The sequence below is a fragment of the Rana temporaria genome, chromosome 9 (assembly GCF_905171775.1).
Source record: "Rana temporaria chromosome 9, aRanTem1.1, whole genome shotgun sequence".
Lineage (NCBI taxonomy): Eukaryota > Metazoa > Chordata > Amphibia > Anura > Ranidae > Rana > Rana temporaria.
Genome location: NC_053497.1, coordinates 15,141,846 through 15,286,024, shown reverse-complemented (window position 1 = coordinate 15,286,024; position 144,179 = coordinate 15,141,846). Strand labels below are relative to the sequence as shown.

Here is a 144,179-nt window from a genome sequence, read left to right as displayed (position 1 = left end):
GGCAGGATCAATAGATATCATTTTTGTAGATATCGAACAGATATAACATAACGCCCTCAACTGTGTTATTAACAGACCAAAATGGTGCAAATAAAAGAAGAACATTGTTAGGGATTATATACACTTTAAGAAAAACATTTTCCATGTATTATAATGTTAGCACTTACCCAATGATGACGTTTTTAACTATTTATTTTCTTTTTTACAGTCGTAAGCAAGATATGGATTTAAATAAAATTTTACAAACACTGAAGTCAGCAGCACACTACAACCCTGATAATATGGATCCTGCAGATCTGGAGGAAGTCACCGTCGACGACAGCCGTTGGTCTGCACAAGGTAATGGGACCGAGGGCACCGCTGCTTATCAGGCAGAGGAGGGCGCCGCTGCTTATCAGGCAGAGGAGGGCACCGCTGCTGATCAGACCGGATCAGGTGGATTTTCATCCAACATGCTGTCGTCACTACTGTCAAGAGGAACGAGATCTGAGGACCCCGAGAATCCAGAGGTAGAAGAGCGTGATCAGCCAGGCAAGAGTAAACATCACTCACCTGATGGAAGAGGGCGCTTAGAAACTCAGAAGAAAAAGTCTGGAAAACCAGGAGCCAGTAGTGAAGATGGCACTGTAGGACACCAACATCCACAGACAGACAAGACACCTCAAGTGCCGCCGAAGCCAGCGAGGCCTCCAGCTCCACAAGGAGCTCAAGTTCCACCGGGGCGACCAGCTGCATCGGGAGCTCAGGTGCCAGTGAGGCCTCCAGCTCCACGCAGTGCTCAAGTTTCACCGGGGCGAAAAGCTGCATCAGGAGGTCAAGTGCCAAAGAGGTCTCCATCTCAACACAGACCTCAAGCTCTGCCGAAGCGACCAGCTGCATCGGGAGGTCATGTGCCAATGAGCCCACAGCCTAAGGCTCCGAAGAGGCATGCAAAACCATCAAAGCCTAAAAAATCGAAGGTTGGTATTAAGAAAAAGAAATAAAGGAATGACGCTTTGGAAAGGGACGACGAATGATGAAGACAGAGGGACGCTGTGGGATGAAGACAGAGGGACGCTGTTGGATGAAGACAGAGGGACGCTGTTGGATGAAGACAGAGGGACACCGTGGGATGAAGACAGTGGGATAAAGACAGAGGGACGCCGTGGGATAAAGACAGAGGGACGCCGTGGGATAAAGACAGAGGGACGCTGTGGGATGAAGACAGAGGGACGCTGTGGGATGAAGACAGATGGTCCCCGTGGGATGAAGACAGATGGTCCCCGTGGGATGAAGACAGATGGTCCCCGTGGGATGAAGACAGATGGTCCCCGTGGGATGAAGACAGATGGTCCCCGTGGGATGAAGACAGAGGGATATCATGGGTGGGGGAGAGAGGGATGCCGTGGGACAAAGGGACGCCATGGGTGGGGCACAGAGGAATGCTGTGGGAGGGTGACAGAGGGGCTTTTTTTCCTATTGGGGCTGTGCTTCAGAATGGGGTTTGCCTTCCTCTGGATGACATTGTGGGTTGTAAAAATTCATGGAGTAAAAATATTGCCTTAGGGGGCCTGGAAGGAATTTTTTCTCAAATGGGAAAATGTTTGGAACGATTCTAATTCGGATCTATAGAAAAATGATCGACTGTTCCAAATTCTGTGTGAAGAATAGCTGGTCGTTAAGGAGTGGGGCAGGAAGCCGGCCGCCATGTTCTTAACAACCAATGACTCATCAGCTGAGTTAGGGTTAGGGGGTTAGGGTCAGGGTTCAACGAGGGGGAGGTTTAGCCCAACTATAGTAGTAAAATTTACTGCTATAAGCAAACGGCATGTAAACCAAGTTTGGAGGTCAGCCAAGGAGCACAAATAGGCAGCCTCTAAGCACAAGGCCGCATTAGACCTGGGACTTGTGATATTGTGTGCTTTTATTATATTTTATTATATTTGTGTGCTTTTATTATATTTGTGTGCTTTTATTATATTTGTGTGCTTTTACTATATTCGTGTGCTTTTATTATACGGGCGGCACAGTGGTGTAGTGATTAGCACTTTCACCTAGCAGCAAAAAGGGTCGCTGGTTCAAATTCTGACCACGACACCATCTGCCTGGAGTTTGTATGTTCTCCCTGTGCCTGCGTGGGTTTCCTCCGGGTACTCCGGTTTCCTCCCACACTCTAAAGACATGCTCCCACCCCCCATCCCCCCCACCCCCACCCCCAAAAGCTGAAATAGCTCAGTTGGGAGAGCGTTGGACTAAAGGTCTAAAGGTCCCTGGTTCAATCCCAGGTTTCAGCGACTTTACATGCCCCTTTGTAGTATTATATCGGATCCACCATGGAGGAGGTTTTGGTTGTGTTACTTTGCAACATAAGATTAAATGAAGATGTCAATAAAATGCTATTTGGTCTCTTTGATTTATTGGAGCCATGGAGGGGTAAAGTGAGAAATCCCATGAAGAGAGGGAATGCTGGTAAGGAGAGTATATGGCGTTCGGGGCGAGGTTTGTCAAGGAAAATTGAACAGAATCCACTTTTGTTGGGCCGAAAGGTGCCCAAAGCTCAGGTTTCACCCGACTCAGAAGAAATTGGCCAAAATGTGTTCTGCATGGCCGGCTTTAGACCACCAAAGAAGGCAGAGAGACAAGGGGCACATACAGTATACACTATATTACCAAAAGTATTGGGACGCCTGCCTTTACACGCACATGAACTTTAATGGCATCCCAGTCTTACTCAGTAAAGTACAACATTGAGTTGGCCCACCCTTTGCAGCTATAACAGCTTCAACTCTTCCGGGAAGGCTGTCCACAAGGTTTAGGAGTGTGTCTATGGGAATGTTGGACCATTCTTCCAGAAGCGAATTTGTGAGGTCAGGCACTGATGTTGAACGAGAAAGCCTGGCTCACAGTCTCTGCTCTAATTTAACCCAAAGGTGTTCTATTGGGTTGAGGGCAGGACTCCTCCACCCTAAACTCACTCGCAGTGATCTGCTGTAATTGGTCACAGCGATTACATGGTACTGGCAGCGGGCCGGTACACTGATCAGTCATCTACTGTGTCCGGCGGAAACACAGTGGGTGAGAGATCGCGCCAAAGCGCGGCCCACGTGAGGCGCGTTCTGGGCAGGACATCATATGACATCCACCCAGAACAAGAGGGCTCCTGCTCGGGCATCATTTCACAATGGGCCGGGTAGGAAGCAGTTAAACATTTATTGCGATGTAGGTGAACTAAAAATCCCTGTTTTTATGCAAAGTTGGCTAGAAAGGGTGCATAGCAGTGCATAAGGTCCATTCAGAACTTTTATTGTTAACATGCGGTCACAAGGGTGACCACATACATTTTCAAACTGCCATTCAGGGACACCCCCCACCCAAAAGATGATTGTTGACATATTTTTTTGCAGATTTTCGGGGATGAAATCAGCGGGTCCATATGCAAGTGGAGTGTATGGCGGGGGGTAATATGTACAGGAGAGGAGTGCGGAGTGTATGGCCGGGGTAGTTAGTGGAGAGAGGAGGAAGAGGATGGACAGTGGGATGGACAGGGGGACAGTGGGGGGGACAGTGGGATGGACAGGGGGACCGTGGGACGGACAGGGGGATCGTGGGACGGACAGGGGCACAGTGGGATGGACGGGGGACAGTGGGAAGGACAGGTGGACCGTGGGATGGACAGGGGGACAGTGGGATGGACAGGGGGACCATGGGATATACAGTGGGATGGACAGGGGGACAGTGATATGGATATGGACAGGGGGACAATGGGATGGACAGGGGGACAGTGATATGGATATGGAAAGGGGGACAATGGGATGGACAGGGGGACCATGGGATATACAGTGGGATGGACAGGGGGACAGTGATATGGATATGGACAGGGGGACAATGGGATGGACAGGGGGACAGTGGGATGGACAGGGGGACCGTGGGACCTCACACTTACACATACGGACTTGTCTCTGACTGTCTCCTCGACCTCTCCGTTCTCACTTCTTCCTAGTAGGCTGTTCCCTGAAGCCTGCGCTCTCCCTGCCGGACTCTTCTTCCTTCTCTCTGTCCTGGGATAATTGTCCCCTCCACACCTCATGTCTGCCATGTCAGTGAGAAGAGAATCCGTGGGGCTGCGATGTAAAGTACACTTCCCAGCGTGCAGCGCGGCACATGGAGCCCTCCATAGAGATGACTGGGGGAGGCGGCTTGTGTAGCTTTTCAGTGAAGCGGACATGCTCCCCGCCGGAGCATAGTGGACCTGCCCAAGCCGAGCCGACCTGGTGTCCTTCTTTCATTCTGGGGCACTGTATTGTCTCGGAATGAAGGTGCCCGGGACACAAATATGAATTAAGGGACAATCCCGGGAAATTCGGAACACATGGTCACCCTAGCGGTCACGCCCCTTTAGCACCTGATGGGTTATTTATATATGTCTTAGCCAGGAGTCTCCAAACTTTCTAAACAAACTTTCAGACTTTAGGGAGTCCAGACCATGGCCAGTGGGAGTAGAAAATGTCCTGGCATCAGCAGGAGAAAGCAATGTCCTATCTTTGGTATTAGGGGAAATATTAGTGCCCTATCGGTGTCAGTGAAAGGAATAGTGCCCCACTGTTGGTGTCAGTGCACAAACCATTATTGACCCATAGTTGTTGTCAGTAAAAGGAATAGTGCCTTGTATCAGTGGGAGGAATAGTGCCCCACAAGCCAGATAAAGGCAAGCAAAGGTCCGCATGCGGCCCCCTGGATGCAGTTTGGAGACCACTGGTGTAAGCTACTTAGATTTGAGCACAGGAATATCTCATTTCTATTACACTGTGCAGGTCAGTGACCAGACCTGGAATACCAAGTACCCCTGAACACTCTTCAAACCTAACCTAGGGCCCCCCCAAAATAAAGCACAGTCAAAACTTTCAGTATCAGAAACAGCCAGGGGGTACCCCAGTACCAAGTACAGCTACAACACCCTGAATACATTAACCGCTTGCCGACCTGCCGGCGGCAGGTCGGCTCTGCTGGGTGAGAGCACGTAGATCTACGTCATCTCGCCGAGCAGCCAATCGGGGCGCGCGTGCGCCGCCGGAGGCACTCACGCGCCCCCCGCTCACGCCCCTGACGCCGACGCACGTGCACGGCGGACGCGATCACCGCCGGGCACCGGCGATCGCTCGTTACAGAGCGAGAACCGGGAGCTGTGTGTGTAAACACACAGCTCCCGGTCCTGTCAGGGGGAGAAATGCCTGACCGTCTGTTCACACAATGTATGAACAGCGATCAGTCATTTCCCCTAGTCAGTCCCCCCCTACAGTTAGAACACACCCAGGGAACATACTTAACCCCTTCCTCGCCCCCTAGTGTTAACCCTTTCCCTGCCAGTGGCATTTTTATAGTAATCAATGCATTTTTATAGCACTGATTGCTATAAAAGTGACAATGGTCCCAAAAATTTGTCCGAAGTGTCCGCCATAATGTCGCAGTACTGATAAAAAAAAATCGCTGATCGCCGCCATTACTAGTAAAAAAAAATATTAATAAAAATGCCATAAAACTATCCCCAATTTTGTAAACGCTATAACTTTTGCGCAAACCAATCAATAAACGCTTATATAAGAATACTTATCGGCCTAAACTGAGGGAAAAAATCGTTTTTTTATACATTTTTGGGGGATATTTATTATAGCAAAAAGTAGAAAATATTGCATTTTTTTCAAAATTGTCGCTCTATTTTTGTTTATAGCGCAAAAACTAACAACCGCAGAGGTGATCAAATACCACCAAAAGAAAGCTCTATTTGTGGGAAAAAAAAAGAGATTTTTAATACAGCTTACCTGTAAAATCTTTTTCTTGGAGTACATCACGGGACACAGAGCGGCATTCATTACTATATGGGTTATATGGAGTACCTTCAGGTGTAGACACTGGCAATCTCAAACAGGAAATGCCCCTCCCTATATAACCCCCTCCCATAGGAGGAGTACCTCAGTTTTGTAGCAAGCAGTATGCCTCCCAAAATGGTCCTCAAAAAAGAGGGGTGGGAGCTCTGTGTCCCGTGATGTACTCCAAGAAAAAGATTTTACAGGTAAGCTGTATTAAAAATCTCTTTTTCTTTATCGTACATCACGGGACACAGAGCGGCATTCATTACTATATGGGATGTCCCAAAGCAATGCTTACAATGAGGGGAGGGAGAACATCTCCAAGACAAAAGGATTTAATTTAGAGATATACTCAAATCATAATAAATCCAACTTAGTTGAGAAAAATAAAATTTTTAAATTTAACTCGAACAAGAGGAGCCCCCGGAATCCGAGGGTCTCAAACTGCAGCCTGCAGCACTGCCTGCCCGAAGGCAGTATCAGTATTCCTTCTTACGTCCAACTTGTAGAATTTTGTAAACGTGTGGACAGAAGACCAGGTTGCCGCCTTGCAAACTTGAGCCATAGAGATCTGGTGGTGTGCTGCCCAGGAGGCGCCCATGGCTCTAGTAGAATGAGCCTTTAATGATACTGGAGGAGGCAACCCTTTCAAGCCGTAGGCCTGAGTGATTAATTGCTTAATCCACCTAGAAATGGTGGACTTTGCAGCTGCCTGCCCCCTCTTGGGCCCATCCGGTAGAATGAACAGCACATCTGTCTTCCGGATCTTCTTTGTAGCTTTAAGATAGGCCTTCATGGCCCTGACAATATCCAAGGTATGCAGCAACCCTTCCTTTCTGGAAGTAGGTTTAGGGAAGAAGGATGGTAATACCAAATCCTGGTTCAAATGAAAACTGGATATGACCTTCGGAAGGAAGGAAGGATGAGGGCGGAGAACGACCCTGTCCTTATGAAAAACAAGATATGGTTCCTTACAGGATAAGGCTGCCAGCTCCGAAACTCTTCTTGCGGAAACTATGGCAACCAAAAATACTAACTTCCTTGTCAGTAGAACCAAAGGAATATCAGCCAACGGCTCAAACGGTTGTTTCTGTAAACTTAACAGAACAAGATTTAAATCCCACGGACAAAGCGGGGATTTAACTGGAGGTCTAATACGTAAGACCCCTTGAAGGAAGGTCTTAACCAGCGAGTGGGTGGCCAGCGGCCGCTGAAACCACACTGACAGAGCAGAAATCTGTCCTTTGATTGTGCTTAATGCCAATCCTTTATCCACTCCTAGCTGGAGAAAACTTAATACTCTATCGATGGTAAATTTGCGAGAAAGCCATCGCTTGGACTCACACCAGCCTACATAGGCCTTCCAGACCCTGTAATAAATCACCCTAGAGACCGGTTTCCTGGCTCTGATTAGGGTAGAGATTACTTTCTGAGACAGACCTCTACCCCTGAGAATCAGGGATTCAGCTTCCAGGCCGTCAAATTTAGATGCCGTAAGGCAGGGTGGAGGATCGGACCTTGCGATAGCAGGTCTGGCCGTAGAGGAAGAGTCCAAGGGTCTCCCACTACCATCCTTAAGATTAGTGAGTACCATGCCCTTCTGGGCCATGCTGGAGCTACCAGGATGACTGGTATGTGCTCCACCCGGATCCTGCGCATCAGGCGGGGTAGTAACTGGAGCGGGGGAAACGCATAAAGAAGTTTGAACTGATGCCAAGGGCAAACCAACGCATCGGTTCCGCAGGCCATCGGATCCCTTGAGCGGGACATGAACCTGTCTAGTTTCTTGTTGAGTCTCGATGCCATGATATCCACGTCCGGCACTCCCCATCTTTGGCAGAGTGCTTGAAAGACTAGTGGATGCAGAGACCATTCCCCCGGCCATAGAGTCTGGCGGCTTAAGAAGTCCGCCTGAAAGTTGTCCACTCCTGGAATGAATATTGCCGATATGCAGGGCACATGAGCCTCTGCCCATAGAAGAATCAAGCTCACCTCTCTCTGAGCGGCTTGACTCCTGGTTCCCCCTTGGTGATTTATGTGTGCCACGGCCGTGGCATTGTCTGATTGAATTCTCACCGGGAACCCCTGCAATTTTGACGTCCAAGCCCTGAGGGCTAGTCGAGCAGCTCTGAGCTCCAAGATGTTGATGGGCAACTGCTTCTCTGGCTTTGCCCAAGTACCTTGGCGAGTGCAACCATCCAAAATTGCTCCCCAGCCCGTCAGGCTGGCGTCTGTGGTCACTATCTTCCAAGCCACTGGGCTGAAAGACCTCCCCTTCAGTAGATTCTGAGGGTCTAACCACCAACACAGACTTTGTCGGACTCTTGATGAGAGCGGCAACGGGATATCCAAGGCCTGTGGCCTTCTGCTCCATGCTGACAGGATGGCTGCCTGTAGGATGCGAGTGTGGCTCTGGGCGTATGGTACCGCCTCGAATGTGGCCACCATCTTGCCTAGTAACCTCATACATAGGCGAATAGTCGGTTCTTTCTTGCTTAGAACCAGTAGGATTAATTCCTTGATGGCTTTTACCTTCCTCAGAGGTAGGAACACTCCTTGTTGTTCTGTGTCTAATCTCATGCCGAGATATTCCAACTGCTTTGTGGGCTGGAAAGCTGACTTTTCTCGATTTAGGACCCAGCCGAACCTCTCGAGGTATTGGACCGTGAGGGCCACTGCTCGCTCCAAGCAGGGAGACGAGTGATCTATGACTAGGAGGTCGTCCAGGTATGCTAGGATCGTGACCCCTTGGATCCTTAGTTTGGCTAGGATTGGAGCTAGGACCTTCGTGAACACCCGGGGGGCCGTAGCCAACCCGAAGGGAAGCGCCACGAATTGGAAGTGACGCGAAGCCACCATGAAGCGTAGATATCTTTGATGTGGCTGATAAATTGGAACATGAAGGTAGGCATCCTTTATGTCTATGGACGCCATGAAGTCGTCCTTCTGGAGTGTGGCAGCTGCTGACCGCACGGATTCCATCCGAAATGAGCGGATCTTTAGATATGCATTTACCATCTTTAGGTCCAAAATTGGCCTGACATCTCCATTGGATTTTGGGATGATGAATAGGTTGGAGTAGAAACCCAGCCCCTGTTCCAGGACTGGTACCTCTACTATTACTTCCTGGGAAAGTAGATGATCTAATGCCGATCTTAATGCGGCTCCCTTTTCCGGATCGTTTGGAATCCTCGACTTCTGGAAATGAGGAGGAGGAAACCTTAGGAAATCTAATTTGTAGCCTGTGGCCACGGAAGACCGTACCCACTCGTCGGGAATGCTGGCTTCCCAAATCTCTGAAAAGAGTCGCAGCCTTCCCCCCACCTTTGTGGGTGGGGGCGCCCCTTCATAAGGTTGGCTTGGGGGCTGGTCTTGCTGGTTTGCGAAACCACTGCCTTTTGCCTCTAACAGCCTGTCCTTGTGATCTGCTGTTGAAGCCGAAGTTTGCTTTTGCAGGAGGCCGTCGATACTGCTTGGCATTAGAGGGCCCCTGCCCAGGGGAATACTGTCGTTTAAACGCAGGTCCCTGAACCTTCTTCTTAGTTGGCAAGAGAGTACTCTTGCCGTTTGAAATGGTCTGAATGTATTTATCTAGGTCTTCTCCGAAGAGTCGTCCTCCATGGAAGGGGAACCCTACCAGGAGCTTCTTGCATGGGGGCTCAGCCTCCCAGCTTTTTAACCATAAGAGTCTTCTCATATGGATAAGGGATAACGATAAACGTGACGCTTGCTGGATAGAATCCTTGATTGCGTCTACCGTAAAACATATGGCCTTAGGGACATCCGAAAATTTTTCTGCCTGCTGGGCCGGAATAAGTTTAAGCATCTGCTTAAATTGATCCGATAATGCTTGAGCGACCCCAATCGCAGCCACAGCTGGCTGTACTACTGCCCCTGCAGTAGTGAAGGAGTTCTTAAGTAGTGCTTCCAAGCGCTTATCAACTGGATCCTTGAACACCTGTATGTTTTCTACAGGGCATGTTAACGATCTGTTAACACATGAGATGGCTGCGTCCACTGCAGGAGTAGCCCATCTTTTGGAAAATTTTTCTTCCATAGGATATAGGACAGAGAACCTTTTAGGTGGTAAGAAGATCTTATCTGGCTTGTTCCAATCTTGGAACAAAATTCCCTCTAATAGAGGATGGATCGGAAACACAGCATTGCTTTGAGGCGCCCTCAGTGAGCCCAAAGCTGAAACCGTCGATACCTGGAGATCTGGTACTGGCAAGTTGAATGTCCTATGGACCAAGTCCGACAATCCTTGAATCCACCAGCTCTCCCTCAGGGAGACTGCCCCAGACTCCTCTGTATCCGGGTCTTCGATCCCTGAACCTACTTGGTCCGTGTCCAAGAGGTCGTCCAATTCCCCTGAGGAAAGGACCTCCTCTTCTGAGGGTCCGCGCTCGGGCGACGGAGATCTATTCCGCTTACTGCCCCGCATAGCTGCGGATATCATTTTTCCCATGCTTTTCTGCATCTCTTTTAAAGAGGTGAGTAATACCTCCTCCGTGACCATCTTAGGGTTGGACTGACCCGCGTCAGCTCCAGCCCCAGATCCCGATGGCCCCAAGGCTCCCTGTAGGGAAAACAGCGGCATACCATGGTACAATACCGAGGTACACCTGCTACCTATTGGTATTTGGAACTATAAAAGTTAATTGTCCAAACACCTGTTTGGGGGATAAAAAAATGCTTCCTCTCCCCTAGATGACTTTTTTTTTTTTTTTTTTTTTCGTTTTTGTTTCAAATCCAGGAAAGAAAAAACATTCTGTCCCCCTGAGTAGTATTGCAAAGAAAAACTATGAGATGGAAAAGAAACAGCCTATTTCTAGGCTTGACAAAACAGTCCTCTGAAGACTGCAATATCCTTTCTGGCCACTGTGTGTCCTCGGCGCCCCGTGCTGCCGCTCTGGTCTTTCTCCTCAGTTCCAAAGTATTGATGGAACAAACAAGGAAGGGCCGCCCCTTCCTTTAAGCCACTGACCCGCCCTTCCCCCCCAGCAACCTCAAACAGGAAATGCCCCTCCCGACAGGGGGAGGGGGGGGGGGATTTTGGGAGGAAGGGACCTCTCTGTTCCAGCAAACTGCAGCCTGCAGCCTGGAACCATGAGGAGGCCAGCGTTTTGCCTGCTTGCAGGCTCTGAGGAGGAAGACTGAATGGAGCATCGCCTGGAGGCCTGCAGGTAAGCAAAGCTCTCTGACACACACATATATTTTTATATAACACAGGCCCCACTCAATGCTTTTCCAACACTACAAGGGAGGTCACATCTTATGGGGAATAATACATAGAGAGCCATCCTATCTTTATGATATGTGACTAGTTTGCCAGATGCAGTGCATAACTTTAGGCATGTCCCCTGTGACCCCCCAGAAAAAAACCTGCTAAGAACCAAGTTCCGCAAGTTTTCCCCTCACTTACCTGCTCCATGCCGCAGGACTTTGCCAAGCAAGAGGCCCAATCTTCCCCCATCTCCGTGGGGATGTCTAGACCTTCAGGCCCTGGGTTCCTATGAAGGATCCACTGTCCTGGGCCCATATAGCACCCTGGCAACAGAAAACTTTAGGTACCCAAAGGTTTCTAAGTTCTGGGCCCAGGGTCCAGCTCTCTAAAAAGAAAAGCATTATGGGCTATACCCCAAGGGTTTGGGGTCCGGTTACTGACCACTTTAGCGCTGAGGCTTTTTTGGACAGAACCGGTAGCTCACCTAATCCCAAGGATGCGGAGGCAAGCTAAACCATGACTAACACCTAAGACACTGGCGTAAAAACTGAGGTACTCCTCCTATGGGAGGGGGTTATATAGGGAGGGGCATTTCCTGTTTGAGATTGCCAGTGTCTACACCTGAAGGTACTCCATATAACCCATATAGTAATGAATGCCGCTCTGTGTCCCGTGATGTACGATAAAGAAAGAACGCCAATTTTGTTTGGGAGCCACGTCGCACGACCGCGCAATTGTCAGTTAAAGCGACGCAGTGCCGAATTGCAAAAAGTGGCCTGGTCTTTGACCAGCAATATGGTCCTGGGGTTTAAGTGGTTAACCTGTTAACGCCCACCGCATGTATATGTACGTCCACAGAATGGCACGTACAGGCATATGGACGTACATGTACGTCCCTGCCTTTCCCAGGGTCAGGAAAAAAAAAAAGAGTACCTGTCACTAACTATTGCTATCATAGTGGATACTTACATTCCCTGAGATAACAATAAAAATGGAAAAAAATAAATAAAATGGAAGGAACAGTTTACAAATAAAATAAAAAAAGCTAAATAAATATATATAAAAAAAAAAGCATCCCTGTCCCCCCCTGCTCTTGCGCAAAGGCGAACGCAAGCGTCGGTCTGGAGTCATATGTAAACAGCAATTGCCACATGCATGTGAGGTATCACCGCGAAGGGCAGATCGAGGGCAGTCATTTTAGCAGTAGACCTCCTCTGTAAATCTAATGTGGTAACCTGTAAAGGCTTTTAAAAATGTATATAGTTTGTCGCCACTGCGCGTTAAAGTATGTTGTGTTTGGTATCCATGTACTCGGCCTAAGATCATCATTTTTATTTCATCAATAATTTGGGCAATATAGTGTATTTTTTCCCAAAAAAATGTGTTTGAAAAAACGCTGCGCAAATACTGTGTGGAAAAAAAAATGCAACACCCACCATTTTAATCTGTAGGGCCTTTGCTTTAAAAAAATATATTCAACTTTACTTTCTTGCAAAAAAAAAAATGTTTTTATGTAAACAAACAGTGTCACAAAGAGCTTTGTCTTCAAGTGGTTAGAAGAGTAGGTAATGTGTGACATAAGCTTCTAAATGTTGTGCATAAAATGCCAGGACAATTCAAAACCCCCCCAAATGACCCCATTTTGGAAAGTAGACACCCCAAGCTATTTGCTGAGAGGCATCTCGAGTCCATGGAATATTTTATATTTTGACCCAAGTTGCGGGAAAAATAAATATATTTTTATTTTTATTTTTTTTGCGCAAAGTTGTCACTAAATGATATATTGCTCAAACATGCCATGGGCATATGTGGAATTACACCCCAAAATACATTCTGCTGCTTCTCCTGAGTACGGGGATACCACATGATTGGGACTTTTTGGGAGCCTAGCCGCGTACGGGGCCCCGAAAACCAAGCACCGCCTTCAGCATTTTTCTAAGGGCACAAATTTTTAATTTCACTCCTCACTACCTATCAAGGTTTCGAAGGCCATAAAATGCCAAAATAGCACAAAAACCCCCCAAATGACCCCATTTTGGAAAGTAGACACCCCAAGCTATCTGCTGAGAGGCATGTCGAGTCCATGGAATATTTACTATTTTGACACAAGTTGCGGGAAAATGACAAACTGATTTTTTTTTTGCACAAAGTTGTCACTAAATGATATATTGCTCACACATGCCATGGTTATATGTGGAATTACACCCCAAAATACATTCTGCTGCTTCTCCTGAGTACGGGGATACCACATGTGTGGGACTTTTTGGGAGCCTAGCCGCGTACGGGGCCCTGAAAACCAAGCACCGCCTTCAGGATTTCTAAGGGCATACATTTTTGATTTCACTCCTCACTACCTATCACTACCTATTACTGTTTTGAAGGCCATAAAATGCCATGATGGCACACAACCCCCCCAAATGACCCCATTTTGGAAAGAAGACACCCCAAGCTATTTGCTGAGAGGAATTTTGAGTCCATGGAATATTAAATTTTTTGGCCCCAAGTGATTGAATAATGACCAAAAAATTTTTTACAAAACGTGGTCACTAAATGATATATTTCTCACACATGCCATGGGCATATGTGGAATTACACCCCAAAATACATCATGCTGCTTCTCCTGAGTACGGGAATACCACATGTGTGGGACTTTTTGGGAGCCGAGCCGCATACGGGACCCCGAAAACCAATCACCGCCTTCAGGATTTCTAAGGACATAAATCTTTGATTTCATTCACACAAATCTTGAAGGTTGGTTTTTGGGGTCCCGTACGCGGCTAGGCTCCCAAAAAGTCCCACACATGTGGTATCCCTGTACTCAGGAGAAGCAGCAGAATGTATTTTGGGGTGTAATTCCACATATGCCCATGGCATGTTTGAGAAATGTATCATTTAGTGACAACATTTTGTAAACATTTTTTTTGGTCATTATTCAATCACTTGGGGCAAAAAAATTAAATATTCCATGGACTCCACATGCCTCTCAGCAAATAGCTTGGGGTGTCTACTTTCCAAAATGGGGTCATTTGGGGGGGTTTTGTGCTATTTTTGCATTGTATGGCCTTCGAAACCTTGATAGGTAGTGAGGAGTGAAATCAAAAAATTGCACCCTTCGAAATCCTGAAGGCAGTGATTGGTTTTCAGGGTCCTGTACGCGGCTAGGCTCCCAAAAAGTCCCACACATGTGGTATCCCCGTACTCAGGAGAAGCAGCAGAATGTATTTTGGGGTGCAATTCCACATATAACCATGGCATGTGTGAGCAATATATCATTTAGTGACAACTTTTTGTAAAAAATCTTTTTTTTTTTTGTCATTATTCAATCACTTGGGACAGTTTCCTTGGGGTGTCTACTTTCCAAAATGGGGTCATTTGGGGGGGTTTTGTACTGCCCTGCCGTTTTAGCACCTCAAGAAATGAGATAGGCAGTCATAAAATAAAAGCTGTGTAAATTCCAGAAAATGTACCCTAGTTTGTAGACGCTAGAACTTTTGCGAAAACCAATAAATATACGCTTATTGCGATTTTTTTTTTTACTAAAGACATGTGGTTAAATACATTTTGGCCTAAATGTTTGACTAAAATTTAGTTTATTCGATATGTTTTACTTTTTGTTTTAAGAAAAATCTATTTTTTTTTTAAAATTTACGGTCTTTTTCCGTTTATATCGTGGAAAATAAAAATCGCAGAGGCAATCAAATACCATCAAAAGAAATCTCTATTTGTGGGAATAAAAGGACGCAAATTTAGTTTCGGTACAACATTGCATGACCGCGCAATTACCAGTTAAAGCAGCGCAGTGCCAAATTGTAAAAACACCTCTGGGCATTAAGCTGCATATTGGTCCGGGGCTTAAGTGGTTAATCACTTAATAAGTCTCTAATTATGTGAGATTGAATGTTAAAACCACTTGATCTTACCGGAACTAACAAATAGCTTCCAAAATAGCTGTTTGGTAATTTTTTTGATAAGGGGGGCTGATGACGGGTTAGCCCCCCCCAGCAAATAACTGTTAATATTGCTTCTTCTGTGTGAGATCTAACGCAAACAACGGTTTCAATCAGTTCAGTGTGGGGCCCGTTCAGTTCAGAGTGGGGCCCATTCAGTTCAGAGTGGGGTCCGTTCAGTTCAGAGTGGGGCCCGTTCAGTTCAGAGTGGGGTCCGTTCAGTTCAGAGTGGGGCCCGTTCAGTTCAGAGTGGGGCCCGTTCAGTTCAGAGTGGGGCCCGTTCCGTTCAGAGTGGGGCCCGTTCCGTTCAGAGTGGGGCCCGTTCCGTTCAGAGTGGGGCCCGTTCCGTTCAGAGTGGGGCCCGTTCCGTTCAGAGTGGGGCCCGTTCCGTTCAGATTGGGGCCCGTTCCGTTCAGATTGGGGCCCGTTCAGTTCAGATTGGGGCCCGTTCAGTTCAGATTGGGGCCCGTTCAGTTCAGAGTGGGGCCCGTTCAGTTCAGAGTGGGGCCCTTTCAGTTCAGAGTGGGGCCCTTTCAGTTCAGAGTGGGGCCCTTTCAGTTCAGAGTGGGGCCCGTTCAGTTCAGAGTGGGGCCCGTTCAGTTCAGAGTGGGGCCCGTTCAGTTCAGAGTGGGGCCCGTTCAGTTCAGAGTGGGGCAGAGACATCTGTTGCTCCCAGTACTCCTCGCTCATTAAGCATCCAATCAGAGCAGAGGACGGGAGAAGACATCAAGGAACGTGGAGGACACCGCCGTGACCCGCTGCCCCACCGAGACAAGGTAAAAGCCGGGCGTGCAGGAATGCACACTGGCAGCATTTGATGGGCACACTGGTGGCAATTGATGGGCACAGTGGCAGTAGTTGATGGGCACACTGGCGGCAATTGATGGGCACAGTGGCAGCAGTTGATGGGCACAGTGGCAGCAGTTGATGGGCACAGTGGCGGCAATTTATGGGTACAGTGGCTGCATTTGATGGCACAGTGGTGGTAATTGGCACAGTGGCTGCCTTTGATGGGCACAGTGGCTGTATTTGATAGGCACAGTAGCAACAATTGATGTGCACACTGGCAAGATTTGATGGGCACAGTGGTTGTGCTTGATGGGCACAGTGGCTGTGTTTGATGACCACAGTGGCGGCAATTTATGGGTACAGTGGCGGCGTTTGATGGGAAGTGGCTGCGTTTGATGGGCACAGGGGCGGCAATTGATGGCCACAGTGGCTGCAATTGATGGGGGTTTTTTTTCAGTTTGTTTGCACCCCCCAAAAATTTTGAGCACCAGCTTCCACTGCTGCAGACGCAAAGCAGAAAGGGGTTAAAGTTGTAACCTGTGCTGCACATGGCTGATAAGATTCCTTCCCTGGCAATTAGAATGGAGACCCTAAGGAAAACTAAGGCCCCTTCTACACTGGGCGGATCAGTAAGGATCCGCCGCGTGAACCTTCGCTTGCTCAGCTGGGATCGCTCCGTTGATCCCCGCTGAGCCTGGCGGATGACAGGGAGGTCCCTGCACACTGTGCAGGGACCGCCCTGTCTTTTCTCTGCTCTCCCCTATGGGGGGGATCTGATGAACACGGACCGTCTGTCCGTGTTCACCCGATCCGCCAGACGGATGGAAAAGTAGGCTTTTCCTCCGTCACTCTTTGGCGGATCGGAGCGGGTCGGATGTCAGCAGGCATGTCACCGCTGACATCGGTGGCTCCATAGAGGAGCACAGAGCGCCTGTACAGGTCCGCCTAAAAAACTGGCAGGCGGATCTGAACGGTCCACCCGTGTGAAAGAGCCCTAAGGCTAAAATCCAGAAAGAGATTGCCAACACCAAGAAGGAAGTTTTATATGACAGCAAACTGAACTCCCTGGGCATTGATCTGGCCGGTGTATCAAAGGACATTGGCCCAGATTCAAGAAGCAATTGCGTCTGCGTAACCATAGTTACGCAGCGCAATTGCTTACTTGCGCCGGCGTTTCGAATGCTCCTGATTCAGGAACCTCGTTACGCCGACGGCAGCCTAAGATATGACTAGCATAAGGCTCTTATGCCAGTCATATCGTAGGCTGCATTCTTGCGATGGCCGCTAGGGGGCGTTCCCGTAGTGGTCAGCGTATAGTATGCAAATTGCATACTAACGCCGATTCACAACCCTACGCGAGCCCTGCGTACGCAGTTAACGTCGTTTGCGTACGTCGGTTTTTGCGTAAGGCTGCCCCTGCTAACAGCAGGGGCAGCCAATGCTACGTATACCCGTCGTTCCCGCGTCGCGAAGTTTAAATTTAACGTCGTTTGCGTAAGTGAATCGTGAATGGCGCTGGACGCCATTCACGTTCACTTTGAAGCAAATGACGTCCTTGCGACGTCATTTACCGCAATGCACGTCGGGAAAGTTTCCCGACGGAGCATGCGCACTACGCTCGGCGCGGGAACGCGCCTAATTTAAATGATCCACACCCCCTACGGGATCAGTTAAATTACGCGCCCTTACGCCGGGCAGTTTTCCGGAGCGCACACGCAATTTACGGAGCTACTGCTCCGTGAATCAAGCGTAGCGCAGGAAATTTACGGAGGCGCAGTGTTAAAACGGTACACTGCGCCTCCGTAAAAAAGGGGCAAGTCGTACCTGAATCTGCCCCATTGATGCTGTTCTGGAAGAACTGGGACCAGTGGTGGCCCATCAATAGGGGGCGCACGTTCCCCCCCCCCCAAAAAAAAAAACTAGTGACCAAAAAAAGGCCCTTTAAAAAAAAAATGTAAAATACAAAAATTTAAAAAGGTCCTCTAAGTGTACTATGTTCAGGCGCCGGACACAGTGCCCTATGGGAAGCGTGACGTCAATGCAATCACGTGATTGCAGATGAGATACTTAATTTGCTGGGTTTTGTGCTGCATTTTGGCGCAATGCTATGCGCCGCAACACTTCCATTCGTTCACCTCCATGTCATTCTTCACTGTCTAAGTTTTGATTGGCACCGCCGTAGGACATGGGCGGTGCTTTCCCATGTAGTGACTTCCGGTTGCTCTGTGCCAATGAGAAGCCGGGAGTGGCGTCGCCGCTTAGTGGATGGATCGCTCGGCCCGAGCGGGGCCTATTTGCAGAAGAATATTACATGGTGATGGTAAGCCACCGGACCTCCTGTCAGTCGTGAACTGTGTGAGGGGGGGGGGGGGGGTGAAGGGTTTGCTGTGAGTGTGCCACAGATCATCCCCACAGATAACCTCCTGTTAGCCGCGGGGGGTCCAAAGATTGGAAGGCCTAAGCTGCTCAGAGAGGCTTTATGGCGTTCCCCCAACAGTACACAAAGTGGGCAGAGGGCATGTAAGAACGAAGGTGGCGATGTATAATTAACCACTTGCTTACTGGGCACTTAAACCCCCCTTCCTGCCCAGACCAATTTTCAGCTTTCAGCGCTGACGCACTTTGAATGACAATTGCGCGGTCATACAACACTGTACCCAAATGACATTTTTATAATTTTTTCCCCACAAATAGAGCTTTTTTTTGGTGGTATTTGATCACCTCTGCGGTTTTCATTTTTTGTTAAAAAAAAATACTGAATAAAAATGTATTATTTATTTTTTTATATTTTGTTATAAAATTTGGCAAACGGATAATTTTTCACCTTCATTGATGTACGCTGATGAGGCTGCACTGATAGGCACCGATGGGCGGCACTGGTGGGCACCGTTAAGGCGGCACTGGTGAGCACAGATAAGGCGGCACTGATAGGTGGCACTGGTGGGCACTGAGAGGTGACACTGAGAGGTGGCACTGATGGGTGGCACTGAAGGGCATTGATAGGTGGCACTGGTGGGCACTGAAAAGTGGCACTAAAAGGTGGCATTGAGGGAGCTGCGGTGGCCCAACGCGATTGGCACTGCACTGACAAGCCATTCACCTCTGCTGCTAGGGGTTCGGATCCCGGTCTCAGCTACATGTGAATTCAGTTTGGTGGTCTCAGCCCGGCTCCCGGTGGGTGTGCTATGCGAGGTAAGCCTGCGCTTAGTACGCCCACCGCCCTCCCACAAAAACCACCACACTTACACGCACTCGAAATTGGGTTAACATGCACGCACTTTGACCACGCGGTCTCTAAAAAGAGAGGCGAAGGACTAACGGGGCTGGTTGAGTGGGCAAATCTTCTCACTCCCTTATAGGGAGTCCCTCTGCCCCGTTGGGCTTCAAAGCGGAGCAGGTAGGGTGGGCTGTGTGGGAGGACCCCCTCACACACCCGCCATTGCCACCCGGGGCATGGAAAAAGGTGGCAGATTGCCTCTGGGGGAGGCCTGCCTACTCCCAACTCCTGCAGTCCGGCTCCTCTATCGAGTACACGCACAAAATACACTTAAAAAAAAAAAAAACAACGTAAAAGGTGGCATTGATAGGTGGCACTGATAGGTGGCACTGATAGCTGGCAGTGATGGGCACTGATGGGTGGCAGTGATGGGCACTGATGTGGGCAGTAATGGGCACTGATAGGCAGCACTGCTAAGGAAGCATTGATAGGTGGCACTGGTGGGCATTGATAGGTGGCACTTTTGGGCATTGATAGGTGGCACTGTGGGCACTTTCAGGTGGCACTAGCAGGGGGTACTGGTAGGGGTTACTGGCGACACACGAGGCAGATGTGCCTCCTTCCTCTTCGGGACCGATGTCCCTTTCACAAAAGAAAAAAAAAAGATTACCGGCTTTTGTTTACATCACGTGATCATTGGCTGACAGCTGATCACGTGGTAAGGGGCCAGGACCGGCCCCTTCCTCGGATCCATGATCACCCGAGTCTCAGTGACTTGGGTGATCACAGCCCGTGCCACGCATGCCCTGCAGAGACGCGCAGGGAGCGCATTTGGGGTCCGCGCTGTAGCTGTCATTCGGCTATGGCGCGGGCGCCACGTGGTTAAAAGCTTCTCTCCGGCAATACTGCAGATTTAGTTCTATCCCAGGCGAGATGGATAAAGAGTTTGGACCGTAGGAAATACAAAATCATATTGCTGTGCAGAGCCCATACATACAGAATCAGAACCGATACTGAGAATAACACCCAGAATACAGGTCTAGAGAAGTGCTACTGTGCAGCTGCTTTAGTTTTCTGTTAGGGGAGGAAACCAGTGCAAACACAACGAGACCAAGGAAAATCCATGCAGATCCTGTCATGACATTTCAGGAAAAAAAAAATGATTTAAATGAATTAAAATGAAATGAATCAGCTCCATCTAGTGGCCAGAATGCAGTATTTTTCTGAACTATCTCAACTGTGAAATTACTGCATTATGGCCACTAGATGGAGCTGACGATCAGAGGAATTGAACATATGAGACACAATGCCGGGATGTTCGAATGCTTGAGGCATTCACACAATTCATTTTTTTTTTAAAAGTAATTTGTTCCTTTTATAGACCTTGGGCCAGATTCAAGAAGCAATTGCGCCCGTGTAACCATAGGTTACACAGCGCAATTGCTTACTTGCTCCGGCGTAGCGAATGCTCCTGATTCAGGAACATCGCTACGCCGACTGCAGCCTAAAATCTGCGTGGCATAAGGCTCTTATGCCACGCAGATTTTAGGCTGCATTCTTGCGTTGGCCGCTAGGTGGCGTTCCCGTTGTGCTCAGTGTATAGTATGCAAATTGCATACTAACACCGATTCACAACTTTGCGCGAGCCCTGCGTACGCAAATTACGTAGTTTGCGTAAGTCAGATTTCACGTAAGGTTACACATCCTAATAGCAGGCGCAGCCAATGCTATAGGATACCCACGTTCCCGCGTCGCGAGTTTTGAAATCTACGTCGTTTGCGTAAGTGAATCGTGAATGGCGCTGGACGCCATTCACGTTCACTTAGAAGCAAATGACATCCTTGCGACGTCATTTGCCGCAATGCACGTCGGGAAAGTTTCCCGACGGAGCATGCGCTGTACCCTCGGCGCGGGAGCGCACCAAATTTAAATGATTCCCGCCCCCGGCGGGATCATTTAACTTGCGCGCGCTTACGCCGGGCAAATTTGCCGGCGCGCCCTCGCAATTCAAATGAGCTACTGCTCCGTGAATCGAGGGCAGCGCAAAATAATTGCGGTGGCGCAGGGCAAAATCGTTGCCCTGCTCCCCCGCAAATATCGCGCAATTCTCTTTGAATCTGGGCCCTTGATACCCAACCTGTGGCCCTTTGACACTTCTTGTGTGGCCCTCAGAGCTCCTCTATTTCTTATACATTGTAACTTTTTTTTGTGCTGTTCATCCCTTTTCTCTGCTTATACTTTTATAATGGATCTGGCTGAGAAAAATATACATTGTCACACAAGTCATTTTTAGGGGAACTAAATAGAATACAAATAAAGCAGCATAAGGGAGGGGGTGGGGCTGTAAGGCGAGGGTCGCACTTGAGCGTCGGCTTCTTGATTTAAACGCATTTTGTTTTGTCCAATTAACCACTTAAGGCCCGGACCAAAATGCAGCTAAAGGATCCGGCCAGTTTTTGCGATTCGGCACTGCGTCGCTTTAACTGACAATTGCGCGGTCGTGCGACGTGGCTCCCAAACTAAATTGGCGTCCTTTTTTTCTCACAAATAGAGCTTTCTTTTGGTGGTATTTGATCACCTCTGCGGTTTTTATTTTTTGCGCTATAAACAAAAATAGAGCGACAATTTTGAAAAAAAATGCAATATTTTTTCCTTTTTGCTATAATAAATATCCCCCAAAAATATATAAAAAAACGTTTTTTTTCCTCAGTTTAGGCCGATACGTATTCTTCTACCTTGGTAAAAAAGAAATCGCAATAAGCGTTTATCGGTTGGTTTGCGCAAAATTTATAGCATTTACAAAATAGGGGATAGTTTTATTGCATTTTATAATTTTTTTTTTTTTTTACTACTAATGGCGATTTTTTTCGTGACTGCGACATTATGACGGACACTTTGGACAATTTTGACACATTTTTGGGACCATTGTCTTTTTAACAGCAAAAAATGCATTGTTTACTGTGAAAATGACAATTGCAGTTTGGGAGTTAACCACAAGGGGGCGCTGAAGGGGTTATGTGTGACCTCATGTCTGTTTCTAACTGTAGGGGGGTGTGGCTGTAGGTGTGACGTCATCTATTGTGTTTCCCTGTAAAAGGGATCACACAATTGATGACAGCGCCACAGTGAAGAACGGGGAAGCTGTGTTTACATACGGCTCTCCTCGTTCTTCACCCCCGGGGACCGATCGCAGAATACAAATGTGCTTTACATTGCTTTAGTGTGAATGGGATCTCAGAGCAGAGATTTCTAGCAGTCTCATTTAATGTGTCTCCAGGATATGACTGTCTCCGGAAGCGTGTCCCCAGTCCGCAACAGCTCCTATACAATGTCTGCAGTCTCTGACCATTTCCTGTATTATGTCTGCAGTCTCTGACCATTTCCTGTAGTATGTCTGCAGTCTCTGACCATTTCCTGTATTATGTCTGCAGTCTCTGACCATTTCCTGTATCATGTCTGCAGTCTCTGACCATTTCCTGTATTATGTCTGCAGTCTCTGACCATTTCCTGTATCATGTCTGCAGTCTCTGACCATTTCCTGTATTATGTCTGCAGTCTCTGACCATTTCCTGTATCATGTCTGCAGTCTCTGACCATTTCCTGTATTATGTCTGCAGTCTCTGACCATCTCCTATAACATGTCTGAAGTAACTTACCATGGACTGTAAAATGTCCCTGACCATGTCTACAGTTTCTGATCATGCCCTGTAAGTATGTTTGCAGTCTCTGACCATCTCCTCTAACATATCTGCAGTCTCTAAGCATCTCATATAACTTGTCTGCAGTCTCTGGTGATCTCCTGTAGCATATCTTCAGTCTTTGACCATCTCCTATAGGATGCCTGCAGTGTCTGGCAATCTCCTGCAATGTATCAATGGTCTCTAACCATTCCCTGTAATGTGACCACAGTCTATGACTATGCAGCATGGCTGCAGTCTCTGACCTATTCCTACACAATGTCTGACCATCTCCTGTGAAATGTCTGCAGTCTCTTACCATCTCCTGTAGTATGTTTGCATTCTCTGACCATCTCCTATAACATGTCTGCAGTCTCTGACCATCTCCTCTACCATATCTGCAGTCTCTGGCCATCTCCTGTAACATATCTGCAGTCTCTGACCATCTCCTGCAGTTTGTTTGCAGTCTCTGACCATCTCATGTATCATGTCTGCAGTCTCTGACCATCTCCTCTATCTTATCTGCAGTCTCTGACCATCTCATCTACCATGTCTGCAGTCTCTGACCATCTCCACTACCATGTCTGCAGTCTCTGACCATCTCCACTACCATGTCTGCAGTCTCTGACCATCTCATCTACCATGTCTGCAGTCTCTGACCATCTCCACTACCATGTCTGCAGTCTCTGACCATCTCCACTACCATGTCTGCAGTCTCTGACCATCTCATCTACCATGTCTGCAGTCTCTGACCACCTCCTGTGAAATGTCTGCAGTCTCTAACCATCTCTTGTATTATGTCTGTAGTCTCTGACCATCTCTTCATGTCTGCTCTGCAGTCTCTGACCATCTTCTCTACAATGTCTGCAGCCTCTGACCATCTCCTGTAACATGTCTGCAGTCTCTGACCATCTCCTGTAACATATGTGCAGCCTCTGACCATCTCCTGTAGTATATTTGCAATCTCTGACCATATCATCTACCATATCTTCAGTCTCTGACCATCTCCTCTACCATGTCTGCAGTCTCTGACCATCTCATCTACCATGTCTGCAGTCTCTGACCATCTCTTGTAACATATCTGCAGTTTCTGACCACCTCCTGTGAAATGTCTGCAGTCTCTAACCATCTCTTGTGTCATGTCTGCAGTCTCTGACCATCTCTTGTATGATGTCCTCAGTCTCTGACCATCTCTTGTATCATGTCCTCAGTCTCTGACCATCTCTTGTGCTATGTCTGCAGTCTCTGACCATCTCTTGTGTCATGTCTGCAGTCTCTGACCATCTCTTGTGTCATGTCCTCAGTCTCTGACCATCTCTTGTGTCATGTCCTCAGTCTCTGACCATCTCTTGTATCATGTCCTCAGTCTCTGACCATCTCTTGTGCTATGTCTGCAGTCTCTGACTATCTCTTGTGTCATGTCTGCCGTCTCTGACCATCTCTTGTGCTATGTCTGCAGTCTCTGACCATCTCTTGTGTCATGTCTGCAGTCTCTGACCATCTCTTGTGTCATGTCTGCAGTCTCTGACTATCTCTTGTGTCATGTCTGCCGTCTCTGACCATCTCTTGTGCTATGTCTGCAGTCTCTGACCATCTCTTGTGTCATGTCTGCAGTCTCTGACCATCTCTTGTGTCATGTCTGCAGTCTCTGACCATCTCTTGTGCCATGTCTGCAGTCTCTGACCATCTCTTGTGCTATGTCTGCAGTCTCTGACCATCTCTTGTGCCATGTCTGCAGTCTCTGACCATCTCTTGTGCTATGTCTGCAGTCTCTGACCATCTCTTGTGCTATGTCTGCAGTCTCTGACCATCCCCTGTATCATGTCCTTAGTCTCTGACCATCTCTTGTGCTATGTCTGCAGTCTCTGACCATCTCCTGTACCATGTCCTCAGTCTCTGACCATCTCTTGTGTCATGTCTGCAGTCTCTGACCATCTCTTGTATCATGTCTGCAGTCTCTGACCATCCCCTGTATCATGTCTGCAGTCTCTGACCATCTCTTGTGCTATGTCTGCAGTCTCTGACCATCTCTTGTGTCATGTCTGCAGTCTCTGACCATCTCTTGTATCATGTCCTCAGTCTCTGACCATCTCTTGTATCATGTCTGCAGTCTCTGACCATCTCTTGTGTCACGTCTGCAGTCTCTGACCATCTCCTGTATCATGTCTGCAGTCTCTGACCATCTCCTGTAACATGTCTGCAGTCTCTGACCATCTCCTCTACCATATCTGCAGTCTCTGACCATCTCATCTACCGTGTCTGCAGTCTCTGACCATCTCGTATACCATGTCTGCAGTCTCTGACCATCTCATCTACTATGTCTGCCGTCTCTGACCATCTCCTGTAACATATCTGCAGTTTCTGACCATCTCCTGCAGTTTGTTTGCAATCTCTGACCATCTCTTGTGCTATGTCTGCCGTCTCTGACCATCTCTTGTGCCGCGTCTGCAGTCTCTGACCATCTCTTGTATCATGTCTGCAGTCTCTGACCATCTCTTGTACTATGTCTGCAGTCTCTGATCATCTCTTGTGCTATGTCTGTATTCTCTGTGGCCCTCGAGCGATGTCAGGGGCCCCCCTGTAGGCAGAGCTGGCGGAGGGTGTGGTATTGGTAGCCGGCTGTCTGTTTCCAGCCTTGGAGAGAGGTTGTAGCTGTGAGCAGACAGGAGCAGTCTCTGCCTACTATATGAATGTCCTTATTTAGTCAGCCTGCGAGGTGGAGACTCTTCCCTGCATTCCCTCAGCTTAGAGGCAGACAGAAGTTCACTCTCCTCCATCGCTGCTTCCTGCCATGACCTAGAGAGGTTCTTCTCCAGCACCCCCAGCCTGGGACGTGTCCCCCCGTGTGCCCCCCCGTGTCCCTGTGTCCCCCCGTGCCCCCCCCGTGTCCCCCCGTGTGTCCCCCCGTGCCCCCCCGTGTGCCCCCCCGTGTCCCCCCGTGTCCCCCCGTGTGTCCCCCGTGTCCCCCCCCCCCCGTGTCCCCCCGTGTCATGGTCGGGACGGCGGGAGCGTAGGATGAAGATGACCCCCCAGCAGAAGGCGCCTAGCAAGGACCTGGGATCGTGGATTCAGGAAGGAGGCAAGGTTGGTACCCCGTCTCTCTGCTTCTTGTGTTGGGTCTGGAGAAGGATCTTTTCTTTTGCTGCCGGGACCTGACTGCGGATTATGGAAGGACACCACCTTCCCAGCTGTTTCATTGGAAGTCTCGTAGCATCCAGTGTGGCGTGAGCAGGCTCTTGAAGTAGCCATCGTTGGCTTTTATTGGTTGCATTAGCGGGGTCTCCACACTAAGCCCGGCGCACACGGTGAGATTATCGCATGGATCATCACTCGGGGTTTGTTTGTTTTGCATGTTAGCAGAGCCGTCTCTAATGCTGATTGGACCCTTGGGGGCCCCCCTCCATGCAATTCTGCTCTCCACCTGCTCTGAGACATACAATAAATATCAGCTAGACTTACAATCAGTTTACTGTATCAGATCAGGCAGCGCTTGTGATTGGTTGCCAGAGGTTACAGCGTATCATTACCACTTACTGACTGGTTGCTAGAGGTTACAGCACACATTATGGCTCACCGATTTGTTGCTAGAGGTTACAGAACGTGATTTCTTCTTCTTGTTGATTGGTTGCTAGAGATAATTGTACAGTAATACTGCTCACTGATTAGTTGCTAGAGGTTACAGCACATCATCTCTTCACTGCAGAGGGACATGATATACATATGAATGCCTCTTTTATTTACATATGAAAGGCGGTTATTTACATGATTTCTTCTTGTTGATTGGTTGCTAGAGGTTACTGTACAGTAACACTGCTCACTGACTGGCTGCTAGAGGTTACAGCACACATTACGGCTCACTGATTAGTTGCTAGAGGTTACAGCACACATTACGGCTCAGTGATTAGTTGCTAGAGGTTACAGTACATGATTTCTTCTTGTTGATTGGTTGCTAGAGGTTACTGTACAGTAATACTGCTCACTGACTGTCTGCTAGAGGTTACAGCACACGTTATGGCTCAGTGATTAGTTGCTAGAGGTTACAGCACACATTACGGCTCAGTGATTAGTTGCTAGAGGTTACAGCACATGATTTCTTCTTGTTGATTGGTTGCTAGAGGTTACTGTACAGTAATACTGCTCACTGACTGGCTGCTAGAGGTTACAGCACACATTACGGCTCACTGATTAGTTGCTAGAGGTTACATCACATGATTTCTTCTTGTTGATTGGTAGCTAGAGGTTACTGTACAGTAACACTGCTCACTGACTGGTTGCTAGAGGTTACAGCACACATTACGGCTCACTGATTAGTTGCTAGATGTTACAGCTCACTGATTAGTTGCTAGAGGTTACAGCATGTGATTTCTTCTTGTTGATTGGTTGCTAGAGGTTACTGTACAGTAAAACTGCTCACTGACTGGTTGCTAGAGGTTACAGCACGTGATTTCTTCTTGTTGATTGGTTGCTAGAGGTTACTGTACAGTAAAACTGCTCACTGACTGGTTGCTAGAGTTTACAGCACACATTACGGCTCACTGATTAGTTGCCAGAGGTTACAGCACACATTACGGCTCACGGATTTGTTGCTAGAGGTTACATCACATGATTTCTTCTTGTTGATTGGTAGCTAGAGGTTACTGTACAGTAAAACTGCTCACTGACTGGTTGCTAGAGGTTACAGCACGTGATTTCTTCTTGTTGATTGGTTGCTAGAGGTTACTGTACAGTAAAACTGCTCACTGACTGGCTGCTAGAGGTTACAGCACACATTACGGCTCAGTGATTAGTTGCTAGAGGTTACAGCACACATTATGGCTCACTGATTAGTTGCTAGAGGTTACAGCACGTGATTTCTTCTTGTTGATTGGTAGCTAGAGGTTACTGTACAGTAATACTGCTCACTGACTGGTTGCTAGAGGTTACAGCACACATTGCGGCTCACTGACTGGTTGCTAGAGGTTTCAGCACACATTACAGCTCACTGATTAGTTGCTAGAGGTTACAGCATGTGATTTCTTCTTGTTGATTGGTTGCTAGAGGTTACTGTACAGTAATACTGCTCACTGACTGGTTGCTAGAGGTCACAGCATACATTACGGCTCAGTGATTTGTTGCTAGAGGTTACAGCACACATTATGGCTCACGGATTTCTTGCTAGAGGTTACAGAACATGAATTCTTCTTGTTGATTGGTTGCTAGAGGTTACTGTACAGTATACTGCTCACTGACTGGTTGCTAGAGGTTACAGCACACATTACGGCTCACTGATTAGTTGCTAGAGGTTACAGCATACATTACGGCTCACTGATTAGTTGCTAGAGGTTACAGCACATGATTTCTTCTTGTTTGGTTGCTAAAGGTTACTGTACAGTAATACTGCTCACTGACTGGCTGCTAGAGGTTACAGCACATCATCTCTTCACTGCAGAGGGGCATGATATACATATGAAGCAGGGGTTCCCCCGAGACCTGAAAACGATTTTTAAGGGTTTCTCCGGGGTAAAAAGGTGAATGAAGAGCAGGGCCGTCTTTAATGTGGATTGGACCCTGGGAGAAAAAATTCTTGGGGGCCCCTCTGTGCAATTCTGCTCTCCACCTGCTCTGAGACATACAATAAATATCAGCTAGACTTACAATCAGTTTACTGTATCAGATCAGACGGCGATTGTGATTGGTTGCTAAAGGTTACAGCACACATTGCGGCTCACTGATTAGTTGCTAGAGGTTACAGCACATGATTTCTTCTTGTTGATTGGTTGCTAGAGATTACTGTACAGTAATATTGCTCACTGACTGGTTGCTAGAGGTTTCAGCACACATTACGGCTCACTGATTAGTTGCTAGAGGTTACAGCACACATTACGGCTCAGTGATTAGTTGCTAGAGGTTACAGTACATGATTTCTTCTTGTTGATTGGTTGCTAGAGGTTACTGTACAGTAATACTGCTCACTGACTGGCTGCTAGAGGTTACAGCACACATTGCGGCTCACTGACTGGTTGCTAGAGGTTTCAGCACACATTACAGCTCACTGATTAGTTGCTAGAGGTTACAGCATGTGATTTCTTCTTGTTGATTGGTTGCTAGAGGTTACTGTACAGTAAAACTGCTCACTGACTGGTTGCTAGAGGTTACAGCACACATTACGGTTCACTGGTTAGTTGCTAGAGGTTACAGCACACATTACGGCTCACGGATTTGTTGCTAGAGGTTACATCACATGATTTCTTCCTGTTGATTGGTAGCTAGAGGTTACTGTTCAGTAATACTGCTCACTGACTGGTTGCTAGAGGTTACAGCACACATTACGGCTCACTGATTACTTGCTAGAGGTTACAGCACGTGATTTCTTCTTGTTGATTGGTTGCTAGAGGTTACTGTACAGTAATACTGCTCACTGACTGGTTGCTAGAGGTTACAGCAAATCATCTCTTCACTGCAGAGGGGCCTGATATACATATGAAGCAGGGGTTCCCCTGAGACCTGAAAACGATTTTAAGGGTTTCTCCGGGGTAAAAAGGTGAATGAAGACCAGGGCCGTCTTTAATGTTGATTGGATTCTGGGAAAAAAAATCTTGGGGGCCCTCCCATGCAATTTATCTCTCCACCTGCTCTGAGACATACAATAAATATCAGCTAGACTTAAAATCAGTTTACTGTATCAGATCAGGCGGCGATTGTGATTGGTTGCTAGAGGTTACAACACACATTACGGCTCGCTGATTAGTTGCTAGAGGTTACAGCACATGATTTCTTCTTGTTGATTGGTTGCTAGAGATAACTGTACAGTAATACTGCTCACTGATTGGTTGCTAGAGGTTACAGCACATCATCTCTTCACTGCAGAGGGGCATTATTTACATATGAATGCTGCCGGCTTCAGCTATTTGCATATGAATGATCCCGTTGTTTACATATGAAAGGCAGTTATTTACATGTAAACACAGGGGCCCAGATTCTCATAGAATCGCGCAAAACTGTGCAGGCGTAACGTATCTCATTTACGTTACGCCGCCGCAAGTTTTACAGGCAAGTGCTTTATTCACAAAGCACTTGCGTGTAAAGTTGCGGCGGCGAAGCGTAAATCACCCGGCGCAAGCCCACCTAATTCAAATTAGGCGGGTAGGGGGCGTGTAGTATTTAAATTAAGCATGTTCCCGCGCCGAACGTACTGCGCATGCGCCGTCCGTAAAATATCCCAGGGTGCATTGCTCCAAATGACGTCGCAAGGACGTCATTGGTTTCGACGTGAACGTAAATGGCGTCCAGGCCCATTCACGGACGACTTACGCAAACGACGTAAATTTTAAAATTTTGACGCGGGAACGACGGCCAAACATTCATTGCGCCTCATAGACCCAGGGGCAACTTTACGCCGGGACAAGCCTAACCTAAACGTCGTAACTTTACTGCGTCGGCCGCGCGTACGTTCGGGAATTCGCGTATCTAGCTAATTTGCATACTCGACGGGGAAAACGACGGAGGCGACACGTAGCGGACAAAAAAAAAATTGCATTTAAGATCCGATGGCGTAAGAGCCTTACGCCTGATGGATCTAATGGTTATCTATGCGTAACTGATTCTAAGAATCAGTCGCATAGATACCACAGCCCAGATTAGGACTTACGGCGGCGTAAATGGCGTTGCGCCATCGTAAGCCCTTTGAGAATCTGGGCCAGGGTCTGCAGGTGAGTCACCTGTACAGAACAATAGGGCAGAGCTGGGCAGCATTAGTAGCAGCACTTCACACTTAGATATCAGGACACAGCACAGGACTAAAACTTCAAGGGATAAGGGAATATAAACTGGGAGAGTTGGAAAGTATGAGGCAGCTGCTTTGGGCCCCACAACAATGACAGGGCCCAGGGCAGCTGTCCCTTTTGCCCTGCCTTAAAGACGGCCTTGATGAAGACTATTGTAGACTGTATATTGTCTTTTGTTGCACATAATCTACTTTGAGACCACAGACATTTTTCAGACTGGACAGTTCCCTGGCACGTTCCCGAAGTCCAGGCCAACCTCTCGGGGGTTCCAGCCTGGCAACTTTTTTTTCTGACCTAACTCTGGTCCCCGTCCCCCCGGTCAGCTTGGCACAGATCTGGCTGTTCCCCCCTAAAGCACTGGAGAGCCACTTTTGCCGACCTCACCCCGGTCCCACCCATTCAGCTTGCCACAGAGCCGGATGGTTCTCTGGAACTTTCCCAAAGTCCAGGCTGACCCAGCACTGCCATATGGAGTGAGCCACGGATAACTCACTTCAATTTCTTTCCCCCCAAGAGACATGTAGTACTTTTTTCCCACGCTCCTACTTGCTTTGTGAGCCTGTAAGGGTGACCCCTTGTCCCCAATGCCCAATTTAACTTTCAATTTATCCCCTCCATGTGGCCTTTTAAAGGGGTCGTAAGTCAGGAGAAATGACCCTTGTTCTCTGCATAGAAGCATTGGCCTCTCCGTAAATGTCCAAGGTGCCCCCAGCTCAGTAGCGGCTGGTACTTAAAAGTTTTGGGGGGGCGCAATAAAAATGAAAAAAATCTTCAATTGCCGCCACTGTGCCCATCAATTGCAGCCAGTTTGTCCCCCCAATTGCTGCCAGTTTGTCCCCCCAATTGCCGCCAGTTTGTTCCCCCAATTGCTGCCAGTTTTCCCACCAATTGCCACCAGTTGGTGCCCCCATTTGCCACCAGTTTGTCCCCCCATTTGCCACCAGTTTGTCCGCCCAATTGCCGCCAGTTTGTCCCCCCAATTGCTGTCAGTTTGTCCCCCCAATTGCCGCCAGTTTGTCCCCCCAATTGCCGCCAGTTTGTGCCCCCAATTGCCGCCAGTTTGTTCCCCCAATTGCTGCCAGTTTGTCCCCCCAATTGCTGCCAGTTTTTCCCACCAATTGCCACCAGTTGGTGCCCCCATTTGCCACCAGTTTGTCCCCCCAATTGCCACCAGTTTGTCCGCCCAATTGCTGCCAGTTTGTCCCCCCGATTGCCGTCAGTTTTTCCCCCCCAATTGCCGCCAGTTTGTCCCCCTAATTGCCGCCAGTTTGTGCCCCCAATTGCCGCCAGTTTGTCCCCCCAATTGCTGCCAGTTTGTCCCCCCAATTACTGCCAGTTTTTCCCGCCAATTGCCGCCAGTTTGTCCCCCCAATTGCTGCCAGTTTGTCCCCTCATTTGCCACCAGTTTGTGCCCCCATTTGCCACCAGTTTGTCCCCCCAATTGCCGCCAGTTTGTCCCCCCAATTGCCGCCAGTTTGTCCCCCCAATTGCTGCCAGTTTGTCCCGCCAATTGCCGCCAGTTTGTCCCCCCAATTGCTGCCAGTTTGTCCCCCTATTTGCCACCAGTTTGTCCCCCCAATTGCTGCCAGTTTGTCCCCTCATTTGCCACCAGTTTGTGCCCCCATTTGCCACCAGTTTGTGCCCCTAATTGCCGCCAGTTTGTCCCCCTAATTGCAGCCAGTTTGTGCCCCCAAATGCAGCCAGTTTCCCCCCAGCCCAGCACTTACCTTCCTTGGGTCAGCTGTCCTCTCCACGCTCCCTCGATGTCTTCTCCGCCTCTTGATGGCGCTTCAGCCAATCAGGTGACCGGTAACCAGACCCGGTGCACCTAATTGGCTGAGAGGCGGAGCAGTGTTAGGGAAGCGATTCCCTAACACAGCACTGTTTAACCAGGGAACGCACAGCATGTGCGCCCTCTGGTTAACAATTTGGAAGCCTATTAGAGCCTCATCAGGCGCTTCCAAAACACGCCCACCACTGTTATTCAGATGGCCGGCGCTCCACAAGGGGCCGGACATCTGAATAGTGGGCGGCAGCGGCGGCAATACATAGCTTCATGCAATGCATGAAGCTATGCATTGTTGATTGATGGGTGCAGAGAAGAGAGGGGGCGGCGCTCCTGCGCCCACTATGGACTCACTGCCCCTGCTGAGTCAGACCTTGAGCTCTCCAATCAGCATGGGGCATTAAATCTCACACTGATTGGCAAGCCCCAGTTCTGACTCAGCAGGGGTGTGTCTTGGAGAGCTCTGGGTCTGACTCAGCATGGGACATGTTGGGCCCTCTGCAGAGAGACCACTGCTCTCCCACAGACAGCAACTGTCCTTTTCTGCAGCGTGCTGGCAGGAGACTGGCTTTTTTTTTACCTGGGCTGTGGCTGCTTTCTAAAGAAAACAAACTGTGAGACTTTGCAGGCCTTGTGTTATGATGCACCTGGAATATATCTGACTTACTTTTACTGGGGTAGATTCAAGAAGCAATTGCGTGTGCGTAACCATAGTTACGCAGCGCAATTGCTTACTTGCGCTGGCGTTACGAATGCTCCTGATTCAGGAACCTCGTTACGCCGACGGCAGCCTAAGATATGACTAGCATAAGGCTCTTATGCCAGTCATATCGTAGGCTGCATTCTTACGTTGGCCGCTAGGGGGCGTTCCCGTTGTGGTCAGCGTATAGTATGCAAATTGCATACTAACGCCGATTCACAACCCTACGCGAGCCCTGTGTACGCAGTTTACGTTGTTTGCATACGTCAGGTTTCGCGTAAGGCTGCTCCTGCTAATAGCAGGGGCAGCCAATGTTACGTATACCCGTCGTTCCCGCGTCGCGAAGTTTAAATTTTACGTCGTTTGCGTAAGTGAATCGTGAATGGCGCTGGACGCCATTCACGTTCACTTTGAATCAAATTACGTCCTTGCGACGTCATTTGCCGCAATGCACGTCGGGAAAGTTTCCCAACGGAGCATGCGCACTACGTTTGGCGCGGGAACGCGCCTAATTTAAATGATCCACGCCCCCTACGGGATCATTTAAATTATGCGCCCTTGCGCCGGGCATTTTTGAGGAGCGCCCACGCAAATTACGTGGCTACTGCTTCGTGAATGAAGCGTAGCGCAAATAATTTGCGGGGGCGCAGGGCAAAAACGGGACGCTGCGCCTCCGTAAGGAGTGCGCAGCGGTACCTGAATCTACCCCAGTGTTGATTTGGGCCACTGAGGATTGAATTCCTAAAAAACAATGAATGTTTGCTGCTAATTCAGGGAAGTATGCCTATCAGGCACGGAGCAGTCATAGGGCTGTGTGTTGGCTGACTACAGTAATTAAGCGGCACTAAATATAAACCCATGAACATTTGTACAAATCATCTCTCTAGTGTCTGGGTTCTTTAACCACTTAAGCCCCGGACCATTTGGCTGGTCGAAGACCAGAGCACTTTTTTGCGATTCGGCACTGCGTCGCTTTAACTGACAATTGCGCGGTCGTGCGACGTGGCTCCCAAACAAAATTGGCGTCCTTTTTCCCCCCACAAATAGAGCTTTCTTTTGGTGGTATTTGATCACCTCTGCAGTTTTTAGTTTTTGCGCTATGAACAAAAATAGAGCGCCAATTTTGAAAAAAAATTATATTTTTTACTTTTTACCATAATAAATATCCCCCAAAAATATATAAAAAAAATTATATGATACATATTCTTCTACATATTTTTCGTAAAAAAAAAAAAAAAAAAATCGCAATAAGCGTTTATTGATTGGTTTGCACAAAAGTTTTATAGCTGGATTCAGAAAGATTTACGCCGGCGTATCAGTAGATACGCCGTCGTAACTCTGAATCTACGCCGGCGTTAATTTAAGCGTATTCTGGAAACCAGATACGCTTAAATTAGGCTAAGATACGAGCGGCGTAAGTCTCCTACGCCGTCGTATCTTAGGGTACAATTTTCCCGCTGGCCGCTAGGTGGCGCTTCCGTTGAGTTCGGCGTAGAATATGTAAATGACTAGATCCGCCGATTCACGAACATACGTGCGCCCGGCGCAGTAAAGATACGCCGTTTCCGTAAGAGTTACGCCGCGTAAAGATAAAGCTGCCCCTTAGGTGGCCTAGTCAATGTTAAGTATGGCCGTCGTTCCCGCGTCGAAATTTGAAAAATGTACGTTGTTTGCGTAAGTCGTCCGTGAATGGGGCTGGACGTCATTTACGTTCACGTCGAAACCAATACGTCCTTGCGGCGTACTTTGGAGCAATGCACACTAGGATATGTACACGGACGGCGCATGCGCCGTTCGTAAAAAACATCAATCACGTCGGGTCACCACTCATTTACATAAAACACGCCCCCCCATCCTCATTTGAATTAGGCGGGCTTACGCCGGCCCCATTTACGCTACGCCGCCGTAACTTAGGAGGCAAGTGCTTTGTGAATACAGCACTTGCCTCTCTGATTTACGGCGGCGTAGCGTAAATACGATATGCTACGCCGCCTCAAAGATACACACATCTACCTGAATCTAGCTAATAGCGTTTACAAAATAGGGGATAGTTTTATGGCATTTTTATTAATATTTTTTTTTTATTAGTAATGGCTGCGATCATCGATTTCTTTTTCGGTACTGCGACATAATGGCGCTCAGTTCGGACACTTTTGACACATTTTTGGGACCATTGGCATTTTTATAGCGATCAGTGCTATAAAAATGCATTGATTACTATAAAAATGCCACTGGCAGGGAAGGAGTTAACACTAGGGGGCAGGGAAGGGGTTAAGTATGTTCCCTGGGTGTGTTCTAACTGTAGGGGGGGTGGACTCACTAGGGGAAACAAATGACTGATCGCTGTTCAGACATTGTATGAACAGACAATCAGGCATTTCTCCCCCTGACAGGACCGGGGGCTGTGTGTTTACACACACAGCTCCCGCTTCTCGCTCTGTAACGAGCGATCGCGGGTGCCCGGCAGTGATCGCGACCGCCGGGCACGCGCGCAGGAGTCAGAAGCTGGGCTGCTGGGAGAGATGACGTAATATTACGTGATCTCCCCCAGCAGAGCCGACCTGGGCGGCTATTCGGCAAGCAGTTAACCACTTCTGCCCCGGACCATTTGGCTGGCCAAAGACCAGAGCACCTTTTTGCGATTCGGCACTGCGTCGCGTTAACTGACAATTGCGCGGTCGTGCGACGTGGATCCCAAACAAAATTGGCGTCCTTTTTTCCCTACAAATAGAGCTTTCTTTTGGTGGTATCTGATCACCTCTTTGGTTTTTAGTTTTTGCGCTATAAACAAAAATAGAGCGAAAATTTTGAAAAAAAAAAAGCAATATTTTTTACTTTTTGCTATTATTATTACTATTATTATTCAGGATTTATATAGCGCCAACAGTTTACGCAGCGCTTTACAATATAAAAGGGAGACAATACAGTTATAATACAATCAAATACAAGAGGATTAAGAAGGCCCTGCTGAGAAGAGCTTACAATCTAATGGATAAATATCCCCAAAAATCTATAAAAAAAAAACGCAATAAGGGTTTATTAAAGTGGAGTGTATTTCCGCGCCAATGTAATAAGCAAAATTATTAAATCACTACGTGAAATAAAAAATACTTATAGCACCAAGCTGCTCCTCTGAAAACAAAATATAAATATAAAAATATACTGTGCAATGGAATAAAGATGTGGAAGAGGGCGCTAGTGAGGTAAATCACCTATTGCGAATATTCCTAACAATTGGGACGCACCAGCTGGGAGGATCCCAAATGTCAGGGTGATAATACTAAAATAAACGCTCTAATAAATATGGATCCAACAGTCAATAAATCTTTAACTAGCATTTTTATTATTTATTTTTTTTTACTAGTAATGGCGGCAATTTTTTTATCGTGACTGTGACATTGCGGCGGACGTATCGGACACTTCTGGCGCTATTTTGGGACCATTCACATTTATACAGCGATCCGTGCTATAAAAATGAATTGATTACTGTATAAATGTGACTGGCAGGGAAGGTTAAGGTTAACACTTAGGGGCGATCAAGGGATTAATTGTGTGTCCTAGGGAGTGATTCTAACTGTAGGGGGAGGGGACTGGTGAGAGGAGGTGACCGATTGTTGTTCCTGTATACAAGGAACATACGATCAGTTCTTCTCTCCCCTGACAGGACGTGGATCTGTGTGTTTACACACAACAGATCCACGTCTCTGCTCTGTGAAGAGCAATTGCGGGTGCCCATCGCGGCCGCCGGGCACGCGCATCGGGACCACAGTGATGCGGCGCGCGCTCGCCACAATGCCGGGAAGAAAAGACGTCATGTGACGTCCGCCCCGGGGGGAGGGAGGGTTCCTGCCGCCGTCATTTCACATTAAGTGGTTAAAGCAGGGGTCTCAAACTGGTGGCCCCCCCCCCCCAGCTGTTGTAAAAACTACAATTCCCATGAGGCATTGCAAGGCTGACAGTTCCAAGCCTGACTCCTACAGGCATGATGGGACTTGTAGTTTTGCAACAGCTGGAGGGCCACCAGTTTGAGACCCCTGGGTTAAAGAGATATCCTCAACGTTTTTCCACTGTGCAATGGAGTCCAAGACGAAGGTGGTATAGAGGTGTTTTGTTACAGTTGCAATGGGCCGAGGGTTACGGGGTTTCTTCATCTCGCCTGGATCTGTTCTTGTTAAAAAAAAGGCCCTAATATTCAGAAATTTGAGTCAAATGAAAAAATTCTAAATGATAGTAAGACACAATACAAGAAAAAAAAAAATATATATATATATATAATGGCACGAGCCGTGAAGGGACCACACCCGTCATCGGGGCCGACGCATGGGAGGAGGCCAACGCTTAACTCTTCATGATTTAGTATTCAGTACTAACTATGCTGGGAGAACTTTCCATCTCTCTTCAAGATCTTCCATGTCTGTTCCAGCTCAGAGATCACACCCATCGGGTCCCTGGGACATATAAGAAACAGTAATGTACAGTATATATAAATACACAGTATATCCAAAAGTATTGGGACGCCTGCCTTTACAGATGCATTAACTTTAATATATATATATTATATATATATATATATATATATATATATATATATATATATACACACACACACACACTGGGGTAGATTCAGGTACCGCTGCGCACTCCTTACGGAGGCGCAGCGTCCCGTTTTTGCCCTGCGCCCCCGCCCCATTCACGAAGCAGTAGCCACGTAATTTGCGTGGGCGCTCCTCAAAAATGCCCGGCGTAAGGGCGCGTAATTTAAATGATCCCGTAGGGGGCGTGGATCATTTAAATTAGGCGCGTTCCCGCCCCGAGCGTAGTGCGCATGCTCCTTCGGGAAACTTTCCCGACGTGCATTGCGGCAAATGACGTCGCAAGGACGTCATTTGCTTCAAAGTGAACCTGAATGGCGTCCAGCGCCATTCACGATTCACTTATGCAAACGACGTAAAATTTAAACTTTGCGACGCAGGAACGACGGGTATACGTAACATTGGCTGCCCCTGCTATTAGCAGGAGCAGCCTTAAACGAAACCCGACGTACGCGAACGAAGTAAACTGCGTACGCAGGGCTCGCGTAGGGTTGTGAATCGGCGTTAGTATGCAATTTGCATACTATACGCTGACCACAACGGGAACGCCCCCTAGTGGCCAACGTAAGAATGCAGCCTACGATATGACTGGCATAAGAGCCTTATGCTAGTCATATCTTAAGCTGCCATCTGCGTAACGAGGTTCCTGAATCAGGAGCATTCGTAACGCCGGCTCAAGTAAGCAATTGCGCTGCGTAACTATGGTTACGCAGACGCAATTGCTTCTTGAATCTAGGCCACTATTACCAAAAGTATTGGGATGCCTGCCTTTACACACACACATGAACATTAATGGCATCCTAGTCTTATAGCCAGATTCATAGCAAGTTACGCCGGCGTATCAGTAGATACGCCGTCGTAACTCTAAATCTACGCCAGCGTTAATTTAAGCGTATTCTGGAAACCAGATACGCTTAAATTAGGCTAAGATACGAGCGGCGTAAGTCTCCTACTCCGTCGTATCTTAAAGTGTCATTTTTAGGCTGGCCGCTAGGTGGCGCTTCCGTTGAGTTTGGCGTAGAATATGTAAATGACTAGATACGCCGATTCACGAACGTGCGTGTGCGCCCGTCTCAGTGAAGATACGCCGTTTCCGTAAGAGATACGCCGCGTAAAGATAAAGCTGCCCCTAGGAGGCGTAGTCAATGTTAAGCATGGGCGTCGTTCCCGCGCCGAAATTTGAAAATGTTACGTCGTTTGCGTAAGTCGTCCGTGAATGGGGCTGGACGTAATTTACGTTCACGTCGAAACCGATACGTCCTTGCGGCGTACTTTGGAGCAATGCACACTGGGATATGTACACGGACGTCGGGTCACCACCCATTTACATAAAACACGCCCCCCATCCTCATTTGAATTAGGCGCGCTTACGCCGGCCGCATTTACGCTACGCCGCCGTAAGTTAGGAGGCAAGTACTTTGTGAATACAGTACTTGCCTCTCTGACTTAAGGCGGCGTAGCGTAAATACGATACGCTACGCCGCCTTAAAGTTGCGGCGGCGTCTTTGAATCTAGGTATTAGTCTGTAGGGTTCAATATTGAGTTGGCCCCGCCCTTTGCAGCTATAACAGCTTCAACTTTTCTGGGAAGGCCGTCCACAAGGTTTAGGAGTGTGTCTATGGGAATGTTGGACCATTCTTCCAGAAGAGCATTTGTGAGGTCAGGCACTGATGTTGGCCAAGAAGGCCTGACTCGAGTCACCTTTTTCTCCCGGATTTTGGGGACCCGGTACCGGCCGGCTGTAGGTGCCCTGAACCCCAAACTTGGCACACATGTAGCCCCACTCTTCCCCTACAAGTGTGCAAAGTTTGTTGTCTGGGGGACCTATGGCTGGGAAGCACCGATTTTTCAAACTGGGCACTACTTCCATAGACTCCCATGTTAAACGTCAGTCTAGTCATGGGCACAGTGAGGCATGGGCACAGTGAGGCATGGACACAATGAGGCATGGACACAGTGAGGCATGGACACAGTGAGGCATGGACACAGTGAGGCATGGACACAGTGAGGCATGCACATGGACACAGTGGGCCAGATCGACTCACATAGATTAGCGGATCTTTAGATCCGCGTAATCTATGTGATTTACGATCCGCCGGCGCACTTTTGTGAGGCCAGTGCAGTATTCACAAAGAACTTACCTCCAAACTTGCGCCGGCGGATCGTAACTCCCCCGGCGGAATTCTAATTCCGCGGCTAGGGGGGAGTGTACAATTTAAATCAGGCGCGTTCCCGCGCCGATTTAACTGCGCATGCGCCGCCGGCGATATTTCCCAGTGCGCATGCTCCAAATGACGTCGCTAGGACGTCATTGTTTTCGGCGGCAACGTAAATTCCGGCCATCCGTATTCCCGACCGACTTACGCAAACGACGTAAAAATTTGAAACTCGGCGCGGGAACGACGGCCATACTTAACATTAGCTACCCCTCATATAGCAGGGGTAACTATCCACCGGAAAAAGCCGAACGCAAACGACGTAAAAAAAAAAAGCGACGGGCGGGCGTTCGTTACTGAATCGGCGGTTCTCCACATTTGCATATCCGACGCGTAAAAAAACCGAGGCGACACCTAGCGGCCGGCGGGAGATTGCAGCCTAAGATCCGAAGGTGTAAGTCACTCACACCAGTCGGATCTTAGGGAGATCTATGCGGAACTGATTCTTATGAATCAGTCGCATAGATCCGACCGTCGTATCTCTTTGTGAATCTGGCCCAGTGAGGCATACAGATGGACACCCTAGGCTTATACTCGAATCAATACGTTTTCTCAGTTTTTTGTGGTAAAATTAGGTGCCTTGGCTTATATTCGAGTATATACAGTGGCCCGGATTCAAAAAGCAATTGCGCCTGTGTAACCATAGGTTACACAGCGCAATTGCTTACTTGCCCCGGCGTTACGAATGCTCCTGATTCAGGAACATCGTAACGCCGACTGCAGCCTAAAATCTGCGTGGCATAAGGCTCTTATGCCCGCATATCTTAGGTTGCATTCTAGCGATAACCGCTAGGGGGCGCTCCCATTGTGCTCAGTGTATAGTATGCAAATTGCATACTAACACCGATTCACAATGTTGCGCGAGCCCTGCGTATGCAATTTACGTCGTTTCCGTACGGCGTGTTTAGCGTAAGGCTGCCCCTTCTAATAGCAGGGGCAGCCAATGCTAAAGTATACCCGTCGTTCCCGCGTCGCGACGTTCGATTTTTACGTAATTTGCGTAAGTGATTCGTGAATGGCGCTGGACGCCATTCACGTTCACTTTGAAGCAAATGACGTCCTTGCAACGTCATTTGCCGCAATGCACGTCGGGAAAGTTTCCCGATGGAGCATGCGCTCTACGCTCGGCGCGGGAGCGCGCCTAATTTAAATGATTCCTGCCCCCTACGGGATCATTTACATTAGGCGCCCTTATGCAGGGCAAGTTTACACAGCGCACATGCAATTTACGGAGCTACTGCTCCGTAAATCGCGGGTAGCGCAGTAAATTTGCGGGGGCGCAGGGCAAAAACGCTGCCCTGCGCCTCCGCAAATAAGGGGCAAATCTACCTGAATCCGGGCCATAAATGTGTGTGTATATACTGTATATACGTTTTGGAGAGGGTTCCTTTTTCATTATTTTTTTATGTTTTATTTTATTTCTTGCATATTCGTCTAACTATAAAAAATATATAAAATACAGTATACTGTGTATATAATATATATATATAATTTTTGTATTTATCTTCTTCTAATACAGATATCTACAGTAAGTTCAGTAAAAAAATTAAGTGACAGAATACAAATAATAAACCAGTACATAAAAAAAAGTAAATAACTGAAATGCAATTTTTTTTTTAAAAACATTTATAAAAAAGGAAAATAACCTAAATACCCCAGTAAAAAAAAAAAAAATTAAATACCGGTAACTGCACCCAAGAATAAATTAATTTTTCTTTTTTTTTTTTAAATCAAATTTTGCCGAAGCAGCAAAAAAAAAACTGCAAAACACTAAGAATTTTTGCTTCAGCAAAACTCGCCAGAATGGCTTTGCTTATCCCCGCTGAGTTTGCATTGCGCAGATCAGGCCAGTCTGTCTCCTGCCATTTTGGCGCACTGACAAGACTGAAGGGTGCGCCCGGCCCCTGCGATTTCATAGCGTATTTATTTTATTTCACGCAAAACGAAATCTGTGCTCCTTGGCTTCGATCGAGATTCATTTTTAACATATTTCATTCTGTCTGCCACTGAGATGACGTCAGTGTGTCGCCATTCTCACTCACTGGAACGCTAGTGACATCATTCGCATTCCTGAAGGCGCAGCATCACTTTGTACTTCGCCATCGTTTCTGACAGTTTTTTTTATTTAAAAAAAAAAATCTCCTTAATAAAAACAGAAGCAAAAAAAACAGAAACTGCAGCCATTCAGAATGAAAGTTGATATAAACTGGTGATATTGTAAAAAAATCCACGCGGCTGCTCATCCAGCGAATCTGTAAGTAGATTTATACTTTCCAAATGGGGTAAAATTATCTGTTCTCCGGTTATATACTGTGCAGATTGAACGTTATTCATGGTAAAAATGAATGGGGAAAAAATAAAAAAATGTTCCCATTAGATGGAGCTCAGGAGCATATTTATTTCCAATGACCCTAGAGGCCATAGCTGGTATTTTTCCACACATTTTTTTTCCAATGAATAACATTCGATCTACAGAGAATATAGCCTGAGACCATTTGATTTTGCCCTAATCACACAGAACAAATTTACAGGCAGCTATAGACTTAATTTGTATAAATACACCTCTAACTGAATGACATTTAATTTGCTTTGAGTGCTGTGTATCATAAAAAAAATTCTTTTTTTTTCTTTATAAAATCCCTTTCCTTTCCTTTCTTTTCCTTCCTCTTCCCTTCCTTTTGCTTCCTTCCCCTTTCCATTCTATTACTTTCCCTTTCCCCTTTTCCTTTTACTTCTCCTTTGCCTTCTCCTATCCCTTATCTTCCCTGCTCCTTGTCCCTTTCCTTTTCCTTTTCCCTTCTCCTATGCTTATTCGCTTCTCCTTTCCCCTTTTTCTTTTACCCTTCTTGTCTTCTCTTCTTCTTTCCCCTTTTCCCTTTCCTTTCCCTTCTCCTTTTCCCTTTTTCCTTTCCTCTCCTTTTCTTTCCCTTTTTTTTTCTCCTTTCCCCCTTTTCCTTTCCGTTTCTTTATCTTCTCATTTCCCCCTTTTGCCCTTTTCCTTTCCCTTCTCCTTTCCTCTTTGCTTTCCTTTCCATTTCTTTCCCTTTTGCTTCCCCCCTTTTCCTTTCCCACTTTTCCTTCTTACCTTCTCTTCTCCGTTCCTTTTTGCCTTCTTACTTTCCCTTCTCCTTTCCCCTTTCCCTTCTTCCCTTCTCCTTTCCCCTTTCCCTTCTTCCCTTCCCTTCTCCTTTCCCTTCTTCCCCTCCTTCTCCTTTCCCTTTTCCCTTCTTCCCTTCTCCTTTCCCTTCTTACTTTCTCTTCTCCATTCCCCTTTCCCTTCCCCTTTCCCTTCTTCCCTTCCCTTCTCCTTTCCCCTTTCCCTTCTTACCTTCTCTTCTCCGTTCCCTTTTCCCTTCTTACCTTCCCTTCTCCTTTCCCTTCTTCCCTTCCCTTCTCCTTTCCCTTTTCCCTTCCCTTCTCCTTTCCCCTTTCCCTTCTTACCTTCTCTTCTCCATTCCCTTTTCCCTTCTTCCCTTCCCTTCTCCTTTCCCTTTTTCCCTTCCCTTCTCCTTTCCCTTCTTACCTTCTCTTCTCCGTTCCCTTTTCCCTTCTTACCTTCCCTTCTCCTTTCCCTTTTTGCCTTCCCTTCTCCTTTCCCCTTTCCCTTCTTCCCTTCCATTCTCCTTTCCCTTTTCCCTTCTTCCCTTCCCTTCTCCTTTCCCCTTTCCCTTCTTACCTTCTCTTCTCCGTTCCCTTTTCCCTTCTTACCTTCCCTTCTCCTTTCACTTTTCCCTTCTTCCCTTCCCTTCTTCTTTCCCCCTTCCCTTCTTCCTTCCCCTTTTCCCTTCTTACCTTCCCTTCTCCTTTCCCTTTTCCCTTCCCTTCTCCTTTCCCTTTTCCCTTCTTCCCTTCCCTTCTCCTTTCCCCTTTCCCTTCCCTTCTCCTTTCCTCTTTCCCTTCTCCTTTTCCATTCTTCCCTTCTCCTTTTCCCTTGTTCCTTTCCCTTTCTTACCCCCTTTTCCATTCTCTTTTCCCTTCTTACCTTCCCTTCTCATTTCCCCTTTCCCTTCTTACCTTCTCTTCTCTTTTCCTTTTCTTTCCCTTCTCATTTGCCCTTTCCCTTCTTACCTTCCCTTCTCCTTTCCCTTTTACCTTCTTACCTTCCCTTCTCCTTTCCCTTTCCCCTTCTTCCCTTCCCTTCTCCTTTCCCCTTTCCTTTCCCTTCTTCCCCTCCCTTCTCCTTTCTCTTTTCCCTTCTTCCCTTCCCTTCTCCTTTCCCTTCTTACCTTCTCTTCTCCATTCCCTTTTCCCTTCTTCCCTTCCCTTCTCCTTTCCCTTCTTCCCTTCCCCTTTCCCTTTTCCCTTCCCTTCTCCTTTCCCCTTTCCCTTCTTACCTTCTCTTCTCCGTTCCCCTTTCCCTTCCCTTCTCCGTTCCCTTTTCCCTTCTTACCTTCCCTTCTCCTTTCCCTTTTTCCCTTCTCCTTTCCCTTTTCCCTTCTTCCCTTCCCTTCTCCTTTCCCCTTTCCCTTCTTACCTTCTCTTCTCCGTTCCCTTTTCCCTTCCCTTCTCCTTTCCCTTTTCCCTTCTTCCCTTCCCTTCTCCTTTCCCTTCTTCCCTTCCCTTCTCCTTTCCCCCTTCCCTTCCCCTTTTCCCTTCTTACCTTCCCTTCTCCTTTCCCTTTTCCCTTCTTCCCTTCTCCTTTCCCTTTTCCCTTCCCTTCTCCTTTCCTCTTTCCCTTCTCCTTTTCCATTCTTCCCTTCTCCTTTTCCCTTGTTCCTTTCCCTTTCTTACCCCCTTTTCCATTCTCTTTTCCCTTCTTACCTTCTCTTCTCCTTTCCTTTTCTTTCCCTTCTCATTTGCCCTTTCCCTTCTTACCTTCCCTTCCCCTTTCCCTTTTACTTTCTTACCTTCAATGCTTCTTTGCCTTTTCCTTTCTTACCTTCCCTTCCCCTTTCCCTTTTACTTTCTTACCTTCAATGCTTCTTTGCCTTTTCCTTTCTTACCTTCCCTTCTCCTTTCCACTTTTTCCTTTTCCTTCCCCTTCTCTTTTTCCATACCACCCTTCTCCTTCCTTCCTCTTCCCTTTCCTCCCTTCCTTCCTTTCTTTCTCTTCCTTTCCTTCTTCCCTCCCTTCCTCTTCCCTTTCTTCTCTTTCTCTTCCTTTCCTTCTCCTTCCCTCCCTTCCTCTTCCCTTCCTTCTCTTTCTCTTCCTTTCCTTCACCTTCCCTCCCTTCCTCTTCCCTTCCTTCTCTTTCTCTTTCTCTTCCTTTCCTTCTCCTTCCCTTCCTCTTCCCTTCCTTCTCTTTCTCTTCCTTTCCTTCTCCTTCCCTCCCTTCCTCTTCCCTCCCTTCTCTTTTCCTTTTCTTCCCTTTTCTCCATGCACTCCAGCGATGGCGACATGACATTTCTCAGTGTGGGTTTCCAGATGATGACCATAGTGAACCTCCTTAGTGTGTGTTGAAATCACCACTTGTATTCTCCATTGACAGGGTGACAACACAAGAGCACCATTGGGAGACAGAGACAGTGTTGTCACCCTGTACCAGGAGGTACCTGAACTCTGTTTGTAGGATACATGTATCTTTTTTTAACCCGGTGTCCACTGACACACAATAACCAAATTCACATTTGAGGCCTGCAGATTAGTTAACCCCCCCCCCCCCCCCCCCCCGCAGACATGATATATGTAATGAAAAGCAGAGACCCTGGAGAATAAAATTGTGGCAGTTGCAATTTTTTTTTTATGTCGCACGATATTAGTGCATATTTTTATCAAAATATGTGTTCCGTAAAAAATACACTAAAATTATTTTGGTGCAAAAGTCTCTTGTAATGAGTTTATTTTACCGCCGTAGTTCCTCTATGGATAGGCCCGGCACTTAAGAAGCGTGAAGGATGAAATATTTATTAGCATTCCTGCACTGAAAATAGATTTCATGGTATCAACAGAATGAATGCATGTCTGTATAGAATAGGTCATGGATACTACACTGCGCATATTTGTTTTAGAGGAACACATAAGGACATTCACCCACCGGACACTTTTTAGGTCCCCTCGCTAGTACGGGGTTGGACCCCCTTTTGCCTTCATGATGGCAGGGAGGGAGAGGGAGAGCTGAGTTGTTCAGCTACTGCTGGGAGGGGGAGCAGAGTAGCTGAGCTGCTTGAGTTAATGAAATCAGAGGGAATGAGCAGCTGAGTCTCAGCTTCAGGGTGAGGGGGGGGGGCTGAGCTGCTGAGTTACTGCTGTAAGAAGAGGGGGAGCTGAGCTACTGAGTCGCTGCTGTAAGGGGAGGAGGTGCAGCTGAGCTGCTGAGTCACTGCTGTAAGGGGAGGAGGTGGAGCTGATCTGCTGAGTCACTGCTGTAAGGGGAGGAGGTGGAGCTGAGCTGAGCTACTAAGTCACTGCTATAAAGGGAGGAGGGGGAGCTGAGCTACTGAGTCGCTGCTGCTGTAAGGGGAGGAGGTTGAGCTGAGCTGCAGAGTCACTTCTGTAAGGGGAGGAAGGGGGAGCTGAGCTACTGAGTCACTGCTGCTGTAAGGGGAGGAGGTGGAGCTGAGCTACTAAGTCACTGCTATAAAGGGAGGAGGGAGAGCTGAGCTACTGAGTCGCTGCTGCTTTAAGGGGAGGAGGTTGAGCTGAGCTGCCAGTCACTTCTGTAAGGGGAGGAGGGGGAGCTGAGCTACTGAGTCACTGCTGCTGTAAAAAGAGGAGGTGGAGCTGAGCTGCTAAGTCACTGCTGCTGTAAGGGGAGGAGCTGGAGCTGAGCTACTAAGTCACTGCAATAAAGGGAGGAGGGGTAACTGAGCTACTGAGTTGCTGCTGCTGTAAGGGGAGGAGGTTGAGCTGAGCTGCAGAGTCACTTCTGTAAGGGGAGGAGGTGGAGCTGAGCTACTAAGTCACTGCAATAAAGGGAGGAAGGGGGAGCTGAGCTACTGAGTCACTGCTGCTGTAAGGGGAGGAGGTTTAGCTGAGCTGCAGAGTCACTTCTGTAAGGGGAGAAAGGGGGAGCTGAGCTACTGTCACTGCTGTAAGGGGAGGAGGGGGAGCTGAGCTACTAAGTTACTGCTGTAAGAAGAGGAGGGGGAGCTGATCTACTGAGTCACTGCTGTTAAGGGAGGAGGGGGATCTGAGCTGCTAAGTCACTGCTGTAAGGGGAGGAGGGGGAGCTGAGCTACTGAGTTACTGCTGTAAGAATAGGAGGGGAGCTGATCTGCTGAGTCACTGCTGTAAGGGGAGGAGGGGGAGCTAAGCTACTGAGTCACTGCTGCTGTAAGGGGAGGAGGTGCAGCTGAGCTGCTGAGTCACTGCTGTAAGGGGAGGAGGGGGAGCTGAGATACTAAGTTATTGCTGTAAGAAGAGGAGGGGGAGCTGATCTGCTGAGTCACTGCTGTAAGAGGAGGAGGGGGAGCTGAGCTGCTAAGTCACTGCTGTAAGGGGAGGAGGGGGAGCTGAGCTACTGAGTCACTGCTGTAAGGGGAGGAGGGGGAGCTGAGCTGCTAAGTCACTGCTGTAAGGGGAGGAGGGGGAGCTGAGCTGCTAAGTCACTGCTGTAAGGGGAGAAGGGGGAGCTGAGCTACTGAGTCACTGTTGTAAGGGGAGGAGGGGGAGCTGAGCTGCTAAGTCACTGCTGTAAGGGGAGGAGGGGGAGCTAAGCTACTGAGTCACTGCTGCTGTAAGGGGAAGAGTTGGAGCTGAGCTCCTGAATTAGTGCTGGAAGTTGGGAGCATGGGGACTCAAACTGCAGAATCACTGCTGAGAGGGGGGAAGAAAGTTGAACTAAGCTGCCGAGTCACTGCTGGGAGGGGTGAGGGTGTGGCTGAGCTATTGAGTCACTGCTGGGAGGGGTGAGGGTGTGGCTGAGCTATTGAGTCACTGCTGGGAGGTTGAGCAGGGTTAAGCTGAGTTATTAGTGGGAGGTGGAATCTGGGAACTGAGATGGTAAGTCACTTCTGGGAGGGGGGAAGGAAGTAGAGCTGAGCTGCTGAGTTTCTGATGGAAGTCGATCTATTTCAATGCTGGGACAGGGGAGCAGGGTGAACTCAGTGACCAAGTTAGTGCTGGAATTGGGGAGCATAGGGAGTTGTGCTATGGAATTACTACTGGGATGGGGGAGTAGGGGGAACTGAAAGCGCAGGTTCACCCTAAATGACAACTTTAGCTTAATTAAACCATTACCCATCCACTATACACAATCGTTTTTTGTTTGTTTTTTAATCGGCATCTTTACCTTTGTAATCCAGCTCTTAATCTTCTGTCAATCAGCGTTTCCCCGCGGGAGTGGGCGTGTATTACATTTTCCCCCGACAAGCGCTATGTCTCCTGGGAGTGAGTGATGAGAATCCCAGGAGACGCGCTGTGCTGTAATCCCGCGATATCTCGCGGGTCACGTGTGATGCCAACAGTGCAGTGCAGGCAACAGTGCACTTTGACAGGTGCATGCGCATAAGTCCAGTTGGGATTTCAGTTGGACGGGAGCGAATTGAATGACTTGTTTGGTTTTCCATCCGCGCCCTTTAATACTTTTACTCGCTTTGGTCGAAACCGATTGTTGAATCGTCCCCTTTAACTCAAGCAAATGTTGTGAAAATGTGTAGGGTGACTGGTTTTGTCTTTGCCCCCTCCTGTAGCTATTGAAGAATTATATATAGATTTATGTTTTTGTGCCCGGAGTTCAACTTATTCCATATGGCCGGCATTTTACTTTCAGTATAACCTTTGTGGGACAGAGTCTGGGACTTCTTTTCCATGTTTATGGTGCATAGGGCAGCCCATTGTAATGAATAGGGCTTTGTCCATCCCTAGAACACGGAGCGCCAATGTTGATGTCTGGATAGTCGACTTCTCCCTACTAAAGGCTCCAATAGCTGGATTCAAGTAGGTCGCCGCATCTTTAAGGCGGCGTAGCGTATCGTATTTATGCTACGCCGCCTTAAGTCAGAGAGGCAAGTACTGTGGGCCAGATTCACGTAGAATTCCGGCGGCGTAACGTATTGCATTTACGTTACACCGCCGCAAGTTTTATGGGCAAGTGCTTGATTCACAAAGCACTTGCCTGTAAACTTGCGGCGGCGTAGCGTAAATCCGTCAGGGCGCAAGCCCGCCTATTTCAAATGTGGCGTGTATCATTTAAATTAGGTGCGTTCCCGCACCGAACGTACTGCGCATGCTCCGTTTTGAAATTTCCTGACGTGCATTGTGCTAAATGACGTCGCAAGGACGTCATTGGTTTCGACGTTAACGTAAATGGCGTCCAGCGCCATTCACGGACGACTTACGCAAACGACGTTAAATTTCAAATTTCGACGCGGGAACGTCGGCCATACTTAACATTGGCTAGACCACCTAGGAGGCAGCTTTATCTTTACGCCGCGTATCTCTACGGAAACGGCATACATTTACTGCGACGGGCAAAGTGTACGTTCGTGAATCGGCATAACGACTCATTTGCATATTCTACGCTGACCGCAATGGAATCGCTACCTAGCGGCCAGCCTACAATTGCAGCCTAAGATCCGACGGTGTAAGTCACTTACACCTGTCGGATCTTAGGGAGATCAATGCGTAACCTGATTCTATGAATCAGTCGCATAGATACGACGGCCAGACTCAAAGATACGACGGCGTATCAGGAGATACGCCGTCGTATCTTCTTTATGAATCTGGCCCTGTATTCACAAAGTACTTGCCTCCTAACTTACGGCGGCATAGCGTAAATGGGGCCGGCATAATTAGGCTGAGGGGGCGTGTTTTATGTTATAAGGGGGTGACCTGACGCGATTGACGTTTTTTACGAACGGCGCATGCGCCGTCCGTGTACATATCCCAGTGTGCATTGCGCCTAAGTACGCCGCAAGGACGTATTGGTTTCGACGTGAATGTAAATTACGTCCAGCCCTATTCACGGACGACTTAACGTAAAATTTTCAAATTTCGACGCGGGAACGACGGCCATACTTAACATTGACTAGGCCAGCTATTTGATGGAATAACTATACGCCTGAAAACGCCTTACGTAAACGGCGTATCTTTACTGCGACGGGCGCACGTACGTTCGTGAATAGGCGTATCTAGTGATTTACATATTCTACGCCGAACTCAACGGAAGCGCGACCTAGCGGCCAGCCTAAATATTGCACCCTAAGATACGACGGCGCAAGCCGTCGTATCTTAGATAGGTTTAAGTGTATCTCAGTTTGAGAATACACTTAAACTTAGGACGGCGCAGATTCCGTGTTAGGTCGGCGTATCTACTGATACGCCGGCCTAACTCTCTCTGAATCTAGCTATAAATCTGTTTGCTCCTTCTCCAATTCGTAGCGGCATTTGTTCTTTAGCCCCGGTTCTATTAGAAAAGGCTGCGGGAGCTCTTTTGTAATGAGGACCAGATGGTGAGGATGGTGTTTATTCAATAGATCGCTCTCCGTGCCGAGTTTGCCGGATTACCGTCCATTGCTGTAAACACAACATTTCTGATATGGAAGAACAAACCACAGCCGAGGGGACTAGAACCATTTGGCTTTATGCAAGCAGGACGATTTAAATGCTGCTTTTAGGGTCCGTTCACATCATAAAAACGCAGTCCGGATACGTTTCTGAATGCGCGTTTTGATGCGTTCCGGTGCCTCCTTTCCCCCTCTTTTTTTTTTCCTTACCTTAAGAGCCAGTTCCTTTACTGCATTTGTGTTTTTGATGCGTTCAAGTGCATTTTTTTATGTGTTTTTGGTGAGTTTTTGATGCAGTCCAGTACTTTTTTCCCCCATCTATTTTCTTGTGTGTTTCGGGTGCGTTAAGATGTGTTCCAGTGCGTTTTTTGATGTGTTTTTGGTAAATTTGTTATGCAGTCCAGTACTTTTTTCCCCCATTTATTTTCTTTGGGTGCGTTTAGATGTGTTCCAGTGCGTTTTTTGATGTGTTTTTGGTAAATTTGTTATGCAGTCCAGTACTTTTTTCCCCCATTTATTTTCTTTGGGTGCGTTTAGATGTGTTCCAGTGCGTTTTTGGTGCATTTTACAGCGTTCCAGTCCAGTGCAGGAAAAATGCAGCATGTGTTTTTTTCTGGAACTGGAACGCACTGGAACTGCATGGAATTGGTGTGAACTATGCCATTGAAAACCATATAACCTACTTTCCATTCGTTTTTGATGCAGAAAAAAATGCACTGGACTGCATGTGGTGTGAACTGGCCCTAAATAAGATCACGTGCATTCTGGTGCATTTTAGATGCGTTTTACCGCATTCCAGTACAGTTCAGTGCAGAAAATAATCAAGCACATTGTACTTTTTTTCTGGAACGCACTGGTGTGAAATATGCCATTATTATTATTAATATTATTAATTATTATTATTATTATTATTATTATTATTATAATTATTTTTATTATCATCATTATTAACATTATTGTTATTATTAACATTATTATTATCATTACTATTATTATTATTATTATTATTAATTGTTAATTATTATTATTATCATCATTATTAACATTATTGTTATTATTAACGATAGTATTAATATTATTATTATTATTATTATTATTATTATTATTATTATTAACATTATCATTAGTAGAAGTAATGTTTTATTATTATTAGTATTTATATTATAATGATGATTATTATAAAAAAAAATATTAGTAGAAGTAGTGTTTTATTAGTAGTATTATTATTATACAGCATTTATATAGCGCAGTTTGCGCAGAACTTTACAACATCAGGGAAGACAGTACAATTACAATACAATTCAATACAGGAGGGATCAGAGGGCCCTGCTTGTTATAGCTTACATTAGGAACCATGGGCCAGATTCACGTAGGTGAGCGGCGGCGTAACGTATCGTAGATACGTTACACCGCCGCAAGTTTTCATCGCAAGTGCCTGATTCACAGAGCACTTGCAATGAAAACCTACGCCGGCGGCCTCCGGCGCAAGGCGGGCCAATTCAAATGGGCGTGTGCCATTTAAATTAGGCGCGCTCCCGCATGCTCAGTTTCGTAATTCCCGTCGTGCTTTGCGCGCCGTGACGTCATTTTTTCGAACGGTCGACGCGCGTAGTGTACTTCCGTATTCCCGGACGTGTTACGCAAACGACGTTAAATTTTTTATTTCGTCGCGGGAACGACGGCCATACTTTAAACAGCAATACGTTTGCTGAGCAAAGTTAGGGCAGGTCAAACGACGACTAACTTTGCGACGGGAAACTAGACTAGCGGCGACGTAGCGAACGCGAAAATCCGTCGGGAATCGCCGTAACTCCTAAATTGCATACCCGACGCTGGTTTACGACGCGAACTCCCCCCAGCGGCGGCCGCGGTACTGCATCCTAAGATCCGACAGTGTAAAACAATTACACCTGTCGGATCTTATGGATATCTATGCGTAACTGATTCTATGAATCAGTCGCATAGATAGAAACAGAGATACGACGGCGTATTAGGAGATACGCCGTCGTATCTCTTTGGTGAATCTGGCCCTATATCACCTACTATCCATGCATTTTTGATGCAGATAAAAAAAAAACACACTGGACTGAATGTGGTGTGAGCCGACCCTGAGAGACGTTTTGTGTTTTTTTTTGTTGCCTCTTACCGCCCCTTAGGCTCCATTCCCACTAGTGCAACTCCAAAGTCCTGCGATTTTGAGTGCAACTTTGGAGTGCGACTTTGATGCAACTTTACACTGTCTGGCACTCAAGTCGCAAAGGAAGTCGCATTGAGGTATTACAGGAACTTTTTCAAAGTCGCTGCAACTTTCAGTCGCATAAGATGGGAACGGGTGCCATTGATTCGGGGGGGGGGGGGCAAATGGTTAAATAAAAAGTTATGGCGTCACGCAGTTCTGCTTATATTATTAAATGCCCACTGAATCAGACCAATGTAGGATTCGTTTTGCAGTCTTCAGACACGGTTTCGTAAGAGGACGGCTGTCTATATCATGTAAGACAACTCAAAAGGCAGAAGTGGTTAGCAGAATGTCATTCACATGCCAACGGTAGGAAGCAGATGTTCACGTCGGGAAGCTTAGTGTACACGGCCAGCTTGGCCTGGGGACTCCATGCACCAAAAATGAACAGTAGATGAGGTAGGAGCTCGCTTTTTCTGATTGGGAAAGAAAGAATATACTTTGCATTTGTTTATAGTGTCATAAACAATTTCTATCTATTGAGAGAGAGAGAGGGGGAGAGAGAGAGAGAGGGAGAGAGAGAGGGATATAGAGAGGGAGAGGGAGAGGGATATAGAGAGGGAGAGGGATATAGAGAGGGAGAGGGATATAGAGAGGGAGAGGGGGAGAGAGAGAGAGAGAGGGAGAGAGAGAGGGATATAGAGAGGGAGAGGGAGAGGGATATAGAGAGGGAGAGGGATATAGAGAGGGAGAGGGGGAGAGAGATATGGAGAGAGGGAGAGAGATATGGAGAGAGGGAGAGAGAGAGAGAGGGAGAGGGATATAGAGAGGGAGAGGGATATAGAGAGGGAGAGAGATATGGAGAGAGGGAGAGAGGGAGAGAGATATGGAGAGAGAGGGAGAGAAGGAGAGAGATATGGAGAGAGAAGGAGAGAGATATGGAGAGAGAGGGAGAGAGATATGGAGAGAGAGGGAGAGAGATATAGAGAGGGAGAGAGATATAGAGATGGGGAGAGATATGGAGAGAGGGAGAGGGAGAGGGATATAGAGAGGGAGAGGGAGAGGGATATAGAGTGGGAGAGGGATAGAGAGAGGGAGAGAGATATGGAGAGAGGGAGAGATGATATGGAGAGAGGGAGAGAGATATGGAGAGAGAGGGAGAGATGGAGAGAGATATGGAGAGAGAGGGAGAGAGATATAGAGATGGAGAGAGATATAGAGAGGGAGAGAGATATAGAGATGGAGAGAGATATGGATAGAGAGGGAGAGAGATATAGAGAGGGAGAGAGATATAGAGATGGAGAGAGATATGGATAGAGAGGGAGAGAGATATAGAGAGGGAGAGAGATATAGAGATGGAGAGAGAGAGAGAGAGATGGAGAGAGAGAGAGAGAGATATGGAGATTATGGCCCAGATTATCGTAGAATGGCGTAAAACTCGGCGGGCGTAACGTATCTGATTTACGTTACACCGCGGCAAGTTTTACAGGCAAGTGCTTTATTCACAAAGAACTTGCCTGTAAAGTTGCGGCGGCATAGCGTAATTCACCCAGCGCAAGCCTGCCTAATTCAAATTAGCCGGGTAGGGGGCGTGGAGCATTTAAATTAAGCGCCGAACGTACTGCGCATGCACCGTCCGGAAAATATCCCAGGGTGCATTGCTCCAAATGACGTCATTGGTTTCGACGTGAACGTAAATGCCCATTCAAGGACGACTTATGCAAACGGCGTAAATTTTAAAATTTCGATGCGGAAACGACGGCCATACTTAACATCGGTTGCCCCTCATATAGCAGGGGCAACTTTACGCTGCGCAAACCTAACGTAAACGTCGTAACTTCACTGCGTCGACCGCGCGTACGTTCGGGAATTCGCGTATCTAGCTAATTTGCATACTCAACGGGGAAAACGACGGAGGCAACACCTAGCGGCAAAAAAAAAAAAATTGCATTTAAGATCCGACAGCGTAAGAGCCTTACGCCTGTCGGATCTAATGGATATCTATGCGTAACTGATTCTAAGAATAAGTCGCATAGATACGACGGCCCAGATTAGGACTTACGACGGCGTACATGGCGTTGCGCTGTCGTAAGCCCTTTGAGAATCTGGGCCAATATATATATATATATATATGATAGACAGATAGAGAGAGGGGGAGAGAGAGATAGAGGGAGAGAGAGATAGAGATAGAGATAGAGGGAGAGAGAGATAGAGATAGAGATAGAGGGAGAGAGAGATAGAGGGAGAGAGGGAGAAATAGAGAGAGGGGGAGAGAGAGATAGAGGGAGAGAGAGAGAGAGGGAGAAATAGAGAGAGAGATATATAGAGAGAGGGGGAGGGATAGAGAGAGACACTGCAGTGGGGGTGATGTGAGGGGGGCCAGAGGAGACTTCCATGGAGGGTCAGAGGACACTACAGTAGGGGGGTGATGTGAAGGGGGCAGTGTATGTTGCTGTGGGGGAGGGATGATGAGAAGGGGGGCAGAAGACACAACTGTGAGGGCAAGAGAGGACACTTCGGTGGGGGGAGGGGGGGCAAGGGCACTACTGGAGGGGGGGGGGGGGGTGATGTGAAGGGGGACAGAGGATAGTACTGTGACACATGTTGTGTTCTTCATGCCGTATTTTAATTGGGGGCTTGATAGCTTTGTTTTTTTAAGGGCACCACTCCCCCAGGGATCTTTGATTTCCTCCATGTCTTCAGGTAGATCTCCACCTCTGAAAGGTTGCCTACCCCTGGTTTAGAATTACCCGTGAAGACTGGACCTAGAACTATTGCTCTCACTCCGGCGTGCACAGCAATAAGTTAGCGTCTCAATTTTTTTTTAGGGGATTTTAGGTGCTTGGAGGACCACCATCCCACCTTTTCAACCTCATACATAGCGGCCGACCTGTATTTAGAATGCAGCAGGACGACCTCTCGGCACAAAAAACAGAAGCTAGTGGAGATCAGTGGCGTAGCAACTTCTAATATAGTGATTTCCAGCTTCCAGGGGCATTGGCCAGATATGGTAAATACTGTACATAGTTACATTGGTCCAAGCTGGAACTTAGGGCCAGATTCACGTAGCCCGGGCGCAGCGTAACGTAACCGATTTAGGTTACACCGCCGCAAATTTTCTGTCTAAGTGCCCGATCCACAAAGCACTTACCTGGAAATTTGCGGCGGTGTATCCTAAATCCGTCCGGCGCAAGGCGGGCCAATTCAAATGGGGCGGGTACCATTTAAATTAGACGCGCTCCCGCGCCGGACGTACTGCGCATGCTCCCGACGCAAATTTCCCGACGTGCTTTGCGCGAAATTACAACGCGCCGACGTTTTGTGAATCGCGACGTGAAAAAAAGACTTGCGCCGGGAAAAAAAAATGTTTTGAAAAAAATTCAAAACGACGCGGGAAAGACGGTTATACTTTTACATGGTGTAGTAATTTTACACTTTGTAAAAGGTGCCCTATCTTTGCGACGGCAAACTAACACTTGCGGCGACGTAACGACGGGAAAAAGTTTTGTGGATCGCCGTAACTGCTAATTTGCATACCCGACGCTGGTTTACGACGCGAACTCCCCCCAGTGGCGGCCGCGGTACTGCATCCTAAGATCCGACAGTGTAAAACTATTACACCTGTCGGATCTTAGGGATATCTATGCGTAACTGATTCTATGAATCAGTCACATAGATAGAAACAGAGATACGACGGCGTATCCCTTTTGTGAATCTGGCCCAAAGTAACTATGTAAAAAAATGCCATAACTGAAATTCTTTAAAATCTTTGGCCGAGCAAAATTTAGAAATTAAGGGTTACAATGGAGATCCTAAAACTGTATTAGCAAAAATGACACCCTTATTTTTAGATACACATATTAATAGAGATAATTTGTATGTGTTAAAAAGGGAAATGTAATTGGATATCGGCTTTTCGTTTTATTTCGGTCTTAAACCTGCTTTACGATTCGTTAGCAGTGACCGGAATAAATAACATTGTATCCGATGCTGAAATTGGTAAGCAGCTGTTCCCAGCTCGTGTTATCTTTTTACCGTTGTCAGTCAAGGAAACCCTAACTGACAATCACAGTCATTTGCTCTGTGCACTGTGTATTTTACACCATAGTTACCCACATAACACAGATATGCAGCAGCAAAAGAGCCAATGGACGGCAGAACTTTCTGTGCTGAAATCAATAGTACCCCCCAGCTCTAGAATAGCTGGAATCTCGATTAAATCTCTGCAAGCTTGAGCTGACTTGCCCAGAAGAGCATCAGCCCTTCCAGACTGGGATCTCCTCCTTCAGGAGAAGAACCCCACTGCTCCAGGATTTAGATTATTTATGGGCTCCCTCTCCACCTTCTGGGCACACCTACCCAGCGATTGGCTAGAGTTCCATAAATATTCAAGCTCAGGTCTGCGTCTTCCAGACCGCTATATTCTAGAACCTGTTAGGAGGCAGGGAGTAGTTGAGCCAACCTGCAGACTGTGAGACCCAGAACAGCCAAAAATATCACACTCGGCTCCACTGGCTACAGAGCAGCCAAAAATACTATATTTACTTCACTAGTAATCTAACCTAGGAGGGTGATACATAGGTAGTCTCTGGCCATCTCTGATAGCACACCTGTGGCCTCTGACCATTTTTTGTAGTGTATATTCAGTCTCTGACCATCTCTTGCAGCATTCCCATAAGCCTCTGACCATCTCTTGTTGCTTGTCTGCAGTCTCTAAACATCCCTTGTAGCATGCCTGTAGCCTGACCATCTCTTGTTGCATATCTTCAGTCTCTGACCATCTCTTGTAGCATTTCTTCAGTCTCTGACCATCTTTTTTAGCATATCTTCAGTCTCTGACCATCACTAGTATCCTGCCTGTAGCCTGACCATCTGTTTTGTATCTTCTGTCTCTGACCATCTCTTGCAGCATTGCTATAAGTCTCTGACCATCTCTTATTGCTTGTCTGCAGTCTCTAAACATCCCTTGTAGCATGCCTGTAGCCTGACCATCTCTTGTAGCATATCTTCAGTCTCTGACCATCTCTTGTAGCATGCCTATAAGTCTCTGACCATTTTTTCCTACATATCAGCAGTCTCAGACCATCACTTGTAGCATGCCTTTAGCCTGACCATCTGTTGTAGCATTTCTTCAGTCTTTGGACATCTCTTGTAGCATGCCTAAAGGTCTCTGACAATCTCTTTATGTGTGTCTGCCATCTCTGATTATCTCTTGTAGCGTGCCTGTAGCCTTGCCATCTCCTCTAGCATATCATCAGTCTCTGCCCATCTCTTGTAGCATGCTTAAAGGCCTCTGACCATCTCTTGTAGCATATATTCAGTCATTGACCATCACTAGTATCATGCATGTAGCCTGACCATCTGTTGTAGCATTTATTCAGTCTCTGGCCATTTCTTGTAGCATGCCTAAAGGTTTCTGCCCACCTCTTTCTATGTGTCTGCGGTCTTTGACCATCTCTTGTAGCATTCCTGTAGCCTATCTCCTGTAGCATTTCTTCAATCTCTGACCATCTCTTGTTGGATGCCTGTAGTCTGACTATCTCCTGTAGCATATCTTCAGTCTCTGACCATGCCTATAAGTCTCTGACCATCTCATGCTGCATTTCTGACATCTCTGGCCATCTCTTGAGGCATGCCTGTAGCCTTACCATCTCCTGTAGCATATCTTCAGACTCTGACCACCTCTTGTAGCTTGCCTAAAGGTCTCTGACCATCTCTTCCTGCGTATTTGCCGTCTTTGACCATCTCCTGTACTATGTCTGCAGTCTCTAATAGCTTTCAATAGCATTACATTCAGTGAACATTATGGGAGGGAACCAGGGCAGTAGGGGGAATTTGTGCTGCACAGGGTGATTAGGGTGTGCCTGGTCACACCTGGCACACCCTGTGCACACACCTATGGCCTGAATAAAACTCATGCACCCCCTAATATTAATATGACCCACCCCTTCCTGCCAAGGCCACACCCCTTGCTGTTTAAGACAAACCCTGAAAATTTGGAGTGGGGACACTAGTTATGATGGCCTGGGGGAGGGGGGGCAATGAAGTCCCTTCATTTGCATAGATTTCCTCTCACTTCCTGTTTGGCTATGGGGCAGGAAGTGAAGGGAAATCTCTTCAATGGGACAGGGATGGTAAAAAATAAACTGACCCGGGGCTACAACCTTCCCTTATTCTATCCAAAATGAAAAGGTGTTGCTTATAGTTCTACTTTAAGCACAAAATGCTAATGGTGCAGCAGAAAACATATAGCACAGTGAGGAAGGTTTGTGGTCCAGGATGATAGGACAGTCAAAATTAGAAGCTCACTAACAGTGTAGCGCAAGCCGGCGGGGACTCTTTCTGTGCTGCCCTAGGCCTGGGTCTTGTTGGCCTAGGCCAGGATACAGCGTTGCCCGCAGCTAGACCTGTCCTTGCAGCTTCTGCACCAACACTCTCTACTGGCCTTGGGCCTTGATGTCATCAAGACCAGAGCAGGGTCCATAGCCTGAGGGACAATCCACCGGCAGAACGTGGTGGATTGCCACTTGTTGTGAGTGGAGGATCAGGACACATCCCCACTGCAATTTTTTTTTTATCGGCCCGAAGCTTTAAAGCAGTGCCACTGTGACAGCTCCAAACGACTGAGAACAAATGCCGGGCCTGGAGATTTTCAGCACAAAGTTAAATGATGATATTCAGAGCTTAATGTCAACATACCAAGGGGCAGGGTTGGGTTACATTACTAGAATAACACTAACCAGATGGCCAAGTTTACTGGAAGTGCGGAGTCTGAGCAGATCACACCATAGGAAGATGCTACAGTGTATCTCTTCAAAGCTCTCCTGTATGTCTTCTGTTGGACAAAATTTTGACATTTTGATTTTGAATTGTTTGCCTATTTCTTATACTGTTTCACATGGACAGAGGGGGACGGGTAAATAAAGTTATTCTCAAATTTCGGATGATGATCAATCCAGACTAAATTTCATAGAATTTCCGAATCTGAAATTCAGTGTTCTTTTTCATGGTTTGGACCAGGGCTGTCTTAATGAGAGGGCACACCTGGGCACTGCCCAGGGGCCCCAGCTGCATGGGGGGCCCCTGCACTTTCCCCAAAGCAGCTGGTCCTTGAGCCCACGCTGCCCCAAAATTGGGGGCCCCATGATGGCACTGAGAGTGATGGATACACAGAGGAGGCAGTCTGCCTCCTACCTACTTGATGTCTGTTTACCTGTATGTCATCATTGTAGGGGCCCCAGAGTATTACTTTGCCCAGGGGCCCATGATGCTATTAAGACTGCCCCCCGGTTTGGACGCTCAAAAGGCTGTTTGGAGAAAAGGACAAAAGGTTGCTCCAAAGGCTTGTGCTGTTGCGTGAACACCCTTCACCTAACTACCAGTCCCACCAGGTCCTGTCCTTTAATCTTAGTATCCCTGATAGAATTGTTAAAGGAAAAGTCCCAAGGTCCCACCATTTCATCAGACCAGCCATTTTCCAAAACCAATTTGTATAATTTTTTTTTATCCATTATGGCTCTATATCATGTTTTTGTAGGTTCGTTTATAATTCATTAACTTCAAGGGGAATTCCAGTTCAAAAATTCAAAATTTTGGAAGTTTTTAAATTTTTAAAACGTCTGGCCAAACCACAACCGAACAAGCTTTTTACTGGTCTATATTGACAATTCACAATTTTTGGTGGTTTAATTTCTTTGATTTATAGAGAGACCTCTCAGTAACAAAGATAATATAAAATTAAAGTACCATCATCCTAGACATAAGTTTGAATAGAGATAGGGTTTGTTGGGACCCCAGAGGCCCAAAAAAGCCAAGGAGGTAAGTAGGGGCGGGGGGACTATATTGGTACTAGGTAAGTAAGTTAAACAGAAGAATGTAGTAAAAGTAAAAAAGGTTCAATTTATTGAGAGTAACATCAATAAATAGGGAATACACAATTTAAAAAAATACATCAGTAGTAATGTAAAACAGACAGATTATACTACCAGCCAACACATCATCGAGATGGTATGGAACCCTAATCTGAGGGTGGCGATGAAGCGAAGGGGGTCATATAGATCAGGATCTCTACTAGTTTTGCTACAGTGGGGATCGAAAGTTTGGGCACCCCAGGTAAAAATTTGTATTAATGTGCATAACGAAGCCAAGGAAAGATGGAAAAATCTCCAAAAGGCATCAAATTACAGATTAGACATTCTTATATGTCAAAAAAAGTTAGATTTTATTTCCATCATTTACACTTTCAAAATTACAGAAAACAAAAAAATGGCATCTGCAAAAGTTTGGGCACCCTGCAGAGTTAATATCTTGTACTGCCCCCTTTGGCAAGTATCACAGCTTGTAAACGCTTTTTGTAGCCAGCCAAGAGTGTTTCAATTCTTGTTTGAGGTATCTTTGCCCTTTGTATCTTTTCCTTACAAAAGTCTTCCAGTTCTTTGAGATTTCTGGGCTGTCTGTCACGCACTGCTCTTTTAAGGTCTATCCATAGATTTTCAATTCTGTTGAGGTCAGGAGATTGTGAAGGCCATGGCAAAACCTTCAGTTTACGCCTCTTGATGTAATCCCCCGTGGATTTTGAGGTGTGTTTAGGATCATTATCCATTTGTAGAAGCCATCCTCTCTTTAACTTCAGCTTTTTCACAGATGGCATCAAGTTACCATCCCAAATTTGCTGAAATTTTATTGAATCCATTTTTCCTTCTACTCGTGAAATGTTCCCCGTGCCACTGGCTGCAATACAACCCCAAAGCACGATTGATCCACCCCCATGCTTAACAGTTGGACAGAGGTTCTTTTCATTAAATTCTGTGCCCTTTCTTCTCCAAACATACCTTTGCTCATTCCGGACAAAAAGTTCTATTTCAACCTCATCGGTCCACATAACTTGTTTCCAAAATGCATCAGGCTTGTCTATATGTTCATTTGCAAAGTTCAAACGCTGATTTTTGTGGTGAGGACGTAGAAGAGGTTTTCTTCTGATGACTCTTCCATGAAGACCATATTTGTACAAGTATCTCTTTATAGTGGAATAGTGTACCACAACTCCAGTGTCTGCCAGATCTTTCTGGAGGGATTGTGCCGTCAAACATGGGTTTTGAATTGCTTTTCTCACAATCCTGCGAGCTGTTCTGTCTGATATTTTTCTTGGTCTTCCAGATCTTGCTTTAACTTCCACTGTTCCTGATGACTGCCATTCTTAATTACATTCCGAACAGAGGATATTGACATCTGAAAACGCTTTGCTATCTTCTTATAGCTTCTCCAGCTTTGTGAGCGACAACTATTTTCACTTTCAGTTTTCTAGACAACTGCTTAGAAGAACCCATGGTGCTGATTGTTGGGGCAAGGTCAGATGAGTCTGGGCATTTAAAACCTTTGAGATTGACATCACCTGGTCTTCCCAGACGATGATTGAGAACAATCCGTGACGCTGGCAGGTCTCAGCTTTACAAAGGGGGCAGTGCATGCTAGAAATTCTGCAGGGTGCCCAAACTTTTGCAGACACCATTTTTTTGTTTTCTGTAATTTTGAAAGTGTAAATGATGGAAATAAAATCTAACTTTTTTTGACATATTATATGAATGTCTAATCTGTAATTTGATGCCTTTTGGAGATTTTTCTATCTTTCCTTGGCTTCGTTACCGTATGCACATGAATACAATTTTTTACCTGGGGTGCCCAAACTTTCGATCCCCATTGTACTGTGGTAGCTTCGTCAGGAGATATTAATCTGTGCACAAGAAATCCACTCGTTGGGGGAGCATAGGTCCAGTGTGGAGAGGAAATTCTCACACGAGGTTTAAGATGGTAAAAGTGCCCCAGCACAGAGAGGACCTGTGGTGACTGTGTAAAGGTATTGGAGGTTTAAGGCCCTGGGACCTATCTGGTAGTAGGCAGCAAATATTACAGAGACGCCATGTACAAAGCTGGAAATGACCAGTTAGGAGATACCAGCAGTGGGGGTAATTTGAATGTAGACCGAGTGCTGTAGATGCAACATCAAGCGTGTCCCAGGGCCAGGTGTGTTTCATTTCTTTGTAGCTTATGCCGCGTACACAGGATAATTTTTCGGGTTGTAAAAAACGATGTTTTTCAGGCTCTAGAAAAAACAATTATTTTTTCAACTTGATCATTAAAACGGCCTTGCCTACACACGACCGTGAAAAAAAAATGCTCTAGCAAAGCGTGGTGACGTACAACACGTACGACGGCACTATAAAGGGGAAGTTCTATTCGGATGACACCACCCTTTGGGCTGCTTTAGCTGAATTCCTGTTAGTAAAAGACGATTCGCGCTTTTCTGTCTGTTACAGCGTGATGAATGTGCTTACTCCATTACGAACGCTAGTTTTACCTGAACGAGCGCTCCCGTCTCATAACTTGCTTCTGAGCATGCTTCACGTCGTTAAAGCCCACACACGACCATTTTTTACAACCCGAAAAACGACAACGTTAAAAAGGTAGTGAATAAATAGAGCATGCTCGAAAAAATTGGCCGTTTTTCAGAACCCGAAAAATGCTTTGAAGCCCACACACGATCGTTTTTAATGACATAAAAAAAAAACTTCATTTTTTAGAACCCGAAAAATGGTCGTGTGTACGCGGCATTAGTTTTGATTTCATTAACTTCAAGATGAATTCCAGTCCAGAACAAACTTTTCACTCATCTATTCCGACAACTTTTTGGTAATTAAATTTTTAATGAGGGTTCCAAGCCTCATCGGTAGCCACCACATGTAACCAATGGGGACTTAGCTCTATTTATAGCCTTTCATTTTTTCTTGTAGCTTAGTTTTGATTTCATTAACTTCAAGGGGAATTCCAGTCCAAAAATTCTGAATTTTGTAAGTTCCCAAATTTTTTATAAGTCTGGCCAAACCACAACTGAACAAACTTTTCACTCATCTATTCTGACAATTAAAAAATGTTGGTAATTACATTTTTAATGGGGGTGCCAAGCCTTATTGGTAGCCACCACATGTAACCAATGGTGACTTGGCTCTATTTATAGCCTTTCATTTTTTTTGTAGCTTAGTTTGTATTTCATTAACTTCAAGGGGAATTCCAGTCCAAAAATTCAGAATTTTGGAAGTTCTGAAAATTTTTAATAAATCTGGCCAAACCACAACTAAACAAACTTTTCACTCATCTATTCTGACAATTCTAAAATGTTGGTAATTACATTTTTAATGATGGTGCCAAGCCTCATAGGTAGCCAACAAGTGTAACCAATGGTGACTTAGCTCTATTTATAGCCTTATCTAATGCAAATAAAAGCATTTCTACTGCATTAGACTCATCACTTAGCAAAATGGGTTTTGAAGAAGAAAAATGATATAAGATGTCCCCCTTGTCTGTTTTATATATTGACACACGTATAATTGTCATGCTTTTGAGGCTCTGGAGAAATTCTTCTTGTCTTCGAAGGGCAGCTGTACTTAATATTTAACCACTTGAAGCCCAGGCCAATTCTGACACTTCGCTCCTCCAATTTTTTTGCAAAAAAAATAACATAGAACCCCCAAACACTATGTGCCAGATCCACGAAGAAGTTACGTCGGCGTATCTATTGATACGCCGCGTAACTTCTAGGATGCTCCGGCGTATCCTTGTTTTGTATCCACAAAACAAGATACGCCAGAATGGGGGCTCGATCCGACTGACGTACGTCTTAGTACGCCGTCGGATCTTAGGTGTATATTTACACTGGCCGGCCGCTAGGTGGCGCTTCCGTTGATTTCTGCATAGAATATGCAAATTAGCTAGATACGCCGATTCTCAGAACATGCGTCCACCAGGCGCATTTTTTTACGTCGTTTGCGTAAGGCTTTTTCCGGCGTATAGTTACCCCTGCTCTATGAGGCATACGCAATGGTATGGACGTCGGGCCAGCGTCGAATTTTCCGTCGTTTACATTGTTTGCGTAAAATGTTCGCGAATAGGGCTTTGCATAAATTACGTTCGCGTTGTCTAGGCATTGAGCGGGCGTAATTAAATTTGAAAATTCGACGTGATACTGAGCATGCGCGCGCATGCGCCGTACGAAAAAAGCGTCATTTACGTGGGGTCATGCTTATTTTACATAAAACACGCCCCCCTGTTCCTCATTTGATTTTGGGGGGAAAAAAAAGGTTTCGTGCTTTAAAAAGAAAAACAGTAAAGTTAGCGCAATTTTTTTGCATAATGTGAAAAATGAAGTTACGCCGAGTAAATAGATACCTAACATGTCACGCTTCATAATTGCACACGCTGGAATGGCGCCAAATTTCGGTAGGCGACGCTTTAATTTTTTTTACTGGTTACATGTTTTGAGTTACAGAGGAGGTCTAGGGCTAGAATAATCTCTCTCGCTCTAATTTTCGCGGCGACACCTCACTTGTATGGTTTTAACACAGTTTTCATATGTGGGCGAGACTTACGTATGCGTTCACTTCTGCGAGCGAGCACACGGGGGCAGGGGCACTTATTATTTTTTATTTTGACACTTTAAAAAAAAAATGTATCACTTTTATTCCTATTACAAGGAATGTAAACATCCCTTGTAATAGGAATATGGCATATGGCATGACAGGACCTCTTTACAGTGAGATATGGGGCCAAAAAGACCCCACATCTCACCACTAGGCTGGGAAGACTAAAAAAAAAAAAAAAAAAAAGAAACGATCACCGCTTCACAGCCAAAGTGGTGCCATTTTTTTAAATGTAGAGGCCGGGCATGACGTCATAACATCGCGCCCGACCTCCGACGATCATAGAGACTCCAGCGACCCGGGGCTGGTGGATCCTGTCTCCGACTCACCGATTGCAGCGGTGAGTCGTGAGAAGCACCGGAGGGTGGTGGGAGGGGGGGGACGTCCCCTTTCGCCGCCCATAAGAACGGTCAAGTGGAGGAACAGCCGCTATGATCGTTCTTATGGTTATGGTTCTTCTGGAATCGCTGGCTGAAAACGGCAATATCTGAATGATGCCCGTAGCTGTCCCCATCATCCAGATATACCACCACAAAGCTCAGGACGTCATATGACGTCTTCTGGGCGCCAAGTGATTAAAGTAAACATCTATCCAAAACTTTTTCTTCTTTTTAGTGTTGGATAGAGTGGAGAAGTGTTGTTGTCTGTATCCTCATTGGGTAATTGTTTTTCTTCCTTCCTGTAATAAATGTAGAAGGGGCCCTAACTCATCCCCATTCTGATATTATTTTATTTATTTATTACAGGTACTTGTATAGCGCCGTCAATTTACGCAGATCTTACACATATATTAGCCAGATTCACGTAGGAGGGCGCATCTTTAGTTTGTCGTAGCGCATCTCATTTGCACTACACCGACGTAACATAGCGAGGCAAGGCCAGTATTCACAAAGCACTTTCTCCGTAAGTTACGTTGGAGTAGCGCAAATGGGCCGGCGTAAACCCCGCCTAATTCAAAGTAGGCATGTAGTGGGTGGGCTACATTTAAATTACCCGTGACCCCATGTAAATGAAGGCCGTTCGTACGGCGCATGCGCGCGCATGCTCAGAATCACTTTCGACGTGAACGTAACCTACACCCAGCCCCATTCACGTATGCTTACGCAAACAACGTAAAATACGACGGCTGTTCCGTCGTCCATACCTTGCATGGGCTGCGCCATCTTTTTGGTGGTTTATCTTTATGCCGGAAAAACGCCTTACGTAAATAGCGTAGCTTACTGCGACGGGCGTACGTACGTTCGTGAATCGGCGTATCTTGCTCATTTACAAATTTTCAAATTTCGACGCGGGAACGACGGCCATACCTAACATATGGCCGTATCTTTATTGCGACAGGCACACGTACGTTTGTGAATTGCCGTATCTAGGCATTTACATATTCTCAACGGAAGCGCCACCTAGCGGCCAGCCTAAATATTGCACCCTAAGATACGACGGCGCAGGCTGTCGTATCTTAGCTAGGTTTAAGTGTATCTCAGTTTGAGAATACACTTAAACTTACGACGGCGCAGATTCAGAGTTACGTCGGCGTATCTACTGATACGCCGGCGTAAATCTTTCTGAATCTAGCTATATGGGACCAGACTAAAGGCCAGGAAGCTCAACGTTGTTTGTTGTTTGGATGGAAGATAAATGATGAAAGACTCTGTGAAGAAAACTGATAATTTTATTTTATTTTTTTTACTTTCTTTTAATAAAAAAGGGCAAAAAAAAGGCTCTTAAAAAGAGGAATTCAGTTAGTGGCCTTAATGTGCTCAAAGCTAGTTCTTTACAACAAATTGATTCCAAACCCAACACATTTCGGAGGCTGTGGGCCGGATTCAGATACATTGCAGTATCTGCCGGCGAGGCGTAACGTAGCTCACATACGGTACGCCGCGGTAACTTAGGGCGCAAGTTCCTTATGCAGAAAGAACTTGCGCCCTTAGTTACGACGGCGTAACGTATGTGTGGCGGCGTAAGCCCGCCTAATTCAAATGGGGATGTTGTGGGCGTGTTTTATTTAAATTCCACTCGACCCCGCGTATTTTAATTTTTTTTTGTGAACGGCGCATGCGCCGTTCGTGAAAGAATCCCAGTGCGCATGCTCGAAATTACGCCGCTAAGCCTCATTGGTTTCGACATGAACGTAACTTACGCAAAGCCCTATTTGCGAACGACTTACGCAAACGACGTAAAATTTTCAAAACTCGGCGCGGGAACGACGTCCATACTTAACATTAGCTACGCCTCATATAGCAGGGGTAACTTTACGCCGGAAAAAGCCTAACGTAACTGTAGTCCAAGGGAGGGGGTGAGCACAACACTCCACACCAGGGAGAAAGCCTCGCATTACTGTGTGGAGTTACAGACAGAAGAACAGGAAGTGAGGATTTCTCAGAAGAAATAAGGACATTTACCTAAAAGCAAAATGGAAGGATGAGGTAAGTGAAGGAGGACTGCACTGAGGTAAAGGAAGCTATTTAGGGGGAAAACAATGTTTAGAGGGACGGCAAGGTCTTCGTAGATTTGCAGTGGTCTGATACTCCTTCCATTTCAATATTATCGCTTGCACTGTGCTCCTTGGGATGTTTAAAGCTTGGGAAATCTTTTTGTATCCAAATCCGGCTTTAAACTTCTCCACAACAGTATCTCGGACCTGCCTGGTGTGTTCCTTGTTCTTCATGATGCTCTCTGCGCTTTAAACGGACCTCTGAGACTGTCACAGTGCAGGTGCATTTATACGGAGACTTGATTACACACAGGTGGATTCCATTCATCATCATTAGTCATTTAAGTCAACATTGGATCATTCAGAGATCCTCACTGAACTTCTGGAGAGAGTTTGCTGCACTGAAAGTAAAGGGGCTGAATAATTTTGCACGCCCAATTTTTCAGTTTTTTATTTGTTAAAAAAAGTTTGAAATATCCAATAAATTTCGTTCCACTTCATGATTGTGTCCCACTTGTTGTTGATTCTTAAAAAAAAATTACAGTTTTATATCTTTATGTTTGAAGCCTGAAATGTGGCAAAAGGTCGCAAAGTTCAAGGGGGCCGAATACTTTCGCAAGGCACTGTAAATATTTCAATGATTTCTGTATTCTTATTATATTAGTTAGTTTATTCTTCTGTTTTTGTGTGTTTTCATGTTTTGTACTTTTTTTTTTCTTGGACATGGTGTAATATATCTTTAAAAAGGAGTATTTATCTGGAGCGGATTAAAAACAAGACAAATTTAATGTTGCTTTAAGCCATAAATGGGTTTAAAATGAACAATATTAAGATCTTTCTGTGCCAAGAAATACAGATCTGGAGCTGGCAGTTAGCTGACAGATAATGCACAGTTACAGCGCGGAGCCCAAAGCGAACCGAGCGACGACGGGTTGCCTTGGGAACATAACAAAGACAAAAGATTTGTTGATGAATCCGTCCAAGTGACAGGTTGAAAATCGAAGCCCCGTCAAAGTCCGTTACCCAATATGGCCTCGCCAGAAGGAACAGCTCCCAGTTTGGAATGACTTGGTGGGAAGCGTGAAAGGTTTATAAGAACACATCTCCCGTTGAGATTTGTAGAACATGGGCAATCCCGAACGTCAGCACTGATCCTTGTTGACCACATTAAAAAGAAAATAATAAATAAATGTTTTAGAAGTCAGTAAATGCCATGAAATTCTAACGATCTTGCACAAGATCTTGGCTTTGATTTGGAGCTCCGTATTTAGTTTGGCTCCTGTGTTACAAATTCATTTTTCTTTGGTGGATATCCATCCCCCTGGTTGGTGTGGTGATATGGAGGGTGAGATGGAGGGTGAGATGGAGGGAGGAGACAGGGCCGATCCTAGGCAGGGTGCACAGGGTGCTTTGCACCCAGGCGCCTGAGGGGGGGGGGGGAGCCGAAGTGGCAGAGTTCTCCCTCCCTCCTTCTCTCCTTGTTTGTGTCCGTCCAGAACTAGTGTTCTCAGTATAGGCGTTTGTCTCTGACCATCTCCTGTACTATGTCTGCAGTCTCTGACCATCTCCTTTACTATGTCTGCAGTCTCTGACCATCTCCTGTACTATGTCTGTAGCATCTGACCATCTCCTTTACTATGTCTGCAGTCTCTGACCATCTCCTTTACTATGGACAATTGCAGCCTCACTGTGCCCATCAAAGGCAGCCACTGTGCCCATCAAAGGCAGCCACTGTGCCCGTCAAATGCAGCCAATGTGCCATGCCATCAATTGTCGCCACTGTGCCATGCCATCAATTGTCGCCACTGTGCCATGCCATCAATTGTCACCACTGTGCCATGCCATCAATTGTCACCACTGTGCCCATCAATTGTCACCACTGTGCCATGCCAAATGCAGCCACTGTGCCATCAAATGCAGCCACTGTGCCATGCCATCAATTGTCCCCACTGTGCCCACATCAATTGTCCCTACTGTGCCCACATCAATTGTCCCCACTGTGCCCACATCAATTGTCGCCACTGTGCCCACATCAATTGTCCCCACTGTGCCCACATCAATTGTCCCCCACTGTGCCCACATCAATTGTCCCCACTTTGCCCACATCAATTGTCCCCACATCAATTCTCCCCATTGTGCCCTGTAAAATGCTGCCAGTCAGATTGCCCCCCCCCGCCTGGCACTTACCTTTCTGGGGTTCGCCATCCTCCTTCCACGGTCCCTCGATGTCTTCTGCCGCCCTCGATGACGCTTCAGCCAATCAGGTTACTTATAACCAGAATCAGTGAACCTGATTGGCTGAGACGGCCGTCAGTCTTATCCAAGGGACGTAGCCCACTACGTTCCGAGGATAAGACATCCGGGAGCTTAAAGGGCTGTACTGGGAAAGCCTATCAGAGCCGCTGGCTCTGATAGGCACTTCCGCACAGCCAACCAGCTGTCCTTATTCAGATAATCGGCGCCCAATGTCCGGTTATCTGAATAGGCTGGCCACAATAACATACACTCATGCAATGCATGAGTGTATGAAATTTGCGCGGAGCTACAAAACGAATTTTTAAAAGCTTTAAAGGGCCCATTTTTTTTTTTTTTATGACTACAGGAGGGGGGGGGGGCGGCGCCCGGGCACCCCCTATGGATGGGCCGCCACTGCTCTGACCATCTCCTGTATTATGTCTGCAGTCTCTGATCGTCTCCTGTACTAAGTCTGCAGTCTCTGACTGTATCATGTCTGTAGTATGTCTGGGGGTCTTTCTAACAGACTCTCTAACAGAAGCCCTCTCTGTGTCCATCAGAGAGCCCCCCCTCCAGGTCCCAATAAAGTACTCTGCTTCTCTTCCTGTATTTTGTTTATTGTTAAGAGATGATGTAAGGATCCCAGGGTAATGAAGACTTTGTGGGGGAGCATCTCTGTGGTTGAGTCATTGCCATAGAAACATTTGTAATGGGGAGGAGTTAGAAAAATTACCACGCCCATGTGGGGGCGTCAGAAATATTTCTGCACACAGGCGTCTGTAACTCTAGGATCGGCCCTGGGTGGAGATCAGTTATGCCGCGTACACACGGTCGGAATTTCCGATGGAAAAAGTCAGATGGGAGCTTTTCGTTGGATATTCCGACCCTGTGTGTGTGCCCCATTGGACTTTTTCCGACAAAAATTCCTATCGGGAAAACCAGTTCGTCTGTATGGAATTCCGGAATCAAGTCGACGCATGCTCGGAAGCATTGAAATTCATTTTTCTCGCAGCCGAGGGGCGGGGCCGAGTGATACACTTGGCGGCTATGGCCGCCACTGTATCACACGGGAGCACGCCCGCAAGCTAACCCCCTTGGGAGAGCACTTCCTAGAAAGGGGGTTAGCTCTTGCTTGGAGGAGCCGAGACAGCCGCCGAGGGACCCCAGAAGACGAGGATCGGGGCCACTCTGTGCAAAACGAACTGCATAGTGGATGACATGTTTGTTATTTAAAAAAATAAAAATAAAACCTTTACTAACCCTTTAAGTTATCCAGACAGGGCTGGTCACTATTTGCTTGTGGCTTCTTATGCAAGTTAGTCCTATGGGGGATCCGGACTGTCTAAGGAGGTCATTGTTATGATAATAGGACTATCTTTACTGTGTAAGGTGACCTTTGTCTGAAATAATGGGAGTAGTCCTGATCTGATGGTTTGCTGTATAAATTCAGTGTTTTTCTAAAAATAAAGCAGTTCCTTTTCTGGTGTACTCCAGGATTGGTATTGTCTGGTCCTTGGGGTTTCTCTACACCCCCTCTACAATACAGACCCCCCCTACAATACAGACCCCCCTACATTACAGACCCCCCCTACATTACAGACCCCCTCTACAATACAGACCCCCCTACAATACAGACCCCCTCTACAATACAGTTCCCCTCTACAATACAGACCCCCTCTACAATACAGACCCCCCTACATTACAGACCCCCTCTACAATACAGACCCCCTCTACAATACAGACCCCCCTACAATACAGACCCCCTCTACAATACAGACCCCCCTACATTACAGACCCCCTCTACATTACAGACCCCCCTACATTACAGAGCCCCCTCTACATTACAGACCCCCTCTACAATACAGACCCCCCCTACATTACAGACCCCCCTCTACAATACAGACCCCCTCTACATTACAGACCCCCCTCTACAATACAGACCCCCTCTACATTACAGACCCCCCTCTACAATACAGACCCCCTCTACAATACAGACCCCCTCTACAATACAGACCCCCTCTACATTACAGACCCCCCTCTACAATACAGACCCCCTTTACATTACAGACCCCCTCTACAATACAGACCCCCCTACAATACAGACCCCCCTACAATACAGACCCCCTCTACAATACAGACCCCCCTACATTACAGACCCCCTCTACAATACAGACCCCCCTACATTACAGACCCCCTCTACAATACAGACCCCCCTCTACAATACAGACCCCCCCTACATTACAGACCCCCTCTACAATACAGACCCCCTCTACAATACAGACCCCCTCTACATTACAGACCCCCCTACATTACAGACCCCCTCTACAATACAGACCCCCTCTACAATACAGACCCCCTCTACATTACAGACCCCCCTATACAATACAGACCCCCTCTACAATACAGACCCCCTCTACAATACAGACCCCCTCTACATTTACAGACCCCCCTACAATACAGACCCCTTCTACATTACAGACCCCCCTACATTACAGACCCCCTCTACAATACAGACCCCCCTACATTACAGACCCCCTCTACAATACAGACCCCCCTACATTACAGACCACCTCTACAATATAGCCCATACAGACCCCCTCTACAATACATACCCCCCTACATTACAGATCCCCTCTACAATACAGACCCCCCTACATTACAGACCCCCTCTACAATACAGACCCCCTCTACAATACAGACCCCCCTCTACAATATAGCCCATACAGACCCCCTCTACAATACAGACCCCCTCTACAATACAGACCCCCCTCTACATTACAGACCCCCTCTACATTTACAGACCCCCCTACAATACAGACCCCTTCTACATTACAGACCCCCCTACATTACAGACCCCCTCTACAATACAGACCCCCCTACATTACAGACCCCCTCTACAATACAGACCCCCCTCTACATTACAGACCCCCTCTACAATACAGACCCCCCCCTACATTACAGACCTCCCTACATTACAAAACCCCTCTACAATACAGACCCCCCTACATTACAGACCCCCTCTACAATACAGACCCCCCTACATTACAGACCCCCTCTACAATATAGTCCATACAGCCCCCCCCCCCCCTACATGCTCGGAATCATTGAACTTAATTTTCCTCGGCTCGTTGTAGTGTTGTACGTCACCGCGTTCTTGACGGTCGGAATTTGGTGTGACCGTGTGTATGCAACACAAGTTTGAGCCAAAATTCCGTTGGAAAAAAATCCACGGTTTTCTTGTCGGGATCTCCGATCGTGTGTACACGGCATAAGACGTTGCCCACACCCACTGGCCAATCCGGCCCCCTGAAGATCTGTAAACTGGCCCTTTGTTTAGAAAATCTGGAGACCCCTGCTCTAGATACTAAACTGATTTTAGCCATTATAAGAACAAACATTTCTTGTTTTTAAGTTTCTGCCATTGAGCCCAAACAATATGCTGTCAAATTTTTGAATTTTTTGAATTTTTTGTGTGTTTTATTCAGTAAATTGTCTCGTTGTGCTAACAGTATTTCCATCGTTGCTTTTTATACAGAAAATGAAAGCCTCGGTGCAAAGAAGACGTTCTGCGTCCGCCATCGGCAGGGCCCTGAGCAAGAACAAGGAACATTCCAGGTAAACGAGTTAAAGGAGCTAACCACATCTTTGTGCTACTTACCTCCTCCAATCACACTGCTCCTCTATAGAAACAGTACAGTAAGTTCTCACCATGGGACAGAAAGTGTGTTACTTACTGGCAGGACCACCAGTTCAAAGAATGTAAGCCGAAGGTCTTCTACAGCCTGTGATGGGTCCATCTTTAGTTATTATAGGGACAGGGCAGCTGTTGGGACCAGCGCCCCTAAGGGCGTGGAGTTTTATTCGGATCCTGATGTAAGGGGAGACTGTTGGGCACCCTGATGAACACCACTGGAGTAAGGGGGGGGGGATTCTTATGGGGCCACTGATGTAAGGAGCTTTGTGTTGGGGACCCTTATATAAAGAGGACCCTGATGAAAACACTGGTGTAAGGGGGGACTCTGATAGGGACCTGAATATTAGGGGTGATTCTAATGGAGACCCTGATGAAAACACCGGTGTAAGGGGGGACTCTGGTGTAAGGGGGGGACTCTGATGGGTACCCTGGTGTAAGGGGGGACTCTGATGGGGACCTGAATATTAGGGAGGATTCTAATGGGGACCCTGATGTAAAGGAAAATCTGATGGGAACCCTGATGTAACAGGGACTCTGATGGGGACTCTGATGTAAGGAGTTCCTTCTACGGGACCCTAATATAAGTGGGGTCATAATAGGGACCTCGTTGTAAAGGGTACTCTGATGGGGACCCTAATGTAAGGGTGGCTGTGATGGGGGACCCTGATGTAAGGGGAGACTTTGATGGGGTCCTAAATATTAGGTGGGATCCTAATGGGGACCCTGATGTAAAGAGAACTCTGATAGGGGCCCTGATGTTGAGGGGACTCTGATGGGGGACCCAATAATAATGGGCATCCTAATGGGGACCTGGCTGTAAAGGGGACTTTGATAAGGACCCTGATGTAAAGGGAACTCTGATGGGGGCCCTGATGTAAAGGGAACTCTGATGGGGGCCCTGATGTTGAGGGGACTCTGATGGGGGACTTTATAATAACGGGAATCCTAATGGGGACCTGGCTGTAAAGGAGACTTTGATAAGGACCCTGATGTAAGGGGGACTCTGATGGGGACCCTGATGTTTTTCTCTTTTGTTCTGAAGTATATTATACTGATTATGAAAAACAGACAAAGTATTCATTCATTTCAATTTTATACATTTTTAAACCTGCCTGTGAGTATTTGTAAAACTTATGATGTGGCCCTCACACTGACAACTTTAGGGACCCCGATAATAGAATATATTAGAATATAATGTAGAGTCCCTTTAATCACACATCTTATGTGTCAGTAAATACCGTCTTTATTGGACACGCCTTCTTGTCCCTTCCATGTGACTTTGTTGCACACATAAGTTGACCCAACGGGGTGTTCCTCGAATCCGTCCTGTAATTTTTTATTTTTTTTTGCCTTGTTTTGTTTTATCCTCACACGTTAGTCTGCAATTGCACATGTAACCAGCTCTTTCTTTTATTGTGTCTGATATGTCCGTACACTTGACATTGGGTTGTATCCTTGCTTGTGGTGCATGTTGCACCGTTTACTACCCTGAATGTAATTTTTTTTATCTTATGCTCAATAAACGTCGTTTTGATTTAAGACCCCCCTACATTTTGATTTAAAAAAAAAAAAGTTGACCCAACGGGCTTGAAGGGAATCTCTCTGATCTCTCGGGCCAAAGAAAAATCATTTTCCTTCCTAAATAATAACAGACGAGAGACGAGAATCGAGAGACGAGAGACGAGAATCGAGAGACGAGAGGCGAGAATCAAGAGACGAGAATCGAGAGACGAGAGGCGAGAATCAAGAGACGAGAGACGAGAATCGAGAGACGAGAATCGAGAGACGAGAGGCGAGAATCAATAGACGAGAATCGAGAGACGAGAGACGAGAATCAAGAGACGACAGACGAGAATCGAGAATCAAGAGACAACAGACAAGAATCTCGAGACTAGAATCTCGAGACGAGAGACAAGAGACGAGAATCGAGAGACGAGAATCGAGAGAGGAGAGACGAGAATCGAGAGAGGAGAGACGAGAATCGAGAGAGGAGAGACGAGAATCGAGAGAGGAGAGACGACAGACGAGAATGGAGAGACGAGAGACGAGAATCGAGAGACGAGAATCAAGAGACGAGAATCGAGAGACGAGAGACAAGAATCAAGAGACGACAGACGACAGACGAGAGACGACAGACGAGAATCGAGAGACGAGAGACGAGAATCAAGAGACGACAGACGAGAGACGACAGACGAGAGATGACAGACGAGAATCGAGAATCAAGAGACGACAGACAAGAATCGAGAGACGAGAATCGAGAGACAAGAGACGAGAATCGAGAGACGAGAATCGAGAGAGGAGAGACAAGAATCGAGAGAGGAGAGACGAGAATCGAGAGACGAGAGACGTGGATTCGAGAGACGACAGACGAGAATCGAGAGACGACAGACGAGAATCGAGAGACGACAGACGAGAATCGAGAGACGAGAGACGAGAGACGACAGACGAGAATCGAGAGACGAGAATCAAGAGACGACAGACGAGAGACGACAGACGAGAGACGACAGACGAGAGACGACAGACGAGAGACGAGAATCAAGAGACGATAGACAAGAATCGAGAGACGAGAATCGAGAGACGAGAATCGAGAGACGAGAGACAAGAGACAAGAGACGAGAATCGAGAGACGAGAATCGAGAGACGAGAATCGAGAGAGGAGAGACGAGAGATGAGAGATGAGAGACGAGAGATGAGAGACGAGAGACGAGAATCGAGAGACGACAGATGAGAATCGAGAGATGACAGACGAGAGATGAGAGATGAGAGACGAGAGATGAGAGACGACAGACGAGAATCGAGAGACGACAGACGAGAATCGAGAGACGAGAATCGAGAGACGAGAGACAAGAGACAAGAGACAAGAATCGAGAGACGAGAGACGACAGACGAGAATCGAGAGACGAGAGACAAGAGACAAGGATCGAGAGACGAGAGACGACAGACGAGAATCGAGAGACGAGAGACAAGAGACAAGAGACAAGAATCGAGAGACGACAGACGAGAATCGAGAGACGAGAGACAAGAGACAAGGATCGAGAGACGAGAGACGACAGACGAGAATCGAGAGACGAGAGACAAGAGACAAGAGACAAGAATCGAGAGACGAGAGCGGCCAAACGCTTCTTCATTCTGTTTATCTGTCTGCGTTTTTGTATAAATGATTCCTCTGGCTGTTTATTTCTCACTAAGAGTTTCTTTAGCCAGCCGGTCATAAGGAGCGAGATTTTCGTATCACGTTTCAGTAGAACGATCGCTCATCCATTCCTTCCCAAGTTTTCAGTGACTTTTGAACATTTGCATATCTTGTCTAATCCGCTTAATGTTCTCTGTATGATTGTCATTGGTGCTCAACCCTTTCACTGCCAGAGCAGTTTTTGCGATCTTTGCATTTTTAAAATGTCGTTTTTCGGCTTGTAAAAAATGATCGTGTGTGGGCTAAAACGACGTTTTAAACGCCCAGAAGCAAGTTATGAGACGAGAGCGCTCGTTCAGGTAAAACTACCATTCATCATGGAGTAAGCACATTCATCACGCTGTAACAGACAAAAAAGCGCAAATCGTCTTTTACTAACAAGGAATCAGCTAAAAGCAGCCCAAAGGCGAATAGAACTTCCCCTTCAGAGTGCCGTCGTACGTTTTGTACGTCACCGCGCTTTGTTCATCATTTTTCAAAAACGATGGTGTGTGGGCAACGTCGTTTTTAATGATGAAGTTGGAAAAACGTCGTTTTTTGGACATGCTGAAAAATTACGGGTTTTTTTTCATGCTGAAAAACGACCGTGTGTACGCGGCATTACTGTTTTTGGATTCTTACTGGTAGGGTTGTCCCGATACCACTTTTTTAGGACCAAGTACAAGTACCGATACTTTTTTTCAAGTACTCGCCGATACCGAATACCGATACTTTTTTTAAATGTGTCCCCAAATGCAGCCATGTCCCCCCACAAATGCAGCCATGTCCCTCTAGCCATGTCCCTCACATATGCAGCCATGTCCCTCTAGCCATGTCCCTCACATATGCAGCCATGTCCCTCTAGCCATGTCCCTCACATATGCAGCCATGTCCCTCTAGCCATGTCCCTCACATATGCAGCCATGTCCCTCTAGCCATGTCCCTCACATATGCAGCAATGTCCCTCTAGCCATGTCCCTCACATATGCAGCAATGTCCCTCTAGCCATGTCCCTCACATATGCAGCCATGTCCCTCTAGCCATGTCCCTCACATATGCAGCCATGTCCCTCTAGCCATGTCCCTCACATATGCAGCCATGTCCCTCTAGCCATGTCCCTCACATATGCAGCCATGTCCCTCTAGCCATGTCCCTCACATATGCAGCCATGTCCCTCTAGCCATGTCCCTCACATATGCAGCCATGTCCCTCTAGCCATGTCCCTCACATATGCAGCCATGTCCCTCTAGCCATGTCCCTCACATATGCAGCCATGTCCCTCTAGCCATGTCCCTGACATATGCAGCCATGTCCCTCTAGTCATGTCCCTCACATATGCAGCCATGTCCTTCTAGCCATGTCCCTCACATATGCAGCAATGTCCCCTCTAGCCATGTCCCTCACATATGCAGCAATGTCCCTCTAGCCATGTCCCTCACATATGCAGCCATGTCCTTCTAGCCATGTCCCTCACATATGCAGCCATGTCCCTCTAGCCATGTCCCTCACATATGCATATCTCCAGCACATATGCTGGAGATCAGGAATTGGGCATTTGCTGGTAACCCTCCCCAGGAACATAACCTCCCAGGAAAAATAGAATCCACTCTCTAAAATAGAACCCCCAGCAACAATAGATCTCCCATAAGCCAGCATTAATTAACTCTCAAGCAAACCCCAGCACCCCTTGCCATTACATAATTCAGTGCTGGAGGTGCTGGAGCTGCATCCCCCCCACATTCCCAAAAAAAGCCCTACTTATAGAATATATAGTGAGGTTGAATCCGGTTATTTTTTCATCTTGTGGGTTATTTATGTTGGTATCTTTTGTGTTATTTTGTTCTGTTTATTTTGTTAAGCTTTTATAATCATCCAAAAGTTTATAACAGTACAGAAAAGGAAAAAGCCAGTGTTACAATATCGCACTCATGTAATCCCCTGCGGTATTTTGTTTTCCTCCAGTAGTTTCCTTTTTTTTCTTATTAACTTGATTTCAAAGACAATGCATTGTTAGAAAATATTTCCACTGTAAAGTTGCAGCCCAAAAATATGCGGCGTTGGCTCCGGGCTCTGCGAGGCATGGAAACCGCAAGAACATCGCACGTGTGGGCTATCCTAGGATTTAGGATTCATAATATAAATATTCTGTGTGGGTTTCAGTGGCTTGTAAATTTTAAATTAGGTGACTGCTTAATTAAAAATTTTAATTATTTTTATTTATTTTTTCATTTTGCAATAAAATTCTGAAAAAATAAGAAATAAAAAAGTGCCAAAATAGCACTCATTAAAATAAATGTAAGAGCCAACTGAATAAGTGTTCTAAAGCATTGTGTATCAGAGCCGCCATTTTTCTAAATTTTTATTTACTTGTAATTTTTTTGTCATATTATGTTGTCGTTTTTTTGTTTTTGTTTTTCATAATTTTGCAAGAAAATTCTATAAAAAAAAGTAGGAAATAAAAACAAAGTGCCAATATAGCACTCATTAAAATACATGTAAAAACCAACTGAATGAGTTTGCTAAAGCACTGAGGGCCAGATTCACAGAGCAAGTACGCCGGCGTATCTACTGATACTCCGGCGTACTTTCAAATTTCCCGCGTCGTATCTTTAGTTTGAATCCTCAAACCAAGATACGACGGCTTCTGGGTTCGATCCGACAGGCGTACGGCTCCGTACGCCTTTGGATCGTAGGTGCAATACTTTGGCGCCCGCTGGATGGAGTTCGCGTTGTTTTCCGCGGCGGGTATGCAAATTAGCTGTTTACGGCGAACCACGAACGTACGCGCGGCCGTCGCATTTTCTAACGTCGTCTGTAGTCGGCTTTTTCCGGCGTATAGTTAAAGCTGGTATTTTGCGGCGTATACATAGACTTGCCATATTAAAGTATGGCCGTCGTTCCCGCGTCGAGATTTGATTTTTTTTTTTGTTGTGTAAGTCGTCCGTGAATAGGGATGGACGTAAGTCACGTCGAAGTTCAAAAAATGACGTTGTTGCGACGTCATTTCGCGCAAAGCACGGCGGGAAATTTCGAAACGGAGCATGCGCAGTTCAATCGGCGCGGGGACGCGCTTCATTTAAATGAATCACGCCCCCTACCCGCCGATTTGAATTCCGCCGCCAGAAATACACTACGCTGCCGTAACTTACGGCGCAAATTCTTCCTGGATTTGACTTAGAGCCAGGTAAGATACAGCGGCGTAGTGTATCTCTGATACGCTGCGCCTGTCCTTTTCTATGTGAATCTGGCCCTGTGTATCAGACCCAAACTGACATTTTTTTTTAATTTGCATGTAATGTTTTTGTCAAATTATAATAAAGTTGTAGTTTTTTTTTTCATCATTTTGCAAGAAAATTCAATAAAAAAAAGTAGGAAATAAAAAAAAAGTGCCAATATAGCACTCATTCAAATACTTGTAAAAACCAACTGAATAAGTTTGTTAAAAGAAATATAATATTTACATGTCAAAAGGAAGAAAAACTATTTGGGAGAGAAGAACAATACCACCATCTCTCTTTTTATCTCAATATTTACATGTCATTTTTTGTCATATTATTATGAAGTTGTAATTTTTTTACATTTTTTCATAATTTTGCAAGAAAATTCAAATAAAAAAAAAGTAGGAAATAAAAACAAAGTGCCAATATAGCGCTCATTAAAATACAACTGAATGAGTTTGCTGAAGCAGTGTATCAGAACCAAACTGCCATTTAAAAAAAAATGGTATTTGCATGTCATTTTTTGGTCAAATTATAATAAAGTTGTCTTTTTTCCATCATTTTGCAATACAATTTTATAAAAAAAAAAAGTAGGAAATAAAAACGAAATGCCTACCTAACAAATGTAAATCCCATCTGAATGAATGTGCTAAAGCGTTGGAATGGCCATTTTTCAAAAATGTTATTGTTAAATGTTAATGTAATTTTTAAAAAATGTTCATAATTTTGCAAGAAAATTCAATAAAAAAAGACGTAGGAAATAAAAACAAAGTGCCAATATATCATTTATTAAAATACATGTAAAAACCAACTGAATGAGCTTGCTGTGTATCAGAACCAAACTGCCATTTTAACAAAAATAGTATTTACCGTATTTATCGGGCGTATACCACGCACTTTTTTCCCCTTAAAATCAGGGGAAAATCGTGGGTGCGCGATATACGCCGATACCCCCCCGATCCCCACTGTCTCCGACATTGTCGGAGCCGAGCCGAGTGTACTGCGCACTCGGCCACGCTCGGCTCCGCCCAGAGCCACGCGAGAGGAGCCGTGAGGAGCCGAGTAAAGCCGAGTGCGCAGGAAATCCGGCTCTGCACAGCACGCCATATTCAAACACACGACGCTGCAACCCCTCGACGGACCCCGCCGCAGACGGACACCCACAAGGCTCGACGGACCCCGCCGCAGACGGACACCCACAAGGCTCGACGGACCCCGCGCAAGGCCGCAGACGGATGCCGGACAAGGCCGCCAATGGATGCCGGGCAAGACAGCAGACAGACCCCGTGCAAGGCTGGACGGACCCGCGCAAGGCCGCAGACGGACGCCGGACAAGGCTGCCGATGGCAAGACATCCAAAATGTAAGTTTTTCCCTAAACTTCCCACCTCAGCTTGGGGTGCGCGCTATACGCCGGTGTGCGGTATATGCCGATAAATACGGTACATCGTTTTTTTTTAGTTTTTCATAATTCAATACAAAACTAAAGTAGGAAATAAAAACAAAGTTCCAACATGACTAACACTCATTATAATACATGTAAATCCCATCTGAATGAATGTGCTAAAGCACTGTGTATCAGTAAAAATGGCAGTTGGTTGTGAACCAACTGCAATTTTTTTTAAATGTTAAATGTTAAAGATGGTTGGTTGTTCCAATTTTTTTTCAATCCATAGTTGCATGCCAGTTCTGCAGCCTCTTTGCAGCCGCTTCCTGTCTCCATGTCCTCTTGTAACAGCTGCATGGCAATTTTCAAGACGGATTTCCTCCTGGTGACATCAGTAGACAATGTGTATTGCTGTCATCATCATCTCTGGCTTTTAAAAGGTGGCAAATGATAGATTTCTGTTATGTATTAGTGGTGATGTAGGAGGAAGAAAGCCGGGTCACCTGGGATATGATAGTCCGTACATTATTTTAGAAAGTTCTCTGACTTTGGAGACGTTTTGGAGAAGACTAAAATACATGGAGTAGCGAGCCTTCCTCCGGGTGGCCCCACCAGCATTTGTTAGAACCGTTTGGGTTATACAGTCAGGTCCATAAATATTGGGACATCGACACAATTCTAATCTTTTTGGCTCTCTACAACACAATGGATTTAGAACAAACAAGATGTTTTTAACTTCAGACTTTCAGCTTTTATTTGAGGGTATTTACATCCAAATCAGGTGAATGGTGTAGGAATTACAATAGTTTGTATATGTGCCTCCCACTTTTAAAGGGCCCAAAAGTAATGGGACAATTGGCTGCTCAGCTGTTCCATGGTCAGGTGTGTTTTATTCCCTCATTATCCCATTTACAAGGAGCAGATAAAAGGTCCAGAGTTCATTTCAAGTGTGCTATTTACATTTGGAATCTGTTGCTGTCAACTCTCAATATGACATCCAAAGAGCTGTCAATATCAGTGAAGCAAGCCATCATTAGGCTGAAAAAAACAAAACAAACCCATCAGAGAGATAGCAAAAATATTAGGTGTGGCCAAATCAACTGTTTGGAACATCCTTAAAAAGAAAGAATGCACCGGTGAGCTCAGCAGCACCAAAAGACCCGGAAGACCACGGGAAACAACTGTGGTGGATGATCGAAGAATTCTTTCCCTGGTGAACAATGGCAGTGTGTCCATAGAGGGTGGAGGAGCGCCGCCCCCTCTCGCTCCCGCACCGACACTGAAAAACAATACATAGATTCATGCATTCATGCACGAAAAATGACATTGTTTAAAACGTCGTTAAAAAATGGAGCATGTTCGAATTTTTTTTTGTTGTTTTTCAGAAGCCGAAAAATGAGGTGAAGCCCACACACGATCATTTTAAATGACATTTTTTTAAAACGTTGTTTTTTACATGCCGAAAATTGATCGTGTGTACGCGGAATGACTGTATTTATGGATGATTGTCGAGGTTCTGTACCATCAGGTTAAGACTTTATAATAGGTTTCTTGGAATTTGGTACTGATAGAATATTTTAGGGTGAGGACGCTTCATTTTTGCTCTTTCCTTTCTGTTATCTTTTACAAATACCGATGCTTGTTTTTATCTACAACTTTCCGTGAAGTTATATCCTTCCATGCAAAGTGAAGAAATGCTATTTCGAGCATCTGTCACAAGCTGCAATAAGGCTGAGGCATGTCCTTTCATAACTTGGAAAGCAAGGCGTGACCAAGGACAGCGCAAGGTCAGATAGGCAGAACTGAAGATGAGATTACATTTATAACAGTTTCATGGAGGCCTGTTATTTTCCTGTTGTTTTATAGTCATACTCTGGAGAATAAAATGCTTCAGGCATCCTGTTGGTTTTCCTGCTTGGAATTCTGCATTTACTTAGAATTTACAATTTGTGTTATTGCCAACTCTGATTTTAGAACAGAATCCCATTATGCCAATTTCCCATTTCCGCAGTGCGCCGAGCAGTAATAAGCCAAGACTGGCTGTTCTTGTTGTGTTCTTGTACCCGTTCGATGTCTCTTTCCTGAGCTTACCTTTTTAGAATTCTTTGATATCGACACCTTTTAACCTTTTGTTCTGGATTCAGATCTCGTTTTCCAAATTACAGCGTTGTCTGGTTTTGGGGATGTTTATTTTGGCAGTGGAATTTTTTTTAGGAGGTTGCACCGAGACGTTCTTGAGAGATCGCAAGACTCTAACTTCGCCTGGTCCTTGAATACTAATTTGGTGGAGGGACCATTATTCACATTGAAAAAATCCAAGGAAAACCTAAAATTACACATTTGTCCATATATAGATCAGGTCATGATGGGGGGTTTATTTTGTGTCCAGCCAAAACCTGTTTTTTAGTTTTTAGAAAGTGGAGTGAGCTAAGAACCTTGGTTGTTTCTCTACTGCAATGAACTTTACGCACCCTGTCACCTTTATATAATTCTCCTCCTGTCCCATTTCTCTAACAGAAATAGATTTTATGTTGAGTGAGTGAGAAACTTGTATAGCGCTACATATGCGAACTGAATCGCCTCAAGGCGATTGGTATCCATTTCCTACTATTTTTTGCCTTCAGAATAGATGGGTTTTGAGTTTTTTTCTCAAGGCCAGATGATTCCCTTCCTATCGGATGCTGGTTGGTAAAGGGTTCCATAGTCGTGGCCCTTGGACTGCGAATCTTCATTCTCCTTTGGACGTGTATCGGGCCTTGGGTATTTGGAGTAGATTTTGGTTGGTAGATCGGAGGACGCGATTGGGGTTGTGACATTTTAATTTTTCGCATAGATATTGGGGTGCACTGTTTTGTACACATTTGTGCGTCAGGCAGAGTGTCTTGAATGTGATTCGATCTTTTACGGGCAGCCAGTGAAGGGATCTAAGGGAGGGAGAGATTGATTCCCATGGTTTTTTTCCTGTTACAAGTCGTGCCGCCGTATTCTGGACGACTTGTAGACGAGCGATTTGGTATTTTGGGAGCCTGAGGTAAAGGGCGTTTGCATAGTCGAGTCTGGAGTTGATTATCGTTCCCACCACGACTGCTATGTCTTCTTTTGGGATAAAGGGAATGAGTCTACGTAGTAGACGCAGCAGATGGTGGGATCTGCTGACTACTGAACTTATTTGTGCATCCATAGTCATGTCGGAGTCAAAAGTGACTACAAGACTTTTGACTTTGGTGCTAGGGGTGATGGTTTGTCCCAAAATGGGCGGGGGTGTCTATGTTGTCGTGGCGAGTCTTTTTCGGTTGGCGTGAAACAGGAGAAGTTCTGTTTTTGATCCATTGAGTTTAAGGTAACTCTCTGTCATCCAATTCTCTATCAGAGTGAGGCATTTCTCTAGTCCGAGATAATGATCCTTTTTGTTGGGGATACGGAAATAAAGTTGGGTGTCATTCGCGTAGGAATGGTAGAGTAAATTCTGGTTACTGATGATTTCGAGAAGGGGGCGGAGATAAATATTGAATAGTACGAGAATTGGTGGGGATACCCTTTTGGGGACCCCCCCTTTACACCCTTATTTCTGGCCAGAATGATGTGCCAACAACCTTATGGGATACCCACATCCAGCAGGGATGCAGGGGAATGCAGATGTGATGTAATGGCAAGGGGTGTTGGGGTGTACTGGAGGGTCTATTGATGCTGGCTGCTGGGGGATCTATTGTTGCTGGAGAGGATCTATTTTTTCAGTGGAAGGATCTATTGTTGCTGGGGAGGTCAGTTGCCGCTGGTGGGGGATCTATTAGTGCTGGGGGGCTACTCCCAGACAATCATTGCTGGGAGACATCTACTGTGGATGGAGGGGTCTATTGCTGCTAGCTGTTCAGAGTCTATTGTTGCTGAGGGTGCTCCATTGTTGCTGGCTACAGGGGATCTATTTTACTTCCTATCATTAACAAATTACATACAAATTACTTAGCACCACAAATTGATACTTGGTTCTTTATCCATTACTGAGAGGTGGGTAGGGGGGGTGGAACCAAGGAATGGTGCTCGTAGGTGGGTAGGGAGTGGAACCAAGGAATGGTGCTCGGGGGTTGGTAGGGAGTGGAACCAAGGAATGGTGCTCGGAGGTTGGTAGGGAGTGGAACCAAGGAATGCTGCTCGGAGGTTGGTAGGGAGTGGAACCAAGGAATGGTGCTCAGAGGTTGGTAGGGAGTGGAACCAAGGAACGGTGCTCGAAGGTTGGTAGGGAGTGGAACCAAGGAATGGTGCTCGGAGGTTGGTAGGGAGTGGAACCAAGGAATGGTGCTTGGAGGTTGGTAGGGAGTGGAACCAAGGAATGGTGCTCGGAGGTTGGTAGGGAGTGGAACCAAGGAATGGTGCTCAGAGGTGGGTAGGGAGTGGAACTAAGGAATGGTGCTTGGAGGTTGGTAGGGAGTGGAACCAAGGAATTTTGCTCGGAGGTTGGTAGGGAGTGGTACCAAAGAATGGTGCTCGGAGGTAGGCAGGGGTGGAACCAACAAATAGTGCTCAGAGGTAAGTAGAGGGTTGGAACCAAGGAATGGTGCTCATAGGTGGGTAGAGGGTGGACACAAGAGGTGACTCAGAAGGAGGGAGTTCCTGCACCTATTCTTTGAGAAAAAATTCCTGCCCACATCACATCAGGAAGTCCCATACCACCTCATCGGGGGCCTGTCTATTGAAGAACTTTGCAGCTGCTCCCACGATGCACCACTCTTGCACATCCTACCGGGTGACATCAGAAGAAGTGACGGTGTGGGGGCTGGGTGTGCTACACAAGAGGCAGATCCAGAGAATACCGCTGGATCCCCAGGCTTGTGAGTATGCTTTTGGGGAACAACCAGGCTATACAGTTAAGGGGGGGGGGGTGAAGTTCCTCTGTAACCCCTTGATTCCGGGTGCACACATATATGTAGCTGCTCTGCGGGTGGGCCTTAACGCAAAACGGACGCTTATATGCAGCCCTGTGTGAACCCCTAATGCCACGTACACAAGCTCTGAATTTTCGACAACAAAACCGTGGATAAATTTCCAAGGGATGTTGGCTCAAACTTGTCTTGCATACACACGGTCACACAAATGTTGTCGGGAATTCCGAACATCAAGAACGCGGTGACGTACAACACGTACAACAGCACTAGAAAAGGGACGTTCAATACCAGTCGTGTTAGTAGAAGTTTGGTGAGAGACTATTGACACTTTTCAGCCTCGTGCTTTTCAGTCTGTTACAGCGTGACGAATGTGCTATAACCATTACGAACGCTAGTTTTACCAGACCAATCACTTCCGTCTCGTACTTGATTCAGAGCATGCGTGGAATTTTGTGCGTTGGAATTGTCCACACACAATCGAAATTTATGAGAATGGATTTTGTTGTCGGAAAATTTGAGAACCAGCTCTTAAATTTTTGTTGTCGGAAATTCCGACAGAACATGTCCGATGGGGCCTACACACGGTTGGAATTTCCGACAACAAGCTCCCATTGAACATTTGTTGTTGGAAATTTAGAGCGTGTGTACGCAGAATAACAGTGCTGAGAGCGTGCTCCCAGCATGTGACTGTTGTGACAGCCAATCACAGTGGTCACATGATCCGAATGCCCGTCTTCTGGCTTTTTAGAACCATTAAAGGGCCAGGAGGCGGTCGGCGTGAAGGCGTTAAGAGGATTTCCCCACTTATTGTGATAGTGACACAGGGTCCACATGATCGAAAATGAAGGAAAATGTACAACAAGGTCCACAGTCAGAAATAAAAAGTTTGGGGTACATGCATAAGAGGCGCTAGTTTCCCTATTATTAATATCCAGTGTTGTGAAGGGCCGTCCCATCGATTAAGCTGACTCCATTTATACCAGAGCATTACGAGAAGAGGGGCCCTAAGAGAAGTCCAAATATGTAAAAGGCAAGAAGTGGGCCACACTAATGGTCATAGAGTGAGTCTAGAATGTTTTTTTTTTATAATTAATAGAATGAGGGAGCCAATGCGTTTTGCAGGTTGCAAGGGCACCTCTTCTAAAGGGAAAGGGGTACACCCTGAAAGCTTGTCCTGAAAATGTTAATGTTAGTGGATAGTAATTGTTTTTGTTGCAAGTGCACTAATATGGCTACAATCACCTCAAGCATTATAAAATGTGTAATACTTACTTTCCCTTTATTCATAAATTCAGGAATAAATGTTGGATAAGAAGTATTAAGTATTACAAATTTTAGGTATTAAACTTTTCCTTCTTTTTTATTCCATAGGCCGGTCACACTTATTCCTTCTCACTGTGGAAGTGGTCTTCTCCTGGGATCTTTCTGTAGCCCCAACAACATGTTCATACTGAAAGAAAGAGCCCAGCTGTCGAGTGGGTGGCACACACAAGAGAGGTACCTGTTCCTCTTCAGTGACTCCCTCATTATCGCCAAGTCAAAGTAAGTACCTCTTTCCATCCCGGGCAGCTTTTTCTTTTACCCATTTATTTAAGAAGTCGCCTTCCATTAACGAGTCCAGCCAAAGATAAAGTAGATGCAAACCCTAACTTATTGGCATTGGCCCAGATTCAAGAAGCACTTGCGCCCGCGCAACCATAGGTTACGCAGCGCAAGTGCTTACTTGCTCCGGTGTAACGAGTGCTCCCGATTCAGGAACCTCGTTACACCGATTGCAGGCTAAAATCTGAGCGGCATAAGGCTCTTATGCCTCGCAGATTTTAGGCTGCATTCTTGCGGGGGCCGCTAGGGGGCGCTCCCATTGTGTATCAGCGTGTAGTATGCAAATTGCATACTACCACTGATTCACAAGCTTGCGCGGGCCCCGCGCAAGCCAGGTACGGAGTTTCCGTACGGCTACTTTTAGCGCAAGGCTGCCCCTTCTAATAGTAGGGGCAGCCAATGCTAAAGTATAGCCGGCCTTCCCGCGCCGTAAAATTTGAATTTCACAGCGTTTGCGTAAGTGAAACGTGAATGGCGCTGGACGCCATTCACGTTCACTTAGAAGCAAATGACGTCCTTGCGACGTCATTTGCCGCAATGCACGTCGGGAAAGTTTCCCGACGGAGCATGCGCTGTACGCTCGGCGCAGGAGCGCGCCTAATTTAAATGATTCCCGCCCCCGGCGGGATCATTTAACTTGCGCGCGCTTATGCCGGGGAAATTTGCCGGCGCGCCCTCGCAATTCACAGAGCTACTGCTCCGTGAATCGAGGGCAGCGCAAAATATTTGCTGGGGGGGCAGGGCAAAATCGTTGCCCTGCTCCCCCGCAAATATCGCGCAATTCTACTTGAATCTGGGCCATTGTATTTGCTAAAGCACTGTATATCCTAAACCTCTGCCATTTTTTTTTAATATAAAATAGTGTTTTTACTTTTATTTCATCCCTTTTGGATCACCTGCAGCCAGCTGGAACTCCATTGCTGTCTACATATACTCCAAGGATTGGCTGCATGGCATTTCTCAGCGCGGGTTTCCTGATGGTGACCATAGTGGATAATTAGGTGGATTCAAGTAGCCCGCCGCATCTTTGCGGCGGCATAGCGTATCGTATTTACACTACGCCGCCGTAAGTTAGCTAGGCAAGTACTGTATTCACAAAATACTTGCCTGCGTAGCGTAAATGCAGCCGGCGTAAGCGCGCCTAATTCAAATTAGACTGAGGGGGCGTGTTTTATGTTAATGGGGGGTGACCTGACGTGATTGACGTTTTTTACGAAAGGGGCGTGCGCCTTCCGTGTACATATCCCAGTGTGCATTGCGGCAAAGTACGCCGCAAGGGCGTATTGGTTTCGACGTGGAACGTAAATTTCGTCCAGCCCTATTCACGGATGACTTACGCAAATGACGTAAAATTTACAAATTTCAACGCGGGAACGACGGCCATACTTAACATTACTAGTCCAGCTATTTGATGGAATAACTTTACGCCTGAAAATGCCTTACGTAAACAGCGTATCTTTACTGCGACGGGCGGACGTACGTTCGTGAATAGGCGTATCTAGTGATTTACATATTCTACGCCGAACGCAATGGAAGCGCCACCTAGCGGCCAGCCTAAATATTGCACCCTAAGATTCGACGGCGCAAGCCGTCGTATCCTAGATAGGTTTAAGTGTATCTCTGTTTGAGAATACACTTAAACATAGGTCGGCGCAGATTCTGAGTTAGGTCGGCGTATCTACTGATACGCCGGCCTAACTCTATGTTTATTTAGCTATAAGTGTTAAAACACTCATTTGTTGTCTGCAGCAGAAACCTTGTGATAAGGTGACCACATGGGAGCACAATTAGTAGACAGAAACAGAATGTTGTCACCCTACAACAGTAAGGTCGCTGAATAAGTACCGTATTTATCGGCATATAACATGCACTTTTTCCCCCTAAAATTGGGGGGAAATCACAGGTGCGTGTTATACGCCGATAGTGTATCTCGGACTCGGAGGGGAAGAAGGAGGGACGAGTGCCGCCGAGCGCCGCTGGAATTCACTGAGCCGTTTACTCAGCTCTGCATCACACACATAGTCCCGCCTCCGCCACCGGCTATGGACCAGTGTTCTTTCAATCACAGGAGCTGGTCCAATGCCGATAGCGGAGGCGGGACTGTGTATGTGACTGCCGACGCGACTGAGAGCCGAGTGAACAGGAGATGACGGCTTGGTGATTCCTTCATTGCACAAGAGTTGGTGAGGCTGCAAATGGGCATCAGGCTGCATTGATGAGAGATGGGCTGCAAATGGGCACATAGGCTGAATTTAGGCTGCAGATGGGCACATATAGGCTGCATTTAGGCTGCAGATGGGCACATAGGCTGCAATTAGGCTGCAGGTGGTCACATAGGCTGCATTGAGGCTGCAGATGGACACTGATTATTATTTTGCTTCAAAGTGATTTTTTTTTTTTTTTACATGAAACCTCCCTCTTAAATTGAAGGTGCGTGTTATACGCCTGTGCATGTTATACGCCGATAAATACGGTACCTTCACATTGTTACTCTCACTTGTAGTTTCTATCACAAGTCTATGTTGCAGAGTAAAAACTCAGGTGCTTAACTGAACACAGGGACAGAACATTTTCACCCTATAACAGCAAGGACTGAAGAAGGACCTTCATGGGAGGATAATTAAGGATTAATGTAATGAAAGCTGCCAATTTAAAAATATTAGATATTCATTTTGAAATGCTATGGTCAATCTTCTATGCCAACGCGGTAACAAGGTAGATAAGACCAATGTTAATTTGTTCATATATACCTCTGCTGGACCACCCCCCATGAAGCAGGGCTGAACAAACTACATCATATGTCATTCCTCCCCATTAGATTGATAGTGGGCAGAGCCTGATAAGCAATGTTGACTGGCTTGTTCCTCATCAGGTCTGCCTTCCTTGACTGTGTTTGACAGCAGACAATGGTGGGTGGATTCCAGAGCCGCTAAACCGCGTGCTAGCAACTACAGTATGGAATCTGCTCCCTGCCAGTGGCGGTGCGTCTATAGAGGGCGCTGGAGCGCCGCCCCCTCTGGCTTTCGCACCGCCACTGATTACAATAACATAGATTCATGCATTGCATGAATCCATGTTATTGTTGCCGCCGCCGACTATTCAGATGGCCGGACGGCGAGCGCCGGCCACCTGAATAACGGCAGCTGGTTGGCTGTGCGGAAGTGTCTATCAGAGCCAGCGGCTCTGATAGGATTTCCGAGTACAGCCCTTGGCTCCCGGAAATGTTTATAAGGGACGTACGGGTGTTCCTTAGATAAGACTGACAGGAGTCTCAGCCAATCAGGTTCACCGGTTCTGGTTACCAGTAACCTGATTGGCTGAAGCATCATCGAGGGCGGGGGAAGACATCGAGGGACGTGGAAGGAGGATGGCTGACCCCCAGAAAGGTAAGTGCCGGGCGGGGCATTATACAGGGCACAGTGGCGACAATGGGCACAGTGACATCAATTGGCACAGGGGCGACAATTGACACAGTGGCTGCATTTGATGGCATGGCACAGTGGCTGCGTTTGATGGCATGGCACAGTGGTGACAATTGATGGCACAGTGGCAGCGTTTGATGGCATGGCACATTGGTGACAATTGATGGCACAGTGGCTGCGTTTGATGGCATGGCACAGTGGTGACAATTGATGGCACAGTGGCTGTGTTTGATGGCATGGCACAGTGACTGCATTTTATGGCATTGCACAGTGGTGACAATTGACGGCACAGTGGCTGCGTTTGATGGCATGGCACAGTGGCTGCGTTTGATGGCATGGCACAGTGGCGACAATTGATGGGCCCAATGGCTGCATTTGATGGGCCCAGTGGCTGCATTTGATGGGCCCAGTGGCTGCATTTGATGGGCACAGTGGCTGCACTTGATGGGCACAGTGAGGCTGCAATTGTTTTTTTTGTTTTTCGTTTGCGCCCCCCAAAAATTTTGAGCAGCGGCCGCCACTGCTCCATGCTGTCCATTGTCAATCTCAAGAAAGGTGGACCTGATGGGGATCTAGTCTCTCAGCATCACTCATCAGGCTCCCTCTACTGTTAATCTAAAAGGAGGTGCCCTGATGGGGAACTAGTCTCTCAGCATCACTCATCAAGCTCCATTTACCGTTGATCTAAGAAGGGGTGAACCTGATAGGGAACTAGTCTTGCGGCACCACCCATCAGGCTCCATCGACTGGTGATCTAAGTGAAGGTGAACCTAGTGGTGAACTAGTCTCTCTGCATCACCCATCAGGCTGCATCTTCTGTGGATCTAGAACAGGGGTCTCCAAACTGCGGCCCTGGGGCCAGATGTGGCCCTTTGCTTGCCTTAATGCGGCCCTTGGGGAATTTTTCCATCCAATTTAAATGGGGCATAATTCTTTTTGCTGACACCAATGGGGCACTATTCCTCCAACTGACACCATCAATTCTTTCCATTAACACCAAAGATGGGGCACTAGTCCTCCCACTGTCACTAAAGATATGGTATTATTTACTCCCACTGGACACCTGGACATTTTTTACTCCCAATGGCCCTAGTCTGGCCCCCCTAAAGTCTGAAGGACCGTAAACTGGCCCTTTGTTTAGAAAGTTAGGAGACCCCTGATCTAGAAGGAGTTGCCCTGATGGGGAACTAGTCTCTCATCATTACCCATCAGGCTCCATCTACTGGTGATCCAAGTGAAGGTGGACCTATTGGGGAACTAATCTCTCAGCATTGCCCATCAGGCTCTATCTACTGGTGATCCAAGTGGTGGTGGACCTATTGGGGAACTAGTCTCTCAGCATTACCCATCAGGCTCCATCTACTGTTGATCTATAAGGAGTTGCCCTGATAGGTAATGATGAGAGACTAGTTCCCTATCAGGCTCCATCTACTGGTGATCCAAGTGGAGGTGGACCTATTGGGGAACTAGTCTCTCAGCATTACCCATCAGGCTCCATCTACTGTTGATCTAGAAGGAGTTGCCCTGATAGGGAACTAGTCTCTCATCATTACCTATCAGGCTCCATCTACTGGTGATCCAAGTGGAGGTGGACCTATTGGGGAACTAATCTCTCAGCATTACCCATCAGGCTCCATCTACTGTTGATCTAGAAGGAGTTGCCCTGATAGGGAACTAGTCTCTCATCATTACCTATCAGGCTCCATCTACTGGTGATCCAAGTGGAGGTGGACCTATTGGGGAACTAGTCTCTCAGCATTACCCATCAGGCTCCATCTACTGTTGATCTAGAAGGAGTTGCCCTGATAGGGAACTAGTCTCTCAGCATTACCTATCAGGCTCTGTCTACTGGTGATCCAAGTGGAGGTGGACCTATTGGGGAACTAGTCTCTCAGCATTACCCATCAGGCTCCATCTACTGTTGATCTAGAAGGAGTTGCCCTGATAGGTAATGATGAGAGACTAGTTCCCTATCAGGGCAACTCCTTCTAGATCAACAGTAGATGGAGCCTGATGGGTAATGCTGAGAGACTAGTTCCCCAATAGGTCCACCTCCACTTGGATCACCAGTAGATGGAGCCTGATAGGTAATGATGAGAGACTAGTTCCCTATCAGGCTCCATCTACTGGTGATCCAAGTGGAGGTGGACCTATTGGGGAACTAGTCTCTCAGCATTACCCATCAGGCTCCATCTACTGTTGATCTAGAAGGAGTTGCCCTGATAGGTAATGATGAGAGACTAGTTCCCTATCAGGCTCCATCTACTGGTGATCCAAGTGAAGGTGGACCTATTGGGGAACTAGTCTCTCAGCATTACCCATCAGGCTCTGTCTACTGGTGATCCAAGTGGAGGTGGACCTATTGGGGAACTAGTCTCTCAGCATTACCCATCAGGCTCCATCTACTGTTGATCTAAAAGGAGGTGGACCTAATGGGGAAACAGTCTTAATCAATTCTTCAGTTACCATACCACCCAACAGCCTAATTTTATTTGTCAGACTGGAGGACCTGAAACCCGGGATTCAGTCACTGCAGAGGTCCATCCAATGCACTTGGAAAAAATAGGGAAGAAACTGCGCTAAACACTACTAAGAAAATACGAATTGAGAAATAAATAAATATGTGATCCCAATATAAATAAATGTATCTATGAAGATGAGAAAGCTGCAAACCTGCTGATAAACAAACAGTGAACAGAAGTGGAAAAGAATAGGCTGCGCTGACTACAATAAATCTGCACAAAATATAAACAACGGTATAGTGAATAATTGCCACTTAGTGCGTATAAATAAATGAATATAAGTGGATAAAAAACACAAAAGTAAATGTAATAGTCAAATCATGAACGGAACACTGTGATGTTGCATAAAACAAATCAGTGTTATGTGAACCAAGAAAGTCCAGATCAAATTTTTTTTAGAACATGCTCTAAATGTTCACGTCGTTTTTAACGTCGGAAAAAATGGTCGTGTGTGGGCTTTAACGACGTGAAAAAACCGCCCATGCTCAGAAGCAAGTTATGAGACGGGAGCGCTCGTTCTGGTAAAACTAGCGTTCATAATGGACATAGCACATTCATCACGCTGTAACAGACAGAAAAGCGCGAATCGTCTTTTACTAACATGAAATCAGCAAAAGCAGCCCCAAGGGTGGCGCCATCCGAATGGAACTTCCCCTTTATAGTGCCGTCGTACGTGTTGTACGTCACCGCGCTTTGCTAGAGCATTTTTTTTTTCACGATCGTGTGTAGGCAAGGCCGGCTTAACAATAATCGGGTTGAAAAAAACGTTGGCCCGGATTCAAAGAGATTTGCGCTTTTTTTTTTGCGGAGGCGCAGGGCAACGATTTTGCCCTGCGCCCCCGCAAATTTGCTCCACTGCCCTCGATTCACGGAGCAGTAGCTCCGTAAATTGCGAGGGCGCGCCGGCAAAATTGCCCAGCGTAGAGCACGCAATTTAAATGATCCCGTAGGGGGCGGCCGAGCGTAGAGCACATGCTCCGTCGGGAAACTTTCCCGACGTGCATTGCGGCAAATGACGTCGCAAGGACGTCATTTGCTTACAAGTGAACGTGAATGGTGTCCAGCGCCATTCACGAATCACTTACGCAAACGACGTGAAATTAAAATTTCGCGACGCGGGAACGACGGGTATACTTTAGCATTGGCTGCCCCTACTATTAGAAGGGGCAGCCTTACGCTAAACACGCCGTACGGAAACGACGTAACTTGCGTAACGCAGGGCTCGCGCAACATTGTGAATCGGTGTTAGTATGCAATTTGCATACTATACACTGAGCACAATGGGAGCGCCCCCTAGCGGTCATCGCAAGAATGCAGCCTAAAATATGCGTGGCATAAGGAGCCTTATGCCACGCAGATTTTAGGCTGCAGTCGGCGTTACGATGTTCCTGAATCAGGAGCATTCGTAACGCCGGAGCAAGCAAGCAATTGCGCTGTGTAACCTATGGTTACACAGGCGCAATTGCTACTTGAATCTGGGCCGTTGTTTTTTCTCTAGACCATTAAGAATGTTCGTGTGTACGCGGCATTACTGTGTGTATTCTTAAAAAATGGTGCATGTCCTAGAAATTCTGCCAGGGTATATAAACCTATATTCTCTTTTCATAGGAAAAGTACTCTTCTTTTCACCATACAATTGTGTAACATATTCCAGCCTCTCCAATAACATAATGTGTTTTCTTCCTGTAAGGTCTCCTTCCAGCATGAAGCTTAAAAAACAAGTTCGTTTGAGCGATGTGTGGATCTCTGCCAACCTTTGGGATGTTTCAGAAAGGAGGCATTCCGTCGACGATTCCTTTGTTATTGGGTGGCCCACAACAAACTACGTTGTTACATTTAGGTAATGCAGTTCCTATGTCTCTCACACTACCACAGAGGGTTCTAGCTACTCATTTTTAAGAAATATGGGGCCGGATTCAGAAAGAGATACGACGGCGTATCTCCTGATACGCCGTCGTATCTCTGAGTTCCGGCCGTCGTATCTATGCGCCTTATTCATAGAATCAGGTTACGCATAGATATCCCTAAGATCCGACAGGTGTAAGTGACTTACACCGTCGGATCTTAGGCTGCAATCTCACGCTGGCCGCTAGGTGGCGCTTCCGTTTGTATACGCAAGGAATATGCAAATGAGGAGTTTCGCCGACCGCCCGGCGCTTTTTTTTTACGTTGTTTGCGTTTGGCTTTTTCCGGCGTATAGTTACCCCTGCTATATGAGGCGTAGCTAATGTTAAGTATGGCCGTCGTTCCCGTGCCGAGTTTTGAATTTTTTACGTCGTTTGCGTAAGTCGTTCGCGAATACGGATGGACGTAATTTACGATCACGTCGAAAGCATGACGATTTGCCGACGTCATTTGAAACATGGGCACTGGGATTCATTCGCGGCCGGCGCATGCGCAGTTCGTTCGGCGCGGGGATGCGCCTGATTTAAATGTTATACGCCCCCTACCCGCGGAATTTGAATTCCGGCGGGGGAATTACGTTACGCCGGCTCAACTTTATAGGCAAGTGCTTTGTGAATAAAACTTGAGATAGGTTGCGCTGATCTAAAGATCCGCTCACCTATCTGAATACAGGCCCATGGTTTGTATATAGGACAACTTTACCCACACGTTTCTGATCAAATTTGTAAAGCAGGATTTAACTCTTCTAAAGCCCCCCAACTTGGGTTTTTGCAATAATCTGTAATAAAGTATGCCCAGCTTGCGGACACTGACCGGGGACATTTCCTCCCATTCTATCACATACATCAGGAAAATTAGGCGGCCGCTAGGCCCATGAAAGCGCGAGGCCTTGGGCGACCGCCTTCTTTGCCTGTTTCAACTAATGCGGAATTTCCGATGTTCGATATGAGCTTGTTGTCAGAAAATCCGACCATGTTTTGGCTCCATTGGACATTTGCTGTCGGAATTTCCGCCAACAAATGTTTGAGAGCTGGATCTCAATTTTTCCAACAACAAAAGTTCTTATCGAAAATTCTGATCGTGTGCAGCCAATTCCAACGCACAAAAATCCACGCATGCTCTGAATCAAGCAGAAGAGCCGCGCTGCCTATCGAACTTAATTTTTCTCGGCTCATCGTACGTCCATGTATCCTGTGACCATGTATGCAAGACAAGTTTGAGCTAAAGTTCCGTCGGAAGAAAGACCACCGTTTTGTTTGTCGGAATGTCCGATCGTGTGTACGCCACATAACAGTTAACGATTCGCCACCATTAAATGTTTGATGAAAGTCACATTCACTACTTTAGTAATATGTGCCATGGTGTCCACATTTGTACTAATGGGTTTGCAGAAACGTAGTGGCATACCTTATTGCGCCTAAATTATAAATATGTGCAATAAGAGTAGGTACTGCCGCTATGGGCCAGATCCACGAAGCAGTTACACTGGCGTATCTATTGATACGCCGCGTAACTTCTAGGTTGCTCCGGCGTATCTTTGTTTTGTATCCACAAAACAAGATACGCCTGAAGCTGGGCTAGATCCGACTGGCGTACGTCTTAGTACGCCGTCGGATCTAAGGTGCATATTTACGCTGGCCGCTAGGTAGCGCTTCCGTAGATTTCCGAGTCGAGTATGCAAATTAGCTAGATACGCGAATCCACAAACGTACGTCCGGCGCATTTTTTTACGTCGTTTCCGTAAGGCTTTTTTCGGTGCAAAGTTACCCCTGCTATATGAGGCGTACTCAATGTTAAGTATGGACGTCGGGCCAGAGTCGAATTTTGAAAATTTTACGTAGTTTCCGTAAGGCTTTTTTCGGCGTAAAGTTACCCCTGCTATATGAGGCGTACTCAATGTTAAGTATGGACGTCGTTCCCGCGTCGAATTTTGAAAATTTTACGTCGTTTGCGTAAGTCGTTCGCGAATAGGGCTTTGTGTAGAATTACGTTCATGTCGAAAGAATTGGCTTGTTGCGGGTTAATTTTGGAGCATGCGCACTGGGATACCCCCACGGACGGCGCATTTACGTCGGGTCAAAACGTATTAACATAAAACACGCCCCCATCTCATCCATTTGAATTGCGCGCCCTTACGCCGACAAAGTTACACTACGCCGCCGTAACTTACGGCGCAAATTCTTTCAGGATAAGGAAAATACGCTGTAAGTTACGGCGGCGTAGCGTATCAGAGATACGCTACGCCGGACGGAACAATGCGCCGCGCTACGTGGATCTGGCCCTATATGTGTGCCGGTGGGACCTAAGCGATGGCAACAAAGCGTTCGGGTCAGTGAAGATGTAAACAAAATGAAGACTTGGCCGGTTACGAAATCTTGACATCAGGAGAAGGAAATCCAGGCTGGACATTGTTTCTAGTGTTAAAATAGAAGCAGGAAGGGCCGTGCGCTTAGGTTGGGGGTCGGAGGAAGGAACTGGGATGTGTGGTAGTCACTTCATTTCTGTCTGCATTGTTTTTTTCTCTTATAGTTCCTCAGACACAAAGGAGAAGTGGCTCTCCACATTAAGCTGGTAAGATCTCTTTTTTTTTTTCTCTGAAGAAATGTACTTAACCCTATTGTGTCCACGTTTGTAGCTTAACATTCATTTATACCAGTTTTTTCAAATGCAATTTTGGTTTTGTGGGTAATGTATGCCTTTATGCTGATGATGCAGAGATGTGCATTTGGGTTGATACTTTTGTAGGTGTTTTGTAATATTGAACTTTAGGTAGGATTGCTGGAAAATTGGTCAAAGTGGGGGAAAGCGCAATGTGAAACTTCATAGAGTGTGGCCTGGCAGTGAGGAAAGGAAATCAATTTTTTGGGGGTATCACTAGAGCGAGAAATAACGTCCTGGTTGTTTTATATAGATCTTTAGTTATCACTAGAGGGGTCACCAGCAGGAGGAAGGAGGTCCTGATTCATTATATATATCTTTATATCACTAGAGGGGTCACCAGCAGGAGGAAGGAGGTCCTGATTCCTCTATATAGATCTTTATATCACTAGAGGGGTCACCAGCAGGAGGAAGGAGGTCCTGATTCCTCTATATAGATCTTTATATCACTAGAGGGGTCACCAGCAGGAGGAAGGAGGTCCTGATCCCTCTATATAGATCTTTATATCACTTATGGGGTCACCAGCAGGAGGAAGGAGGTCCTGATTCCTCTATATATATCTTTATATCACTAGAGGGGTCACCAGCAGGAGGAAGGAGGTCCTGATTCCCTATATATAGATCTTTATGTCACTAGAGGGGTCACCAGCAGGAGGAAGGAGGTTCTGATTCCTCTATATAGATCTTTATGTCACTAGAGGGGTCACCAGCAGGAGGAAAAAGGCCCTGATTCTCTATATAGATCTTTATATCACTAGAGGGGTCACCAGCAGGAAGAAGGAGGCCCTGATTCCTCTATATAGATTTTTATGTCACTAGAGGGATCACCAGCAGGAGGAAGGAGGCCCTGATTCCTCTATATAGATCTTTATATCACTAGAGGGGTCACCAGCAGGAGGAAGGAGGTCCTGATTCCTCTATATAGATCTTTATATCACTAGAGGGGTAACCAGCAGGAGGAAGGAGGTCCTGATTCCTCAATATAGATCTTTATATCACTAGAGGGGTCGCCAGCAGGAGGACGGAGGTCCTGATTCCTCTATATAGATCTTTATATCACTAGAGGGGTCACCAGCAAGAGGAAGGAGGTCCTGATCCCTCTCTATAGATCATTATATCACTAAAGGGATCACCAGCAGGAGGAAGGAGGTCCTGATTCCTCAATATAGATCTTTATATCACTAGAGGGGTCGCCAGCAGGAGGAAGGAGGTCCTGATTCCTCTATATAGATCTTTATATCACTTATGGGGTCACCAGCAGGAGGAAGGAGGTCCTGATTCCCTATATATAGATCTTTATATCACTAGAGGGGTCACCAGCAGGAGGAAGGAGGTCCTGATTCCTCTATATAGATCTTTATATCACTAAAGGGGTCACCAGCAGGAGGAAGGAGGTCCTGATTCCCTATATATAGATCTTTATATCACTAGAGGGGTCACCAGCAGGAGGAAGGAGGTCCTGATTCCTCTATATGGATCTTTATATCACTTACAGGGTCACCAGCAGGAGGAAGGAGGTCCTGATTCCTCTATATAGATTTTTATGTCACTAGAGGGGTTACCAGCATGAGGAAGGAGGTCCTGATTCCTCTATATGGATCTTTATATCACTTAAGGGGTCACCAGCAGGAGGAAGGAGGTCCTGATTCCTCTATATAGATCTTTATATCACTAGAGGGGTCACCAGCAGGAGGAAGGAGGTCCTGATTCCTCTATATAGATCTTTATATCACTAAAGGGGTCACCAGCAGGAGGAAGGAGGTCCTGATTCCCTATATATAGATCTTTATATCACTAGAGGGGTCACCAGCAGGAGGAAGGAGGTCCTGATTCCTCTATATGGATCTTTATATCACTTACAGGGTCACCAGCAGGAGGAAGGAGGTCCTGATTCCTCTATATAGATTTTTATGTCACTAGAGGGGTTACCAGCATGAGGAAGGAGGTCCTGATTCCTCTATATGGATCTTTATATCACTTAAGGGGTCACCAGCAGGAGGAAGGAGGTCCTGATTCCTCTATATTGATCTTTATGTCACTAGAGGGGTCACCAGCAGGAGGAAGGAGGTCCTGATTCCTCTATAAAGATCTTAATATCACTAGAGGGGTCACCAGCAGGAGGAAGGAGGTCCTGATTCCTCTATAAAGATCTTAATATCACTAGAGGGGTCACCAGCAGGAGGAAGGAGGTCCCGATTCCTCCATATTGATTTTTCTTTTTTTTTTGTGGGACTGCGACATTGCGGTGGACGATTTGGACACCTGACACTTTTTTGGGGAACAGTGACATTATTACAGTGATCAGTGCTAAAAATATTTTGTTTTATCGTTTTTTTTTTTTTAGAAAGCCGCCCCTACCTAAGATTTAATAGCCTGTCCCCTGCCAGAATGCTGCAGAGAAGAATCCTTGCTTATGTGACGACAAACGATATTAAAATTTTAGTATGATTTTTTTTTCCAGGCATATTAAAGAAGTAAAGAAAGATGAGTTCCCTGGAAAAATTGCAATTAGTGTTTTATATCTGGATGCAGATGAATACATGTCTGTGAGTATTACCCTTCTGTCCCTTTTTTATAAAAAAAATTAATAATTTATGTGGCCACATGATCTGATTTCCAGTTTGTTGGCACTGTTCCATTTCCCACTAAAATCTCAAATTGTTTCCAAATAGATGGCGTGCTCTGGCTATTTATGGCCGAGGGACACAAAGGTGGAGAGTCATGAAAATAATATTGAGATTTTAACTGAAATAAAAATAGAATTATGAAAAAGACGCATATTCTCAAGAATGAATCGTCAATCATTTTTTTAAGGGAGAATAGGCAAAATATTATATACTGTACATATACAGGTGGTAAGTGTTTATATACTATGGTTTGGCAAAATTTGGTGTAATTCAGTTCTTCAGAACCAGTTTTAAACCAGCACTTTATATAAGTATTAGTGCTGTCAAACGATTAAAATTTTTAATCGCGATTAATCGCAATAATGTCATAGTTAACTCACGATTAATCGCTCTAATTTATGACGAATTTCCCCACAAATATCGCACAATTCTGCAAGTGATTATAATTTATTATCGCTGTTTTCTAGCTGATCTAAAACCATTTTTGACATAAAGGGACACTTTTGGACAATCTACAGTTTTCAGGCAGAAAGAATAGTTTTTATTATATACAAGTACATGTAGGACACTGGGCAGACCACTAGGGACAAGGGGGCTGTGTATTTTGTTACATACAGTACTGTAATCTATAAGATTACAGTATACTGTGTGTATTGTGTTTGTTTACTTTTTTAAATTTGGCGCCGTTCTCCGCTCCCGTGCGTCGTAACGTCGCAGGGAACGGAGCTCGGCGTCACACAGGCACTGTGAATCGAGCGAGGAGGACCCGCCGAGCGAGAAGGACCCGCCAAGCAAGGAGGACCCGCTCGATCACACAGCGGGGTGGCATCGCTGGATCCAGGGACAAGGTGAGTAACTTGTCTGTGAATCCAGCGAAAAGGTAAGCCGCGCCGCTGCACACTCTGCATGTCCACCCGAGGGCTCCTGCGTTAATCGCGCGACAAAAATATTGACGGCGTTAACATGGGTTTGCGTTAACGCCGTTAATATCGCGTTTAACGCACAGCCCTAATAAGTATATATATATATATATTTATATATTGCAAATAACAATTTTATGCCACACTTTCAGCACCATCCTTCTCCAAAAAATAAAAATATATATATATATATATATATATATATATATATATATATATATATATATGTTTTTAATCATTACACTTTTTGCAAATAAAAATGTTATGCAACACTTTCACCACCATCCTTCTAAAAAAAAAGAAAAAAATATATATATATATATATTGCATAAAATTTTTATTTGCAAAAAAAAAAGTCTATGGGCCAGATTCTCGTAGAATCCGCGGCGGCGTAGCGTAAGCCATTTACACTACGCCGCCGCAAATTACTGGAGCAAGTGCCGTATTCTCCAAGCACTTGCTCCGGAATTTGCGGCGGCGTAGTGTAAATGGCCCGGCGTAAGGCTGCCTAATTCAAGGGGGGCGGCTTGTATTTAAATTAAGCGCGCCGCCGCGCCGATCGAACTGCGCATGCGCCGGGCGTTAAAATAGCCCAGTGCACATGCTCCAGCTCATGACGGAAAACGTCAATGACGCCGACGTGAGCGTCATTGACGTAAAGTCCTATTCGCGAACGACTTAGGAAAACTACGTAAACAACGGAAAAAGACGACGCTGACCCGACGCTATACTTAACATGGCATACGACGGACCTTCGTAAACTTACCCCTCATATAGCAGGGTTAAGTTTACGCTTACGGAAACGTCGTAAATTCACTGCGTCGACCGCGCGTACATTCGGGAATCTCGCGTAAATAGCTAATTTGCATAGACGACGGGGAAAACAACGTCGGCGACACCTAGCGGCGGGAAAAAAAATTACATCTAAGATCTGACAGCGTAAGAGCCTTACGCCTGCCAGATCTAATGGAAATCTATGCGTAACTGATTCTAAGAATCAGTCGCATAGATACGCCGGGCCAGATTAGGACTTACGACGGCGCAAATGGCGTTGCGCCGTCGTAAGCCCTTTGAGAATCTGGCCCTTTATATATATATATATATATATATATATATATATATATATTTACATATATATTAACCATTTTGTTTTTCTTTGCAAATAAAAAATGTGCAACACTTTCACCACCATCATTCTCAAAAAAAGGAAAAAGAAAAAAAAAAATATATATATATATATATATATATATATATATATGTGTATATATTCTTTTATTTTTTAGAAGGATGGTGCTGAAAGTGTTGCATAACATTTTTATTTGCAAAAAAAAAAGGTTAATATAATATATATATATATATATATAATATGTGTGTATGTATTTTTTATTTTTTTTTGGGAAAGTGATCAACAGTGTCGCGTTAAAATTTTATATGTAATATATGTATCTTGCAATGTGTACCATATGTAATATTTACTCAAAAAATTGTTTCTGGAAGAGTTTTTCGTGTTCCTTCTGCACTCTGTGGTTCCTTACCCTCCGCATCACTATAGGATGTAGTTATGAAAAGGAGGCAGGGGCGAGATGGGCCAAAGATGGGTATAAATGGGTTGGAGCAGTCGGCTAGTAAGAGACTTTTTAACAAAAGAGATTCAGTAATGATGGAAATATTAAAGTGTTTTATGTAAAGCCTCCATTATGTTTTTTCAATATGTTGATGTTCTTTGTCTCTGCAGAGTACTACAGTTACTGTGTCTAACATGGACTCTACGGAAAAAGTGATTAAACTGGTGTCTCAGCAGCTTGAACTTCCGGTAAGTGAATCTAACTGTACTTTCAAAGCTAAATGGAAAACCCTTGCACTAAATTATATACCCACCACTTATAATCCCTTCTTCACGAGTGACGCATCATGATGGGGCCCTTTAATGCCGCGTACACACGATCATTTTTCGGGTTGTAAAAAACAACGTTTTTCAGGCTCTAAAAGAAAAAGTTTTTTTTTTCAACTTCATCATTAAATTTGATGAAATTTGGCTGACCTCGGCAAACCTTGGAAAGACTTCCTACCCAAGATTTGACGAGGTCAGCCGCGCTGTTCTCGGGCCTTTCCATGCATTTCCGAACAGCGGCAATCGGCAACGTTCGGCTCTGCTTAGCTCCAGGCTAAAAGCAGTACTGCACACCGCTTTGGCCTGAATCATGCTCGTTTTGCGAGACAACACTCGCAAACCGAGTCACGATTTTTTAAATTACAGTGCTTTTATTAAGAAACGCTTATTACCCGCATTACTCGCAATCCGAGGTTCCACTGTATACCATTAGGAAATGAATATACCTGCTCACAGTGCCCAATGTTTAACAATTGTTTTTGTGCAGGGCAGACACAGTGACTACCATCTGTGGGTGACATCTGGAAAGGATGAACCTCCATATCCTCTTTGCGGTAAGATCTTCACTGAATATCCAGTAGGGGTGTATATGGTCACCACATGTTCTGTCTTCTATGTATGGCGTCAGTTATAAAGTGAAATTCCCATCCCTACTAGTGTTGAGCGGAATACGCCATATTCGATTTCGCGATATATCACGAATATATAGACGAATATTCGTGAAATATTCGCTAAAATCGAATATTCGTGATATTTTATAAAAAAAAAAAAAAATTTGCGAAATTTCGCTAATGCGAATGCGAAATTGATTGCGAAATTTTGCCAACTGTGGTAGGAGAACTGTGATTGGCTCTGATGCAAAAGAAGGGTGGAGAAAGTATTCTCGAATATTCGTAAATCGAATATTGGTGATATTTTATCGAAATTTCGCTAATGCGAATGCGAAATTGATGGCGAGATTTTGACAACTGTGGTAGGAGAACTCTGATTGGCTCTGATGCAAAAGAAGGGCGGAGAAAGTATTCGCGAATATTCGGAAATCGAATATTCGCGATTGCGAATATTCGGCAACATAAAAGGATCGCCTCAGCTTAGCTACTCGGCCCAGGGTCACTAATCATACCAGCAATGCTTTTAGACGTCGATAGGATGTGATCTGTTTTAAAAATAAATTTGAAAAAAATACGAATATTCGGAATAGCGAATTTTGGCCACGAAATTCGAGTTATTCGCGAATATTTGAATATGCCATATTCGTAACGAATATTCGAAATGCGAATATTCGTGAGCAACACTAATCCCTACCAGCAATCTACTCTGGATTCTAAAACTTGTATTCCTCAATTGTTTTCAATTTCCTTATACTGAAATATGTACAAAATATGCATCATAATATGTACATTATGGCAAAAGGGATGACAACCTATTTCATATACAACAATGTAAAATATAATAAAAAATAAAGTTATAGTAAAAGTTGAACTCCAGAGGGATATAAAAGACTAAAATTAACGCAGCTTCAAATTTATTCATACAGTACATCATTGTATTTATTTCTTCAATTAAAGCGGGAGTTCACCCATTTATTTGTTTTTTGACCTTTTCCCCTTAGATTCCTGCTCGTTTTGTCTAGGGGAATCGGCTAGTTGTTTTAAAATATGAGCTGTACTTACCCGTTTTCGAGATGCATCTTCTCCGCCGCTTCCGGGTATGGGTCTTCGGGAGCGGGCGTTCCTTCTTGATTGACATTCTTCCGAGAGGCTTCCGACGGTCGCATCCATCGCTTCACTCGTAGCCGAAAGAAGCCGAACGTCGGTGCGGCTCTATACTGCGCCTGCGCACCGACGTTCGGCTTCTTTCGGAAAATCGTGACGCGATGGATGCGACCGTCGGAAGCCTCTCGGAAGACTGTCAATCAACATAGGAACGCCCAGTCCCGCAGCCCATACCCGGAAGCGACGGGGAAAAAGATGCATCTCGTAAACGGTAAGTACAGCTCATATTTTAAAACAACTAGCCGATTCCCCTAGACAAAACGAGCATCCAGCTATGGGGAAATAGTCATATATACGGGTGAACCTCCGCTTTAAGTAAGACCCTTTCACATAGGTGTAGCTGCAGTGAATTAGCAGCAACTGGTCATGATTAGTAGGCAATCAGGGGCGATATGTCACCTCCCACAAGCCTGTTTAACTACTACTAAGGACCGCTGCACGACTATATACGTCGACAGAATGGCACTGCTGGGCCCATGAACGTATATATATGTCCTCTTTAGAAAGCCCAGCCGTGGGTCGCGAGCGCGCCACGACCCGGTCCGAAGCTTCGTGACCATGCCCGCGGGACCCGTGGACCCGATCGCTGCCGGTGTCCTGCGATCGGGTCACAGGAGCTGAAGAACGGTGAGAGGTGAGTGTAAATAAACCTTCCCTGTTCTTCTCTGTGGCAGTGTCAGTGATCGTCTGTTCCCTGATAAAGGGAACGGCGATCAGTGATGTCACACATCCAGCCCCACCCTCCTACAGAAAGAAATACACATTAGGTCACACTTAACTCCTACAGCACCCCCCTAGTGGTTAACCCCTTCACTGCCATTGTCATTTTTACAGTAATCAGTGAATTTTTATAGCACTTTTCGCTGTGAAAATGACAATGGTCCCAAAAATGTGTCAAAAGTGTCAGATGTGTCCGCCATAATGTCGCAGTCGTGAAAAAAAAAACGCTGATCGCCGCCATTAGTAAGAAAAAAAAATTATTAATAAAAATGCCATAAAACTATCCCCTATTTTGTAACGCTATAAATTTTGCGCAAACCAATCGATAAACGCTTATTGGTTTTTTTTTTACCAAAAATAGGTATAAGAATACGTATCGGCCTAAACTGAGACAAAAAACTGTTTTTTTATATCTTTTTTGGGGATATTTATTATAGCAAAAAGTTAAAAATATACAGTAGATTTTTTTTCTAAATTGTCGCTCCTATTTTTGTTTATAGCGCAAAAAAATAAAAAAAAAAATAAATAAAAGAAAGCTCTATTTGTGGAAAAAAAAGGACGCCAATTTTATTTGGGAGCCACGTTGCATGACCGCGCAATTGTCAGTTAAAGCGACGCAGTGCCGAATCGCAAAAAGGGGCCAGGTCCTTAACCTGCATAATGGTCCGGGTCTTAACCAGTTAAAGAGAGATTTTGCACTGAAATCCATTTTCACTATGGTGCAGCTGTGTCCGTTGGATGCAGCCACAGCGTGGCCCCATTCACTTCTATGGAGTGCTTTGGTAGGCAGGATCATCTGCTGAATGCAACATGCCCTACATTTTTTTGCAGCAGCACAGCAACAATGTGGATTGTACCGCCTGAAGGGTAAAATTGTACCTCAACAGCCTGGATTTTCCACACTACCTTGCCCATGTGAAAGGGGCCTTACTGTGACAGCCCACAGCCTACTGATTAGACAGATGAGTGGCAGATGAGGTCATCCTTCTGCTCACCCTGCTCTCTTTTCTCATCAGCATGTTTATTGTCAAAATATTTGCATTCAACCACCTGATTGGCTCCAAGCCTTCCCTTTCCCTCTCCCAGTTTAAGGGAGACCAAGGGCTAGATTCAGGTACAGTTACGCCGGGCATATCAGTAGATACGCTGTCGTAACTCTGAATCTACGCTGTCGTAAATTTAAGCGTATTCTGGAAACCAGATACGCTTAAATTAGGCTAAGATACGAGCAACGTAAGTCTTCTACGCCGTCGTATCTTAGGGTGCATATTTATGCTGGCCGCTAGGTGGTGCTTTTGTTGAGTTTGGCGTAGAATATGCAAATGACTAGATACACCGATTCACGAACGTACGTGCGCCTGTCGCAATTAGTTACGCCGTTTACGTTAGAGCTACGCCGGCGTACAGATAAAGATGCTCCCTAGGTGGCGCATCCCATGCAAGGTATGGACGTCGGAACAGGCCTATCTTTTTACGTCATTTGCGTAAGTCGTACGCAAATCGGGCTTGACGTAATTTACGTTCACGACGAAACGGCGTACTTTGGAGCAATGCACACTGGGATATGTCCACCGATGGCGCACGCGCCGTTCGTAAAAAAAACGTCACTCACGTCGGGTCACTAGATATTTACATAAAACACGCTCCCCTCATCCTCATTTGAATTAGGCGCGCTTACGCTGGCCCATTTACGCTATGCCACCGTAACTTAGGAGGCAAGTGCTTTGTGAATACAGCACTTGCCTCTCTAAATTGCGGCGGCGTAGCGTAAATAACATACGCTACGCCCGCACAAACTTACGTCCCCCTACCTGAATCTAGCCCCAAGTCAACTTCAGAGAGAACAGGGGGAATTTCCGAAATATTGGATTTCCGAAATTTTTAATTTTCTGAAATTTGGGAAATTTGAAAATTAGAATTTTCCCGAGATTCGGAAATTGAAAATTAGAATTTTCGGAAATTCTAAATTTTAAATTCAAAAAGTTGGAAAGTTAGAAATTCGAAAATTCAGAGTTCGAAAATGGGAAATTTGGAAATTCAAAAATTCAGAATTCAAAAATGTGAGTCGGAAATCCGAACATTCGAAAATTCAGAATTCCAAAATTTTCAAATTTCTGAATTTCGAATTTCTGAATTTTCAAATTTCAGATTTTTTTAAAAAGACTTAAAAACAAATAAAACGAAAATGAACAAATTTTTTCGGCAGTGCACATGTCCAATACTTACTGTACCTTGTGTCTTTCCAGGTCATGAGTACCCTTACAGTATTGCAATGAGCTGTCTCCAGGAATCTGTGGTTATGGCCAGAGGACTCGGCAATAACCTTTCTTTAGAACACAGTGCAGACAGTATTCTTGAACAGTTCCCTCATGAAAGACAATGCCAGTTCATCATTAAGCTTCGGCCCCAGGGCCCCATGGAAGTGAGGAGGGGTAGGTATCAACTGGAACTGCAATATTATATTTGTCACTAAAATCTCATATTAATAAACAGGGCAGCCATCAGGAATTATGGGGCCCCTTACACAGCTTCAGGCATGGGCCCCCTCCCCTGGAGCAGAGAACCAGGGGGGGGGGTGCTGCCTGAAATTGAGAAGCGCGGGGGGGGCTGCCGCGAATTGAGAAGCGGGGGGGGGGGCCTTTACAAAATTTATATTTTTTTATAAAAAATAAATAAAAAAAGGGGGGGTTGCCATCTGGGGCCATGTGGGCCTCCGGGCCCCTTACAGGTGTACTGCCTGTACCCCCCTGATGGCGGCCCTGTTAATAAATCTCAAATAAGATTTAACACATCCATGTAAATTCAAAAGGCATTTTCCATAATTTTAAATCTAGAGCTGTCTTTAAAAAAATCCCCATGGATCCTGCCATGGAGGCCCTTGTTCAGCCACGTCCTATTTTGGAGTGACAATGCCGTTTTGCTATCTCCCAACTGTCAATTGTCACCCTTAATGTGATCCTATTGTGGATGGAATCATTTTAACTAAATAGTTTTTGGTTTTTAAGTGATTCATAACACACTGATGTGCATGGACAGCCAATTAGAAAATAGCGTAGCTGGACTTGTGTGTCATCTCACTAGAGCTGATTATTGAGGGAGATGGAGTAGGGGGAATAAGAAGCAGAGAAGGAGCTGATCATGGACCATGAGGGAAGAAATAGAAGATGAATCAGAATCTGAACTTGGTAGAGAGAAGATAAAGAAGGAAGAATGCAGGCACTAGGTGTGGACGGGTTCTCTCTACTACAACCCTTTTTTTTACTTTACTAGTACCTAGGCTGATGGCTGCCAGAGAAGGTAATAGGGAGGATGGAGGAGGTGGTTACCACAATGTAGTGTGGTCTAGAAAATGCACTGTGGAGGTTGGAGGAGATAGGTACCAGAGAAGGTAGTGTGGAGAGAGTTGGCTGCCAGAGAAGGTAGTGTGGAGGTTGGAGGAGGTAGGTACCAGAGAAGGTAGTGTGGAGGGAGTTGGCTGCCAGAGAATGTAGTGTGGAGGTTGGTAGAGGTAGTTACCAGAGAACGTAATGTAGAAGAGGTGGCTGCCAGAGAACGTACTGCGGAAAATGTAGACGGTGGCTGCCAGAATATAGTGTGGTCTATGGGGGGGCTACCAGAAAAGTCACTGTGGAGGTTGGAGGAGGTAGGTACCAGTGAAGAAAGTGTGGAGGAGTTGGCTGCCAGAGAATGTAGTGTAGAGGATGGAGGAGTTGGTTACCAGAGAATGTAGTGTGGAGGATGGAGAAGTTGGTTACCAGAGAATGTAGTGTGGAGGATGGAGGAGTTGATTACCAGCGAATGTAGTGTGGAGGATGGAGGAGTTGGTTACCAGAGAATGTAGTGTGGAGGTTGGTAGAAGTAGGTACCAGAGAACGTAATGTAGAAGAGGTGGCTACCAGAGAACGTACTGCGTAGAATGTAGGCGGGGCTGCCAGAATATAGTGTGGTCTAGAGGGCTACCAGAAAAGTCACTGTGGAGGTTGGAGGAGGTAGGTACCAGTGAAGAAAGTGCGGAGGAGTTGGCTGCCAGAGAATGTAGTGTAGAGGATGGAGGAGGTGGTTACCAGAGAATGTAGTGTGGAGGATGGAGGAGGTGGTTACCAGAGAATGTAGTGTGGAGGATGGAGAAGTTGGTTACCAGAGAATGCAGTGTTGAGGATGGAGGAGGTGGTTACCAGAGAATGTAGTGTGGAGGATGGAGGAGTGGGTTACCAGAGAATGTAGTGTGGAGGTTGGTAGAAGTAGCTACCAGAGAACCAAATGTAGAAGAGGTGGCTGCCAGAGAACGTACTGCGGAGAATGTAGGCGGTGGCTGCCAGAATATTGTGTGGTCTAGAGGGCTAACAGAAAAGTCACTGTGGAGGTTGGAGGAGGTACAGTAGTTTCCAGTGAAGAAAGTGTGGAGGAGTTGGCTGCCAGAGAATGTAGTGTAGAGGATGGAGGAGTTGGTTATCAGAGAATGTAGTGTGGAGGATGGAGAAGTTGGTTACCAGAGAATGTAGTGTGGAGGATGGAGGAGTTGGTTACCAGAAAATGTAGTGTGGAGGATGGAGGAGTTGGTTACCAGAGAATGTAGTGTGGAGGATGGAGGAGGTGGTTACCAGAGAATGCAGTGTGGAGGTTAGTAGAGGTAGGTACCAGAGAAGGTAGTGTGGAGGAGTTGGTTACCAGAGGATGTAGTGTGGAGGATGGAGAAGTTGGTTACCAGAGAATGTAGTGTGGAGGTTGGTAGAAGAAGGTACCAGAGAACGTAATGTAGAAGAGGTGGCTGCCAGAGAACGTACTGCGTAGAATGTAGGTGGGGCTGCCAGAATATAGTGTGGTCTAGAGGGCTACCAGAAAAGTCACTGTGGAGGTTGGAGGAGGTAGGTACTAGTGAAGAAAGTGTGGAGGAGTTGGCTGCCAGAGAATGTAGTGTAGAGGATGGAGGAGTTGGTTACCAGAGAATGTAGTGTGGAGGATGGAGAAGTTGGTTACCAGAGAATGTAGTGTGGAGGTTGGTAGAAGTAGCTACCAGAGAACGTAATGTAGAAGAGGTGGCTGCCAGAGAACGTACTGCGGAGAATATAGGTGGTGGCTGCCAGAATATAGTGTGGTCTAGAGGGCTAACAGAAAAGTCACTGTGGAGGTTGGAGGAGGTACAGTAGTTTCCAGTGAAGAAAGTGTGGAGGAGTTGGCTGCCAGAGAATGTAGTGTAGAGGATGGAGGAGGTGGTTATCAGAGAATGTAGTGTGGAGGATGGAGAAGTTGGTTACCAGAGAATGTAGTGTGGAGGATGAAGGAGGTGGTTACCAGAGAATGCAGTGTGGAGGTTGGTAGAGGTGGGCACCAGAGAAGGTAGTGTGGAGGAGTTGGTTACCAGAGGATGTAGTGTAGGGGATGGAGGATTTGGTTATCAGAGAATGCAGTGTGGAGGTTGGTAGAGGTAGGTACCAGAGAACGGAATGTAGAAGAGGTGGCTGCCAGAGAACGTACTGTGGACAATGTAGGAGGTGGCTGCCAGAATATAGTGTGGTCTAGAGGGCTACCAGAAAAGTCACTGTGGAGGTTTGAGGAGGTAGGTACCAGTGAAGAAAGTGTGGAGGAGTTGGCTGCCAGAGAATGTAGTGTAGAGGATGGAAAATGTCTTTTGAAATGCCATGAATACGTTAAATTCTCTGATGGTTAACAGAGAATGCAGTGTGAAGGTTGGAGAAGGCAGCTACCAGAGAACATAGCGTGGAGGAGGTGGCTACCATTAGACATTTAGTTTAGTTCCAAATTCGTTATTTAACGTATTTTGCCAAATTCGTTAATTCGGATATTTCAGAATTAACTAATTTTTTAATTCACAGATTTTCGAATTTACGAAATTCAGAATTTCCAAAATTTCCAGTTTCCAAGTTTTCGAATTTACTAATTTACAAAATTCCGCTTTTTTTCCGAATTCGAAAATCCTGAAATTGTAAATTGGGAAATCAAAAATTCGGTAATTTAGAAAATTCCGAATTCGAAAATCGAATTTTTGAATTCCCGAATTTCCTGAAAAGCTAAAAAACTAATAAAACGGAAATGAAAATGAACACATTTTTCGGCAGTGCACATGTCTAGCTAAAATAGAATGTTGTGTGAAGGATGCAAAAGGTTTCTGCCAGAATGTAGTATGGGCTAGTTGGCTACCAGAAAATGCACTGTGGAAGTTGGAAGAGGTGGCTACCAGAGAATGTAGTGGGGAGGAGCTGGTTACCAGAGAATGTAGTATATAGGGTGAGAGAGGTAGCTACCCAAGAACATAGTGTGGAGGAGGTATCTACCAGAGAAGGTAGTGGGGAGGACGTGGCTACCAGAGAAGGTAGTGTAGTGCAGTGGTCATCAACCCTGCCCTACAGGGCCCACTAACAGGCCAGGTTTTATGTATTACCATGGGGAGATGCAGTCTAGAATACTGCAATCACTGAGCAGCAAATGATATCACCTGTGATGTATTTCAGTTACCTTGCAAACCTGGCCTGTTAGTGGGCCCTGTAGGGCAGGGTTGATGACCACTGGTGTAGAGGATGGGAGAGGTAGCTACCCGAGAACATAGTGTGGAGGAGACGCTACCAGAGAAAGTAGGGTTTAGGAGGTGGCTGCCAATGAATGTAGTGTGGGGGCTGCAGGATGCAAGAGGTGGCTACCAAAGAACATAGTATGGAAAAGGTGACTGCCAGCGAATGTAGTGTGAAGGGTGGAGGAGGTGACTGCAAGAGAACGTAGCATTGAGGGTAGAAGAGGGCAAGGAACCAAAGAACACCGCATGGAGGGTAGAAGAGAGCAAGGAACCAAAGAACACCGCATGGAGGGTAGAAGAGAGCAAGGGACCAAAGAACTTAACATGGAGGGTAGAAGAGGACAAGGGACCAATGAACTTAGCATGGGGGTAGAAGAGGGCAAGGGACCAAAGAACATAGCATGGAGGGTAGAAGAGAGCAAGGGACCCAAGAACACTGCATGGAGGGTAGAAGAGGGCAAGGGACCAAAGAACTTAGCATGGAGGGTAGAAGAGGGCAAGGGACCAAAGAACTTAGCATGGAGGGTAGAAGGGGGCAAGGAACCAAAGATCACTGCATTATTAGGAAGGGGAACTGCCAAAGAACATGGTGAGAGAAGGAAGTGGGAGTGCTACCAGAGAACTTAGTGTGGAGGGAGGGATGCAAGAGAATGTATTCTGGAAGATGGGAGGCCTGTCAGAGAACATGGTGTAAAGTGTCGGAGATGGTAAAAAACATTTTTAAAGTAGATTCTTTTTTTCAGAGTCTGCACAAAAACAATGCAGGAGGAAAAAGTCACTGATTGACTGGGCTTTACGTCGTAGTGGCAGCGCCACATTGAGCACAGCTTCTTCTCAATCACCTCTTACACCACGTAAGCTCTTTGGTCATTCCCTGTCATCGGTGTGTCCCAATGGGAATCTACCCAAACCCATAATGGTAAGATAAGACTCTCTTCAATGCGTTCCATATTTAGAAGACTTGAGACTAATATGATGAGATTTCAGCAGCTGGCAGAGTTAGATGACAGATAATTACAGTATGCATGTAAAAATTATTCATATCTCTCCACAGCAGGGTGACGACTTTTTGTGTAGGCCTCATCAGGAGATTTCTTGACATTCTTAGTAAATGGTGTGCTGCCTGACTTAAAGGGGTTGTAAAGGAAAACATGTTTTTTCCTAAATAGCTTCCTTTACCTTAGTGCAGTCCTCCTTCACTTACCTCATCCTTCCATTTTTGCTTTTAAATGTCCTTATTTCTTCTGAGAAATCCTCACTTCCTGTTCTTCTGTCTGTAACTCCACACAGTAATGCGAGGTTTTCTCCCTGGTGTGGAGAAAGCCTCTTGAGGGGGGAGGGGGTCAGCAGGCAAGTCAGGACACTCTCTACTTGTGTCAGGACACTCTCTACTGAGCTGTGTGTTAGTGGGCGTCCTGACACTCCTGCTCGCCCCCTCAAGAGGCTTTCTCCACACCAGGAAAAAAGCCTCGCATTACGGCGCTGAATAGGGGGACCAGATATTGGAGACTCTATATCAGAAGACAGTAAAATATTTCTGTAATTCTAGTACAGGATAATTTTGTCACTCACATTATGTTGCTGAACAATTCCAGGATATGCTCCTGCTGTTATATGAAGAAGGGCCGAACACGAAGGGCATTTTCAGGCGCTCGGCCAATGCCAAAACATGCAAGGAGCTCAAGGAGAAGTTGTTGTGCGGTGACGATGTCCAGATGGGCGGAGAATCTGTGTTTGTAGCAGCTGCAGTGATCACGGTACATAATCGAATCCTAAATATTACAAAAATATTCCTTATTTTAAAGAGTAAAATGTTGTTCAAGTAGAACTGTGACTTGGGTTTTGGCCCTTCAAACATTTACAAATTCTACATTTTACAAGTACAGTGGAACCTCATTTTAAGAGTAACTTGGTTTGAGAGCGTTTTAAATTGCGAGCAACTTTTTTTTTTTTTTTAATTCTGACTCGGTTTGTGAGTGTTGACTCTCAAGACAAGCAGAATTCAAGCTAAATAGGCCTGCAGTACCTCATTTGGCCTGAGGTACGGGGGTGCAGAAGTGGAGCAGAGCCAAAAATAGGCCTGCAGTACCTAATTTGGCCTGATGTACCGGGGGCGCAGGAAACAAGCCAAAGTATCCTCGGGCCTTTTCGGACGTTTTCGGAGCTCTCTGACGCCCCACCTCTGCCCGCATTTAGTATTGCATCCCATTGAAGTCAATGCGGAACTAATTATTTTTGTTTCCATTGACTTCTATGAGAAAACATCAGGCTCAGGTTAGTATAATAGGGGGGCCTTAAGGAAAAGGAAATCTGCCTTTAGAACTACTTTAACCACTTGCTTACTGGGCACATATACCCCCTTCCTGCCCAGGCGAAATTTCAGCTTTCAGCACTGTCACGCTTTGAATGACAATTGCGCGGTCGTGCGACGTGGCTCCCAAACAAAATCGACGTCCTTTTTTCCCTACAAATAGAGCTTTCTTTTGGTGGTATTTGATCACCTCTGCGGTTTTTATTTTTTGCGATATAAACAAAAATAGAGCGACAATTTTGAAATAAACACAATGGCCCGGATTCACAGACACTGGCGCACATTTATGCCGCCGTAGCGTATCTCCTGTACGCTACGCCGGCGCAGCGCAGAGAGGCAAGCATTGAATTCACAAAGCCAGTGCTCCCAAAACTGCGCTGGGTTTCCAAGGCGTAAGTCGGCGGAAGTGGAAGTGGGCGTGAGCCATGCTAATGAGGCGTGACCCCATGCAAATGATGGGCCGAGCGCCAGACAGATACGTATCGCCAACTGCGCATGCGCCATCCCGTGGACGCATCCCAGTGCGCATGCTCACAAATTCGTCGGAACAACTGCCTAACATACGCCGGATCACTGCCTACGGCGTGAACGTAACCTACGCCCATCCATATTCACGTACAACGTAAACTACCCCCCTTTGCAGCCCTTTGCATGGATGCTGCTGAGTTACACCTCCTTTATGGGGCATAACTTTACGCCGGACGTAGAACTTTAAGCGCGCTGCGTCGGGCGCACGTACCTTCGTGAATCGCCGTATCTCTCTCATTTTCATATTTGAGTAGAAAATCAATGGGAGCGCCAAAAGCGTCCAGCGTAAATATGCGCCCACTCTACGCCGGGGTAGGCAAGTTACGTCGGTCGGATGAAGCCTGTTTTCAGGCGTATCTTAGTTTGTTGGTCCGGCGCACAGATACGACGGCACATATTTGCACTTACGCGGCGTATCTGGAGATACGTCGGCGCAAGTGCTTTGTGAACCCCGGACAATATTTTTAACTTTTTGCTGTAATAAATATCCCAATTTAAAAAAAAAAAAAAAAACTTTTTTTTTTCCTCAGTTTGGGCCGATACGTATTCTTCTACATATTTTTGGTAAAAAAAAAAATCACAATAAGCGTATAGTGATTGCTTTGCGCAAACGTTATAGCGCCTACAAAATTTGGGATAGAATTTTTTTTTTTTTTTTTTTTTTACTAGTAATGGCGGCGATCTGCGATTTTTTTCAGGACTGCGATATTATGGCGGACACATCGGACACTTTTTGACACATTTTTGGGACCATTCACATTTATACAGCGAACAGTGCTATAAATATGCACTGATTACTGTATAAATGTGACTGGCAGGGAAAGGGGTTAACACTAGGGGGCGATCAAGGGGTTAAATGTGTTCCCTGCTAGGTGATTCTTACTGTGGGGGGAGGGGACTGACTGGGGGAGGTGACCGATGCTGTATACCTATGTACAAGGAACACACCATCGGTCTCCTCTCCCTGACAGGACGTGGATCTCTGTGTTTACACACAAAGATCCACGTCCTTGGCTCTGTGACTGCCGATCGCGGTTACCCAGCGGACATCGCGGCCCCCAGGTACACGAGTGACGCGGCGGGCACGCGCACGCCCCCCAGCGGCAGGAAGCCAGAGGCCGCATATTGACAGCCTCCCCGCATTGTAGAGCCACCTTGTGGCCATCAATTGTCGATGTCCGGATGGGAAGTGGTTAATACTAAAGTGATATATTTAATTTTGTATAACATTCTATCTCACCTCACAAAGCTTTAACACAGAGGTAAGGGTTTTTTTTTTTTTTTTTCATGTAATTTTCACATGTCATTGAACTGAGTTGAAAATAACTGTCACTTTTTTTGGAGATTTAGGGCCAGATTCACAGAAGAGATACGATGGAGTATCTCCTGATACACCATCGTATCTCTGATTTTTACTGGTCCTATCTATGCACCTGATTCATAGAATCAGATACGCATAGATAGGGCTGAGATCCGACAGTGTCACACTGTGTGACACTGTCGGATCTTTTTTTTGATTTAAAAATGGCGCCGGGGGCGTTCCCGCTGATTTACACTGAATAATATGTAAATCAGCGAGATACGCGAAATTCACGAACGTACGCGGACCCGACGCTGTGTTCTTACGTCGTTTCCGTAGCGCGGTACCCGTCGTATACTTACCCCTGCTAAAAGCAGGGGTAAGTATTGTTAAGTATGGCCGTCGTTCCCGCGTCGATTTTGAAATTTCCTACGTCGTTTGCGTACGCCGATTCACGAACACGCGCGTCGCAAGTCCCGCTCACATCGCAACCACTGACGTCCTATTGACGTCAGTGGGAGCAATGCACGCCGGGAAATTCCCCGGACGACGCATGCGTATTTAAATCGGCGCGGGAACGCGCCTGATTTAAATATGACACTCCCCTAGCCGCGGAATTTGAATTCCGCTGGGGGAGTTAGGATCCGCCGTCGCAAGTTTGGAGGTAAGTGTGTTGTGAATTTGACACTTTCCTCACAAACTTGCGAGGGCGGATCTTAAAACACATAGGTTACACGGATCTAAAGATCCGCTAACCTTTGTGAATCTGGCCCTTAGGATCCTGTTGTTTCAGCTTTGTGAACAGAGCCCATCACATGAATCTTTAGAATAGGTTTTGCCTGTCCTGTTGTGTTCCTGTTTTTTTTTTTTTTTTTTACTTTATTATAAGTACTACAAAATGCTGACCCCCCTACTGTATGTATATGTATTTGATTTAGGATTTTCTCCGCAATATTCCTGACAGTATTCTATCCTCAGACATGTATGGGCTTTGGATGGAAGTCACAGAAATGGAGGAACCGGAAAACAGTATAAAAGTCATAAAAAGGTCAGTTATTTAACGGATTAGGTCTCGCTGATGAATTAGAACACAATGGCCCAGATTCACAAAGACTTACGACGGCGTATCTCTGCGGCTGATTCATAGAATCAGTTACGCATAGATTTGGCCAAGATACGAGCGGCGTAAGTCTCCTACGCCGTCGTATCTTGGGGTGCAATAATTACGCTGGCCGCTAGGTGGCGCTTCCTTGATTTCCGCGTCAAATATGTAAATGAGCAAGATACGCCGATTCACGAACGTACGTACGCACGTCGCAATTAGTTACGCCGTTTACGTAAGACATACGCCGGCGTAAAGATAAAGCATGTCTCTAGGTGGCGCAGCCCATGCAAAGTATGGACGTCGGAACAAGCGTATCTTTTTACGTCGTTTGCGTAAGTCGTACGCGAATCGGGCTGTGCGTAAGTTACATTCACGTCACAGGCATTGAGCCGACGTATCTTTGGGCGTAAATACGACGTGATACTGAGCATGCGCGCGAATGCGCCGTTCGTTCGGCCATGCATCTACATGGGGTCAAGCCTCATTTAAATACAACGCGCCCCCTACCAGCCTACTTTGAATTAGGCGCGCTTACGCCGGCCCATTTACGCTACGCCGCCGTAACTTAGGACGCAAGTGCTTTGTGAATATAGCACTTGCCTCTCTAAGTTGCGGCGGCGTAGAGTAAATACGATACGCTACGCCAGCGCAACGTAGAGCGGCCGTATGTGAATCTAGGCCAATGTGATCTATACTGTAACTTGGTAGGTGACGCATCTTGACTGATCCATTGTTTAATCCCCAGCCTGTTGGACCAGCTCCCTGAAGCCAACTTCAGCTTGCTGCAACATTTGTTTGCTGTGCTGAATCACATTGGGAAGAACTGGGAAGAAAACCAAATGACCGCTTCGAATCTTGCTCTCTGCATAGCTCCCAATATGTTATGGCTGCCTACCGGAGGGGACCCCGAGGAAGAGAGCAAGTCCACCAAAAAGGTAAAGTCACCGCCGGGTCACATGCAGTTAATGTGTCAATTAGAAGTTTCATCCGTAAGTAGTGCACCCCATGTAGAAGCCAAACATGAAATGGGATCCCCCACCCTGCACAGCCAGGCACACCGAATCTCCACAGTCCCCCAGTGTCAGAAAACAGTTCGGCACTTTTTTGTATTTTATTGGGGGCGATAAAATTTGGATAGGGATTGGGGAGTTTATGAGATGCCCACTTGACTTCAAACAACTTGAGGGACAACTCTTCCTGTATATAGTCTCTATATGCACTCCACTTCCACCTCCAGCCAGGGCCGATCCTAGGCAGGGTGCACGGGGTGCTCTGCACCCAGGCACCGCAGAGGTGGGGGCGCCAAAGTTCCAAAGTGCTTCCCTCCCTCCTCCTTGTCTGTGTCCAGAGGCGGAGCGCATGTAGCGGGTGCTGCAGTTTCCCATAACGCTTGCCCTCTCCGCTGGCAACTGACAAGAGCGCATACCTCCCACTGTCCCTGGATTCCGGGCTGGGTACCACTGCGGAGCCTAGTACTGGAACACGTTCCGGTACTAGACTCCACTATTTAATTCTGTCCGGTGCGCATGGAGCAGTCTCCTGTCTGTCCCATCCCCTCTGCGTGTGTCGGCTCTTCTCCCATAGGCGGTGTAATGAGAGGCTTCTGTGTTGGCCGGAGCTGCTGCCAATCATCCTGTGCACTCCCAGAAATGCTCTACGAGTGCCACCCTCCAAGTAACCAAAGATGCCACGTATGCCCCGCCCCCCTGTAATGTGCTTCTGCTCCCAGTGCGCCCGAGCTACAGGGATCTATTGGACAAGTACTGATCTATGGGGACACCTGCTGTGGGGGGCTCTGATGGGGGACACCTGCTGGGGAGGCTTTGATGGGAGACACCTGCTGTGGGGGGGCTCTGATGGGGGACACCTGCTGGGGGGGGCTCTGATGGGAGACACCTGCTGGGGAGGCTTTGATGGGGGACACCTGCTGGGGGGCTCTGATAGGGGACACCTGCTGGGGGGGCTCTGATGGGAGACACCTGCTGGGGGGCTCTGATAGGGGACACCTGCTGGGGGGGGCTCTGATGGGAAACACCTGCTGGGGAGGCTTTGATGGGAGACACCTGCTGGGGGGGCTCTGATGGGAGACACCTGCTGTGGAGGCTTTGATGGGGGACACCTGCTGGGGGGGCTCTGATGGGAGACACCTGCTGGGGGGGCTCTGATGGGGGACACTAATGAAGACTTTTTAGGGGAGCATCTCTGTGTTTGAGTCGTAGCCATAGAAACATTTGTAAAGGGGAGGAGTTGGTAAGATGACCACGCCCATGTGGGGGCGCCAGAAATATTTTTGCACCCAGGCGCCTCTGATCCTAGGAGCTGTCCTGCCTCCAGCACTTCCTTGCAGAACTTCAGCTGGCACACCGATAGTTAATGCGACTCAGAGCACTCAGTCAGACTTTTAGCAATGGCCCTTTACAGGCAGGAACCTGAGGCCCCTTTAGGTGTGTAGTAGAGCTGCACGATTCTGGCTAAAATGAGAATCGCTATATTTTTTTTTTGCTTAGAAGATAGATCACGGTTCTCACGGCGTAACATTATCTTTCACATTAAAGCAGAGCTCCACCCTCCACCTTCACTCCCGCTCATCGGAACCCTCCACCCCCTCCGGTGTCACATTTGACACCTTTCAGGGGGAGGAGTATTTGCACCCACTTCTGGCCACACAGACTGCGGGCAGGACGTCAGATCCCCCCCCCCCCCCGTTGTGTTCTGGGAAACACTCGGCTCCCAGAACACAGCGCGAGCCAGTCAACATGCGCCATAGGGAACCAGGCAGTGAAGCCGGAGCGCTTCACTTCCTGGTTCCCTCACTGGTGGTGGGGGTCAGAAGAGTGACGAGCGATCGCTCGTCCTCTGCTGCGTCCTCGGCTGCGATCGGCGCTGGACTCCAGGACAGGTAAGTGTCCTAATATTAAAAGTCAGCAGCTGCAGTATTTGTAGATGCTGGCTTTTAATATTTTTTTTTCAGGGGGACATCCGCTTTAAACAAAAAAATTGGGCTAACGTTACTGTTTTGTTTTTTTATTCATTGAAGTGTATTTTTTACCCCCAAAAATTGCATTTGAAAGACCGCTGCGCAAATACAGTGTGACATAAAATATTGCAACAATCGCTATTTTGTCCCTAGGTTGTCTTCTAAAAATATATATATAATGTTTGGGGGTTCTAAGTAATTTTCTAGCAAAAAAATCTGATTTTAACTTTGTAAGAAACAAGTGTCAGAAAAAGGTTTAGTGCTAGTTCACACCAGACCAGGGGTGGACTGACCATTCGGGCACTCGAGCACTGCCTGAGGGCCCCATGCCACTAGGGGGCCCCATCAGGGTTGCCAGCCTCAGTAAAACCAGGGACAGTATGTACAAATCTGTGTTTTAAAAAAAATCCCAAGATAATAGCTGTGTGTGTATATTGTGTGTCTGTGTGTATACTGTGTTGCCCCATAATAATCTATTGCCCGGGGGCCCCATAATCTCCTATTGCCCAGGGGCCCCATAATCTCCTATTGCCCGGGGGCCCCATAATCTCCTTTTGCCCGGGGGGCCCCATAATCTCCTATTGCCTGGGGGCCCCCATAATCTCCTATTGCCCTGGGGGCCCCATAATCTCCTATTGCCCGGGGGGCCCCATAATCTCCTATTGCCCGGGGGGGCCCCATAATCTCCTATTGCCCGGGGGGCCCCATGAGTTGTCAGTTACAACTTCCAGGAAATCTCAGGGGCTGATCATTTCATGCTGTGTTGACTTTTTAAGTGTAAATCAAGAAAATTACTTTGTTATAGGTATTGTCAGTGTTTCCATATCATGTTTATACTGTTCGTTGTGTTAGTTTTCAATAGGAGTTCTGTCCTTTCTCAGGCTGCCAGTAAAAAATGTGTTCCGCCAGTAAATTTTCTATGTGTTGTCAGTAAAAAATGCTGCGGGTGGTTGGCAACCCTGTCCCAGACTGACACTCTCTCTCCTCAGTCCTCCCAGAATGAACACTCAAGAGTCACATGACCACGCAATTGTCATTCAAAGTGTGACAGTGCTGAAAGCTGAAAATTGGCCTGGGCAGGAAGGGGGTAAAAGTGTCCAGTAGGCATGTGGTTAAACCTACAACCTGATACCGTGTTTCCCCTGAAAGTAAGCCCTTTCCCCAAAAATAAGACCTATCTGGATTACCAGGGTGGGCTGCGATATACGCCCTACCCCGAAAATAAGCCCTAGTAAATCTCATTAAAAACCCTTTGTAAATATTGGCCAGTGTCTCCGTTTGCTGCTGTATTTAAAAGAAACATGTTTACACCCACCGCTGACCCGCCGGAGGTCCTCTTCTTTCCTCCTGGCTGATGTCTTCTGCCCCTTCCTCTTCTGCGCACGGGGCGGGCTGACGTCAGCCGGGATCTCGGCAATTCTCTTTCCTCCGCTCCTCCCAACAGATGTCGTCGGCCCCTTTCTCTTCAGTGCACTGACGTCAGCGGCGATCTTGGCTCTTATTTTTCCTCCTCTCCTCCCGCTGACGTTTGCGCCCCCTCCCTCTTTAGTGCACGGAGCGGGCTGACGTCACCACAATCTCGGCTATTCTCTTTCCTCATCTCCTCAGAGATCTCAGAGAAGAGGGAGCTTATAAAAGGTGTTAACCACTTGCTTACTGGGCACATATACCCCCCTCCTACCCAGGCAAAATTTCAGCTTCCGGCACTGCGTCACTTTAACTGACAATTGCGCGGTCGTGCGACGTGGCTCCCAAACAAAATTGACGTCCTTTTTTTCCCACAAACAAAGCTTTCTTTTGGTGATATTTGATCACCTCTGCGGTTTTTATTTTTGCGCTATAAACAAAAATAGAGCAACAATTTTGAAAAAAAATCAATATTTTTTACTTGTTGCTATAATAAATATCCCCCAAAAATATATAAAAAAACTAAATTTTTCCCTCAGTTTAGGCCGGTACGTATTCTTCTACCTATTTTTGGTGAAAAAAAATCGCAATAAGCGTTTATCGTTTGGTTTGTGCAAAATTTATAGCGTTTACAAAATAGGGGATAGTTTTATTGCATTTTTATAATTTTTTTTTTAACTGCTAATGGCGGCGATCAGCGTTTTTTTCGTGACTGCGACATTATGGCGGACAAATCTGACAATTTTGACACATTTTTGGGAGCATTGTTGTTTTCACAGCAAAAAATGCATTAAAAATGCATTGTTTACTGTGAAAATGACAATTGCAGTTTGGGAGTTAAAGCGGGGGTTCACCCTAAAAAATGTTTTTCTTTATCTACCATCCAAACGAGCATACAGTATGCCTTTTTTTTTTCCCGCTGTACTTACGGTTTAATCCGTAACTCTTGTTTCAGACTCCGGCGGGGAAATGGGCGTTCCTATGAAGAGGGGTACATGATTGACGGCCGGCTATGGCGCGTCACAGGTTCCCGAAAAAAGCCGAAATAGGACGCGGACATATACGGCGTCAGCACAGTCAGCTCCTAGTCTGTGCGCAGGCGCCGTATAGCGCTGTGAAGAGCCGAGTCCTACTCCGGCTATTTTCGGAATGTGTGACGCGCCATAGCCGGCCGTCAATCATGTTCCCCTCTTCATAGGAACGCCTTTCTCCGCGGGAGTCTGAAACGAAAGTTACTAGTATGCTTGTTTGGATGGTACATAGTTGTGTTTTTGGGTGAACCTCCGCTTTAACCACAAGGGGGCGCTGAAGGGGTTAAGTGTGACCTCATCTGTGTTTCTAACTGTAGGGGTGGTGTGGCTGTAGGTCTGACGTCATTGATTGTGTTTCCCTATAAAAGGGAACACACGATCAATGACGGCGCCACAGTGAAGAACGGGGAAGCTGTGTTTACACACACCTCTCCCCGTTCTTCAGCTCCGGGGACCGATCGCGGGACTCCAGCGGCGATCGGATCCGCGAGTCCCATGGCCGTGGTCACGGAGCTTCAGACCGGGTCCGCGACCCACGGCTGGGCATTTAACAATCACGTACAGGTACGTGATTGTGCCCAGCCGTGCCATTCTGCCGACGTATTTCGGCGTTAGGCGGTCCTTAAGTGGTTAAAGGAACAGGAGTTATGATGATATTCCAGAAGAAGATGACATGACTATTTGAATAAATGTTGTTTAATGTACATACCATAAATAAATAAGCCCTACCCTGAAAATAAGCCCTAGTGTGTTTTTTGTGACCAAAATTAATATAAGACCCGGTCTTATTTTCGAGGAAACACGGTAGTATTGTGCAGGTGGGAGCAACACATGCTCATTTTCTAGGCTGGCTTCACATTTTGCATTTTGTTTTTCCATGCACTGTGCTAAGGCAGCCTATTAAAATAAACAGCAACACACCAAAATGTCTGAAGAAAAAGTACATTCTCCATTTTTGGTAACAAATAGTTGGGAGTAGGGTCCCCCAAGTAGTTCTTTTGTATATTTGCTGTTGTACATTACAAACATCCTAAGTATAAAAATAATTCAGTACCAGGGAGTCCGTTCGCACCAAGAGAAGGTCTCCTGGCTGGTGTCCACTTTCATATTACGGTGTATTTTTGGCACAACTTGATGCTTTGTTCCCTTTTTCAAGGATATCCTTAATATCCAGACATTCAGACTTAAGGATATACAATTTATTTATCAAGGTAATTCTGCAAAGAGGATAAAAATAACTTACGACTGGAAAATATGTCTAGATATCTACCCTCTGTCAGGATTTTATTGCTGTCTGTGCCCTTGCTGGGGAGTGACCTGCACAGTGGCGACTGGTGCTCAATATTTGGGGGGGTGGCAAACAAACCTGCTCCTCTCACTCAGCCGTCACCCCCCTGCGGGAGACGACGGGAAGGCAGCAATCAGAAGGGAAGGCGGCGATCAGTCTGGCCTTACCCTAGGAGGCTGCTTTGGCTCCCGGCCGAATGGGAAGTGGGTCCTAAGTGGTCTCCCTGGCCAATCGGGTCTCAGGACCCGCTTCCTAATTGGCCAGGAGAAAAAGCAGTAAGACATTAGCAAATATACATTTTTTAATGTCACACAACTGGGTGGGCTCAGGGCGCAGTGCTTTGCGCCCCGAGCCCACCCCTTTTTTAAGCCAATTAGAGCCTTAGGTTCTAATCATGTGCTTCAAAGAAAACAAAACCTATTGAAATCCATGCGTCCGGCGCCCTGCATGTAGTTTAGGGAGCGGCTAATGGGAGCGGCTGCCACTGGACTTGCATTCTCTGTTTTATCTTGGTGACTATTCGCATCCATTTTCATCCCATAGGGGAGATTTATTCTCACTTCTTATTGCATGTTTAGGACAGGAAGTATAGGGAAATCTCCCCAACCGGATACAGGTGGCATTAAATAAGCAAACAGTTTTTTGTTGTTATCTCTTTACTACTGTTTGCAAAACTAAAATAAATTTGCTATACACGTACTTAAACTGGGTAAGAGCCCCAGGTCCAAAGCCACCCCCCCTTTGACTAGGGTGCACCCTCAAGGGCCACCGACAGCCTCCTCAGCACTACACTTTCCACTGACTGCCCCGCCTATTTATGGGGTGGTCTGCCCCCTGCCAGCGCCTTGCTGGAAATTGGCTGAGGTCCTCATAAATATTCCAAGCAGCTTCTCCTAACCTCCACCCGCTATGTCTAGAACATTCTTCGATGTTTCTGAAAACAGGGGGAGGCACCACAGAACCTGCTAGGATGAGTCGCCCAGCCCTGAGTCACTAAACCCTGACCCAGATTCATACCTCAGGCTTTGCCCTGAGCTAAACTAATATTTAGCTACACTAGCAACAAACCTATCTACATCTAGCACACTAAAGGATGCTACACATGTATCAATAATGTATTATTCTGGCAACAAAAATATCACACTGCTCAACATTGGTCTTTTTGTGCAGGTGGCTCAGCTGGTGCAATTTCTTATAGAGAATTACTCGCTCATCTTCGAACAAGATGCTTCCTTTCTGTTCAGCAAACACAGACAGCAAGATTCAGGAAGTACTAATGACTTGGCAGGTAAGTTGATTCTCAACATATCAGAGATGTTGCATCTTATATTCATATATATGAAAACTGAAAGGAAAATGGCGTGGATTTGTTTTCTACAAATAAGGAGTTTCCAGTCTTATAAGTAGAAAATAAACTAGGCAATGAACATTCAGCTATTAATATATTCATACAAGTAGTACGTTTAAAACAAGACCTCACTGACCTCTGTAGCTGCAGACACTATGGAACAATTCATCCTCAAATTTTTACAAGAGATCTAATAAAGTCTTTAAAGCCCTGTCAGTTTGAATCAGCTTAGTACAATTCTGGGTGCATGAAAACAAACAGCATTCTAAGTCAATGAGTAGAAAGGCCTGTCCTCAGCATGCATGCTGCAGAGTGGGGCCCTTGCCCCCAGTAGGGAAGCAGTGATCAGTCTGCAGAGGTCTGATACTCCTCCTGCTGAGTCATGAACTTTGCTGATTGCACAGCTATAGTTCTGACTCAGTAGGGGAGCATGTCTTGACCCCTGCAAAGAGACCACTGCTTGCCCAGAGAGGGAAAACATCCAACATTACTCTACCCAGGCTGGTGGTGCTTTGAAGTCTTGAAGGTTCTTCACATCATCCCCTTACTTGCACTACAGTTCTATCTGCTGTCGGACCCAGTATAAGCATAGGGGCTGGAGGATGGAACCATGGCACAAGGTGTTTGAAGTAGTTTTGATTCTGTCAAAGGACTTGGATCTACACGAGAGCAAAGTTTGGAGGAAACGTGGGAGATACAGTTAAAGGAGTTGTAAAGGAAAACATTTTTTTTTTTTGCCAGGCTCAGTAAAACCAGGGACAGTATCTAAAAATCTGTTTTTTTTTTACATCTGTCTCTGATATGTCCAAAACCGACATGCTTTTGATGTGAAAATCCCGAGATTTTAGCTGCCCCGCCTCTGTACTGCCTCCTGGCTTGGTGGCCATCTGTAAGCCCGGGGGCCTATAATCTTCTATTGCCCGGGGGCCCCATGAGTTGTCAGTCCGCCCCTGTTCACACTAATGTATCATGAGTAGTAGATATAGTAATTTTGAGACCAGGAAGTTATTTTAAGTCTTCATCTGTATTGAAAAGGCTGAGAAAGGCTGGGTTAGGGGATGGAACCACAACATGTGGTGTGAGAAGCAGATGGGAAGATTCTACCAAAGGCCTTACTTCTGCAAGAGAGCAAAGTTTGAAGGAAAAACTTTTTACCCAAGAGGAACTCCTAAAATAACTTTAAGGGCCAGATTCACGTAGAATCGCGGCGGCGTAACTTATCCTAGATAAGTTACACCGCCGCAATTTTTCCTCGCAAGTGCCTGATTCACCAAGCACTTGCAATGAAAACTACGCCCGCGGCCTCCGGCGTAAGGCGGGCCAATTTAAATGGGCGTGTGCCATTTAAATTAGGCGCGTGCCCGCGCCGGACCTACCGCGCATGCTCTGTTTCCGAACTCCAGCCGTGCTTTGCGTGCCGTGACTTCATTTTTTTGAACGGCGAAAAACCGTCGTGGATCCGCCGTAACTCCTAATTTGCATACCCGACGCTGGTTTACGACGCAAACTCCCCCCAGCGGCGGCCGCGGTACTGCATCCTAAGATCCGACAGTGTAAAACAATTACACATGTCGGATCTTAGGGATATCTATGCGTAACTGATTCTATGAATCAGCCGCATAGGGCCAGATTCACAGCAGAGATACGACGTCGTATCTCTCAGAGTATCTATGCGACTGATTCATAGAATCAGTTACGCATAGATAGCCCTAAGATCCGACGGGTGTAATTGTTTTACACTGTCGGATCTTAGGATGCAATACCGCGGCCGCCGCTGGGGGGAGTTTGCGTCGTAAACCAGCGTCGGGTATGCAAATTAGCAGTTACGGCGATCCACAAAGGTTTTTCTCGTCGTTACGTCGTCGCAAGTTTTAGATTCCCGTCGCAAAGATAGGGCTGCTATTAACATGGTGTAAAATTACTCCACCATGTTAAAGTATGCCCGTCTTTCCCGCGTCGCTTTTGAATTTTTTTGTTTTCCCGACGTAAGTACGTTACGCACGTCGCGATTCTCAACATGTCGGCGCGTCGTAATTTCGCGCAAAGCACGTCGGGAAACTTGCGACCGGAGCATGCACAGTACGTCCGGCACGGGAGCGCGCCTAATTTAAATGGTACCCGCCCCATTTAAATTGGGCCGCCTTGCGCCGGACGTGTTTACGATACACCGCCGCAAATTTCCAGGTAAGTGCTTTGTGGATCGGGCACTTAGACTGAAAACTTGCGGCGGTGTAACGTAAACGGGTTAAGTTACGCTGCGCCGCAGGTACGTGAATCTGGCCCTTACTTCTTAGGAACCCTTATTATGACCAGTTCATTTGGGTATTAATGGCAAAATTACCTGTTACATTGGTGGCAAATGGGAAGAATGTCCCCTTATAGTGGCTGTCTAAATGCCACCCTTACAGACAGCTAAAAAGATAATTGGTATAGTGCTGCTGGATTGGCCAAGAGGCATTGGTCCTGGAACAGGGGGGGTCAATCAGGCAACACTCAGAGAACACATAGCAACCTCTACAGCAGGTGTTTCCAAAGTGTTTAAACAAATGGTCAGTTTACTGTGTTTCAGACTTTAGGGAGGCCAGACCCTGGCCAGTGGGAGTAGAAAATGTTCTGGCATCAGTGGGAGTAAACAATGTCCCATATTTTATATTAGGGGAATTATTAGTGCCCCCCTCATTGGTGTCAGTGGGAGGAATAGTTCCCCATCATTGGTGTCAGTGGGAGGAATAGTACCCCATCATTGGTGTCAGTGGGAAGAATAGTACCCATCATTGGTGTCAGTGGAAAGAATAGTACCCATCATTGGTGTCAGTGGGAAGAATAGTACCCATCATTGGTGTCAGTGGGAAGAATAGTGCCCATCATTGGTGTCAGTGGGAGGAATAGTGCCCCATTATTGGTGTCAGTGAAAAGAATGGTGGACCTTTGTTCGTGTCAATGCAGAAATGATTGCCCCATTGTTGGTGTCAGTTGGAGGAAAAGTACCCCTAGGACCAGAGAAAGGCAAGCAAAGTGCCGCATTTGGCCCCCGGTCTGCAGTTTGGAGACCACTGCTCTACAGGAACTATAGGAATCCTTGGGACCTTAGTTGAGAATGTCTGTGCTAGAGTCAGTGGGAGTAGAAAATGTTCTGGCATCAGTGGGAGTAAACAATGTCCCATATTTCATATTAGGGGAATTATTAGTGCCCCCTCATTGGGGTCAGTGAGAGAAACAGCGCATAATCATTGTTGTTAGTGGGAGGAATAGTACCCCATCATTGGTGTCAGTGGGAGGAATAGTACACCATCATTGGTGTCAGTGGGAGGAATAGTACCCCATCATTGGTGTCAGTGGGAGGAATAGTACCCCATCATTGGTGTCAGTGGGAGGAATAGTACCCCATCATTGGTGTCAGTGGGAGGAATAGTACACCATCATTGGTGTCAGTGGGAGGAATAGTGCCCCATTGTTGGTTGGTGTCAATGCAGAAATTATTGCCCCATTGTTGCTGTCTGTTGGAGGAATAGTACCCCTAGGGCCAAAGAAAGGCAAGCAAAGGGCCGCATTTGGCCCCCGGTCTGCAGTTGGGAGACCACTGCTCTACGGGACCTCCAGGAATCCTTGGAACCCTAGTTGAGAATGTCTGTGCTAGAGTCTAGTGGAAAAAGTGAATATAAGAAAGTGAAAATAAATATTTGAATTCACTCAAAGAGCAATCCCGACATCTAGTATAACTCTGACATAACTTATTTTAACAGATATACACATGATCCGACGGCAAGATTCCTCCGATGAGCTTGAATTTGCAGCTTCAGACTTGGACAAGTCGGAGTCAAACCTGCTAAAAGATGAAGATGGATTGTTTGATGAGTCTTTGCTGCTACAGGAAAGGGAGGACTGGGACCTTTTTAGTGAAATATCTGCCTGCTACCTGAGCAAAACGAAGATGGACATCTTGAACTGCATGGATTCAGCATGCTGCCTTAGTCCTGCTCGGGACAGATGTTCTTCAGAACCAAGCGTATGTCAAAGTTCTAGGCTTACAGTCCAGGGTCATGAACCAGTAGCTCGCCAGTCCAGTTGTGATGCCACCATTATACACAGTCATCTGGATTATATAAATCAGATGAAGCAGTTACAGCTAGAAAGTCAGAACCTTCTACATGGAGATCTGGCTCCTAGTACGAAAAACACAACATATGGTTTTTGGAAGTCAACCCAAACAAAACCCAACACCAAGGAGAAAAGTTCTCAAATGATAAACCCTTCCAATAGGTCAAGTTTTTCAAGCCTTTCTTCAACAACCACCTCTCCTTCTGCTTCTTCCCTAAGTTCTCTAGACAGCGCCTTCTCTTGCTCAGAGTCACCAGTGTTCAATTCGAGCGATGTTACCTCCTTACCATTTATGTTTGGAACATCAGCTAGACTAAACACAATATCCCCAGAAATTACCAGAAAGAAACTAAGAGAGTGGCACATACCTCTATCTACGCTCTTTGGGGGCAACTCTTGTGACCTAGACTCATGGGAGATGCAATGGGAATCCAAGAAGAAAAATAATGTTAAAGAAACTGAGAGAGGAAGCGGTGTGGTTCCAGGCCAAGGTAGCATTCATAAAGAATGCTTGGACAAGGAATCCAACCAACCTTTCAGTTCCACTGGCAAAGAGGGTGTCACATTTTTACAGACGCCAAAATTCAAATTTAGCCACGTCAAAACCGAATCACTTTCCGAAAATGGGACTTGTGTTCATAAGGAGATCTCGGTGAAGCAAATTGAGATTAAAAAAGGAGAGTCCTCCAAAGACAAGAGGTCCCAAGAAGCCACAATGGCTTTCTATGCCTCTCCTAACATCATGTCCATAACTAACCTTAATGACCAAAATCTGAATGAGGATTCTTGCAGTCAGGGTGATCAAGTTACAAAGCTCAAAATACCTCAGACTGTCTTCTATGGCCAAAACACCCCGTTGGTATTGCATTCCGTTTCCAGAAAGCAACACCCGGAAGTAGAAAAACCCCAATGGCAAACACAGCTCACACATGTAGTCAGAAGAAGCTCTGCAAATGATATAGTAACTAAAAATGGGAATTTATCTTCGGCCTTTACAGACAAAGAAGTCACGAGCAAACAAGAACATGAAGAATCTCAATCTATCAAAGAAACCCAACTTCCCAAAAGTCCCACCAAGTCCATCACAACTTTCAGTCAGACAATTCGTATCATCTTACCATCCTCTGTGAAGAACACAGTGCGGGAATATTTTAAGCACGGTGACCCTAAATCTCCCGCCTCTCATGATATCCGTGTCACAAATAATGTGGTTCAGGAGAGAAATGAAAACTCACGGGGTACAGAGGACCACCCAGGGACATAGGAGCAGGAACGTTTGTTTGGACTTTGGAGTCTTTTGTATAAAGCGAGTGTCAAAAATGTAGTAAATATATTGTATAGGATGCAAGATAATGCAAGAGAAGAACATATTGTAAAATGTTTTCTATGTGAAGAGTTTGGTTGTATAAAGCTCCAGTTCATGTAAAGGGTTTTTTGTAAACTTCAAGAATTTTAATGGTTTTGTAAGTTAATTTTAAATGACTTTGTTTTTATGCCTGTGAAGGTTCTCATTTATCCAAGTCATGCTATGATGCTCTGTCTAGTAGGTGTTAGTCACATTCAACTGGACCTGTTCTGGAAATTTGAAGACCTTTCACCACTCATCCAAGTTTCGTCCTCAGTACTGATGAGTGTCGGGAACATACCCCTGTATTTAAAGCCACGCTGTTAATTGAACTACCAAATCACTATGGAATATGTAAAAGCAGATGTTGATTATCCAAGATCAGGATGGGAGGTGTAAGGGCACCATACTGATTGGATTATGGAACTAGGACATGATGGTGCCCATCATCAATCAGTATGGTGCCATGAATTCTAGGTGTTAATTCAAGTACCATAATCAAATGACCATGGAATGTGTCAAGGCAGATGTTAATCGTCCAAGAACAGGGTGGGAGGTGTAAGGGCACCATACTGATTGCATTATGGAACTAGGACATGATGGTGCCCATCATCAATCAGTATGGTGCCATGAATTCTAGGTGTTAATTCAAGTACCATAATCAAATGACCATGGAATGTGTCAAGGCAGATGTTAATTGTCCAAGAACAGGGTGGGAGGTGTAAGGGCACCATACTGATTGGATTATGGAACTAGGACATGATGGTGCCCATCATCAATCGGTATGGTGCCATGAATTCTAGGTGTTAATTCAAGTACCATAATCAAATGACCATGGAATGTGTCAAGGCAGATGTTAATTGTCCAAGAACAGGGTGGGAGGTGTACGGGCACCATACTGATTGGATTATGGAACTAGGACATGATGGTGCCCATCATCAATTAGTATGGTGCCATGAATTCTAGGTGTTAATTCAAGTACCATAATCAAATGACTATGGAATGTGTCAAGGCAGATGTTAATTGTCCAAGAACAGGGTGGGAGGTGTAAGGGCACCATACTGATTGGATTTTGGAACTAGGACATGATGGTGCCCATCATCAATCAGTATGGTGCCATGAATTCTAGATGTTAATTCAAGTACCATAATCAAATGACCATGGAATGTGTCAAGGCAGATGTTGACTGGCCAAGAACAAGATGGGAGGTGTAAGAGCACCATACTGACCGGATTATGAAACTAGGACATGATGGTACCCATCATGTCCTAGTTCCATAATCCGATCAGTATGGTGCCATGAATTCTAATGCACACGATCGAAAATTCCGACAAGAAAAACGTTAATTTTATTCCAACGGAATCTTGGCTTAAACTTGTGTTACACACGGTCACACAAAATTCCGACTGTCAAGAACGCGGTCACATACAACACTACAACGAGCCAAGAAAAATGACGTTCAATGATTCCGAGCATGCGTCGAATTGATTCCGAGGAATTGCATACAGACGATCGGAATTTTTTCCAAGAACTTTTCTTGTCGGAAAAATTGAGAACAGAAAAAGTCCGATGGAGCCTACACACGGTTGGGATTTCCGACCAAGAGCTCACATCAAACTTTTCTTGTTGGAATTTCCAATTGTGTGTACGCGGCATAAGTGGTAAAGCTGAACTCCAGACAAATAGTAAAAAGGTATTGGTATTCTGTCCAACCAGGCCTGTTGTTTGCACAGCTCTGATTGGTTAGGGAATCTAATCTTTCTCTAATACAGTTTCACTTTCATTTCGAGAAGTGGTCTCCAAACTGCAGCCCGGCGGCCAAATTTGTCCTTTTTCCTACTTTTTCTGGCCCTTGGGGCAACATTTCATCCTCTGACACCAACATTGGGGCATAATTCACCTCACTGACACAAACGAAAGAGGGACAATTCCTCTCCTTGACACCAACAATGTGGGACAGTTCCTTCCAATGATACCAATAATGGAGGATAAATCTTTCCACCAAATGACACCAAGGAGAGGGCACAATTCCTCACTGACACCATAGATGGGGCATTGTTTACTCCCACTGATGCTGGGACATTTTCTACTTCCAATGGCCACAGTCTGGCCCTCCTACAGTCTGAAGGACAGTAAAATGGACCTTTGTTTATAAAGTTTGGAGACCCTTGACTTATAGGTATCCACCTCCCCCTTGTGACTGGTTGACTGGACAGTGAAAGAAGAAGCAACAGACTGATGAGCTACTTTTTGTGTCACTCTTTCCACCAATCAGCACATCTTTTTGAATTGCAGCACAAATTACTGGCTCTTTTTGTTCCTCCACTCCTGAACCCCCCCCCCCCCTCCCTCATGTGAGCTTTACTGTAGAGAAACAACAGGAGGCTGATACCAAGTCATACTCAGGTACTTGCTGCTTGCAATTGAAATACATTTGATGGTACATTAATTATGACAGAGTTGTGTTTTTATATCTGCGTGGAGTTCAGCTTTAATTGGTTACATGGATAAAGGTGACTCAATTATGGAAATAGAACAAGATAGTTTCCCCACTCCCGTCATGTTCTTGGACAATCATCATCTGCCTTGACATATTTCATGACACTATGGGATTGAAATTATTTCTTATGCCCTGTACACACGATCGGAAATTCCGACAGCAAAAGTCCGATGTGAGCTTTTGGACGGATATTCCGACCGTGTGTAGGCTCCATCAGACTTTTGCTGTTGGAATTTCCGCCAACAAAAGATTGAGAGCTGGTTCTCAAATTTTCAGATGGGAAAAATTCCTAGTAGCAGAAAATCCGATCCTCTGTAGCAATTCCGACACATGCTCGGAAACAATTCGAAGCATGCTCAGAAGCATTGAACTTAATTTTCTCGGCCCGTCGTAGTGTTGTACGTCACCGCGTTCTTGAGGGTCGAAAGTTCGGAGAACTTTTGTGTGACCGTGTGTATGCAAGCCAAGCTTGAGCGGAATTGGTCGTGTGTATGCGGCATTATGGCCACATAGCCTTTGTCTACAAAATTTGACAGGTGAATGCTGGTAGAGGAATACCGGGGGCCAAGGTAACAATACAAGTTAGTCCAACGTAGGACGTGCCCTCAATCTTCTTCAGCTTCCAGCAAGCACTTTTCATTTCTAGCAGGAGACATGGTGGAGCTAGAGAGGCAGCTGGCATTGTAGATCCTGTAAGAACTGCACAAACTTATCCCCCCACAGGCAAGATGATGTAAAATTGTATTAAACCGCAGTAAAACGGTAGAGAATTGTAATTACTTTTCTGTTGTGCAGGCTGTAATTAATTTAAGAATGCATAGCCAGTTACAACCAAATTTATTCTATAAATGACCTAAGCAGTTCCTTTGTGAATATTTTTATTTCCCTGAGTGGCACATGCATTGCATATTTTTATTGTGTACTCTTTAAAGACCAAGTTCTCTCCTTATGCAACAGCCAGATGAATAGAAGAGCAGACAAAATGTATAAAAGGTTGAGTTAAAGTCATAGAAATAGATATTTGGTCGACAGCAACAGCTTCCATTTTTCTAGTCGAGTTCTAGCAGTTGTGCCCTAACAGGAAAAGTAGTGGATTTATGGTACCTTCCTCCGACCAAGGAGTGTGCCTTAGTTAGTTGCCCCCTGAGGTGGCCATTAGTTTAGTTGTTCCTGCTCTTGACTTGATGGGTTGACTTGGTAATGGGGATGCCTGTCAGAGATTGTATTTTTTTTTATATTTCTGGTGCTCCTGCTATACTGTGTCCCATGGACCCTCTAGGTGCCACCCTATTTTTGCCAGTCCCCCTTTGGTTGCTAGGACTCTGGCACAGCAGTCAACAATGCTGTGGCCTGACTGTCTGTGTCCCAGCAACCAAAGATGCAGAGCATCATTGGTTGCTAGGACACAGGTGACTGGGCTGTACATTGGTTGTTATGGTGCAGGTGGCCATCTGCACCATAACAACCAATGATACTGTGCAGCCCAGCCGACGGCATCCTAGCAACCAGCTCTTTAATGCTGCTTTGTGTTTACAGGGCAATGTTATGAAGCTCCAGTGTGATAGAGTGTATGGTTTGGTGATCCTGCTATACGGTGTCCCATGGATGCTCCAGATGCCAGTCCATTTTTGCCAGCCCCCCCCTTTGGTTGCTAGGACTCTGACACAGCAATCAGTGATGCTGAGCTGGGCTATTTAATGTAATTGGTTGTCACAGTGCAGGCGACCATCTGCACCATAAAAAACAATGATGCTATGTCACACAGCCACCAGCGTCCTAGAAACCAGCTCTGTAATGCTGAAGTGAGGATGGAGTGTATGGTTTGGTGATCCTTCTGTACTGTGTCCTATGGACGCTTAAGAAGCTACTTCATTTTTGCCAGCCCCTCTTGGTTGCTAGGACTCAATAACCAATAATGCTGTGGACCAGTCGCTAGTGTCCTAACAAATAAAAATGCTATGCATCATTGGTTGCTAGGTTGCTGGCGGCAGGGGGCACACAGCATCATTGGTTGTTATTGTGCAGACAGCCACCTGCCCCATCAAAACCAATTACACTGTCCAGCCCAGCAGCAAGCAATCCTAGTAACCGGTCCAGTAATGCTGCCCTGTGTATACAGGGCAACTTTAGTGAATGGCAGTAAGGACGGGGTGTCCGGTATGAACACTCTGACCTCACTGTCACACTGGCCAAATTCCACCTGAAATGGTCATCTCAATTTGCCTCTTTGGCACCACGCCCCTGCACTGACCCCTACATCACAGATGAGTCCAGTTTTGATAGGTGGGGTCTGGTGAAGGAACCAACGAAGTGTGTTGGGACACAGGTATTTATCTGTTCCCCCAGAGTTCAGCTTTAATATACACATGCCTCTATTGCTCTTTGGGTGAAACAGTAGAAAAGCTACAAAGACTAGCATGTAGAAATTACAATAAAATGAATGAAAAATGAAAGTTAAAAATGAAGCACGTAGGTGATTTGAGAGAATTTAGCATGTTTTAACATATACATTGGTACTATTTGATTGGCAGATATAAAGGATAGGCGTACTTTAAAACAACGGGCATTTACCTTTTTTTGCACCCTTCTTCTGACCAAACTTAATCCACCCTCCCCACCATAGATGTATACTTACCTTTTGATTTGATGACCGCAGCTCAGCCATTTGTTTACATCCAGCCTGCAAGCCTTAGCTGTCACCTAAGCCTTAGGGCCCATACTCTTCTTTGGGGTTGTTTCCCAAGACTGCAGACAATCGTAGAGTCCCATTGAAGTATATTGCGCAGGTGCAGCCAGGACAGAGAAGACCGCTCGATGTAAAAAACAGGGAAACCACCCTCATTGTATCGAGGCAAGTATGCATCTTTGGAGGGGAAGGGTGGGCTAGATAATGGCAAGGGAAGGGCAAAAAGGATAAATGCACTTTATTTTAAAGCCAAGTTATCCCTTAAGGGTAGTGTGAAACATCTGAGAACGTTTGGGGCCAAGGCATGATTTATTTTATACAGGTTTCAAGAAACAATACATTTGCTTTTCAGAGGCCATAACAGCCAAACGTCTAAATTTACCCTTGGTTTATGGAAGTGGTTTAGCAGGTTATGGGGAGGTTTGTGAGGACTGTGTGGGTTGTGGTAAAGTTGGACCTATTTTTTATTCTTGTATTTGCTTGTTTAAGGGCTAAGACTTATAGGGTAGTGTTTTTTTGTGCTTGTCTTCTGACCTAACCTAACCCACCCTCCCCACCACAGATGCATACTTACCTTTGATTCGATGGCCACAATTCAGCTATTTGTTTACATCCAGCCTGAAAGCCTTAAGCCTCGTACAAACGATTGTAATTTCCGATGGAAAAAGTCAGACAAACTTTTTACATTGGAAATTCTGACCATGTGTATGCCCCATCAGATTTTTTCCATCGGAAATTCAGAGGAATTCCATCAGAGTTTAGATAGAGAACATGTTCTCTTTTACTCCGATGGAATTCTGTTGGAATTCCGATGTGATTTTGGCCGGTCAAAAGTCTGACCGTGTGTACAAGGCTTTAGCTGTCCTGGTCTCACCTACGACCTTAGGGCCCATAGGGCCTATGGGGTTGTGTCCCAAGACTGCAGACAATCGTAGAGTTCCATTGAAGTCTTTTGGGCTGTAATGCACAGGTGCAGCCAAGACAGTGAAGACCGCTAAATGTAAACAAACAGCGAAACCACCCTCATCGTATCAAGGCAAGTATGCATCTTTGGAAGGGAAGGATGGGCAAAAAGGATAAATGCACCTTATTTTAAAGCCAACTTATCCTTTAAGGGTAGTGTGGAACATCTGAGAACGTTTGGGGCCAAGACATGATTTATTTTATACACGTTTCGAGAAGAAATTCACCGCTTTGCTTTTCAGAGATGCGGCCATAACAGCCAAACGTCTAAATTTACCCTTGGTTTATGGAAGTGGTTTAGCAGGTTATGGGGAGGTTTGTGAGGACTGTGTGGGTTGTGGCAAAGTTGGACAGATTTTTTATTTTTTGTATTTGCTTGTTGAAGGGCTAAGACCTATAGGGTAGTGTTTTTTGGCACCCGTCTTCTGACCTAACCTTTGTTTTCATCCAGCCTGCAAGCCTTAGATGTCCTGGTCTCACCTACGCCTTAGGGCCCATACACTTCTATGGGGTTGTGTCCCAAGACTGCAGGCAATCGTAGAGTCCCATTGAAGTCTATTGGGCTGTAATGCACATACACTTCTATGGGGTTGTGTCCCAAGACTGCAGACAATCGTAGAGTCCCATTGAAGTCTTTTGGGCTGTAATGCAAAGGTGCAGGCAGGACAGTGAAGACCACTAAATGTAAACAAACAGCGAAACCACCCTCATCGTATCAAGGCAAGTATGCATCTTTGGAGAGGAAGGATGGGCAAAAAGGATAAATGCACTTTATGTTAAAGCCGACTTATCCTTTAAGGGTAGTGTAGAACATCTGAGAACGTTTGGGCCAAGACATGATTTATTTTATACAGGTTTCGAGAAGTAATTTGCCGCTTTGCTTTTCAGAGATGCGGCCATAACAGCCAAACGTCTAAATGTAGCCTTGGTTTATAGAAGTGGTTTAGCAGGTTATGGGGAGGTTGGTGAGGACTGTGTGGGTTGTGGCAAAGTTGGACAGGTTTTTTATTTTTTGAATTTGCTTGTTGAAGGGTTAAGACCTATAGGGTAGTGGCTTATGCGGTTCATGCTTGTGCTAAGATATGTCGTTTACTCTCTGGGAACTCTCCATTTAATTCAAAATTATGGAAAATATCATATGGGGAATTTCTTAGTATATTGTACGAAATGTAAACAGGGCATGCAGAAGAGTGGAAATAAACTCTATTATTAGACTTCAAGTCTCAGAGAAATACTTCTGCCTTCTGCTAAAATTAAACAACATAAAACTTACAGCAGGGTAAGGTATATCATATACGATATGACTGAACGTATGTGGTCCCCTCTCTAGATTTAGGTGTTTACAGTGTAGGGTGCTATAAATTCTACAGCATACCATGCTGGAAGAGCACAATTCTTTAAATAACAGTTTGGTGAAGGACATTTTCTGTTCCAGCATGACTGTGCCCCTGTGTACAATGCCAGCTCCATAAAGTCATAGGTTGACCAGTTTGGTATTGAGGTCCTGACCTCAACCCTACAGAACACTTTTTGGATGAATTGGAATTTAGATTGCAAGCCAAATTTCCACAGATTTACTCCAAAACCTTGTGGAAAGCCTCTGCAGAAGAGTGGAGGGTGTTATAGTGACAGAAGGGGTCAACTACATATTAATAGCCATATAGCCAGATTCAGGTAGTGTTATGCCAGCGTATCAGTAGATACGCCGTCGTAACTCTGAATCTAAGCCGTCGTACATTTAAGTGTATTCTCAAATTGAGATACACTTAAATGTAGCTAAGATACGACGGCCTGCGCCGTCGTATCTTAGCTGTCTAGTTCCGCCGGTCGCTAGGGGCGTGAACGCTGATTTACGCCTAGAATGCGTAAATCAGCAAGATATGCCTATTCACGAACGTACGCTTGCCCGTCGCAGTAAAGATACGCCGTTTACGTAAGGCGTTTTCAGGCGTAAAGTTAGTCGAACAAATAGCTGGCCTAGCCAATGTTAAGTATGGCCGTCGTTCCCGTGTCGAATTTTGAAAACTTTACGTCGTTTGCGTAAGTCGTCCGTGAATGGGGCTGGACGTAATTTACGTTCACGTCTAAACCAATAAGTTCTTGCGGCGTACTTTGGAGCAATGCACACTGGGATATGTCCACGGGCGGCGCATGCGCCGTTCGTTAAAAACGTCAATCACGTCGGGTCATGGTTTATTTACATAAAACAGGCCCACCTCTTCACAATTTGAATTAGGCGCGCTTACGCCAGCCCATTTACGCTCCGCCGCCGTAACTTAGGAGGCAAGTGCTTTGTGAATACAGCACTTGCCTCTCTGACTTACGGCAGCGTAGCGTAAATACGATACGCTACGCCCGCCCAAAGTTACGCTGCCCTACCTGATTCTGGCCAATAGTTTTGGAATTGGATGCCAAGTATTAGTCGGCACCTCTGTACCATTTCCATATATTCAAAATTCAGGCACATTGGAACACACATGGTGCATCTAATGTAGATTTTTTTTTATTGCAAGCTACTCAAATTTTTTGGGGATCTTATGGTGATAAGCCAACTTTTCCTATGCAAGCCAATGTATTTGAGGCCATGCAATGATGAAGATTATTCTATTAAAAATATATTTTATGCAAATGTTACAGAGGTGCTGGTTGATACTTGTTTATAGTGATACAAGGTATTGAAACATTCTTAAGGGGGAGTTCCACCCAAAAGTTGAATTTGGCATGTAATTTCTTTTTTTTTTGGGGGGGGGGGGCTTCGTTAGACGTGGGACTTCCTGTCCAACTTCCTCCTTCTGCCCAGGAACCGCCTAGGCGACTCCTTCTCTCACCTTAGGCGGCCCCTCCCTGAAGGCGATCGCCTGGGACACGTGACAGGTCCCAGGTAATCGCCTGTCCACTCCGGAGCGCAGCGGGACTCGCGCATGCACCATGTGTGCCCGGCCGTGAAGCTGAAAGCTGTCACGGCCGGGTGCCCGGAGTGACAATGGAGGCGCCGGCGGAGAGGAGCGACGCTCCGTTCGGCCGCATCGCTGGACCGTAGAACAGGTAAGTGTCTTTTTGTAGCTGTTGACTTTTAATAAACATAAAAAAAGCCTGGAACTCCGCTTTAAGGCCTGAACACACGATCAGATATTCCGACAACAAATGTGTGATGGACGTGTTTTGTCGGATAATCCGACCCTTTGTACGCTCCATCGGACAATTGTTGTCGGCATTTCCGACAACAAATGTTGGCTGTGCATGCTCATAAATTGTCCGACAACACATGTGTTCCGTCGGATTTTCCAATCATGTGTACACAAGTCCATCGAACTAAAATCCAAAGTACAAACACGCATGCTCTGAACCAATGCTAACCATGGGACAACATTAGCAGAAGTTGCCCAAAGGGTGGCGCTAAAGAGCAGAAAAACCATGTAGTTTTGTGAATGTTGGCTGAAAAAGTTCTGCCATCTGTATGCAGAACAAGTTCACGGCCAATGCCCTTCGCACAAAAATCCACGGATTTGTCTGATGGAAATCCGATCGTGTACAAGGCTTTAGATTCTGCAGGTCAGGCTGTATGTCTGTGCTGTGCTGTCTATAAAGATATGGTTTGAGCAGTTTAGTGTGGAGGAACTGAAGGAACACCTTTGGGATGAACCAGAACGTCACTTGCGAGCCAGGTCCTGTCCTCCAACATCAGTACCTGCTCTTTTGGCTAAACGGGCACAAACTCCCCCAGACACACACAAAATCTTGTGGAAAACCCTCAAAGCAGAACGAAGGTTCCCACGGTAACAATGGGAGCCCAACTCCATTTTGATGCCCATCGCTTGGAAATGGGCATCAATAAATTTCAACGACCAGCCAGGTTTTCCCATTCAAATTCTGTACCTGACCTCACACAGGTTCTTATGGTTAAATGGGCACAAACGCTTTAATACCCACTCCAAAATCTTCCTTCCCAGAAGAGTTGAGGTTCTTGTAGCCACAATGGGTGAGCAATTCCATATTAGTGCCTGTTGTTTTATGGGATGGGAATGGGATGTCCAATAAACTCAACTGAGAGCCAGGTTTTCCCATCCATTATCAGCACCTGACCTTACAAAGGTTATTTTGGCTAAATGGGTACAAATGTCCACAGCCATACTACAAAATGTTGTCAATAGCCCTCCCAGAAGAGTGGAGGACGTATTGCCACAAACTGGGGCCAACTCCATTGCCCATGGCTAATAAATGCAACTGCCAGCCAGGTTTTCCCAACCATTATCAGTACCTGACCTCACAAATGTTCTTTTGGTTAAATGGCCATAAATGCCCCCAGACATACTACAACATTTTGTAGAAAGCCCTCCCAGAAGTGTGGAGGAAGTATAACCACAAACTGGGGCCAACTCCATGCCCCGTGACCAACAAACTCAACCGACGTCCAGGTTTTCCCATCCATTATCAGTACCTGACCTCACAAAGGTTATTTTGGTTACATGGGCATAAATGCCCCCAGTCATACTACTAAATTTTTTTGAAAGCCCTCCCAGAAATGTGGCGGATGTATAACCACAAACTGGGGCCAACTCCATGGCCCATGGCCAACAAACTCAACTTACGTCCAGGAATTCCTATCCATTATCAGTTCCTGACCTCACAAATGTTCTTTTGGTTAAATGGGCATAAATGCCCCCAGAAATACTACAAAACTTTATCGATAGCCATGCAAGAAGACTGGAGGCTGTATAGCCACAAAGTGGAGCCACCTTCATGGTCCATGGTTTGAAAGGGGGATTTTCGAGAAGCTCATGATGGGGGTCAGGTGTCCACAAACTGTTGACCATAAAGAACACATGAACATCTGACAATTAAAGAAATTAAAAAGTAAAACAAGATGACTAAAACAAAATAGAATTTAGAGAATGGTTCACACTTTGAAGGGCAGCAGGATGAAACATTATATCTCTGTGGGCCATATTATTGTATTATTAATCCTGGTGTGAATCCGGATTTTAGTAAAATGGAAGAACACGAATCACACCGCATTCTCTTACGTCGTCTGTAGTCGGCTTTTTCCGGTGTATAGTTAAAGCTGGTATTTTGCGGCGTATAGGTAGACTTGCCATGTAAAGTATGGCCGTCGTTCCCGCGTCGAAATTTGATTTTTTTTTATTTTTTGCATAAGTCGTCCGTGAATCGGGATGGACATTTAAATGAAACCCGCCCCCTAATTGCCGATTTGAATTCCGCCGCCAGAGATACACTACGCCGCCGTAACTTAAGGCGCGATTTCTTTGAGGATTCGAAATTCCGCCAGGTAAGGTACGGCGGCGTAGTGTATCTCTGATACGCTGCGCCCATCTATTTCTCTGTGGATCTGCCCCTCTGCAATTGTTTAAGGTTCTGTCCAAAGAATATAAATTTGGTTGCTGAGAAAGTCCCACTAGCGGGTTCTGTTGGTCTAACGCAATGAATATTAAAGTCATGGATAATGATTTCCATATTACGGTAATAGGTAATAATTCATCCAATATGAATTCTTGAAGGATGCTTATTTACGATTCCATGCCTAAGACAACATGTGTGTTCTGAATGGTATTTAAGGGCAATGTTGTGCCTGATTTATGTCTGTTCAAGTATGTCTATGCAGCCTGTTTTCTCTTATGTTTCTGCTGTCACATGGCCTTCACATTCTATGTGCTACAACACAGTTGTAACTATTTAAATAAACTGCAAATTAATTCACTGATGGAATGTCTCTTTGTGTACATTAAAGTGCAAGTGAGAGGGAGTGAGAGCGAGAGTGGTGGTAATGTGAGTGGTGGTGTCCTCGCCTCCTCTCCCCTCCGCGAATTCTCATGCCGCTGAGCTGTGTCTAAGGATGGATCCAAACCCCCAGTAACTATTGCCTTAAAGCCCACCCTCTACCGTGTCTCTCTCGGGCTGCTGGGGCTGATTGGCTGCCGCTCGGTGCTGTGCTGCCACTGGATCCCTCCCGCTGCACGTGTGTGTCCCTCTCTGAGTAGGAGCCGGCTTGCGTCTCTACGGAGGAGCGGCGTGTGACCGGAGCTGCCTGACATCAGCTGATCCCCATGATCTCGCGGGATCTCGGGACCCCGTGAGCGCGTGAGTGCGACTTCCTTCTACACCGTCCGGACCAGAGCTGGGGAAAAGAAGTGCAGAACCACAGGAAAAACGAGCGGCCCCGTTGGCGCTAACAGAGGGACTCAACAGAGGAGCATAGACTACACCTGGTGGCACTGGTAAGGGGACACCTGGTGCAGCTTGTAGGAACAAGCATTTAATGATTATTTGTGGCTAGTTGAGCTGGGCTCCTGCGACTTAGGACTCGGTTTAATAGATGTGGCTCCCATCTCTTTTGTAATAATAGACTGGGCTTATTAAGGACTACAACTGCTGGCTCAAAAGGCGGGGGGAGGAAAGGAAAGGGGAAAGAGAGAGGTGAAAGAAGTGGACTTTAATATCTCTTTAAAAGAAAGGGAAAAGGAAAAACAATTTTTTTTTATTTTTTTTTGGTTCGCTGGCGGAGTGGTCTAATGGAGAAGGTGTAGGGGGGATATATCTCACTGCATTTGGCATAAGCAGCAGTCCATTTAACCTCTAAGGGGTATTGTCTCCATATACGGACTCCCGCGAACTGGGGAGATACGGGGGTTATTGATAGGCTCTGGGGGCTCCTAAGAGCCTTGTCACCCCCCCCCTCCCTCCCCCCTCTTCGTTGTTTTTTTCATTCTAGGGGGTCATTTCATTTTTGATCTTCCCCTTTATCTTCCCCACTATGTTTACCATGACTAGTAAACGCGGGGCTGAGGACCAGCAACATTTAGAGGGTGCCCCGACCACACGGTCCGCCAAGGGAAAGGAAAAGGGTAGGCAGGCTGCAGCAGCTAAGCTGGAGCGCTTCTTTCACCCTTCCCAG

At 46.1% G+C, this 144,179-nt stretch overlaps 1 protein-coding gene and 1 non-coding gene across 3 annotated transcripts; both read left to right on the top strand.

Moving 5' to 3' along the window:
- The first annotated feature begins 2,200 nt into the window (after positions 1–2,200).
- On the top strand, positions 2,201–2,273 carry TRNAF-AAA. The gene has a single exon. It is a non-coding gene; the product is annotated as a tRNA-Phe (tRNA).
- Positions 2,274–25,688: 23,415 nt separating this feature from the next.
- LOC120913124 (rho GTPase-activating protein 20-like) lies at positions 25,689–131,268 on the top strand. Of its 2 annotated transcripts, none has more exons than XM_040322843.1 (15): positions 25,689–25,784; positions 72,997–73,076; positions 87,183–87,353; positions 95,048–95,197; positions 97,792–97,833; positions 100,382–100,466; positions 103,203–103,280; positions 103,846–103,912; positions 108,100–108,285; positions 113,126–113,301; positions 113,978–114,139; positions 117,460–117,569; positions 118,372–118,561; positions 125,500–125,617; positions 129,421–131,268. In XM_040322843.1, exons 1-15 carry the CDS (start codon positions 25,716–25,718, stop codon positions 131,037–131,039), a joined length of 3,303 nt encoding a protein of 1,100 aa, XP_040178777.1. In that variant the 5' UTR covers positions 25,689–25,715; the 3' UTR covers positions 131,040–131,268. The 2 variants fall into 2 exon arrangements, with proteins under 2 accessions (XP_040178777.1, XP_040178778.1); XM_040322844.1 differs by lacking the exon at positions 25,689–25,784 and adding an exon at positions 52,653–52,781.
- Positions 131,269–144,179: the final 12,911 nt, after the last annotated feature.

Excerpts from the sequence above, each read along its gene's own strand:
- LOC120913124 (XM_040322843.1), top strand. The coding sequence starts at position 25,716 with ATGAAGATGACCCCCCAGCAGAAGGCGCCTAGCAAGGACCTGGGATCG. Across the intron at positions 113,302-113,977 it reads ATCTACCCAAACCCATAATG|GATATGCTCCTGCTGTTATA; the intron begins GTAAGATAAGAC and ends GAACAATTCCAG. Across the intron at positions 114,140-117,459 it reads TAGCAGCTGCAGTGATCACG|GATTTTCTCCGCAATATTCC; the intron begins GTACATAATCGA and ends TATTTGATTTAG.